The sequence below is a fragment of the Tursiops truncatus genome, chromosome 13 (assembly GCF_011762595.2).
Source record: "Tursiops truncatus isolate mTurTru1 chromosome 13, mTurTru1.mat.Y, whole genome shotgun sequence".
Lineage (NCBI taxonomy): Eukaryota > Metazoa > Chordata > Mammalia > Artiodactyla > Delphinidae > Tursiops > Tursiops truncatus.
Genome location: NC_047046.1, coordinates 23432039 through 23539763, shown reverse-complemented (window position 1 = coordinate 23539763; position 107725 = coordinate 23432039). Strand labels below are relative to the sequence as shown.

The following is a 107725-nucleotide window of genomic DNA, read 5'->3' as shown; positions in this document are numbered from 1 at the left end:
AGAATATAACTGAATAAAATTATAACCCAATGACTCTTTACTGATATAAATAAAGAAGTGATTAATAAATGGGGGAGAAGGGGAAATTCTTCCTTTTAGTAGAATGACAACTAGCAGATATGACGGAGTTAGAAAATCAGTAATGGACGGTAAAGCTAGAGGAACAGGATGGTTACACTGTAAAGGGTCTCCCATAAATTACTTATTGATTGCAAAGGGAAAATAGGAATTTCACAGAGGTGTAACCTCGCAGAACAAGTGAATCAAAATGATCAGAGTTAACATCACCAGTTATAGGTCAAGTAAAGATTATGTGCCTCCTGGAAGGGATGAAATTTGGATATGGATCGTGGTTTAGGGGTTGGGTATCAATGTTAAAATTTCTATTGTGGTTATGTTAAGAGAACACCCTTGTTCTTAGGAAATATTCACTGAAGTATTTAGGGGTAAAAGGGCACAATGTCTCCAACTTAATTTCAAATGATTCAGAAAAAAATTCAGGTGTATAAAAATTGAGAGCATGATTTAAGGAAATGAGGCAAAATGTAAGCAAGTGGTGAATCTAGGTGAAAGGTATATGGAAGTTCCTTACATAATTTTTGCAACTTTTCTTTAAGTTTCAGATGCCAACTAAAGAAGGTCTCTTGACACCCGGTTCTACAAGGATTGAGTCATTAGCCACGGTAGTCTCTGACCTTCAACACACAATGAAAGGAGTTCAGGGGCGAAGATCAGGAATGAGGCACTCTCTGTTCTGGGAAAACTGGCAGAACAGGTCTTCAGATGGTTAGATATTTTCAGGAGAAAATTTTAGGAGCCCAATTTCTTGCATATTTTCATACCTAGAAAGACACTAATGTCATTAACTGAGATATGTGTTCCTCGTGACTCACAGCAACCTTCTACTGAGATGTGTGCTTGATTGCTCATACCCATTCTCCAAAATCACATATAAACCAACCTCACCCACCTCTTTGGAGCAGTTCCTCAAAGCTATCTAAGAGGCTGTTTCCCCCTGGGCTATAGTCATCAGTAAGTCCCCAAATAAAACTGAAACAGCTCTCACATTGTGCATTTTTATTTCAGTGGACAATGATATAAAAATTAAAATTTACCCCCAGAATGAGGGGAGTGCCTTGGTTCTAGCCAATTTACTTATTTACCTATCAAACATTAATTTATGTGCTGAGCACTGGTGATGCAATAGGAAACGAGACAAGATCTTTGCTTTCATGCCTAGCAGGAGAAATATCAAACATACAATCACAAAACTAATGGGCTACTTGGCTTGAAAATATTAATAGCTAACATTTACCGAGCGTACCTAAGCACACACCAAACAATGGTTAATTTGATCCTCACAGCAGCCCTGCAAATGGTTTTGATCATTACCTCTGCTTTACAAATGGGTAAAGGAAAACTTTTAAAAGTTTATGCAATTTTATCCTTTAATTAACAGTTTTCAGATGACATACTGATAGGTGAAAGAGCTGCAATTTGCACCCAGACATTGTTCTCTGGAGTTCTTCTTTTTTTTTTTTTAATTTATTTTTGGCTGTGTCTTTGTCGCTGCACGTGGGCTTTCCCTAGTTGGGATGAGCGGGGGCTACCCTTCATTGTGGTGCACGGGCTTCTTAATGCAATGGCTTCTCTTGCTGCGGAGCACGGGATCCAGGTGCACAGGCTTCAGTAGTTGTGGCTCGTGGGCTCTAGAGTGCAGGTTCGGTAGTTGTGGTGCACGGGCTTGATTGCTCTGCAGCATGTGAGATCTTCCTCAACCAGGGATCGAACCCGTGTCCCCTGCACTGGCAGGCAGATTCTTAACCACTGTGCCACCAGGGAAGTCCCGTTCTCTGGAGTGCTTAACACCCATCTTCGTTGTTTCATGAATTCAACAAGCATTTATTAAGTACCTGCAATTATCCCAGGGACTGTCTTAGGGGTTGGGTCTGAGTAGGGGGTGAAGGTAGTAGATGAAATAAACTCATAGATGAAATTCCTCATCTGCCAGACTTCTCTTCAAATTCCTGTGGACACAGGGATGTTTCTAGTCACATGAACCTGGATTTGAGTCCAGGCTCTGAGAAACAGAAAAGCAGCCCCTGATACCCAGGAGCTAGCCTGGCACTTACAGGAAGGCCTTGGTGTTCTCCTGTTGAGCATAAAAACAAAACACAGAACATCAACATCAGACAAGGCTGCTCTGTGACTTTGATGGATCAGGACAATATAAAGACCTCGCCATAATCATGTATGAACCAGACAAAGCAAGAGCATTGTCCAAAGCACAAAAATGACCAAGTATTTCCCTAACCTAGCTTATATAGAGATTGCTGCTTCTTCACCAATTACAGCTTTAGTCTCAGTCTAGTCTTCCCTCGTTCTAGATAAGATTTACCAAGGTACCCATCATAGACAGCATCTGATCCAGATAAAACCCGGCTTCCTTATTTATTTAACTATAGTTGATTTACCATATTGTGTTAGTTTCAAATGTACAGTTTCAGATTCTTTTTTTTAAAATTAATTATTTTTAGATTCTTTTCCATTATAGGTTATTACAAGGTATTGAATATAGTTCCATGTGCTATACAGTAAATCCTTTTTGTTTATTTTATTTTATTTTAAAAATCTTTAGAATTTATTTATTTTTTTGGCTGCACTGCGAGGCTCTTAGTTCCTCAACCAGGAATCAAACCCGGGCCCTCGGCAGTGAAAGCACGGAGTCCTAACCACTGGGCTGCCAGGGAATTCCCTATCTATTTTATATATAGTCGTGTGTATCTATTAATCCCATACTCCTAATTTATCCCTCGCCCTCCCCTTTCCCCTTTGGTAACCATAAGTTTATTTTCTTTGTCTATAAGTCTTTCAGTTTCATTAAGTTGATCTGTATTATTTGTTTGGATTCCACGTATAAGTGATAACATATAATATTTGTCTTTCTCTGCCTGACTTACTTCACTTAATATAATAATCTCTAGGTCCATCCATGTTTCTGCAAATGGCAATATTTCATTCTTTTTAATGTCTGAGTAATATTCTATTGTGTATATATATATATATATATATATATATATATCTCACATCTTTATCCATTCATCTGTTGATGGACATTTAGGTTGCTTCCATGTCTTGGCTATTGTGAATAGTGCTGCCATGAACACTGAGGTGCATATATCTTTTCAATTAGAGTTTTTGTCTTTTCCAGATATATGCCCAGGAGTGGGATTTCTGGATTATATGGTAACTCTATTTTTAAGTTTTTGAGGAACCTCCAAACTGTCTTCCATAGTGGCTGCACCAACTTACATTCCCACCAACGGTGTAGGAGGGTTCCCTTTTCTGCACACCCTCCCCAGCATGTATTATTTGTAGACTGTTTAATGATGGCCATTCTAACTGATGTGAGGTGATACCTCATTGTAGTTTTGATTGGCATTTCTCTAATAATTAGCGATGTGGAGCATCTTTTCATGTGCTACTTGGCCATCTGTATGTCTTCTTTGGAGAAATGTCTATTTAGGTCTTCTGCCCATTTCTTAATTGGAAACACTGCTTCCTTAAGCCCACCCCCAAATTATCACACACAAGCCCAAATCCTAAATGTCCTTCCTAAGACTCTGTTACTGAGATGCCCTATCATTCCTCATAGTTCACATCCCCCACTTTGCTGTAACAAATAATAAACTCAACTTGTTCAACCACGGGTGTGCTTCTGGTGGTCTCTGATTGGAGAGCATTCAAAGATCCCTTGCTCACTAGCTATGTGAATTCAGACATCAGTTTCACCTACAGAAGCCCCCATTTCCTCACCTGTTGAAATGCAAAGATTTATTCCTACCTCAGGAGGTTGTTGTGAGGATATGGAACAGGCTTAGCACTGAGAGCTCTCAGTGTACTTTGAAAAATTCCTGCTTGAGATGCAAACTATTATATATAGGACAGATAAACAACAAGGTCCTACTATATAGCACAGGGAACTGTATTCAATACCCTGTTCTAAAGTATAACGGAAAAGAATATGAAAAATAATATATATGTATAAATGAATCACTTTGCTGTACAGCAGAAATTAACTCAACATTGTAAATCAACTATACTACAATAAAAATAAAATAAAATTCCTGCTTGAGCTGCTACCTCCTTTGAAAAGTCACAGAGCACCATCATTATGAAAAGATATTGAAGCCAACAGCTCCAATTAAGACAACGTGCTGATTGTATTCCCCTTTGTTCTTTTCTTGGGTTCAGGAGGCAGACTAAAGGCGAGAGTTCAACTTTTCCTTTGTCAGAAATGAAGTCATTCTCATGGTCTTTTCTGGAAACGTTCCTGAAACTTTAACGTAAGGGAACCAGCACTGTTTATTTCTTCATGTTCTTGCTATTAAAAATGTTCCCAAGACATAACAGAATTGGAACTACCAAACTTGGAAGCACTTCAGCTTCAAAAATATATCAAGTAATATCTTCTCTGCTTATCACATTAAGGTACTTACAGACCCTAGAAGCCCTGTTGGTAATGTTTGCATTTATGCTGCTAGGACCCAGCATGGATTTAATAGTATTTGATGCCTACAGCAAACTGTGCTAAATAAAAAATATTTATTCCTGTTGGGAAGAATAAAATAAATAGAAATGTTCTGATGTCTTCCTCTGCTTGCTCTGAGCATCCCAAGGGTTCTCATGTTAATAGCCCTAACCTTCCCCCGCCCCCTCACCTCCTCTCCAGTTATTCCTCCGACTAATAATAACACGCATACGAATAATGGCAGCTAATATTTACTGAATGTTTATTAACGTGTCACACACAGTGCTAAGGGCTTTATGCAGTTTAATCCTTACCCCCAAATTTCGAAACAAGTATTATTACACAAGAGGAGCTAGAGGCCCAGAGAAGTTAAGCAGCATATCCAAGGCCACACAGCTGGTAAGAATCAGGTTCATTTGGAATCTGACAACAAACCTCCTCCTGTTAAAATGCTGCCTTGCCACCCTGGGCCAGCGAGTAGGGTCTATGAAGCGACAGAGAGAGGGATGGGCCTGGAAAGAAAGAAAGGGCAGGGGCAAGGGGGAGTGGGGGTCCATGCAGAGGCAATCAGATCTTCTCCAGAATGCAGAGGGAAGGGGTGGAGATTAGGAGCACAAGTCAGGTAGGAGGCCATTGCAGAGCCTCAGAGGTAGTGGGGACTTGTGTCAAGGGTTTTGGGGGGCCAGGAAGGTTGAATAGTGGGAAAAGGCAAGTTATTGTGAAGGAGAAAAGTGTGATTAAGGACCTGAGGCCTCACAGGTGTATAACTGCCAGGTGAGGAGAGGCAAGGATTCTAGGGGACCTTCTGCCCTATGTGATCTGTTAAGGCTCACAGATCCCTGCCCTTCTCTGGGCCTCAGTGTTTCCTCTGTTCAATGCAGGGAGAGAAGATTCCAGGATCCCAGGAACCAGTCCAGCTTGGGTAGGTGGTGAGGAGATGGCATCACTTTTTCCTTTGGTCTCCTCACCTGACATGGGAAAGAAGGTTCCCTGAGCCTGGCCCATCCCCATCCAAACCCCAGGCTCGGGTTAGTCTCCCGCCATGGGTCCAGGAGACTCAGAGAGAAAGACCATGTATGCAAACAGAATGGAGAATAAGCCAGAGGAAGCACCCCCAGTCCTCCTCAACTCCAACCGTTCCTCGGAGGAGGTGGGCCTGTTAGAAGCATGGCCTCATTGTTTACCCAACCCAGAGCAAATGTGCAAATCCTTGCTGTGTACCTTCAGGCATGTCACCTAACCTTGACCCTCAGGCGCCTCTCATTCTCTGTGCATGGGTTCTAAGGTTGGGCTGAAGTCCACTGCACCCCTGCCATCAATCCTTCTGCCCCAGGACAGCTCACGGTCTGTTTCTTCTGCCTTCTGCCAAGGCCTGGCCTAGGGCTCTGCAACATGGCAGCCCTGCTGGCCGAGGACAGCGTCTCACTTGGGTCGAGGGCAGAGTGAACCAGCCTGACTTCTCAGGTTCAAGTCTGGATGGTATTATTTGTTTAGGGACATGGCCACTAGATGGTATCAGGACTATATTCTGGAATCTTCTGAGAACTGGGCAAGGAGGACCCTATTCCTGGGAGTTAGGCTCTTCCCAGAGGATTCTGTAATATTCCCAACACAGATGAGGCTTGGACAAAAGTCTAGGAAACCAAGGAAGGTTTCCTAGTGAAGGAGAGGAAAATCAAGAAGGCACCAAGAAATCATGGTCCAAACCCTGGGCAGTGTGGGGAGGGAGGTGGGGTACTCATCTGGCAGCCCATCTCTGACCTGCACCTCTGGGAGCCCAGGAAGGAAGGGAGGAATATTCACTCAGGGTGTACCATGTGCCAGGCATTATGAGGAGACTTTTTTTCTTACATTTTTATCAGTGAGTCCTGTTTTTTTGTTTGTTTGTTTTGGGTTTTTTTGGCTGTGCCACATGGCTTGTGGGATCTTAGTTCCCCGACCTGGGATCGAACCCCAGCTCCCCAGCAGTGAAAGCGCCGAGTCCTAACCACTGGACAGCCAGGAAATTCCCATCTCAGTGAGTCCTCTTAATAGTTCATTGAGGGAAGAATTATCGGCCATTTTACAGAGGAGGAAACTGAAGGAATATGACGAATGTCACACAGCAAAGTAGAACTGTATTTTGTGCTTCCGAGTCCTGGAGGATGAGCTAGAAGTTGGGTGACCAAATAAAATGCAGGATGCTCAGTTAAATCTGAATTTTACATAAACAATGAATGGTACATATTTATACAAAAAATTATTTGTCATTTATCTGAAATACAAATTTAACATGGTGACTTTTATTTTTTGCTAATCAAGAAATCCTAGATACAAGGGATGCCCATGGCCAGGACTGTGAGGTCTAGGAGAGAAGTTTGAGTGACACCATGACCCCCTCTCAGGTGTTGGGAAGGAGGCCCAGGCACCAAGGTCAACAATTGCCTGCCACCTGCTACCTGGCCACCAGGGGGCAGCCGAAGTTTGCACAGCTCCTGCTTGGGTGACTGGAAACTTTCCCAGGGCCTGGGAGCAACAAAGACCTAAAAGGACCAAGATCCTCAGACTCTCATTTTCCCCCACCCTGCACCCCATCTGTCACCTTGGCTCCCACACCCCAGGAAATCGCTCCACCCTTTGTCCATCCACGATCAGGCCAGAAACCCGGGAATTATTTTTTTTTCTCAAGACTAGATATAATTTGAATACAAAAAAGGTTAAAAGTCTTACGTGTTTCCCTGCAAGAATGTTTACATATGAACACACTTGCGTAACCACCACACAGATCAAGACAGAGCCGTGCTGTCCAATTCAGAGCCCTCTAGCCTCATGTGGCTACTGAGCGCTTGAAATGTGGAATCCAAATTTAGATGCGCTGTAAATATAAAATACACACTGATTTCAAAGACTTAATATGAACAAAGAATGTAAAATAGTTCGTTAATAATTTAAAAGTATTGATTACATGCTGAAATAATATTTTGCACATGGATTACATAAAATGTATCATTAAAATTAAGCTCACCTGTTTCTTTTATTTTTTTAAACTGTGGCTAGAAAATTTTAAATTACATTCATCGCTTGCACTAGAGTTTTATTGTTCAGCACTGGTGTAGACAGATCTGACTTATTCACCTGTAAAATTGGGACTCAGGGAATTTCCTGATGATCTAGTGGTTAGGAATCCATGCTTCCACTGCAGGGAGCCCGGGGTTCAATCCCTGTTCGGGGAACTAAGATTCCGCAAACTGCATGGCATGGCCAAAAAAGAAAATACAACTCTTCGAGACTTACCTGGCTGTCCAGTGGTGTGCGGTGCGGCTCGGCCAATAAATAAATAAGATAAAACAAAATAAAATTGGGATTTGGAGAGGTGGAATCATTGGCTGATGTTTACACTGCCTAACCATGGCAGAGTAGGATGGGAAATGGGGTCAATTTGAACCCTGAGCCCGTAGTTTCCACAGTGCCTGCCCCCCCAAGTCCCCTGTCCTGAATGGGGGTGCTGCTGTGGGGTGTTGAGCAGTGTTTGGGTGCTCCAGACTCCAGCAGCATACCCCCTCCCTGCTGTGAGCCCATCCTGGGTTGCGGGAGTCAGGGAGGGGCTTCCTGGAGGAGGTGATTAAACCAACACTTGAAAGATGAGTAGGAACAAGCCCAGGTGAAGAAGAGGGAAGTATTTTAGGTAAAGGGAACAGCATGTGCAAAGGCCCTAAGAGGGCCTGGTGATTGAAGAAATGAAAGTAGTTCTGTGTGGCTGGAGCAGAGAAGTGGGGATCTGGTGAGGTCAGCCAGGCCCAGATTCTGCAGGTCATGAAAAGCTTCAACTTGAAGGCCAGAGAGGGTCAGGGGACTGACCTGGCCAGGCTTGTGTGTGGTTGTGTGCGGTTTTTTTTTTTTGGTCGTGCCCTTTCGGGATCTTAGTTCCCCAACTAGGGATTGAACCCTGGCCTGGGCAGTGAAAGTGCCAAGTCCTAACTAATGGAGACCCCCCCAACCCCCAGCCTGGGGAATTCCAGTCTTGTGTTTTAGAAAGATTAGGCCTGCTGCCATTTGGAGGATCCTTATTCTAAGAGAGAAAATGAAAGCCAGAGAGGCAAAGGGCTTTTCAGCATCACACAGTGAGTGTGACCAGGCAGGTACCAGAAGGGACGGGAAAGGCACAAAGACAGCCTTCCTTGTTGAGGAGTTTCCCTAGGAGGCACTGGCTTTAGATGCCCACTAGGTGACAGCAGTGGAGGGACCAAAATCGGGGGCTTCTGGGAGGGTCCTCTCTGCTGTCCCACAGGCCTTTCTGCTCCCATCTCTCTGGTCTGGGCGTGAGAGGGCTCCTCCCTGGGCCCTCTCGTCCAGATCCCAGACCAACAAGGAGAGCCTTGGTGTCAAGAAGCTCAAGGTCTGGTCCTAGCTCTAACTCCCCTCTGCTGCTGTCCTTGGGCAAATTCACATATAAAACAGTGCTTGAGGGCTTCCCTGATGGTGCAGTGGTTAGGAACCCGCCTGCCAATGCAGGGCACACGGGTTTGAGCCCTGGTCCAGGAGGATCCCACATGCTGCAAAGCAACTAAGCCCATGCGCCACAACTACTGAGCCTGCACTCTAGAGCCCGTAAGCCACAACTACTGAGCCCGCGTGCCATAACTGCCGAAGCCCGTTCGCCTAGAGCCTGTGCTCTGCAACAAGAGAAGCCACCACAATGAGAAGCCCGTGCACCTCAACAAAGAGCAGCCCCCGCTCACTGCAGCTAGACAAAGCCAGCACACAGCAACAGAGACCCAACACAGCCAACATTTTTAGATAAATAAATAAATAAATAAAACAGTGCTTGAAAACTTGGGTTCTTGGCTGGAAAGATGGAGGTTTATCACTTAGTCTACCAGGGGCCAAATGCTTCTGTCAGACCTCCCTCTGGGCCTCTTGACCTGCCCTCTTCATCCTGTTGAGTGAGTTAGACTCCCAGGGCCTCCCCAGGCCCCAAGGGCCAGGCCAGTTCCAAAACGGAAGGCGGTGATGTGAGCTAAGTTCTCTGAGTTACAGCCAACAAACAACCCAGGTTTCAACCTCAGCCAAAAAGCCCTGGGTGGGATGGAAGGGTGGGTAATCAGCAGAGCCTCCCTGTGTCTCCAGTGTGAAGTGGGGTGAAGAGTTGCTGCCCTGCTTCTCCTCACCCCACTGCTGGGTAGGGTTACCAGGTATAATAGGTAAAAACACAAGACACCCAGTTAAATTAGAATGTCAGATAACCAAAAAAAATAACTGCAGTGTTTGGGGCACATACTTACACTAAAAATGATTCCCTGATTTCTAAAATTCATATTTAACTGGGCATCTACAATTTATTAGGCAATTCTACCACTTGGGCTTGGTGAGAATATAAATGCCAAGCGCATTCTGAACGGGAAGGGTGTGAATCTTGCACTCAGCATCATTCTCTCAAACCCCAAGGCCTGTTGTGGCCCCCATGTCTAGCTAGACAGGGCTCTCAGGGCCCATTCTACCCCCTTGTTGCTGTCGGGTTTCCCTACAGTTCTGGAGATGGGGTCTCATGCTGCATGAAGGACTCATTTGGGCTATTTGCAGCCTATTGTGAGGTTTTCCCCTCAGTGAGCTCCTTTTCCATTCTCTGATCCTCACCACACCCCCTGAGAAGTAAGAAAGGTGAGTAAGTAGGGAGGCATGAGCATTCCAATCAGTAGATGATGTCATGGGTATTCAGCCAAGGTAAGTGATTTGCCCAAAGCTGCCCAGTGAGGGGAAGTGGAACCAGGGGTTGAACCCAGGGTGTGGATAAGGATCTGCTGAGGCTCTTAGGACCCTACTAGCAGGCTGGAGTCAGTTGGGGGAATGGAAAGAGCCCACATTCTGCAGCTTAAGAACTGGGCAACAAATCAATCACATTGCAATTCTGCCTGGCTCCTGCCTTCAAATCCCCTCCTAAATGGAGATCTCACTTGTCAAAGGCTATTATATGTCAGTCCCTAAACACTTTATATACACTCACATTAATCCTCATGGCATAGGTACTATTCTTATCTCCATTTTACCAATGAGGGCAAAAGAGGCAAAAAGACTTACCCAAGATGACAGAGAAAGTAAGGGAAAAGCTAGGACTCCAATCTGGGTCTGGCTTGGGCTTATTATATTCCACTACACTGCTTTCCCCAGGTATTGGATACACCTGGAAATTCTAGGTAGAAAAATCAATCTATAAACAATGACAGTTTTGTTTCTTCCTTTCCAAACTTGATAATTTGTATTTCTTTTTCTTGTGTTATTGCATTGGCTGGGACTTTCAGTACCATTAATCGTAGCCACTCATGACATGTTCCTGAGTGCTTCTGTGTTAGTTATGTATTGCTGTGTAATAAATATCCCCAAACTTAGTGTCTCAAAACAACAAACATTTATTATCTCACATAATTTCTGAAGGTTAGAAATTCAAGAGTAGCTTATTAATTGAGTGGTTCTGGCTCAGGGTCTCACCAGGTTACAGCAAAAATGTCTGCCAATTTCTTCAAAGAAAATATGCAAATGGCCAATAAGCACATGAAAAGATGTTCAACATCATTAGCCATCAGGGAAATAAAAACAAAAACTGCAATGTGGTACCACTTCACACCCACTAGGATGGCAAGGACGTGGAGAAATCAGAATTCTCATACACTGCTGGTGAGAATGTGAAATGGTGCAGCCACTTTGGAAACAGTCTGGCAGTTCCTCAAATGGTTAGAGTCATCACATGACCCAGCAATTCCACTCTTAGGTATGTGCCCAAGAGAAATGAAAACATATGTCCACAGAAAAACTTTTACATGAATGTTTATAGAAGCATTATTCATCATAGCTAAAAAGTGGAAACAGTACAAATGTCCATCAGCTTGAACAATGGATAAACAAAATGTGGTCTATCCATACAATGGAATATTATCCAGTCATAAAAAGGAATGAAGTACTGATACATGCTACAACACAGATGAACCTTGAAAACATGATGCTAAGAGAAAGAAGCTAGTCACAAACAGCCATATATTGCATGATCCCTTTTATATGACATGTACAGAATAGACGACTCTATAGAGACATAGAGTAGATGAGTGGCTACTTGGGGCTGGGGGAGGGAGGAAGATGGAATGACTGTTACTGGTTATAGGATCTCTTTTTGGAATGATCAAAATGTTTGGAATTAGGTAGTGGTGATGGTTGTACAACTATGAATGTACTTAAAGCCATTAAATTGTATGCTTTAAATGGGTGGATTATATGGCATGTGAATTATATCTCAATAAACTGTTACCAAAAAAAGAAAAAGGTCAGGTGGGGGTGTACTCATCCTAAGGCTTAACTAGGGCTTAAGGATCTGCTTCCAAGTGATTCGCTCATATGGCTATTGACAGGAGGCCTCAGTTCCTCACCATGTAGGCCTCTTCATTAATGTCCTCATGACATGTCACCCACCTCCCCAGAGAGAGTGGTCCAGGAGAGAGCAAGGAGGGAGCCATAATGTCTTTTGTGACTTAGTCTAGGAAGTAATGTCACTTCTGCCACATTTTGTTAGAGGCAAGTGACTAGGTACAGCTCACACCGGAGGGGTGGGGTGGTAGGCTCCACCACGTGAAGGGAAGAGTATCAAAGAAACTGTGCACATCTTCAAACCACCACAGTTTCTAATGTTGCTTGATTAGGTAGAATGGCTTCCATAGTGTCTCTGAGTCCCCATCTCTCCCCTCTCTCTTTTATTCATATTTTCCTAAGTTGTTGATTAAAAAACTAAAAATAGAGTTGCCATATGATCCAGCAATTCCACTCCTGGGCTTATATCTGGAGGGAACTCTAACTCAAAAAGATACATGTACCCCAATGTTCATAGCAGCAATATTTACAATAGCCAAGACATGGAAGCAACCTAAATGTCCATGGACATAAATCCCTTGCACTTCTAACTCCGTCATGGTGGCAGCTTCCTAGAGGACACAACCGACACCCAGGCCCTGGCTCCTTCGAACTGCCAGACCCCTTACCCCCAGGGATGCCTTCCATCTCCATCCTGCGACACTAGCATCCTCTGTGCCCCCTCCCCTCCTCTCTCTGTCCAGGGCCTTGCCCTGTGTCTGGCACATAGTAGACTCTCAGTTACTATTTGTTTTTGAACGAATACAGAATGCTCTGGAGCTAGGCACTGCCTGCACCATTCTCCTGGCACAGAGAGCGTCAGAGAGCCCTCCAGGTGGGGCCAGGAGGCCAGCTCCACCGGGCAGAGGGAGGGTGCCCTCCAGGCAGTGGCGAGGAAGGCCGTGTGGTGGAGAGGCTCTTGTGGAGCTGAGAATCTCCCAGAGCCAGGGGAGGCCCTCCCCACAGGCCAGAGGACATCTGACCTGGCTTCTCCCCAATCCACTAAGTGACTATGGGCAAGTCACCTCTCTTCTGGGGCTTCACTCCATCCATCTCGACAATGGGATGAGAAGCCCTGCCTTGCCTGTCTCCCCAGGGAGGGGCAGGGGTTGTGAGCATCAGATGAGATCATGGCTGGGAAAATGTGAACAGGAAAGAGTGGGGTTCGCTGGGTCCTAGGCCTGGGGTCAGGGTGTGGAGGGGGAGAGGGACAGAGAAGGGAGGAAGAGAAAAGATTAGGAGAGAGGGAGACACACGTGCACGCGCGCGCACACACACGCGCGCGCGCACACACACAGGAACAAAGAACAGAAAAATGCGAGAGACAGAGAAAGAGGGAACGAGTGAGAGAGAGAGAGACGATAAAAGGGGGGCTTCAGTGAAAAACTGTAAAGAGAGACAGAGGAGAGAAAGATAGAGAAAGAAATGGAGAGAGAAAATAAGATGGGGAGTTAGAGACAGAGAGAAAGATGGAAGAGGGGGATGGAGGAGACAGAAAGAAATGAGAATCAGTGTCAGAGAGGGAAAGCGACTAACAGCCAGAGAGGGATGGGTGAGGAGACAGGAGACAAAGGGTTATGGGGCCGGATGGAGACAGACAGGGAGAAACAATCTGACAGGGAAGGAGTGAGAAGGGAACGCCTTCTCCCATGGACCCTGACCCTGCACTCCCCACTGTCACCCACTGTGCACCCTGCCCCACCCCAGACGGGTGCGGACCCAGAGAAAAGCCTCGGCCCCTCTGTCTGTAGGGCTCAGCTGGCCCTGTCCTGTCCTTCTGGTTTGGATCCCGACATCCTCCGTTCTGAGGCCGCTGAGGGGCACCCCACTGGGAGGCAGGGCTCTGGAGCCTGTCCTGTAGGCTCACTGACGTGGCCACTGGTTAATCTGAAGGGAAAACCCAGTGACACCCTCCCCTGAGGCCCGGGCAGGCCCCAGCCTGCCTCCCTTTGGGGCCCAGGCAGGAAGAGACCTCAAAGGTCAGCTCCACTGTACCCCTCACTGTACAGAGGAGGAAACCGTGCTCCAAGAAAGGCAGGGACAAACCTGCAGTCACACAGCCAGGCAGTGGCCTAACCAGGACTCGCTGTCACAGATGCTATGGCCCCCAAACCTTTGAGACTTGCTTTCTTCTGCGTAAATTGCTTCCTGCCCAGGGGTGTCCTGAGCCGTAACAGTGTTTCGAATGCCAGGCACTGTGCTGAGAGTCCTGTGAAGTGGCTGCTGTGAGTATGCCCATTATACAGATGAAGAGACTGAGGCTCAGAGAAGTTGAGACTTCTAGGCCTGAAGTCACACTGTGCCAGGACCCAAGCTAGGTCCATCCGACCTTGAAAGTTGGGTTCCTGCTGTGGTACCTCCCAGCCTCCCTGGGTTGTTCACCAGCAGGAAAGGGCCCTGTAATATGGAAAAGGAGGGCAGAGGTGGGAAGTTGAGTTGTAAGTACCCAGCTTCCCCAGATGGTTGGAAGGTGAGTAATACATCAGCTCTGAGACACAGGAACAAGTGTCTGGGTGTAACCCCTCCCTGTTGGACAGACCACCCCTGTCTCTTGAGGTACACATGATGCCTGCTGTGTCCCCCAGGTGACTGCAGTCCAAGGATGGAGGTGGCTGCAGACACAGCCCCCTAGGCCACCTCTGCTCCTCTGGGGACCACAGTCCCTTCACGCCCAGAGCATCAGCCCTGCCCAGTGTTGCTTTCTTTTTTAAAAATTAATTAATTAATTAATTATTTTATTTTTTGCTGTGTTGGGTCTTCGTTGCTGTGCGCGGGCTTTCTCTAGTTGCGGCGAGCGGGGGCTACTCTTCGTTGCAGTGAGCAGGCTTCTCATTGCAGTGGCTTCTTTTGTTGCGGAGCACAGGCTCTAGGTGCACAGGCTTCAGTACCTGCAGCACGCAGGCTCAGTAGTTGCAGCACGTGGGCTCTAGAGTGCAGGCTCAGTAGCTGAGGCGCACGGGCTTAGTTGCTCCACAGCATGTGGGATTTTCCTGGACCAGGGATCAAACCCGTGTCCTCTGCATTGGCAGGCAGATTCTTAACCACTGCACCACCAGGGAAGCCCCAGTGTTGCTTTCAAAGTCTGCTCTGGCTGTGTCTACACCATCTATCAGACCAGGAGGGCTGCTGCCGGGCCATGCCTGTGCTTGGAGTCCCAGGAAGTGGGGAGCCCTGGGGCACTGTCCCCTGAATATGCTGAGTGCCTTTCTTAGAACCAGGACTGGGCAGGGAGAGCATCCAGGTGGCGGGGCGGGGGGGTGGGGCGGGGTGGGGGTGGGGCGGGGTGGGGTGGGTGGGGTGGGGCGGGGGGGGGGTTGGGGGGTGGGGCGGGGGCGTTGGGGGGTGGGGTGGGGGTGGGGGTAGTGGGGGGGATGGATGCTCCCTTTCCCAGAAGCCTCAGAGCCTCCCGGGGGAGGGGTGTGGCCACAGAGCCCCAGCCCTGCCCTTACCTCCTTTACCCAGCTTTGGCAGAAGCCCGTGGCTTTCTGCCAGCTTCATGGAGGTGGACTTGGCGGCCATCCCTGGGATGGGGGGATGACCAGTTCTAGGAGCCTCCTCTGATCCCCCAGACCCTCTTCCCTCCCCAGGGAGATACAGATCCCCCTTCTGGCCCCTGCCCCCAGGGCCCAGGGCTTTGGCTCCTACCGTCCCCATCCAGGCGAGGCTGGTGGCAGGTGACTGGAAGGCGTGGAGAAAGGCAGGCCAAGTGGGGGCGTGGGCCCCGGCCAGTGTACTCCTCAGCCAATCAGCGGCCTGCCCAGCCGGTGGATTCAGTTACAAGCCCCAGATCACCCCATACTCCAGCCTCCTTCCTACTCCTCCCAAAGCTCCATTCATTGGCCCCGCAGCACCGGGTCGGCTGGGCTCGCTTCCGCTCAGCTACAGAGCTGCTGCCTCGTGGGCCCACCAGGGTAGGATTCCCGGGGGCTTTGTCTGACTGGGCTGGGCCAGGGCGGAATGGGGGTTCTGGTGGTGCTCTTGGGGGTGCTGAACTTCCTGGGGGAAGCTCTGGGGGGCTCCCCTGCCCTCCACTTGCACAGCACCTCCTGCCACTTGGCCAGACCCATCTCTGGCAGCCCTTTGGGGTTCCTTAGCTTCTTGGGCAAGGATGCCCAGGGACTAGCCCTGTTCCATGCCCACTGGGATGGGCACGGGAGGCTGCAGGTGTGCAGCCGGCAGGATGAGCCAGAGCTCACTACAGCCTTCAGTACCCTCTGTGCTGGTGAGATCACCCGGGACTCCTTCATCCACACCCCTGGACCTGAGCTGCAGAGAGCCCTGGCCACCCTTAAGCGTCAGTGGGAGGCCTGCAGAGGGCCTGCCGAGAGTCCAGCAGAGACCAGGGAGAAGCGAGCAGCAGGGCAGAGTGGAGCGCCTGGCATGGGGAACCAGCGGGTGAAGAGAGGCTGGACCATGCCTGGCACACTGTGGTGTGGAGTTGGGGATTCTGCCGGGAACACCTCGGAGCTGGGTGAGCCATCGGTGTGTGAACAGGGGGGCTGGTGCGGGGGGAAATGCAGCCTTTAGCCCTGGTACCCACTCTCCCAGGCTGTGTGTCCTGAGGAAGTGACTTAACCACTCTGACCCTCAATTTCCTTATCTGTAAAATGGGGTGACCATAAATCTCATCATGGGATGCTTGAATGTGGTTATAGATGGGAAAGGTCCTACTCACACCTGGGAGGCTTCATTAATTACCATCTGAGGAAGGAGGCTGGCTGGGGTGGATCCAGGGTCGGCTGAGCCAAAAAAACATTACCCGAGAGGAGGTTTTATGGGCACAGGGTGCCCAGTGGAGGGGACGCCGAGTGGGAGGGGAGGCCTGGGTTCAAATCCCAGCTCAGCCCTTCCGAGCTGAACGAGTCACCTCCCCTCTCTGAATCTGTTTCCTCACCTGTACAATAAATGTGACACCTCCTTCCCAGGGCTGCTGTGTGCTTGGGTGTGGGAAGTGCCAGGCATTTGGGAGATGCTCAGTAAAGGGCATCATTGCTCAGGTGGTGAAAAACATGCATGGCTTTTTTGCACTCTCGGTACAGCTGTCAGTGCATACACGTGGAGGGCTGGGAGGAGGACTTGGCACTTGAGTTGGAGCAGGCTGGCATCCTGACAATGCCTCATTGTGCCAGCGAGATTGCACCCTGCTGTTTACCATTCCATTCCACACACATTCATAACTTTGGAGTTTCACTTGTGGTGTGAGCCCGAGAACTCTGGAGGCAGACACCAGTTCACCTGAGGAAGATATTTCCGTGGGCAAGGGTTCCTGGGTGGGCTGCCTGGCACTTGGAATTGCCCAACAGAGGCTGTACCTGGGTGTTCTCTTCAAGCTTTGGAACTGTGAGTCCCACAGGGAGAGGCCTGAGGCAACCCAGGTCATCTGTATCAGGGCTGGGATGAGAATGAGGTCTCTGCTCCCAACACCACGCGGGCATAGCCGGCATGTGGTGCCCACGACCCTGCTGAGCTGGTGCCCCCTCCGCTCCCTGCAGGGGTCTTCCAGGGCCCCGATCTCTGCTGCCAGGAACACGACCGCTGCCCACAGACTGTCTCACCCTTCCAGTACAACTATGGCATCCGAAACTACCGACTCCACACCATCTCCCACTGCAACTGTGATGCCAGGTTGGTGGTGGGCAGGGAGGGCTGGGAACTTGGGGTGGGATTATCCACTGGGATTACCTGGTGCAGAGTCTGGGATTCCAGAGAATCCTAAAGGATCAGCCAGCCGGAGTCCACTGTGCAGTGGGAAAGCTGAGGCCTAACAGGAGAGGGAACACTTGGACCCCAAATCACCTGGCTGGTAGTGACCAGGTGGTCTGGGAGAGGAGCCAGTAGCTCTCTGTGGTCCAGGGACCTGAGTGCTGGCTCTGGGACAGGTTCCAGCAGTGCCTGCATAACCAGCGGGACTCCATCTCTGACATCGTGGGCGTGGCCTTCTTCAACGTGCTGGCGATCCCCTGTTTTGTCCTGGAGGACCAGGAGGCCTGTGTGGAGTGGTACTGGTGGGGCGGGTATGTGGCTGCCCCTTTCGAGCCCCTTCCCAGCCAGTGGGGAGCTCTGGCTCCAAACCTGGGAGGGAAGCCTTTCTGTATGTCTGTCCTCCAGGGAATGATGCCTCGTCCTCCCTGTCTTCTCCTCAGGGTTGGGCCCAGGATGCAGATGCTCCCTGGGTGCCCTGCAGGACCCAGTGGGATGTGGGGTGAGGGGTGGGACTGGCAGAGCCCTGATCTCCATGGAGATGAACCTGGGGACTTCTGGGAGGGGGGATTCTGGGTTACCAATTGCCACCATGTGCTACCTCCCAGGTGTAGAACATATGGCTCTGTATCCCTCGCCCGTCTCCAGCCCAGGACCTTCTACAATGCCTCCTGGAGCTCCCTTGCCATTCCCCTGACTCCCAGTCCTCAGAACCCAGCACCCAGCAAGCCTCGGTGGATTCAGCACCCTCAGAAGTGGCCAGCACAGCAGAAAGAGTCCGAGTACCCCAGCCAAGCCAATGCCACAGCCCTCCAGGCCCCTGTGGCCTCCCCTGGGCCTGATGTGGCCTCCATAGTCCAGCTGGAGGTCACTGATTCAGGCCTCCAGGGACTATGGCGTGGCCTAAAACCTCAAGGTGAGCTCAGAACCTAACCTTGGGGGCTCCTGTTGTAAGGAGGTGTCCCTGACTCTGTTCAGGGTGGGGGGCCCCTGTGTTGCTTCCTTTCCTGCTCTGAGCTCCTTCTGGGGTCTCCCAACTTCTCTCGTGCTACAGCCAGAGGGATTTTTGTAAGCTCCAAACTTGTCCATGGCACTCCTCGCTGAGGCCCCACCATGATGTCCCAACACCCAGGGGTTGTCGAGTCTGGTCCTGCAGATCCTACTGCCCGGTCGAAACTCCAGTTCCACAAACTTCATTTGGTTCTTCTAAAGCCACTTGCTCTCTCCCACTGCTGGGCCTTTGCACATGCTCTTCTTGCTGCCTGGAGAATTCTCCCTGACTCTTCCCCTCTTCCAGCCTCAGCTTAGGAGCCTCTGCCTCCAGGAAACCTTTTCTGACCACTCTCGACTCTCTGGGCTTCCCCATAGCAGCACTGCTGTGTGTGTGTGTGTGCACGTGCACGCGTCTCCTATGTGTGAGGCACTCTGAAGGCACAAAGGGCATGAGATCGAGGGACACTGTATGTGTGGGACAGAGCATGTGTGCCGGATGGCAGTGGGCATCAGACAGGGCTCCTCTCACCACCACACCTGCCCCCAGGTGCCCGCCAGGCCTGCCGCGGCTTCCGCCGCCTGGACCAGTGTGAGCATCAGATCGGGCCCCAGAAGACCAAGTTCCAGCTGTTCAACGATGCCCGTGAACCCCTCTTCCACTGCAACTGCACGCGCCGGTGAGGCCTGCTTGGACCCTTGGGGGTGGGCTGCCTGTTGCCAGGCACTGGGAAGGGACACCTGGCTGATGAGGCCCTGCCCCAGCCTGAGTCTGCCTCTGTCCTCAGTCTGGCACGCTTCCTGAGGCTCCACAGCCCACCTGTGGGTGCCAACATACTTTGGGAGCTGCTGGGCATGACCTGCTTCAAACTGGCCCCTCCACTGGACTGTGCTGAGGGCAAAGGGTAAGTGACATCAGGGCCAGGAGGGATGGGGGACTTCCCAAGGGGTGGGTTGCCTCTGCTCCCTTTGTGCACCTGGGCTGAGAGGGTGATGGAGGGGGTCAGGGGACCTCTGAGCTCCACTGTCATCATCCCTGGGTTCGGCTCTGCAGTTGGCCCATGTAGGTTGCATCTCAACTCTGTCATTTACTTCCTATGTGACCTTGCAAGCTGAATAACCTCTCCACACCTGTTTCCTTACCTATAAAATGGAGGTAGAAGCCAAGGAAGTGGCGTGTGTGACGTACATAGGCCAAGGCCTGCAGGACACATAGTGAAACACCTGCTTAACTCTTACTCCATAATCCACAATTTCATTTCAATTCTGATTCTCAAAGCTAACTCTGTTACTTTTCCTATTTCACAGGTAGGGAAACTGAGGCCCAGACTGACCCAGGTTTCTGCAGCCAGCTAGTGGCAGAACCTGGGCCTCTGGGTGCCAACCCAGGTTTATCCTGCCCCCTGCTAGGTGTAACAGCCCTCCACCCTCCCAGCCCCAGCCCTGCTCCTCTCTGGGCCTTGGTCACCCTCTCTGCAGAGTAGGGTGGGATTCTTGGCAGTTATGACCACCTGCCCCACTTTTCTCTCCTCACAGCTGTTCCAAAGACCCCAGGGCCATCAAGGTGTCAGCTCGGCACCTGCGGCAACTTCAGCAGAGGCAACTCCAGCTCCAGGGGACAGGCACAGACAACAGGCAGGCATGGACTTCAGAGCACCCAAAGGTCCCCATGTCATTCTATGACCGGTGTCTGCAGCTGACCCAGGGAGCCAGAGGACCTGAAGGACAGCAGAAATCCTGGAACCAGTGACCTCAGTTCCAGCTCTCCTGGGCACAAGACTGGACCTCGTTCCTGGCTTTGCTAGGCCCTGGGGGTCTCAGCTTCCCCTCCACGTGTTAGACTGAAGCATGGACGGGCTCTTGTGGATAGCCAGAGGGCTGCATGGGTAGGGTGGGGGGGCCAAGACCCAAATGCTGGACCACGTCTCCTGCTGCGCTGGGTGATCTTGGGCTGGTGACACAACCCCTCTGTGCTTGGATGTGGTATTCAGGAGGCTCATTCTGCTGCCCCAGGCTTGGGCCTTCCCAGAGAAATTAACATCCAGATGGGAATGGGGAGAAGGTAACATTGCAGCAGCCCCAGGAGGTACCAGGAGGAGGTACATATATGTCTATGTTGCAAAATTAATGCATGTCTCAAGAACTTGCCCAGGGAAGCCCCAGCGTCTGCCTGCTGAGGTCTAGGGCAGCAGGTGGGGAATGAGGGATGTCACAGAAGTGCCTGTGTCTGAATCCAGGGTGGCGGAAGCTAGAAAGGAGCTTCCCAACTCACCTCCCCAGGGGACCCCTTCTCTTAACAGCTCCTATGCTCTTCCTGGCCCAGCCCTGGCCCATTCTTTCTGCCCTAGACCTAAATTCAGATCTCCCCCGTGCCCTTAAGCAAGAGACCTCCTTCATTCTGAGCCTTAGTTTCCTCGTCTGAAAAAGGGGAGTGTAAACAGGACCTACCTCACAGGGTTGTTGAGGATTAAGCGAACCAACACGGACAGCACTCAGCACCTAGTAAATGTTCCCTCCCTCCAGCATACAGCCAAACTGTGCTTAGGCGTCTGATTTTTTTTTTTTTTTTTTTTTGCGGTACGCAGGCCTCTCACTGTTGTGGCCTCTCCCATTGTGGAGCACAGGCTCCGGACGCGCAGGCTCAGCGGCCATGGCTCACGGGCCCAGCCGCTCCACGGCATGTGGGATCTTCCCGGACCAGGGCACGAACCCATGTCCTCTGCATCGGCAGGCGGACTCTCAACCACTGAGCCACCAGGGAAGCCCTAGGCATCTGATTTTTAAAGGTTCACATAACCTCTTGGAGGTCTCAGTTTGCTCACCTGTGAAATGGAGCTAAGAACTACACTGAACTCAACACCACAACTTGTGGTGCAGCTTAAAGGACATGGCATGTGTAATGTATACAGCTGGTGCCTGGTAACTGTCAGATCTGTCATCCTCTCATCTCTTTAGTCCCTTCCTCTGACTGCCCCCAACCCTAGACTGCTAACAAGTTAGGAAGAAGTCAGGAGTGAGGCTGGAGAATTTAATTCCTAATTGATGATCTCTAGGTTTGCTCCCCCATCCCAGATGGCGGCTGGGATAGGGGTTTGCTGACTGTCACAGTTGAGGTGCCAGGACCAAGTCTGGGGGACCCCAGTTGGCCACCCCTGGCCAGAACAGAGTGGCAGGTGCACATAAAGCTGGAGCAGCAGCAGGAGGGAGGCAGGTGGGTTTGCAGAAGATTGGGGCAGAGCCCCAGGGGGCCACCTGGGCCTGCCTGCCCACCTCACCCTCAGGGCCCCAGGCCCCCTTCCTCCAGGCCCTGCTGACCCTGGGGGCTGGGAGACAGGCTGTCGGGGGCCGGGGCCTCCCGATTGGGTCCCCAGGAGCTGCCACCACCGGGGTCTACGGTCTCTAGGCGCAAGGCAGGCAGCAACCCCAGGCTTTGAGGCACAGATGGTGGGAAGGCCCAGGACCCAGGCAGCCCAGGGGGCCCCTCCTCACTGTTGCCCCGGCTGCCACCATCACTGCCCCCGTTGGGGGCTACCCGAGGCAGGCGGCGGCTCTGGGGCGAGGGGCTTCGGCTGGTGCCACGGCGTTCACAGGACGAGGGCTGCAGGGCAAGGCTGGGGAAGCGGGCCAGACCTGGGCTTCGGCTACGGTGCCGCTTGGACTTGCCAGGGCTTGGGCTGCGGGACTTGGATGCAAGCAGCTCCAGGGTGCTGTCATCCTCACCCTCCGAGCTGGCACCCGAGCTGTCTGTGCTGCTGCTGGCCAGCTCCGAGGTAGGCAGTGAGATCTGGGGGGAAGGCTGGTCACTGGGGTGCCCCTCTCCCCAACCGGCCACTGAGGCCTCTGGGAACCACTCCTGCCCTCCCCCTTGGCAGACCCAGGAAGGCCAGGATACTTGTAGGAGGTCACAGAACAGAATGTAGAAGCTGTAGAGGCCTTTGAGTACTCCTTTGGCGCCCCTGACCCTGCAGCCTGGCCTACTTACCTGGAAGGGCTCAGTGACCCCGATAAGGATGCTGTGGGTGTGGCTATAATAGCCCAGGATGAAGTCTCCGTGACCCTTGGGCAGTGACTCCTCACTGAATGTCACCTGGTGGGCCAGGGGGTTTAGGTCCAGGTTGGGGTGAGGGAGGCAGCCTCAGGACCCTTCAAGGTAAATCCTGAGCCCCCAAGGGCAATGGGGACTTCCTCCCACTCTCTCCCTCTCCTTAAGTACCTGGTAGATGTTCCCATCCACATCCTCATGTTTGGCCCAGACATAAGCCACGTAGTCCTTGCAGTGGCGGAAACCCACCTGGGGCGAGAGCAATCAGGGTCGTGACCCCTAAGGTCTGACCCCAGCAGCCTTAAACTCTGGGGAAGCCAGGGACCCCACATGGGTCCCTGGCTGCCCCTTCAGGCCCTTCCTTCCCCGATGTACCGACCACCCCTGCCCGTCTCACCCGGTACAAGCCGATCCAGTCCCAGGAGCTGCGGGCGAACACCGTCTCTATGCGGTACCTCACCACAGCCTGCTCCGGCCGCACCCACTCGTCCGCCACATCCAGCCGCACAAGCGGCACTTCGTCTCTGAAGGCAAACTGCCCAGGGGCAGGGGGCAACATCAGGGGAGACCCTCTAGTATTCTATGCACCTAGAGTCCTTGGGCCTGCGTCGGCACAAATTGGCTGAGATGAAGGGCCTTTGAAGCCACTGCACAGGCTGGGAAACTGAGGAAGAACAGGTCTAGGATGAATGCCAGGTTTCCTGCCTCCCAGCTCAGGGCTCTTTTTGTCCTTAGCCTCCTTAGGGAGTGAGTGAGAACACAGCTTTGAAGCTTAGTAGACTGTGGGTTTGGCCCTGGCTCCGCCATTGTTAGGCAGTGTGACCCAAAGTTAATTTCTTTTCTTTTCTTTTTTTTTTTTTTTGCGGTATGCGGGCCAGACCGGGGCACGAACCCGTGTCCCCTGCATCGGCAGGCGGACTCTCAAGCACTGCGCCACCAGGCAAGCCCCCAAAGTTAATTTCTTGACCTCTCTGAATGGAAGGGCTCCTGTCCTTAAACTCTGATGATCTTATTTAACTCTTGGGGTTGCTCTGCAGATTCAATGAGATACCATATAAAGCATCCTATAAACTTCTCAGTATACAGTAGGTGCTCAATGAATGACTTGCCTATAAGCTAACAAAGGAGTCCCATGATGCACTGGATATTCTGGAGTAAAGTGAACACCCATGAGTAGGCAAGAAGAGCTCTGGGTAGATGGCTGGAGACCGTCCAGGCTCTGCTACTAACCTGCTTCATGACCTCAGGTAAGCCCCTCATCAGGCTAATAAGTAAGACTCAGTTTCCCCACCTGTATTAAGGAACCACTATTAACCTTGTTTGTCATCAGTCCATGGAGACAAAAGAATCTTCTCTTCCCAGGGTCACCCCAGGCTGAGCAGGGGTTCACCATGTGGATGGGGTTGCTGGGGTGGCAGGTGGCCAGGGTACTGGCTTCACCTCTGTCCCTCAGGGAAAGACTCGGTGGTGCCAGCCTCAGGCTTTGTCTGCTCCCCTGTTTATCTGGTTTCAACTTTCTCTCCCTCCTCAGCTTCTAAGCCAAGCTGCTCCAGAAGAAACCAGCATATCCTCTCCCTGCCTGTGGGTTCCTAACAACAGGTCTGGCCAGGTTGCGCTCTTGGAAATACCCTTTAGGGCCTTGTGGGGTCAAAACTCCTGCTGAGCCCTGTGCTGTGTTGCTTTGGATAAGAGATTTAAGTTCTCTGAGCCTCTGTTTCTCTCATCAGTAAAACTGGGAGGAGAATTTAGACATCCTCAGGGCTTACCACAGTATTCAAAGGGATGACATACATGAAGTAGGCTACACAGGCTCTGGCATATAGTAGGTGCTCAACAGGTAATGTTTTACAAGAGACAGGGTTCTAGATAAGGAGGGAAGGATAGGGCACCCAAAAGGAGTGGTTCTCAAGGTGAGGTCCCTGATTGGGGGTTAAACCTCACACCCAAGGCTTTTACCAAATGTCATGGGAGGCCAGACACGGGCAGATTTCCATTCCCAGCTGAGGACATTGGCCACTGTCCCTCTGACTGACCATATGACAAAGTTAGCAGGGAAAACATTCTCTGGTCTGCTGGGCTCCCTCATCAGATCAAGAGAATCGGAGAGCCCAGGGTTGAGTTTCAGGACTGGAAATTGGGCTCCACCCCACTCTGCTCCTGAGCCTGTGTGCAACTTGGGGCGCATGCCTACCCCACTAACAGAAAGTTGGACTACATGGTCTCTAAGATCCAGTTCTGACATTCTCGGATTTCCCCTTTTTCCTTTGGCAGCTAGGAACCCCAATCCTAAACACAGGGGCTTCCTGGTGGTGCAGTGGTTAAGAATCCACTTGCCAATGCAGGGGACACGGGTTTGAGCCCTGGTGTGGGAAGATCCCACATGCCATGGAGCAACCAAGTCCATGCGCCACAACTACTGAAGTCTGCATGCCTAGAGCCTGAGCTCCGCAACAAGAGAAGCCACTGCAATAAGAAATCCGCACACCACAATGAAGAGTAGCCCCCGCTTGCCGCAACTAGAGAAAGCCTGCGCGCAGCAAGAAGACCCAACGCAACCAAAAATAAATACATAAATCAATAAAAATTTATAATTAAAAAAATCCTAAACACAATGCAAATTTTATAGTAATTATATAGGGTTTAGCTTTGTATTTTTTTGTATCTCTACTCCCCCTCCCCATCACATATGGTAAGATGGTAAAAAAATAATAAATGAATGTGAATGAATGCTACATGGGATTTGAGTAAATATTTTCGTGGCTGGTCTTATTATATATGTGAATTTTAACATAAGTTGCCCTAGCCTTTCTCAGAAAAGGGGAAATAGAGATTAGTGGAAAAGGTATACCCTTTGAAATCAGACTAGCCAGGGTGCAAATCCTAACCTTCCCTTTAGTAGCCATGTGACCCGGGGCAAGGGGTGCTGTGTCTCTGGGCCTCAGAATTTTCACCTGAAAATGGAGATCATAGGACTTCCCCGGTGGTCCAGTGGTTAAGACTCTGAGCTCCCAATGCAGGGGGCATGGGTTCGATCCCTGGTCCGGGAACTAAGATCGCACATACCGCATGGCATCGCACATAAATAATGGAGATCATAATCCCACTCCCAGTCTGCTGTGACAAGTGGATGCTGCTGAGGGCAGGTCTAAGGGGTTACCGGTGGGCAGTGGGTTGCTGAGCTGGGCCTGGGGATGTCATGCGGGGAGGATGAGGCCAGGACTCACGTGCAGGACGAACTGGGCAGCCACGGGCTTGTGGTCGCTGACAGTGTATTCCATGTGGCTGTGGTAGCTGTGCTGGGTCACCTGGAGCCGGTGGCTCTCCCGTCCTGAGGGGCTGGGACCTCCACCTGGAGCCTTGACCTTCCACAGGATACGGTCTGTCCAGGCTGGCTTCCGCTTCTTGGCACTGCGGTGGGCAAGGGTAGGCTGAGTATCAGGGGTTGGGGGGTCAAGGCACCTCTGCCTCCTGTCTCTCTTTCCTGTCTCCCTTATCCAGAAGACCTCAGCCCACATCCCCACCTCTCATCCCAGTTCTGAGCTCACCTGGTATCATATTTGTTAGTACCCACGTCAAACTTGAAGGTGGGCGCAAAGTTGAGGGGCCCCTCCTGGAAGCCCCTCAGGATGGGCCAGGTGTTCTTGGCCATGTTGAGCTGTGAGGGTCCAGAAGCACAGAATTGGACAAGAGCTTGGGCAGGGCAGGTGAGGGCAAGGACCATAGCCTAGGGTACAGGTGGTCCTAGGGCATGTTCTGTGTGCTTGGGGTTTTGGGGTCCAGGCTGGGATTCCCCACCTGGTCTTTCTCCCAGAGCTGGTGGAGCTGCTCGCTGTCGATGGCAAATTTGACGAAGTGCAGGTCGTAGCTCTCGATGCGGAAGTTCAGGTCCCCGAACCAGAACACGAGGCTGTTCGGAGGTGGGGGTCAGCGGGGTCCATGGGGGTGAAGAGCCCAGCCCAGATCCTTCTCTGCCCCCATCCAACCCGACAGCTGCTCCTAGTGATGACGCAGAGGGTGGGTGGGTTGCTGCAGGGCCGCCAGCCCACCACGGAGCCGCAGGGGGTGTAGACCTAGAAGTTAGGTTCCGACCCCTAGCAAGGCCTTGCCCCTCAGCAAAGCTCCACCCTGCAGGCTCCACCTCCCCATCAAACTTACCAGCTTTCTTGTTCCTAGCTATAGTGTGGGTGGTCTCCACCCCCATAGGCCCCGCCTCTCCCCACTAGGCGCACAGGTCTCGCCCCTGAGTCCCACCCCTCCTTCACTAGCCCCGCCCAAGCCCCATTAGGTCCCGCCCCGGCCCATACTCGTGATCCAAGATGCCTTGAGCTCCAGGCCCCTGGAACTGCTGGAGGCTGAGGATGGTCTGGAAGTTGTCCTTGCGCTGCTCCGCTTTGTCCATGTGGGCCGGCAGGTGGCAGTTCAGGAAACACAGCATGTGCCCGAAGGCGGCCAGTCGCACACTCACTCCACCCTTGTTGCCCTTGGGAAACAAGGTTGGGTGGGTTATGGGCGGGGCCTAGGCTAGGAGGTGAGGCCCGCGGGGCTTAGGGTGGGCGGGGTCAGCGGGTGAGGCCCAGGACCCGTGGAGGTGTGGAGAGGGGTGGGTTCTAGGGAAAGGAGTGGAACAATAGGAGGGGCGGGGACAGAAAGGGGCGGGGTCTAGAAAACGAGGGGTGGGGGTGGGTGGGGAGAGGCAGGCCTCAGAGTAAGGGGTGTAGCTTGGGGAGGGGATATTGCCAGTACGCGGGGGTCCGGGGACTAATCTACGAATCCCTTAGGGCCCTGTACCCTCCCAGGCCGCTTCCACGCTCACCCAATAGCCACCCAGGCCAGTGCGCGTGCAATCAGTCTGCACATCCCTCAGGAAGGGCAGGTGGTAGTACTTGGCGAACAGCAGCAGGATGACGCCCTGCATCCGCACAGTACTCACCTGCAGCAGAGGCGTGAGGAGGCTGAGAGGCAGGACACAACTCCCCCGCCCCCGCCCTCGCCTTTTCCGGTTCTTAAAGGTCTGCTCTTCCATCTTCCCATTTCATGGACCCGGCCACCGAGGCCCAGCGGGCCCCACGGTGAATCAAGGCAGAGCTAGGGCCGAGTAATCCAGGGGTCTCCACCTGCCCGGGGGTTGAGGGAGGAGTTACCAGCACGAAGTTGAAGGGCCCCAGTGCGTCCATGAAGAGCTCGCTCCACTGGTCGGTGAAGAGCGCGTCCTTGAGCCGCTTGTTGATCATAGAGTTCACTTCCTGCAACCTGTGGGGGACTGTGAGGCGGCCTTCGGATTGGGGGGGGCGCCCTAGAAACCCCTCCCGTGGGAGAGGGTCTGGGAGGCAGGAGGGGCTCAGGAGGGAGTCTACTCGCCCTGTCCCCTCACCCTATGGCGATCATGTCTGCCCTGTCACTGTCATCGCTGCTGCCCAGGTGAAGGAGGGATGTGACATCATCGGGGGGCATGGCGGTGCCCACGTTCCATGTGACCACAGTGATCCTGGGGAGGTGGGGGTACAGAAGGGGTTACTACTGGGGACCACTCTCTTACCCTCAACCTCCCTCCCACAGGGCTTTTTCTGGGGAAATAAGCTTGAGTATAAGCCCTCAGAAGGACCCACAGTGGGCCCAGGGTCCCTTCCACCAGACTTCCAAGGGAGATCAACTGAGGCGGGGTAGGCAAGTCCCTTAGGAGAGGATGCTGTCTTCCGAGGGCCCCAGAGTGGGCCTAACACCCACAGGGAATCTTCCTCAGGGAGGTCAGCTGGGGTGGAGTAGGGTAAGCCACCCTAGAAGGATGGCTAGTCTTAGAGTTCAAGCCCCAGCAATGTCTTGGGAGAGGGCCCCTCACCAGAAGCCAGGGTCGCTCTTGCAGGTGGGCTGAGCTGACCAAGAGGAGGATGACGAGGTGGATGTAGAAGAGGAGGTGGTAAGAGGGGCTGGGGTTTCTCTGGGCTGAAGGTTGGGGCTCAGATGCCCACCAGGCCCGGCACCCTGGGTGCCAGGCCTGGGGAGGGCCATCTCAGGAGCTGGGGGGACACACGGGGAGCGGTTTGGGGAGCGGCTGGGGGAGCGGCTGGGAGATCGGGGTGGCTTGGGCAGAGGTGGGGGCAAAGTCTGGGCTAAGGGGGCCCCTGGCCGGAAGGTGGGATAGAGAAGTCCGGGGGAGCGAGTGCCAGGCTCTGGAGGACCCTGGCCCACATCCAGGGGCAGAGTCTGTGGTGTCCGGGACAGGACAGGATCCTCAGGGCTGCTGCGGGGGGCCTCAGGCCGGGCTCTGAAGGAGGGGGAGATCCGAGGGTCTGGGGGGGCTTGAATCAAGGATGGGGAGCCCACAGGACCAGATGTCTGAGTGGGGGGCTGGAGATGCCCTTCTGAAGGGGAGAGAGGTCTAGGGGCTGGGGCATCCCTCTGTTTAGCTGGTGTCCATCCCACAGAGGCCAGGGCTGATGTCATGGATGCTGGAGTCAGGGCCTGTTCCTGAGAGGGTGACAGAACTGGACTGGGCACTGGGGAAGAGCTGGAGGGGGGCTGTGGGGGCTGTTTCTCAGATGCCACGGCCAGGCTCAGGCCTGAAGCAGCCAGGGCTGGCTTGGGTCCCATGGAGGCAGGTGGCACCTGCTTCTGGTCCCTGGACAGTGGAGCCAGCCTGGGCCCCAGGGTAGCTGGAGGAGGCTTCGGCCCAGCCGAGGCAGACACCACCAAATGGCCCACAGGTGTTGGAGCCAGTCTGGAGCTGCGATGGGCAGGAGCTGTCTTCTGCTCTCCAGGGGTAGACATTGGAGCCAGGATGGGTCGGGGAGACGCCAGAGCCAGGCTTGGCCCCTTTGAGGAAGATGGCATTGCTGCTGGTGGCCCCACAGGTGTCAGAGCCAACCTTGGTTCCGAGCATACTGGTGCTGCATTCTCCTTTGCTGAGAGCTGAAAACGTGAGTCCATCTTGGATAGGACAAGTCAGAGACTCAGAGTCAACCCTAACCAGGCCTCCACTTCCATATAGACCCCAGCAGACTCTGTCTAGCTAAGAAAGGCACATCTTTCTGAGGAAGTTCTTCCTAATTTCTCACCTCAATCCATTCTGCTGTGAATCAGCTTCTCTTTTGGAGGAAACAGGACATGGAAACCTATCCCCTCCCTCACCTGTGACACCTCTTTCATAGATGGGAAAACTAAGACCCCCAACTCAAAGGAGGCAGAGTGTGAGCCTGGACCTGAGGGCTCTCCTTGCCTTCCTGGCTGGCACCCACTCCCTGGCCACCCTGGAGTGTTGGGTGGCTGGAGTCAGCTTCCCTGAGCACCGCCCACCCCTGCAGTCCCTGCTGCTCCCCTAGCCAAGGGCTACTGATCTGACCCCCCCAGATCTTCCCACTCAGGACACCCTGGGGCCAGCCTGTTAAACACCACCCCCTTTCCTCCACAGTACACAGGAACCCTCAGGTTCCCCCCGCCACGTCCCAATTCCTTGGTCACAGCCCTCTCTGTCCTCGTCACCCATTCCTAGAGCTCCGTGCAGGAACAAGAGCCTGGGTTGGGACTGGCCATGTTGATTCCCAGCCCAGCTCTGTGTGACCTGAGGCAAGCACTTCCCTGCCCAGGGCCTCAGTTTCCCTGTCTTAAAATGAAGGACCCTGGTGAAGGATCCCTGGCCACACCTGATCCTGGGAAGCCTAGGTCTCATATCCTCTGCATGTATGAGCCAAAATTTGCTAGGCTTCCATTTGAGCTCCATGGAATAGTCATTCCTCCCAAGTGTGATTCTAACACCCAGAGCAAGTCCAGGATTCTGTTGATCCTGGCGCCGCACCACTGTGCACAAGTTGTACCCTCTTACCGTTGTCACCCCACCTGTGAGGACAGGCAAGCAGGTATCCTATTTATGTCCAGCAGGTGGAGTGGGGGGTGTGGGGCCCTGCAAGGACCTCCTCTTCCTTTCCCATCTGTCCCTGTCTGATGCCCCTGTCTCCAGAAGTCAGGATAAAGTGTCCCTTGCCAGGGAGGGTAGACGAAGGTTTACACTCACCCTGGGGTGGCCCCATCCCTGCCTCCAGAGATGCAGTTCTGTCTTTATCCCGTGTCCTGCTTGGTTCAGAGAATCTGAAACTCTGCCTCCACCTCTGTCCCCAAACTCAGATCTTTGAGGCTTGCATTTTGGGCATCCTCCTTGGTTCCTAGTGTCCCACTCCAAACCCCCACCCCAAACACACACCGCCTCCAGCACTAACAACTTAGACATCCCAGATGTCACAGTTTCAGTCTTCAGGGACAAGCCTCCTCATTTTGCATTAGCTCAGAAAGGACAAGCAACTTGCCCAAGGTCACATAGCAAAGCTGGAGCACAGCTGGGTCCCCTGATACCTGGTCCAGGGCTTTCCCAGTAGGTCCTGGAGACAGCTAACTCCATCTCTCTCTGAGTGTCCCATCACTACCCCCTCAGCCCCTAGGGTACCCTGTTTGCCCAGTCCCTGCTTGGTGGGCAGAGGAGAGTGCCAGCCCCTCAGCTGGGGCACCAGGGTGCCTGCAGTATGTGGGGGGGGGGGTGGGATTAAGGATCAGGAATGGGGGAACTAGGATTTAGGGGTCTTACCTTGGAGGGTGCCCCAGTTTGGGAAATCCCATGGGGCATGGGCAGGGGGCCCAGGCCAGCCTGGGTCCCCGGCCTCCCGCTGCCACTGATGCCCTGGCCCTCCATGTCTGCAGCCCCCAGCAGCCTGGGTTCCCTTGGGCTCCAGCTCCTCTGCTAGCTCCCGGGAACCAGTGATGTCATCAGCCGTTTCAACCTGCTGAGAATTTAAAGACACAGGCACCAACTTCCCAACATAGAGCTGGCCAGGGCAAGGTGGCCTACCCCCTGGGGACTGGCTGCTGAGCCTGGAATGGTCATGGTGGGGGAGGAATCAGGGGGAGTGGGTCCATTGGCCTGGCACAGGTCCCAGCTGGCAGCATAGTGGAAGCTGTCTTTCTGTTCCCACCCTCCAGCCAGTAGGCCTGGCCAGCCCTTGCTCAAGGGAGGGGCATTGACACACCTGAGGGTAAGGTAGCTCAGAGGTCAGCCCCCTCTCCAGGGCTTCAGAGACACCTGAGTCCCTGCTCTGATCCTGTGACCTTCTTGACTCCCTGCCAGCTCAGGGCTTGCCTTGGCCCCCACCCTTGCCCCATTTTCAGGCCTTGGTGCCCGCCCCTCGCCTGGCTCTATCCTTCCCATCCCAGAGCCAGACACTCAGGCTCCAGCAACTGGAGTCTTTCCCATCTCAACCTCAGCACTGGCCCCTCCTCTTCTGCAGACACCTTGAGCCTGCCCTTGGATGTCCTCACAGCCAGGCCCAGCCCAGCTCCTCTCAGCTTTCCTCCTCCAAGACTCACTGGGTGTGGCTTGGGAGAGGGACTTGCTCAAGGTCACCTGGTGAGCTGGGGAGGTCCCCTGAGCCTCAGTGACCCAGGAACCACAAGAGTCAATTGGGATGTCTGGGGGAAGGGAACTGGGGTGGAGAAAGGCCCAGCAGTGGGGGAACAGACTGGCAGGAGGGTCAAAAACAGGTCTGGGAACTTCTTTGGCCAGGACCCAGCATAGGGCCTGGTCTCCAACAGACCTAGGGAAGTGTTTGTTGAATGAATCAATCAATCAGTGAGAAGAATGAATGAGTGACAGGTTCAGATACGGCCGGAGATAGCTGTGGGCTCTGCTTCTGCCTCTTCCCCACTCTCACTCTTATCTGCTAATCAGTCCCTGAAACCCTGATTCCTCCAGAGCTGCTTGATTGCTTACAGAGGAATGATCTCACTCAGTTTAGGCAGAAAATGATCAGAGTTTTGTGCCCAGAGCTCCCTGCTGATCAACAGTCACCTCTGTATCCTCATGGACCGGTGTGGTCACCTGCATGAAAGTCACGTGGACAGATACCTCATTCCCTCTCCTGGATGGGCTTCCCACCTCTGCTAGTCTCTGAGTCTAGTCTGTGTTTCTGGGCTAGCACCTCTATGAGGCTGGAATTTGCAGGGGCAGAGACCCAGGCCATATTAGGGTCCTGGGGTAGAAATGTGGTAATGGTGGAAGTGATGACGTTGGTGATGGGGGAGGTAACGACAGTGGTGATCGAAGGGGTGGAGATGATAATGTATGTAATTATGATAATGGAAGTGAGGACTGACAGTGCTGGTGGTGGTGGTGAGGTGACAGTGCTGGCAAAGTGGAGGTGATAGTGGTGGGACGGATGTGATAGAAGAGGTAGTGGAGGTAATGGTGATGGCAATAGTAGAGATGATAACAAAGGTTGGTGATGGTGGAGGTGCTAGAATGAAGAGATGGGGGTTATAGTAACAGTGGAGGAGGGATGGGGGCAGACGAGGTGGTGGGGGTGTTATGTTAACGGAAGAAGAGGTGGTGGTGGAGTTGGAGGTGAAGATGCGGGTGGTGGTGAGGGAGGAAGTGAGCGTGAACAGGGTGGTGGTGCTCAGGCCACCAGATGTGGGAGGAAATTTTGAACTTACCCTGCCTAGCCCTCTGACTCCTATTTTACAGATGGGAAAACTGAGGCCCCCAAGAGTACTTGGCTTCTGTTGCAATCCTGGAAGTGATGGGAGACAGATCCAGGTCCCTGGAACCAGTCCTAGGGCTCAACCATCCGGGCTGAGACAGGGGCATCAATGTCCTTGAGAAACCAGGCAAATGTCATGCAAATAAGTATTCAAAGGGCTCCTCTGCCCCAGTGGGGCAGCCAGGATCTCCACCATGTCCCCTCCCTGAGTTCAGATCCTTCAGGGGACTTTGTTTCTGTCTCTGCCACTGATTTACTTGGAGAGTCACTCAGATTCCTGGTCTGTGTAAGGCAGATAAAAACAGTAGATACCTCCAAGATTGCAGTAAGAATTCAACAAGATAATACATCTGAAGAGTTTAGCACAGAGCCTGGCACAAGCAAGCTCTCAGTAAGGGCAGCTTCCCTGGAGTTACCACCATCACCACCACCACCACCACCACAATCATCATCATCATCATCATCATCCCCATCATCATCATCTATTCCAACCTGCCCATTTGGAGGATGCTGAAACTGAGGCCCAGCATAGTTGCATTCCTGGGTCGGGGGGAAGGAAAAGGGGCTCTGAGACCCAGACATGGCTTGCTAGGGGAAGGGGGCAGGGGGCGGACCTTGGCTGAGAAGAGAACAGGGTAAGAGCTATATTTGAGCTCCTGGTGTGATGACTAACGAGGTTGATAACAGGCTCTGGGGCTCAGGGTGGCAGGCTGGGGGCAGCTGCCAGGGAGAACCACCCCCCTGGAGGTGGCTGTCTCCGGAGACACCTCCTGGCTCCCTCCCTTCCCTCGCTCCTGGGGGTAGGGGGTGGTGTACTGAGGCAGAGAGTACATCTTTTCCTGCCCCACCCTAGAAATCTTAGTGCTACCCTCCAGGCTGTTCGGGTCAGGGATAGGAAAGGAGGTGGTTGATGGATTATCTCAGTTACTCTCCACAGTAACCCTGTGATGTTGGTAATAAGATCCCCATTTGACAGAGGAAGAAACTGAGGCCTAGGGATTACACAGCCAGCAGGGGACAGAGCATGGGGTTCCCAGGGAGATGGTGGATAATTCTCCCCCACAGAGGTTCCTGTTGAACCTATTCTTTGAAGGAGAATCTGTATTGCCAAACTGAAAAGAGAAGAAACACCCCGGGAAGCAGAGGGAGCAGCAGGTGCAAAGGTATGGAGTATGAAATGTTCCGGCTGTGAAAGGATGCAAACTCTGGACACGTGCCCTCATGGCCCTTTGGCTCAGAGTAAATCCCCCAGAAGTAGGGAAGGGAGAGAGAGACGTGCTTCTTCCTCTTTCCTTTTCCTCTTCCTCGATCCACCTCCCAGGGGCACCTGAGGATGGTAATGGTACAGAAGGGTCTGTCCTCTTCGTTTTGCTCGCTGGTCACCTGTGAGGGAGGTCACACTGTGGCCACTAGTTGAGAAATGTTTTGAGACATAGAGGCTGCTACAGGGTAGTGTGGGAAGGTGGAAGAGGTAAGCATCAAGGAGGGCTTCCTGGAGGAGAAAGTATACAGGACCTGGAGGAGCATTTTTCCTCCCAAGGCTTCACTCCAGAGTTCCTTATTGGTACCAACTGCCACATGTTATATCACTCTCCCCTCGTTCTCACCTCTGGGGCAGGTGTCATCCTCACCTCCCATTCTGCTCCTCAGGAATGGGTTCAAGGAGGAGGAGTGACTTTCCCAAGGTCACACAGCTGGGGCCTGAGCTCAAACATCCTTCCTTCCTCTCCTCAGCTTCCCCTCCTCCCAGGCAGGCTGGCACCCGCTGTCAGCTGCTCTGAAGTGAATGGCTATTTTTATTCTGGTTTGAGGGGATGTCGGGCAGCAGAGCCATGTAGGTTAGAAGGCTCTAGGACAACTGGCTTCAGCAGGCAAAGAGAGGTTTACTGCAGGGACAGAAGCTTGCCTGGGGGCTCTCCTTTCTTGCATGCTGACCTGCCCTTGGTGCCCAGGTCTCCAGAAACTTCTATATTGGAGCTCAGAACAGAGCACAGAGCCAGACTAAACCCTAGCCCTGAGTCCAGATCCAGCTTGAGCCTTAATCTTGGTGTTAACTGAGCCCCGATCCCACACTAAGACTGAGCCTCTACCCCAGCTCTAGATTGAGCCTTGGTTCTGGTCAAGTACTGAGCCTGATCCAAGCCTGACCTAGCCTGATTCCAACTGGAGACCTCAATTCTGGACCCAGATCGAGCGCTGATCCTAGCTTAAGACTGAGCCACAGTCACAGACTGAACTTTAACCCTGGTTTGGACTAACCCTTGATTTTAGACTGAGCCCCAAGCCCAGGTCTAGACTGAGATCCAAGTCTGGTCATTAACTGAACCTGGTGGCAGACTGAGCCCTGATCTTGGTCACAGACTAAGCCCTGAATCTAATCATTGACTGAACTCTGGTCTCAAACTGAGCTCTGACCCTGGGTCACACAACTCTGGTCACATACTAGTCCCTGACCTCAGACTGTGCACTGAATCTGGTCAAAGGCTGAGCCCTGAACATAGTCACAGATGGAGACCAAATCCCAGTCACTGACTGAGCCCTGACTCCAGCCCCAGACTCAGTTCTGAACCTGGGCATAGGCTAAGGACTGACCCTGACCTTGTCTGAGCCTGGTTTTATCACAGACTAAACCCCAAACCCAGCCCCACCTGAGCAGGGCTGCTGGCCTAGATTACAAACTGCCCCATAAAGGCATGGATTATGAGCAGAGATCTGTTCTGGGAGATCCTGGGCCTCCCATGACTGCTGATGCCGGAATGTTCCTGGTACTGTTGTGGCCAGTCACTACCATCAGTTCCACTAGCTGGCTAGTCGACACTCAGCAGCCCAGGCTATGGCCCCTCCAGGACACAGAGTCCAGGTTAATGCAATGAGGGTGGTTTGGTGGCACCTGTCCAGTGAACAGTGTGGGCCCATGGGGTGCTGAGGTTTGGCTCTGTCAGCAGAAAAGCCATGGGCTCCACGGGGCCTCTGGATTCAGCCAATCTGAGGCCCTTGCTGGGGTGTGGGGTGGGGTAGAGGGAACCCATGGCATATGACCCATTCTTTTTGTTAACAAATATTACTCTTTGTGTTTAGGTAACACATGTTTATTATAGAAAACACAGAAAAATATTGTAAAGGAGAAAAAAATTCACCTATAATTTCATCTACCAAGAGATGACCATTTTGACTTCTTGGGTTGTTTCCTTTAGATTATGGTTTTTGGTGAAGGCGTATGTATTTATATACACATATTTTATAAAATCCATTGGCTACTCTGTTGCCGCCATACATCCATTGCAGCTCATATCCTTGACAATCTTCAGGAATGGGTCCCAACTGGTTAAGCCAGGGAGCATTTGCATTTCCCCAGACACTTGATTAGATCATGGATGGACCTAGTGAGATATAAGGAGACTTTTGCTGGGGGTTTTGGGAAAGAAAGCTTGTTTTCTCTCCTGAGAAGTTTACCAAAAAAAAAAAAAAAAAAAGATTTCCCCTTGGTTAGATATGAATGAAGAAGTCTGTGGTGGTACTGGTTACTACCGGCAGCCATCTTGACACCATGAAGGTAATTGGGCTAATGATAAGCTGATGTTATAGAAGCAGAATGGAAAGAGATCAGGTCTTGGTGACTTTACCAACCAGATCAAACCTCACCTGAAGCCCTCCCTGCCTGGACTATTTTGTTATTTGAGCTAACAGATTCCTTTCATTGTTTAAGCCAGTTAAACTTGAGGTTTCTCTGACTTGCAGCCCAGAGCATCGCAACTCCCAGCTGATATTACTGTTTCATAGCTTTTTAAAAAAATTTAATACCATAACTATGAACATTCTCCATGTCATTCAACAGTATGCTGCATCATTTTAAACAATTGCTTGGTTCTCTACCCTAAGGAGGTATCACCATTTATTTAACTCATCCCCTGCTGTGACATGCTTCTGTCTTCTCTCCAGTTTTTCACTATGGTAAACAGTGTCTTGATAAACATCTTGACCTAACAATTGATTCCCTCTCTGAAGATTACTTTGGGTCAAATTCTGAGAAGTGGAATACTGGGTAGAAGAAATATTTTTAGGGTTTTGATTTACTGTGTCAAATTGCCTTTCAGAAAGCTTGGATGAATTCCCACTTCCACTGCAGTAAATAGAGTGTTAGACATAGCCTGTCATTTCAATAATCTGGATAGAACCAATTATATTTACTGTGTCCTCATGCATTTATAGAGAATGGATATTAAATAACAGCCCTAAGTCTATTATTATTATATCTTCACAATCAAGTCAGTGAATGGGAGGTAGCAGGGTATGAACAAAGGGCAGAACTGACTTTTCCATTAGGCTCAGTGTCTAGGGCCCATCATACTTTTAGGGGTCCACAAAAATATTTTAATTTTAACTTCCTTTAAAATCGGAAGAAAAAAATGAATAAGTAATCATGAATCCAGCCTGGATTACATTCATTTTATTAAATCAAAGCAGTTGTAAAATCCAATTTTTAATATATGTTTTTTAATAAAGGAAGGGGCCCAGGAAGGCAAAACTGGTCATAATGCAGCCTTGGTTTGATGTTGAGGAGGATTCTGAGTCCCAGGCTAGATTCGGTGGGAAAGAGCATTGTGATCAATGTGCTGTGTCTGCCTTAGGCTTGAAGAGAGGAAGTAGCATGCTGATCTAGTTATCTTTGTCTTGGTGAGATGAACACAGGCATGTTTTAGGTTCAAATCCCAGATCCACAACTTGATTGTTTTACCTTTCTGAGTCTGTTACCTAACTTGTAAAACGGAGTTCATGGGGCCATTCTGAGGTACTGTGCCAGGTACTGTTCTAAAGAGCTTTCTAATGTGTATTAACCCTTTTATCCTCCCAGCACTGACGTAATATTCCCATCGCCACACGTGTGCTCAGGAAATTGAAATCCAGATCGGAATTTCATCCAGAGAAATAAAAAACACAAAAAAGGATTCCCCAGGCCTCAGTTTCCCCATCTTCAAATCGGGTGTCTGACCCAGAAACTCGCGTGTCCGTCCGCATCCCGCCCGCGTCCCCTGCCGGCATGAGGGGGCACTGCCTGGCCGCATCCTGTCGGAGCGTCCATGCTCTCTGTCAGCAGAGGGAGGGTGGACACTCTCGGGGCTGGGAAAGTAAAGGGCTGAGGGCCAGAGAGGAGCCCAAACCCCGCCGGGAGAGCGCGGCGGCCCCCACGCAGGCCCTGGGCGGAGACCGAGAGCTGGGGGCGTGGTCCCTAGCGGGGTGGGACCTCAAGCAGGGACCTGGCCAGCTCGCGGGCCCAGACGTGGCGCAGTGGCCGGACGGTTCACCTCTAGCTTGCGGATCATCTTCGGCCGGGTTTCAATGCGCCTCCCGCTGCTTTCGCCGCCTCTGCTGCTGCTCCTCGCGGCAGTCGCGGCCGCCACCACCGCCTTCCGGCCCGACTGGAACCGTCTACACGGCCTGGCCCGAGGCCGGGTAGAGGTGAGTGCGGCGGCCCCCAGGCTAGGCACCACCGACCCCTAACCCCGTGGCCCCTTGGCTTTGGAATCACCGCCCGTTCTGACCCAGGACCCTCCTGACTCCCATGTCCCCCTCGGCACCAGGACTGTCCCTCCCACTCCCCAGCCCCAGAACGCCCCAGCACCCACCGTGGAAGCCCGAGACCACCGATCTTGAGGCCTGGAAATCTGAAACCCTCCCCAGTTCCCCATCCGGCCAGACATTGGGCCCCAGACACATTGGCCCTGTCCCCTAACTTCTTCCGGCCTATGACTTTCCCAAATCTGTCCTCTGGAGTCCAACCTCCCATCCCCCCATCACTTCTCTTTTTCCTGGAATTCCTCCCCACCCCAGTTCCGGTTGGTCTCACTCCCTTTGCCTGGGAGACAGGAGACTTTCTGGGAGCCCCCTGCCACCTGGCTGGGAACTGCCTTACCACTTTTACTCCTCAGCAATCCCCCCACCCTCCCCTGCCATGAAATGCCCCACCAAAGTCCCTGTGTAACTTGGATCATCACAGACCCTCTCTGGGCCTTGGTTTTCTGCCTGAAAAAAGCTAGGGGGGTGGCGAGGGCGGGGAGGAGGGAGGACTAGAATGGTAATTCTGGGGTCTGGACTCCCCTTCAGGGAGTACAGGGAGGGGCCCTCCCAGCCTCCTTTGTTGGGGAAGCAACCAGATGGTCTGTAGGGCTAGGCTGCAGGTGGCAGGGAGAGCCAGCTCTGCACCGGATGAGGTAGGGACCAGATGGTAGGTGTCTCTAATAGGGCCTCTCAGGGAAGTTCTGAGCTGTTTCCTTCTGGTCTGCCTCCACCCTGAGGTTCTAGGGGCCAAAGACCAGGTCCAGGTCTCTATGGCCTGAGGGGGTAGGGTGATCATTTCTCTTGGGCATTGGGCATGGGTCAAGAGTCAGTAAGTTGTGCAGGCAAGAGCCCCAAGGCTGGTAAGTTTCCTTTGGGTTTCTGGTCTTGCTCCTCTTTTCCTCTGGTGTGGGTGGGCCTCGGCTTTCCCATCTGTACAGAGTTCCTCCTTCTACCCACAAGGGGCCTCCACTTCCACATCTTAGGAACTGCTGTTCCAGGGAGTAATTCACAGCTCAATCCAATGCCCAGCTGGGGAATGAGGGTGAGGGTAGATGTGTTACTCCTGACCTATGCCATTTTGTTCCCCTCCAGACATGTGGGGGATGACAGCTTAATCGCCTGAAGGAGGTGAGTTTGAAGGAAGGGATCCCCAGTTCTGTCCCCCCTGAGCCTCTTTGGGGGTGGGCAACATGGTCCCAATGACCGGGTGGGGAAGGTTCCCTGGGCTGGGAGTCAGGAGCCTACACCTTGCTTGCTGTGTGACCTCACTGGGCTTCAGTTTCCTGTTGGTACCTGGAGATGGTTGGGGTCTGATGTTCTGGTTCCTCCCCAGGTGAAGGCCTTCGTCACCCAGGACATCCCACTCTAGTATCCTCCTTCTGTTCTTGGGGAGGGAGAAAGGGGAGGGTACCTGCAAGAATCTCCTTCCACTTAACTTCACAGATAGGGATGACAAATGGTCTTCAACTAACAAGTGGGATTGATTGATAGTGGCTGCCCAGCGAATTCTGAGGTGGTCTTGGATTGGCAAGAGAAATTGACTAGTGATGACTGCCACAGACACCGGCACAGAGAGGAGACCCCCTTACTTCTTCGAACCCTAATTTCCTCACGTGTAAATGGGTATCCCTGCCCTGCTTGGGCAGACGAGGTAGTGTTCACATCGGCAAGTCCCCAGGAGACCCCACCTGCCTCCGCCCACCACTACCCACCTTAACACCATCTCCAGCCACAACCTGGTAATGAAACACCTCCCGGGGGCCGACCCGGAGCTCGTGCTGCTGGGCCAACGCTTTGAGGAACTGGAGGTGAGGCCTGGGGAGGTGGACAGTGGGGAGGAGGGGCGAGAGGCGGGGCCCGGCGCGCTGACCCCGCCCCTCTTCTGCTTCAGCGAATCCCACTCAGCGACATGACTCGCGAGGAGATCAACGCGCTGGTGCAGGAGCTCGGCTTCTACCGCAAGGCGTCGCCCGACGAGGCTGTGCCCCCAGAGTACCTGCGGGCGCCCGCTAGGCCCGCCGAAGGCGCTCCTGACCGCGCTGACCTGTAGGTCTGGGGACGCGGCACCACCCTGCCTGAGCCCTGGGGACAGAATGAAGCGCTCAGCGGCCCGGGAGCACCACCCTCGCTGAGGGCCGACGCCCAGTCCCCGAGCCAGCAGGGATGGAGTTGCGGGGGTCCCTCCTAACCCTCTTTCTTCCCTTCCCAGCTCCACTAAATCCCCTTCCGCCTTCAGCGAGACTCGACTCCTTCTTTGATGCGGGCGGGTGAGGAATAAGAGCTCCCCGAATACCCATAGGAGACCGCGCATCCCCAGCTGCCTGGCTGCCAGAGTGGGGACGTGGGCACACCTTACCCAGCTGCCCTCCATTCAGCCCCCCAAGGGAGGCAGAGAGGAATCAGGGTCGTTGAAAACCAATAATTTATCAAAACGCTGTGTGTGTATGCGTGGAAAGGTGTCGCGACAGACAGGGCAGCGGTGGGCAGGCGCACAGGGAGGGGACGGTGCCTGGATGGTGGGGGCAGCTTGCCGCTGCGGCCTTGCGGGCGGTGGGGAAGCTAGACATTCTTGCCGCGCAGGCGCAGCTCGTGGCGCCGCAGGTGGTTGTAGAGCGACTGCACGTAGGTGAAAACGCACTTGGGGTCGGGCTTCTTGCCCATGATCATCATGTCCTCCACCTCCACGAGGGGTACGCAGTCCACCAGCATCCTGCGGGGAGGGGGGCACGGGGGTGGTTGTCAGTGCCGGCCCCGACTCTTGCGGCGACCCTCTACCCAGAGGTCTTTACAACGCCGCAGCCCGCTGGTCTTCCATAAACTCGACTCCTGATCGACTGAATGGGGGAAAAGCCTTCTAGGAAGGCAGAAGCCCCAGGCCCCAGCCACCCAAGCCTGGAGGCACCTCTGTGGGGAGCAAGGCCAAGGCATGTGGAGATTAAGGAGGAGATCCTTGCCCCATCCCTGCGCCCAGGCGCAGCAGACCCAGCGCAGGGTTGGGGTCTCAACCCCTAGCCCGGGGGAGGTCCTCACTCCAGACCCCACCCACTTCTCTCTGGAGGGCCGCCTCCTTCTCACCCTCAATGGCACACTCCAGCTGGCACAAGCCTCTCAGTTGGGCCGTTGTACCCAAGGGGCCTCAAATCTTTCCCTGCACCCAGGACCCACTCCAGTGACCCTCTGGGCCCAGGATTATCTGCCAGCTCCCTGGCTTGGTACCTCCTGCAGAGCAGCCTGAGAACCCCCATCTGCCTCAAGGGACATCCCTGCTGTGTGAGATGGTGGCCAGGGAGGTGTGTGTGTATGTCTGAGAGACAGTTCTTTAACTCTTATTACCCACTTGGGTAGAGCAGGGGAAGCAGATGAGTGTCCCAATCAATACGAACTGGACCAACTACATCACATTCAGGGGCAGGACTTGCTCCCTCCCATGTGCCATGCCTGGCATATATATGACAGTTAGCACTGTCAATGTTGTTAAGTGAGTTTCCTTTGGCAAGGAAGGCATGAGGGCAGGAATTGCTCCTGTTCCCAAGACACCCAAGGGCCCAGGACTACCTTCCATCTTGTGCCTTCAAGGTCAGACCTTCAATGTCAAACAATGTAAGGGCTGGGGCCTACTCTCAGCTCACCAGGACTCCTTTGGGGAAGAAGCCTGGGAAGCAGGAGACCTGTTTCTGTCAAGGCTCTACTCCTGGCCAGCTGTGGAAGCTAGAGAAAACCCTGCCCCGTGTCTCAGTTTCCCCATTTTTCTGCAATAGTATAGTCATTCTTTGCTTCATTTGAGTCCTTGGAAGCACCTAGGATGAGTGAGAGGTTTCTGACTCTCTTGTTGAGGTGCTATGTGCCCTTGAGGTTGTCTCTGCCCCAGCTTGTTTCAGTTGTACTATGGTGAAGAGGCGGCCTCTCTTTGCAGCTTCTTCCAGCTGTGGCTATCTCCCCAGGGATCCTGGCCTCTCCCAAAGTGAAGCTCCCTCCCATCTCTGGTGTCTTCCCTGGAGACCTTATAAAGCCATTGTTTACACCGGGGCTCACGGCTCAGGGCTCCTGCTGCCCCAGTGACAGGCCAAACACCAGGCAATTCGAGCAACAGCACGGCTGAGTCACACTTTCCAACTGGAACAGGGCCGGACTGGGCCCCATTCCCTCCAGGCTGGCCTGCTGGGCAGCAGCTCCTAAGTCCATATATGACCTGGAGACAGCACCAAGCCCATCTTTCCCTCACCTGCACAGCTTCTCCGAGTATATGTGTGCACGTGTGGGCTGCCCCCCACAATGGCTCCAGGCCCCAAGGGGCATCTGAGTGCACTGCTAGCTCTGTCCCTGATTCACATTACTTTAGGCAATCCCCTTTCTCCCTCTGGGCCTTCGTCTTTTCTTCTCCCTACAAAATGGGTGGGAAAAGTGATGGGGCAAGGAAAACAGCCACAAGGTGGGGAGTCTGGAGTTCCAGTTTTTGGCCCTAGCTCTGACCTAACAACCCCTGGCACGCTCTGAGCCCACCTCTCTCCTCTGAGCTCCTGGTCTGTAATGGGCAGTTAGTGCAGGATCTGAATTCTCTACTGTGGCCCTGAGGTGAGATGACCAGACAGGAAATGCCACAGCTGGCTTGGGGATCCAGGACTCCCACCAGAAATAACTTCCTGTTAAACTGGCCTCACGCCTGAGCTCCTCAACTTGGAGCATGGCACCCCCAACTTCCCAGTGCACAAACTGGAGGCCTGGGAGGCTTCCCTGACCCTCATTCTCCCTCCCCAGTGGGTCCATCAAAAACCCCACCCCTCCGCTTAAGCTTCTCTAACTGTCTAGTCCATCCCCTCCCCTCCCCATCCCTCATCCAGGCCTCACTCAAGGATTGTTCTTCAATGCTACCAGACCACATATATCCCTTCTCTGTTTGAAAACCTTTTATAACTCTTGTTGTCCTCAGAAGGAAGTTCAGACTCCTGACTGTGACCCCTTCCTCCCCCTCACATCCAGACTAAATAACCTTCCTTCCCTTCCTGGGTGTGCCATGCCCTCCACCTCCCTCGACCCCACCCCTGTGCACTGGCTGATCCCTCTGCCTGGGACTCCCTCTCCTTAAGCCTGAACTTGTCATTCAGATGCCAGCTTAGTTTGCACTTTTTTGAGAGCTGTCCTGGACCTGCCAGCTGGGTCGGGTGTCTCCCCGGGGATCCCATGGCCTCCTGGGCTTCCTCCATCTCAGTCCTGCCCACCTGGCTCATCACTGCCCATTGAGGAGAATAGCCTTGCCTGTGAGGTCCTGAACAGAAGATAAGGCCGTGCCTGGCTCCTTCTGGCTCTTCTCAGGGTCCCCCTGCTTCCCCACCCCCACTCCTGCCATTTCCCTGGCTTTCCTTTGTGCCCCACTGAGCAGATTCCAGCGGGGCAGCGTAATGGGACAGGGGAGCAAGGCGGCATTCCTCACCGTGGGACCCCAGCAGGGGTTAGGACTTTTTGGTTTTTACCAGCCCCTTCTGGACCAGACAGCGGTAGAACTCCTGGATGTACGTGTACACGCACTTCCAGTCAGGCTCTCGAAGCCGCACCATGTCCTCTGTGTCCAGGAGCTGCGGGCAGTCCGCATGGGTCCTGGGGAGGGTAGGGGGCCGGGAAGGGGCAGGGCGGCGGGGCCCGAGCGGGGCAGCAGGGGAAGAGGCAGAAAAGAGAGAGGGGAGGAGAACAGAGAGACACACACATACACACACAGAGACATGAGTTCAGTTACGTTCTCAGTGCTGCAGTCTGCCAGCCCCCCGCATGCCCCCTCCCCTTTGTGGACGTGCCGCTCACTACCCATCACTAATGGTGTGCAATGCAGACAGGGGTGGGGGGCCAGATCAGTCACAGGTGCAGAGAACTCTCGGGGCAAGCGGGAGGGAACAAGGGGTGGGGGCGATGGCGTTGGTGCTGAGGTTGGAGAGGAGGGCCGTGCCCCAGGGAGGGGGGGTGAGGGAGGCGTGAGAGGAGGTGGAGGGAGGAGAAAGAGGAAGAAATCCGGGGGGAAATCAGAAAGAGAAAGATAGAGAAAGACAGATGGAGGAGGGTGATGAGGGTGAGGTGAGCAGATGGGGCAACGATTCCAAAGTGGAGGGCTTGCTGATGTCCTATATAAGCCTCTGGCAACACCTATATAGGCTGGGCGGGCACGGTGCCCGGGCCAGGATCCTCCTTTTGGAATCTCCAGCCGGGATCCCGTGGGAGCAGGAAGCTCTGGTGATAGTGGGAGGAGAGCAAGACAGAGAAAGGGAGAGATAGAGGGAGAAGGGGGCAGAGGGAGAATGGAGGGGATATGGACAGGGCCACCTGATGGGCCTTGGCCTGGGCTGGTAGGCGGGCCTCTGGCTCCTTCGTTCCGGTGGGCACCTGGCACATTCAGCAACAGGTGGGTGGGGTGGAAGAGGATGGGGGCTTTCTGGGGAAGGGGGTCTCAGCCACTGAATGACAGTGCAGCTGACCAGCTCCAGGGGGCCTCAGGGCAGCTGGGCCCGGCCCAGATGCCCAGCCCCAGACGCCCAGCTGACAACAGCAGGGCTGGGACCCACACTTACTCAGCGGATGAGAAGGCCACCTCGAAGTTCTGGCGCCGGTTCTGTGGGCTGAGCTGCCCATAATCGAAGGCTTCAGGGAAGAAGTTGTGCACCAGGGCACAGAAGGCCATCCCGTCACTCCAACTCGAGGAGAAGTTCTGGATGTCCACATGCTATGGGTAGTGGGAAGACTGGTCAGCTCTCTATGTCCTCCACCTTCCAGTATTTTGTTTGTTTTGTTTTTTAACCACACCATGAGGCATGCATGCAGAACTTCCCCAATCAGGGATCAAACCCATGCCCCCTGCAGTGGAAGTCTTAACCAGAGTCTTAACCACTGGACCACTGGGGAAGTCCTCATCCTCCAGTGTTTTGGTAATCCAGATCTAGGGAAACTGAGCTCAGAGAGGCCCTGTAGCTTGCTCAAAGTTGCACAGTAGGTAGCCTACTCCAACTCAGTTTGTTAACTCCCGTGTCTGTTGCTTAGGGGGACAGAGTGACCAAGAGGCGCAGCACCACCCAGCTAAGGCCATGGTCATGCCCTCATCACTCCTTCCCTTATGTACAGAAATCTACCCAGTGCCTCTGACAGAACAATGAGGAGGGGACTCTAAGGGTGGGGTCTGGCCCTGAACTGTGCCCACCATCCAAGGGCCCTCATTAGGCCCTGCCCCTTAATCACTTATCCTGGAATGTAGGGCATGTTATGTGTCCTTTGAGCCTGTTTCATCCCAGAAGAGGAATTCCCATCTTCTCTGCCAGACATGGTGGCTGTGAAGGGTACAGCTGCAGTTGGGGCCTTGTGAGGGTGAGGAGGCCCTCGCCTGGCCACCTGGTCTCACAGAGCTCACCTCGTAGCCACGTGTCTTGGCTCGGCACCAGTCCAGCAACATCTGCTTGATGCTGTTGGCATTGGGGACACCGAAGCTGGTGGAGCGCTGCACAGCTGCGCGGGGTCCGCCAGAGCTGCTGTGGGGGTGGTGTCGGGAGCGGGGTTACAAGGGGCGCCTCTTCCATCGGCCCACCGAGTAGGCCCCAGCCCCGCCTTCTTTACCTTCAGGCCCCGCCCCCCACAGCTCCAGCCGCTCCCTTCTCGTCTCTGGCCCCGCCCACCACAGCCCAGACCCCGCCCCGTGCGGCCCCGCCCCGCCAACTGCTGCTCACCAAGCGGTGCCTTCCTTCTCCAGCTTCTCAATCATGGCCTTACGCGCCTGGGAGGCCGAGGTCTTGGGCAGGCTCTGCGCCTTCATCAGCTCTTTCTTCTTCTCTGCCTGGAGTTTCTCCAGCGCCGCTAGGCTGCCGGGCCGCGGGCTGGCTTCATCCTCTCGGTCGAAGATACTGAGGGGTGGGTATGCCACTGTTAGGGCCGGGGAGGGCCGCTCCTGAGCCTCGATCCCCACGAGTCAAGGGAGGGGCCTTGTCACACTCCAGATCCTACTCTCTTACGGTATCTTCACCACCGGCAACGCCGGCCAGCAAGGGAGGTGCTCTCATCACATCCATTTTACAGAAGAGTAGACTGAGGCTCAAACGACAAGAAAATGGGAGCCAAGCTCTTTTCAACAGACTTGGACCCTGGGGAGTTTTCTGCGAAGGCTCATTGTATCGTCAGGTTACAGGTGAGCTTAGATTCTGGGCCCTATCAACTAATAATGACAACCAATGTGATAACAGTAATGGTAATAATAATAATAGCTAGTGTCTATTGAGCCTTTTCTATGTGTCATTTTAAACTTCACAAGAGTATGGAGGGGCTCTTACCACTTCCACTGAAGATGAGGAAACAGAGGCCTTTGGCCTTAGATTTCAGAGAGCATGGGGGGCAGCGCAAGGACTTGAATATAAGTCTCTGACTCAGAGTTCCTGGACCCCTCTGGTTCCCAGCCTGAATTCTGATCCTACCTGCCCCAAAATGCTCTATAACATCGGGTGTATCCCACCTTCATGGGGCTAAGATGTAAAGATGCTCTGTGACATGGGACATGGTCTGTAGACACTGGGAAGTGGCAGTGCCACCAGCAGCTCAGTGTGGTGGGGAGGCTTCTCTAAGACCCCGAGCAAATCTCTGGCCTCCCCCATGGTGCGGTTGAGAATTAGGTGAGATGGCAAGGCAAGCAGGAGTGGTTTGACTCCCACTCTGCCCCCCCCGGCTGTGTCCCCTCTTGTAGAATGGGTGTGCAGTGAGGTCCCCTGAGACACTGACTCCTCCATGGTCTGGGAGTGGGTACCTGTGCTCACCTGCCCATCTTCTTGGATGATGAAGAGGAAAAGGTCTTAGTTTGCATCATGGTGCTGCCACCACCATCTGCAAGAAAGGGGAAGGGGAGCAGGGTGAGGTCCTGGGCTGGATGTGGGAGATGGGGCGGGAGGTTGGTAGAGGGATAGAGGTAGCCACAGGCAGAGAAGAGAAAGTGACGGCTGGACAGAGAGACACACAGATGGAAGTTCGGAGAGAGTTTGAGGAAGGTGGGCTGGCAGGCAGGCATGAGAAGATGCCAGGCGGCCTTACTCTCTGAGCGCCTCACAAAACTCGACTCCACCGTGGTGGTGCGGGCCGTCCGTCTGCCATCATCTGCGGGGGCAGGGATGAGAGGAAGGGTGTGAGGGGCACAGGGTCCAGCAAGGTAGACATGTTCCCACCCTGAGCCCTGATCTCTGCTCAGCCCCTTACTGGAGTGGACGAGCCGCTCGGTCTTGGTGACAGTGCTGACAGCTGAGCCATCGGCTGTCTGTTGGCTGTGTCGCGTGGTGGTCTTGGTGGCCGTGTTGCCACGGCCCTCCCCTGGGCGGGCCCGTGTCTCTTGCAGCCGCCGTTCCCGTTCCTTGTCCCGCTGGTCTGGGCGGGGAATGCCCCACGCATGCCCAGAAGGCCGCCATCGCCCACAAAGCACATATGCACAGGCACACGGGGCACACAGATGGGGTGGAGGGCAACTTGTTAGCAATACTGAAGACACAGGGGACAACGGTCCTCTCTAGGAGTAGCTGGGGGTGAGGGGGTAGCTATAACTTGGGAGGGAATGGCGGGGTGTGGTGCACTCAGAAACAAGGGGACATGGAATAGTTGAACTCAAAGGGAAAGTATTTGGGTCCAAGAAGGGAGTTTCTGTGGGAATGAGAAGCTGAGTCCGGAGGGAGTATCTCCATCTAGGGAGGAAGCAGCAGAGGCCAGGGAAGGAGAAGCTGAGTGAGGGCAGTAGCTGAGCAGGCCTTCAAATAGGTCTTAGCAGGGAGAAGAGCAGCTAGAGGAAGAAATATCTAAATCCACGGATGGAGTGATTGTAGGTATCTGAGAAGCAATTCGATCCAGGGAAAGGGTAGTTGGGAGAGAAGCTGACAAAGCGGGTAACTGGGCCTAAAGAAGAAGCAGGTGGGTGGGCATAGAGGCTGGGTGGCCATCCGTGGGCCCTGCAGGAAGCAGCTAGATCCAGAGAGGGAGTAATTGAGAGTATCTGGAGAAGCAAATGAATCTAGAATCTGGAAGAAGGAATAGCTGGGTCTGGGGAGGAAGTAGCTGTGTTCAGGGAAGGGGAAGCAGGGAGGAAGCAGAGGCTAAGGTGGTCATCGGTGGACCTTGAGGAGAGAGAAGCAGCTGGGAGAAGGAGTATCTGGATTCAGGGAAGGAGTACTTGACAGAACTTGGAGAAGCAAGGAGGAGTAGCTGGGGGAGAGAGTAACTGGGCCTAGGAAGGAGAAGAGAAGCTGGTTCTCGGTCTAGGAAGCGGGAGAGAAGCAGCTAGGGAACGGAGCAGCTGGATCTGGGGAAAGGAGGCAAGGGAAGAGCTGGGTCTAGAAAAGGAGAAGCTGAGTCTAGAGAAGAAGGTGGGGAGGGCGTTACTGAGCTGGAGTGTCCACAAATGTACCCCAATGAGGGGAGCAGCTGGATCTAGGGGGAGGCATGGGGCTCTCTACCTCTCTTCCTTTGTCGGAGCTCACGTAGCGCAGCCCGGATGAGCTTCCGCTCCTCAAAGTCCGTAGTTTGATCCAGCTGCAGACAGAGTCCCTGTCATTGCCTATCTGGTGCCTGCTGGCCCTGGCCCCTGCCAAACCCCAGTCCACCAGATCTGGCCATACCATCTTGTCCAGGACACTCTCATCCTCAATGGTCATCAGCTCCTCGGTGCTCAGAGGGCTCCGCCTCTCTGGTGCTTTGTCCACGCGGGTCTGCTCGGCGCCATTGGCCACCTCCACTGCTGCAGAGGGGGGCTCTGCTGGTTCTGGCTCCATCTGTGTGGTGCGGAGAGGGCATGGACTTTAAGCAGGGGTGTAAATGAAACCAACCATGCCCCAAAGTACAGGGGGCCAGGCCCTGGGGCTTCTGGCACAGCCTTTGAAATACCGCTAGCCAGCTGGACTGCCTGCCCAAGGATGACCATGTTGATGTCAGGCTCACAGAAGAGGTACTGAGAACCTTGTTGTAGGGCTTCCCATGTACCCAGAACTGTCTTAATAAATTAAGGGAGGCAATAATGGTGATTTCCATTCAGTGGTGAGCACTGTATAAACACTAGGTATTTTACTGTCCCTATTTAACAGAAGGGAAAACTGAGGCTCAGGGTAGCTGCATGACTTGCCCACAGTCCTTCTATAAGTGTGATGCAGACTGGGATCTGAGCTGAAGCTAGCCTAACTCCTGAATCTGAGTTCCTTCTGCGGCTTCATTCCCAGCCCCCTCCCAGGCAGGCTGTGCTCTGTCCTGCCTGCTCCCAAAGCCTGGGTCCTCCTGGGCCAGTGCCCAGGCAGCAAGCACATGCCCGCCCTCAACACACCAAGGGAGCTGAACCAGGGCCCATAGGCTCCTGACCAGGTGTCTGACCGGGGCTGCCCAGAGCCAAGTCCTCTCTGAAGCTCGCCCCTGCTCCCCACACCCCCTAGCATGAATCACCCCCTAAGGGGCCTCCAACCCCAATCTAGCCCCCCACCCCTCCCAGGGCATCTTCCCAGCCCCTTGCAGACAAGCCCCCAGCCCAACTATCAGAGCCCCTCCCCTCCTGGCAGGGCCTCTCTGTTTGCTGTAAGAGTAAGGAGAGCCGAGGTGGCAGCTGCTTCAGGGAGGCTCGGCCTGGCAGGGGCAGGGAGTGGGGGTGGGGCTGGAGGCTGGGCCCCGGCCAGGGGCTGCCAGGGCAGCCGCCACGTGTGCCTCAGGGCCAGGAGCCTGGCACCATCTCGCCTCAGTCTTGGAGCGCTAGTGCCCCAGTCCCCTGTACAGATAGGTAAACTGAGGCTCAGAGAAGGTGGTAGGCCACCTAGGGTCACTGAGCAGAGGCAGAGCCTGGCTCAAAACCACCCGCCTCCCTGCAGCCCGTAAGGACTTACGAGACTGCCGCTGTGGGCAGGGCTTGCAGAGGAGCGGCGGCGGGTGCTGAAGGCAGGCGGGTGGGCCACAGGGGTCCCAGCATCCTCGGCCGCCTGGAAGAGGGCCTCAGGGTCCGCAGCGGCCAGGAGCAGCTCACTGGGCTCCAGCTCGGGCTCAAGGTCAGGCACAAGTGGGACCCCCAACCGCAGGCTCAGCACCTCCACCTGCCTGCCCAGCGCATCCAGCCGCCGGCTCAGCGCTGCTGTCTCCGCCCGCAGCTCTTCAGCTGCCCGGGCCACCGGCTCCACGGCCGAGGTAGCTGCCTCAGCTGCCTGGGTCACTGCCGCCCGGCCTGCCTCCGCCACTGCCCGCAGCTCCTCCAACGCCCGGCCCAATCTCTCCTCGAGGGCTGCGGCCAGCTCAGACCTGGGCCCCGGTACCCCCGGCATGGTGATGGTGGGGGCTCTATGGTGGGGTGACGAAGGGGGCAGTGGTAGGGACTGCTGCTTCTGTCTGGCAGAGTCAGTCTTTGCAGCTGGCCTGAGGGCGAAGGCAAGGGCAGTGGGCCTGCCCCGCCCCTGCTGGCCTCCCAGCCCGCCACCTGCCAGCTGGGGCTGTAGCCCAAATAGAAACCTATTCTGGGCTCCCTCTGGAGGGGGCAGTGGGGGAGGGGTGGCCTGCCCAAGCAGGCGGACCGCCAGGCCTGGCCCTGGCCCTGCAGAGATCACAGACTGGCAGTACAGCAAGTCTGCACAGGTTCTGAAGGACTGCCGAGGCCGGGGCCCCATGCCCCATAGGTGGGGAAACTGAGGCAGGGAGTAAGGCATGGGCCTGTCTGGGCCACCACGTGCATTAGCCGTGAGGACCCAGTCTGCCAGACTCCAGAGCCTGCGTCCTCTGCCCTCATGCCATGCTGTTTTAGAAAGCTTTGAACCGATGGGGGCAATGGAGGCACAGAGAGGCGGGACTTCAAGCAATCTGTAGTAGCAAGTGCCTTATCCCTGAGATAAATGTCCTCTGCCTGCCTCTGGTGCTCAGATCCAACCACAGACTCTGAGCAAGTGCATTACAGGCACACGATTTGCCTCCCCTTGGTTCTGGCTGGGGAAACTGAGGCAAGTAGGTGGTCATACCTGGCGCTCCCTGTGGCACCTCCCATCCACCCCAAGGGCCTCAGCCACCCTCTCCTCACTCCCTTGGCAGAGAGCAGTTAGGTCCTGCTCTGTGAGGTGAAGGGTGCTTTCCTGCCCCCACCCTCTCCCTATCACCCTTGAGAAAGCCCAAAGCTGGCTCTAGCCATTTCACCTCAAAGTCCCATTCAGCCCCTGGAACAGCACAGAGGCCATTACCTGGGCAGCTGGGCGGCCCGCTGGGGAACCCTTCCCAGGCTGAGCTCCCAGCCAGCTGATCCCGGGCTCCAGAATGAATAATGGAAGGGTGCGGCAGATTCAGTTCCCGTGGCACCTGCTAGGCTGCTGCCTCACCTGACTGGCACCCCCTCGCCTGTCCCCCCTCAGTGCTTCTGCCCAGGCCCCCACCCCACCCCGAGATGTTGACGCAGATGGTAATCACTAATCTCCAATCTCCTAACGGGCCAGGCTGATCTTGGATGAGCAGATGAACGGCTCTGCACCTTGGGGCTGAGGTTCAGTATAGGCTGGGAGCAGGGCCACTGGGGCTGCTACAGGAAGAGGGGGGCAAGCCCTTATTACCCTTCTCTGAGCCTCAGTTGTCCCATCTGTTCACGAGGAATGAACCGACCAATTCTGGAGTAAGGACCAGAGATCATCATGTGGGAAGCTTAAGGCCAGTACAGAGTGAGCTTCTGACATGTCTAGTGGCTGATAGGTGGGGGTCTGGCCTTAGCTCTGCCACCAACTGTCTGTGGACTGTGGTCACCTTCTCTCTGTGGGCCTCAGTTTCCTGTGTGTGCTGTAGGGGAAGAGCAGAGCAGAGGAGCCCTGAGAGCCCTGCACCCTGAAGCAGTCTACATGAGGCGGCTGATGGTGAGGCTGGTGGGGTGAGGAAGGGCTCACCTTAATGCTGCAGCCTCCTCGGCTACCAGGGGAGGCATGGCTGAAGCTGGTGACGTGAGTGACACTGCCCAGCCGAGCCAGGTTCCCAGGGCTGCTGATATGCGTGATGGTGCTCTTGCCCCCACTGCTGGTGCTAAGGAGGGTGGGGGGCGCCCGCAGCCCCAGCATCAGTTCTGGATAGGGAGAAGGACTATGGTCAGGATCAGGTGGGGTGAGGGTAATTCCAGTCCAGGTTGATGGCGCCCAGTGCACCCTCTGGAGACACCCTGAGCCCTGACCACAGCATCTGTCCTATGTGCAGAGCTGGGTGGCTGCAGGCAGTCATCCCCAGTAGTGGGGAGGCAGCGGGGAGGCCTACCTGCCCTCTGGTTGCCTGTGGGCAGCAGCACCCGGCCCGTGGAGGCCTGGCCCCGGCCATCCTTGATCTCGATGGTGAATGTGGTCTTCATATTGGCCCCTGGCTCAGCAGTGCCCACGGCCACGGCTAGCGGGGCACTGGGCGCCTCTGAGCGGGCCATGGGCCCCCCTGCTCTGTTTTCAAGGGGCCTGACAGCCAAGCCCCGCCCCCTGGGGCCCTCCTCCCTGGGGCAGCTCTGAAGTTGGGCCAGGGGCCGGGCTGTTCCTCGCTGATCCTTGTTGAACTGGGAGGAGGTGTCACTGGGGCCCCGTGAGGAGGGGCCCCTGGAGGAGGAGGCAGGGGTGGTGCTGATGTGGGAGGAGCCTGGGAGCCTTGCAGGGGTCGAGGGACCTAGGGCTGCCCGGAGTGGGCCTTCCTGGAGCCCAGCAGCCATAGGAGAATCGGATGTGAACTTGCGCACACGGTCCCGTACGGAGCCAGCCCGCTGGAACAGGGAAGGTCCGCTGGCAAGGGGGGTGGGCTCTAGAAGGGACAGGAGGGCTGTCAGTGGTTGGATGGGACAGGGACTGCCCAGAGCCCGGGGTTGTGGGAACTGGCAGTACCTCGGTTCTGGACTGGCTGGCGGGGGCTCAGCACAGACAGGGAGCGTTGGCAGGGGCGAGGGCCAGCCAGGTCTGGCAACATGGGAAGGCGGTGGCAGCCATGTGGGCGCAGAGAGAGGAGAGTGGATGGTGGGGTCCACCTCTCATAGTCCTCTCTTCCACACCTCCTCAGCTTCCCAACCCCTTCCTGCACCTCAACCTCCCCAGCCTCCCCAGACCATCCTGCACCTCCCACAGCTCCTAGCCTCCCCACTCAGCTGCGTCTCTCTTACAGGCCCCTCCTTCCCCGACCCCGGGATAACTTGGACACTCCTGGGGGCTGGGGCTAGGCTTGGGCTGGAGGAAGGATGCCCAGATTCTCCCTGCTGATGGGGATGGTGGACACCCCCCTGGCCAGCACTGCCCACGGCTCCAGCTGGGAGATGGGCGCACTCCCTTATTGGGGAAAAGAATGTGCCTGAGGCCTGTTGCCTTTCAAGGCTGCAGGGAGGCCTCTGGCCATGGGTGCGGGAGTGGGGGGGTGGGGAGGGGTGGGGACACCTCAGGAGCAGTGGGAGGAGTGTCAGAGCCTGCCTGGACCTGAGGGGCACTGGAGCCATCTAGGCACAAGAACCCATTTTCCAGGCAGGGAAGGGGAGGCCCAGGGAGGCAGATGCCCCTAGCTATCTCTGCTGGAACCCTACCTGCTCTCTTTGTGTCGGAGGGACCTTTGGTAGGGCCATCAGCAGCAGGGGGCTCTGTGGGGCCAGGCAGGAGCTGCAGGGGAGACACGGCATGGGCAGGGCCTGACTCCCAGACTGGGGAGCTCACCTGCCTAGCATCCCTGTCCCTCATCTAGACTCACCTTGTTGACCACCTGCCCCTCCGTGCTGGGGGTGGCTGGAGGCTCCTGGGGCTCAGGGCTGGCAGCCCTGGGCGGGCTGGGAGGTGGCTTGGGGCCACCCAGAGCCTCAGTGGCAGGGCGTGGGGCCTCGGCAGGCTCCAGTGGAGGCTCAGGAGAGGTAGTGGTGGGTGAACTGCCGGCTGAGGCAGGTGAGCTGAGTGTGCCCCCAGGTGGGGCCCGAAGCAGTAGTGTCACTGTCGTCACGTCATGGCTGGTGCCATTGGGGGTTGGAGTTGGCTCTGGGACCTCTGCCTGCTGCTCCTGTTCCTCTGGCTTTGGCACCTGCGGGAGACCCGTGGGAGACCCACAGGATGTGGCCAAGGCTCTCCAGGCTGGCAGGCACCCAGGGCAGGGCATGCAAAGCAGAGGGGCTGGACACGGTTTCCTGCAGGCACATCTGCACAAGCACGGTCACTGGCACACCATGGGCCGTCTTTGATCCCCACTTCCCAACCTCTTGGCACTGCCTAGTCAAGGGCAGTTCAGAGATGACCAGATCCTAATGGCAGGGGTTGGGGACAGCAGGAGACCTGCTGGGGACTCCCAGACTTAATCAATTTCTGGCGTGGAGGCCCCTGACCCCTGGCCTCTGCCTGGTTAATTATGGGGTTAGTGGGTAGTCCTGCCAGGACCAGGGACCCAGCGGCCTCTGCTGGCCACTTAGGGAACCTGCACGACCCGACCTCTCACCCACACTCCCTGGAGAACAGAGCCGACACTGGCCCCTGACAGCAGGACCTGATAAGCCAAGGTAAGGAACTGGGCTGTATGGAGGGGGAGGGGCAGCCTCAGATGGTTTAAGCTGGGCAAGTACCAGGGTCTGATTTTCATTTTAGGGAGATCCCTCTGTCTGCTGAGTGGAGGCTGGATGGCCAGTGTGGGGATGGAAGGTAGGTGTGGAAGCGGGGAGGCCAGCAGGGAGGTCAACAGGGTGGTAATGAGTGACAGTCAGGAACCTGGGAGCAGTGTAGACAAGCTGGTTTTGCGGGGGAGGCCTGGGTAGAGACAAACTCTGGAGTGGAGACATGTGACTAGAAGTTGCCTGGGAGAGTGGGCAGAGGCCTGACAGAGTCCCACTGTCCCCCAAACACAAGCTGGGGGCCCCCTCAGTTAAGTACCAATCTAGCAAAGACACATAGGCGCTCTGTGCTGCTGGCGTCCATGAGCACAGGACCTTGCCCACACCCCTTACCTCACACCGGTCCAGCCTGTGTGCTGCCCGCCCCTTGCTGTCCTCTCTTGAGCCACTGCTGGGACGCCCGCTGCACAACCTTCCAGCCAATGTGGCGGCTGGAGGGAAAGGGAGAAGTGTCAGGTGAGTGGCAGGGGGTCAGGGTGAGGCGTTGCTGGGGGCAGCATGCAGCAGGGCAGGGGTGGGGCCAGGGCAGGGCACGTACCCTCAATCTCCTGGGCCCGTACACGGCGGATGGCGGCTCGGATCAGCTTGCGTTCCTCGTACTCAGCAGCGCCTCGCAGCTGTAGGTGAGGGGTGGGCCACGGGTATGTGGAGTCCAGGTCTTCACCTGCCCTGCCCCCATCCCCTGCCCTGGCCCAGGCCTCACCAGTGTGGTCAGCTCCTCCACATCACTCATGGACTCCAGCCGTCCTGCCAGCCGTGCCAGAGCAGCCTGCTGCTCAGCCTTCCGCTGCTGAGAGCTGCAGGGACACCATGACTATAACCTCCATTGCCAGGGCCAGGTCATAGAGGATGTGGGCTGAGGGCAGAGGCCAGGACAGGGTACCTGGAACCTTGGCAGAGGGGCAGGTAGCTGTGCACACCCTCTGGCTACACGCTGGCACATGCACGCCCATGGACCTGAGTGCTAATATCACATGGGCGTGGCCAGGACACCATGACCGGCATGTGGTCCGTGCCCACCAACATCCCTGTGTACTCCAAATGCATGCCTGCGCTGCCATTTGCACACCCAGATGGGCAGCAGACACATGGCTCATGCCTGCCTGCACAACACGAGCTGAGCCCTGGCACATTCAGCCCCACCTGCATGTCCAACCCCTCGCCACTCACTGCAGCCAGTTCTCCTTGTTGTCCTGCCGCTCGGCACGGAAGCGCTTGGATGCCAGGGCCTCCTCCTCGCGCTCCAGCTCCTGCCGCTGCAGCTCCCGGATGGCTGAGCGGATGCGCCGCCGCTCTGCTAGATCTGCTGTGACCTCCAGCTGCAGGGCAAGGGGTGGTGAGGGGCAGGTCATTTTGGCTGCCAGGGACGGAGGGCGGGCACTGGCCGCCCACGGCTTGGCCTGGGGCACAATGAGTGGTCTGTCTCCATTCCCTCTGCCCCAAGCCTGTCATGTGCCTGCCTGCCCACCCAAACTTGGTCTCAGGGGGAGACTCAGATCATGCAGCGAGGGCTTCTGGACACCCCACCGTGGACTAAGATTCACAGAGTGGGCAGCCAGCAACCACCCACCTGTGCCAGATGCCAAGTCAGGCGCTCATTCCTGTGACTCAACTCCTGCCTCTTAGAGCCCTTCATCAAACCCCCAAGAACCAGGGAGTCGTGGCAGTAGGAGGGAGGCCATCCTATGGGCCCCTAACAGTGTCCCTGGGGAGGGAAGGGTGATTGGGCTGCTGGAATCTAGCTGTAAGCATGAGAGACTCCCAAAGTACCACAGCCCTGCTGATGGGTGGCAGCCTCGTCCACACTGGACAGATGGGGAAACTGAGGCAGGGGCAGGCCCTCAGGAGTCATAGCTCCCTGCCTGGCTGGGGGCTGTTGTTCTCTCTGCACTGGTCCTGCTCTAGCCACTACTGAAGGGGCAAAGGGGCCGGGGCTCAGAGTGGGAGGGCCAACACCCCTGGGTGCACTAGGGTCCACCCAGGGCCCTAGAGAGGGCATCCATGGGGGACAGGTGCTCCCACCAGCTTCTTAGCCTGTCACTCCCTGGGAAATTGGGGGTGGCTGGTCTAACCAGGTCCAGGAAAGGGCACCTTCTCTGGGCAGTCAGCCAATCCTGTTGCCCCCCTCACTCCTCTACCCCCTACAGAGCCTCTGTGGCTCAAGGGAGAGAGGACAGGCCCAGGGCCCCCAGGAAGATAATGGCAGAGATAAGCCTCCAGTGTGGGTGTGCGCCAGGTGGGAGCAAGTATAGGCAAAGTGATTTCCTCCGCCCCCACCCCCAAATCATTCAGGGGTAGGCCCAGGAACCCTCTACTCCCTTCCTTTTTAGACTCTTCTCCCATCATTCCTTCCTGATCTACAGGGGAGCCTGGTGGGAGGGGGAAAGGTTTCAGCAGGGAGTGTGGGCTGGCCCAGCTTAGCCATGAGCTCACTTGTCCCAGTCTTAAGAGGGTAGAGACAAGTGACAGAGCCCTCCAGGGAGCCTTCAGTCTTCACATTCCTGAGGAGATATGGGAGGGCTCCCGGAAGGCTCAAGCCAGGACCCCCAGCTGGCTCCAGCCCCAATCCAGTCCTGGCTGGGTGGTCAGGATCATATCCTTAACATCCCTGGTCTTGGTTAACATCTCATTTGTCAGACGGGACAATGGCCTCCCTTTAGGGCAGTGGGTGAGGATGGGGGCAGTGACTTGGGGTCCCCCCCTCACCTTGCGGAGCTATGTATGGTTGGTTCCAACCAGTCAGGATGGGAGAGAGAGAAGTGAGGGCAAGTGAGGACAAGATACCCAGAGGCATCTGTAACATATACTGAGAAACCATGTGCTGGATCCTGTGCTGAGCCCCTTACTTGTCCTAACTTCACAGAAACCCTAGGCAATTTATTACTCCCATTTGACAGATGAGGAAACTGAGGCTCAGGGGGAAGTGATTTGCTTATGGTCAAGTGACCTGAGCCAGGATTTGAACCCAGGTTTCCATGACTCCAGGGCTTTCCCTGGGCTGAGGATATCTCTGTGGCTGGGGTCTGTCTGCTATGGTGGGTACCTTGAAGATCCTTGTACTATATTGGGGACCCTTCCAGCCTGGACTAGAGAGGCCCTGGGGCTTAAGGGGGCCTATCATGTGGGGGGGTGGAGAAGGCTCACCTTCCCACCCTCAGTCCTGGCCTTGACTCAGGCCCAGAGCCCTCCGTGGTACACTAGGAGATTCCGGGCTTGAGGGGACAGCTGGTCCAGACCCTCCTGTGCAGAGGGTAAAGAGGCTCAGAGATGCAATGACTAGCCCTTTGTCTCCTGTGTGTCCCTTCCCAACCCCCTGGGCTCCAGAGATGGGGTTCTCCTCCCTGAAAAAAGCCTGATGTGGGAACTTGGTCACTTCTGCAACCCCTGGGAGCCTCAGTGTCCCCCTCTGGAAAATGGGAGCCTCTGTCTGATCCCCCGAGTGGGTGGGGCAGGGCTGTGGAATGGACAACCTCATCCCACTGGTCACCCTCCCGCATGACCCTTCCCTTTGGGCCTGGAGACAAAGGTCCGCCCACAGTGTCCCTGATGTGTGTCCTGCGTTCCCCGTCCTCTCAGGCCCCACCATCCTGAGTGGAGGGGGCTGTTGTTGGGAGGGAAGGAAGTACAAAGCGCCATTGTCCACTGGGGGAAAGGGAAGGAGATGGGGGGGTTTCCGAAACTGCCCAGTGAAATTCTCCTGGGAGGAAAGAGGGTGCTTCCTCTTCCCGGGGGGCCGGGCCTCCGGGTACTTTGTACCCTCGCTGCTGGGGGCGTCTGACAGGCCCCGGCGTCTTCCTGGGCCTCAATCTCCCCACCAGCACTACGGAGGAGATTTTCCAGGCATTCGCTCAGTCCCAGCTCCTCCAGTTGACCGATGGGGGACCGGCCGGCAGTGAAGCGTGGCCTAGCCAGGGGGCGCTGAAGGCCCGCGGGCCCCGCGACCGCAGCCGCCTGCACCGCCCACGCCTCTCCCACGCAGCCCGGTGCAAGGCGCCCAGCCAGGAGCCAGCAGGACAGGAAGCCGCCCAGGTTCCGCCTGCTTTAACATCCCCGATTACAGAGAGGAAACCCAGGTTCACAGGTCACCCAGCTAGTGAGTGTCAGAGCTCGATCTCGAACTCGGGACCGAGGCGGAGGGCGTCCCTATATGTGGCGGAGGAGCACGTGGTGCTCGTGTCCCCAGGTGTCTCCATCCCGCACAGCCCCCCTCCCTGTTCGCAGGAATGTGCAGGAGCCGAGGTTGGGAGCCGGTCCCCGGGTCCCCAGATCGGCCGGACGCTGGGGCTCGGGTCAGCTTTCCCTTATAAGGCCCGGCCCCGCGGGGAGGAACCCGGCTCCGGACGCCTCAGTTCCTGCCAGGAGGCCGGCGCCCGGGGCGGGACCCTCGGCAGCGCTGGGGCGCAGTAATGGCGGGCGCCCGGCGGTGGAGGACCCCGGTCCCGAAATGGGAAAGACCTCCGGGGTCCCGAGACGAGGGGCGGGGCCTTGCTAGTCCTTTCCCAGGGAGGGGGCCGGGGTTGGGGGAGGGCGGACTACAGCCAATGCTCCGGCTTCTCTGAAACCCTTTTCCAGCACCCAAACCCGCATGGGGTGGGGGGTGGCGGCTGGAGAACCCTGAGCCTCAGAGTGGACCCCTAGAGAAGGGGATGAGCAAAGGCCTGGCTTTCTCTCCACTACCCACATTAGGATTCTGACTGCCTGATGGGAGGTCGAGCTGACGTGGTGGGACCCTTTGGAAACCCATCTCCCTCAGGCTGCACACAGCGCCTGTGGCGGTGGCAGACACCCAAAGTCTAAGGTGCTGTCCGAGGACACAGAGGCCGAGTGCCTTGGGTAGATGATGGCAGTGGCTGGGCACTGCCCAGTGACTGGGCTGAGCTAGCTGGCTCCAGCCCCTGCCTCCAGAGGAATGGTATGGGGGTGGGGTGGGTCATTTGCCTTCTCCCAGGGAAGGTAAATCTTTAATTTACCCGCTGGACAAGGGTCAGGGGCTGGGGGGCGGAGCTCTGGCCCCTCTTCCAGTTCCAGTGCACCCTGCCCTTGCTGGTGGGCACATGCCTGCCCTGCTATATTGCCCCACATCCTCTCTGTGCATGATATGTGTGTTGGGGGGGAGGGCGGGCTTCAAGAAGAAGCTGGGGAAAGGGGATAGAGTGGGCCCATCCTTCTTCCATGCCAAGATCTGGGCCCATGCCTCATTCCATCCCCATGCCAACTGTAGGACCTAGATATTATGTTCACACACATTCCCCCCACCTCCCATTTTACAGATAAAGAAACTGAGGCTCAGAGTGGGAAAAATGACAGATTAGATGTCACAGTGTTCATAAGGGTCCCCAAGGCCTGTCTCTCTCTATGGGCTCTTTTGGACTTGACTTATCCAGGTCTCTTGGTCCCCCATGACCCCTTTTGGGGTTTGTTTGGATCCTGGCACACCCTTTTCCGAGCTGGGTGCCGTTGGGCAGGTGACTTCACCTGTCTGAGCCTCAGTGTCCTCCTGGCTCTTGGAGCTACTGTAACCATTCTGTGAGATGGTGTGCTTAGCGCCCAGACTGCTCCCTGCTGTGCCCTGGCTTATTAATCATTGCTGCTACTGTTATCATTGGGCCAGCCTCCAGGGGTGGGTACTGCCCAGGCTGTTGCTTGAGAGAGGCAAATCCAGCCTCCCCACACCTGTGACTGCACATGGGTGAGTCCTTACCAGTTACTATTTAAACAGGTGGTGGCAGTGGGGGGCTGGGAGGAACAAGGCCTCAGCACCTGGCATGGACAAGCACATGCCACCAAGGCCTCTGCATCGGCCACGCGGAACAGGCCCCAGCCCTGTTCCCCGGAGCCCTTCTCCTGCGCCCTCCCCCATCACCTCCTCTTGTCAGCTGAGAGGTATCCTGGACAGGCCCTGCCTCTCTGGCCTGTCTTGTCTGTCCTCATAGTAGGGATAATGGAACCACTTACCAGCTTCCGCAAGGCTCCCTCATCCAGCCCAGCTAATGTTTCGTCCGCCATCTTGCTGGCCCCTAGCTCCGTCCGTCGCCTCCTGGTGAGTTCCCCAGTGCCTTTGGCAGCTGACACCAGCTCAGGGAATTCTGCAGGGGACAGACATGAATCAGGCCTTCTGGGGCCTCTAGAAACCACAGGCACTTGGGCTTTGTGCCTCAGTTTCCCCCTCTAAGCCATGATTATCCATTGGTGTTTGATCCTTATCTGTGATGTGACTCCTGGCTGGGAGGTGCCCTCTGCCCTAGGGTAGTGTGCTGGAAAACTCAACAAACCAAGAGTAGGAGTCCCTGGTTCCAGTCCAGCCAGCTGGACTGCTAGCTTGCTGAGTGGCCTAAGCTGGGCCCTTGCCATATCTAAGCATCAAACAGGGAGGGTAGGGACCTGGATTGTGAAGCCAGGGCCCAGTAAGGCCCACCCAAGCTGTGCTCACCACCAGGGGGTGCCCACCACACTCCACAGCTTCCTGCCCCACCCACCCATCCCCAGGGCCTGCCCAGCCCCCACTCACCCCAAAAGCTCAGCCTCTGGCTATGGGCTAAACCCATATCCAAGTCCTTGCTGCCTTTGCCACTCTCATTCCCCCAGGTAACTTAAGCCATTGGAGGTAACATTCTGTCTTCTAATTCTTGAGGACAGCCCTCTGTACACACCCCTCTCCACTCCTCCCCTTCCCGCCCTCCCCCTGATGCCAACTGCCCTGACCTCATGAAGCCAGGTGTCCAGGCACCCCGCTCCTCCTGCCAGTTCACACACTTAGAATTCAATTCAGCTGGAAGAGCCTTCAGAAACTGATCCGTCCAGCTTCTGGACTTAGGCAAACAGGATTGGAGAGGACCAGAGGATTGTCATGGGGGAAGGAGGATCCCTAAGACCCAGAGGGCAGGGAATGGATTTAATCTTGGCCACCTCTAGCTTCTGAAGTCCCCTTCCAAAGTGCCCTCAGGGGCTCAGGACACTCCTTCTTGCTCTATCACTGCCTATCAAAATGGCCCCCTAAATCCTGACCCAGCCTCCCAGTGTAGCTCTTTCCTTCCCCCTGCAGCCCTAATATCTTTCTGGAATTTGAGGGCCCGCAGCGTGACACACCGTAGGTGCTTAGTTAATGTATGGTGACTGAAATGGCCCCTGGATTGCCCCCGCTCCTGTTGATTCATCACGCAGTCATCCCTTCCCCCTCCCCAGTCACTTGTCGAGTCATCCCATCCAGTGAATGGGTCTGGGGAAGGTCCTAGTCCACACAGTTGGGGTTCTTCGGACTCTGCCTGTTCAAGTCGCTGCTTGCTTTTCCCATCCTTGTAGGCTCGGACAGGTAGCAACCTCCCAGCCGCCCTCTGCTGGGGTCCTTCACTTAGCAATCACCAGACTTGGGTTCTGTGGACACTCTGAGTTCCCCCATGTCTTCTGAGGGGCAGGGGTCCCTAACGCAGAATCTAGGACTCCCAGGGAAGTCTCTTTCTCCTCAGGGATTCCTGCCGCTGCTCCACTCCAGTTCCATGGCTCCCTGTCACACAGTGTGAGGTCCCCGAAGATTGCGAGGGGTCTCAGAGGAACGTAGGAGCTTCCTCAGGGTTTCTGCCCCCACAGACTAGCACCCCTGAGGGTCGTAGAGCCTCCTGGAGGTCCGTGAGCGTCTTTTCCCCAGGCCTCAGAACTTTATCGCATGGGTTAGAGCCCCTGTGGATGGGTGGGGGCTCCCAGGTTCAGGAGTCCCATAACCCTGGGAGTCCACCTATCCGGGTTCCACCCTCGGACCCGTCGGGGATCCTGCTGCCGCCCGGAGGTCCGCACACCCACCTCTTAGTCCGGCCCGCCCGCCCGGCACGGGCTCAGCTTAGGTCGTTCGGGATCCAACAGATGGATTAGGAGCGGTCAGGCGGAAGGCGCCGCCACCGGGATGCCAAGCCCGCTCAGCAACCGTCCCCGGGATTCTGCAAGCGCCGCCCGTCCAGCCGCGCCAGCAGCCCCGCGGGTCCCGCCCCGCGCCATGGCGCCAACCAATCCTGGGGAGGATCCCGCCCACCCTCGTGCCCCATTGGGGAAATTCAATTTGACGGCCACGCCCCTAGAAGAGGCCCCGCCCCTCACGGGCCTAGGTTGTAGGGGTTTGCAGACTTGGGGACACTGTTCAAGCGGCCTTCGCTGGTCGGGTGGGCGTCACCAGGAGGATGCAGCTTTGCGCCAAAGTCAGGGAGGGCGCCCAAAGCCGCGGTAAGTGGCCCGGGATCGTACTATTCGCGGAGCCTTCAGGACTGTCCCTCTCCGCCCTCCTCTTTGTTCGTGAGACCCTGTCCCCTCACTCGACTCCGCCCCCTCCTCGCTTCAGTGCCCTGGCTTGGCCGCTGCCCCCAGGCTGCTTTCGGCACACCTGGTCCGGGTCACCTCAGAGCAGGGACTAAGTGGCCGGCAGCACCTTGACCCTACGTTGAAGTACCTCAAGGACCACCTCAGATGGAGCAGGGTCAATCACACAGCTCCCCTTCCCCAGCCGACACACTTTTGCACAGATATTGACCTTATCTGTCATGCTTCTCGCTTCCAAGCCCCTCAGCGTCGGCCTCTTGCAGCGCTGTGGAGTTAAATAGGGAACACGAAGTCCAGAATTCAACAAATGGAGGAAACTGAGACCCAGAGAGAGCCAACATGCCCAAGACAACATGAGGAATCAACCAGGGGACCCAAGAGCTCAGACCCACTGGAGAAAACCACTCTGTCCCCTGTGATAGAGGTCAGGGTGCCTCCCACAGGTCTCCATGGACATCAAAGGGAGTTGGAGCCTGGGAGGTGGGGTCTGGAATCCTGTCTGTCAAATAATAACAATAATAATATAGACTCATTTTTTTGTACTTGCCATGTACCAGGCATATAGTCCCTATAACGACCATTTGAGCCCAGGATTACTGTCCCATTTTACAGGTGAGGACAACAGCTGATAGGTAGTGGAACTGTGGTTCCTACCAGCACCTTCTGAGTATAGAATCTGTGCTTTTAACCACCGTGATATGGGGTTGTGGGGAAGTGCTTTCAGCCTGTTGCTCCAGCAGAGCCCCTCAGCCCCACTGTCCAGATCCTCTGTGACCACCCACTACCACACCTTGCCCCCATCTAGAGCGAGGGCCAGTATCCACTCTGAGACTCTTTTAAAGGTATCATCTTACTGCATCCCCACATCCCTGAGAGGTGGTCCCGTTTTACACATGGGAAAACCACGGCTCTGAGAGGGAAGGGGCTTGTTAAGGTCACATGGGAAGAGGAGCAAACAGAGCCCAATTTGGGGCTTTAGTTCGAGGTCCCCTTCTCCTGAGAAGGCCCCATGTAGGCTCTCTCTGGTTAACCTAGATGTCATTTTTTTTTAAAATAAACTTTATTTTTTTATTTATTTTTAGCCACGTGGCTTGTGGGATCTTAGTTCCCCGACCAGGGATTAAACCTGGGCACTTGGCAGTGAGAGCTGAGTCCTAACCACTGGACCGCCAGGGAATTCCCAACTTAGATGTCATCTTATTCTCCAGAACAAGGTTCAGCGCCCTGCAAAGCCAACTCGGTCCTATTCAAACCTTGCGCGCCCATTGGAACAGCCTCCTGGGGCGGGACATACGTAAGCCACCTGAGTGGCGGCTCTTGGCTCCAGTGAATGGCCTGCTTCCTACTAGCTCTGCCCCCACCCCCCAGGAGGGAGGAACGGCACAGGTGAGTTTCTGAGAGCGGACTTTGTGTCACACACGCGCTCACTAGTTCCTGGTAGTACTGAAGATAAGCATGGGTCCTGCCCCTCCATCAAGCCCTCAGGGCTGGGGTCCTCCTCCAGACCTACTTGCTTTCCCTTCCTATCTGAAAGGGGTGGGACGAGATGGTGGTGAAACAAAGATCAAAGGGCAGCCCGGTGTGGTTCTGGAGAAGCTTGCAGCCACAGCACAGGAAGGAGTAAACGTCCCATGAGGAGGGTCCTGGTGTTTACTGAGCACCAGTTGCATGCAAATTGACCACTGTGCAAGATAAGTATTACCCGGATTCTACAGAGGTGGAAGCTGAAGCTCAGGGAGGTGAAGGCACCTTGGCTGGTAATGGCATTCAAACTTGAGTGGAATTCTGCCCCATGCTAAAGCCCCTTTCCTCCACCTTGCTGCTTCTAGGATGGAGGAAATCCTGGAAGACTTCTTAGAGGAGGAGCAAACTGATCCTTGAGGAAGGGTGCAAAGAAATCCATCCCACAGAGAAGAGGGGGAAAGACATGAAAGAGTATTAGTGGCAGGGGGACAGTGTGAATAAAGGCCAGGAGGTTTGTAAGTGGGAAAAGGAGGAGAGATGGGCTGTGGATGGAGCAGGAAATGGGGATGGAAGACCTTCCATCTGTGAAAGGCCCTGAGTGACAGGTGAGTAGGGTGAACATGTCTTATGGGCACTGGGGAGGCCTGGGCCTCAGTCTGTCCATTTATAAAATGAGGAGCTTGGACTGGCTCACTTCAGGCCCTCCCAGAAAGGGTCCAGATTTCTCCAGGTCCAACTCTGGACTGGCAGAGTAGGGAGTAGCTGGAGCAGCTCAGGGGCCAAGGGTAATATTTTGCTCCAGTCTCTCAGTCTGAGAATAAATATTTTTACCAAGCTGGCAGTGCCAGATCCCTGAATCTCCCTGGCTTCTCCCCCTCCCTGGTGTCCTGCAGAGAAACCCCTGCAGTCCTGGGGTCAGGAGGCAAGAGGAGTGTTGGGTCTTAGGCCTGGCTCCAGCCCAGGCAAAGTTTTGTTCCCCTTTGAGCCTCAGTTTCCTCATCTGCAAGATGGGGGAGTTGTGGCCTGAGCTTTCTAAGCCCTCTCCCCACCAAACTAGACAACATAAAATTCCAAGACTTTCAGGGAGACCCCACCTTGGGATGTGCTCACAAGTGGCTGTGAGGCCAGCCAAGGCCAAGACCTTGGGCCTATGAGGGGTCTAGAGCCTGCTGGGCAGTGGGCGGGGTAGAGGGGTTAGAGCTGGATGGGAGTTGGGCCTGCTGTTGGGGTCTCACAGCCTGGTGAGGGTAGGGGGAGAGATGGTATCTGGACTCTAAAAGTTGTGGAGAAAAAGCCCTCACTTGCTGTTTGGCATGTGGAAGGCGGGGGGGGAAAGGCAACCTGGAGAGGGCACAGCATGAGAGCAAAGGAAATCAGGTAGGACTCTGAGGACTTTGCTGGGGAAAAGTCAGGTAGGCGAGGCTGGAGCATGGGGACCCTGGAGGAGAAGAACTGGTTCTTGCTGGGGTTGGCTGGATCCAAGGGCTGTGACCCTCTCCCTCGTGAGCAGAACTGGAGGCCCCCAAGTTCAGCAGCCACAGGAGTGGGGCTGGGGATCTGTTTGGCAAACCAGTTTGGCAAGGCTGTCTCCTCCATGATGTCATCCAGCTGCTGTGTTCTCTGAGCGACAGTGTCAGATAAACTTCCGGCCTTGGAGGAGAAGGGGGCCCGGCCCTAGGTGCTGAAGGATGGGAAAGGAGTGACTCTTCAATGTAGGAAACTTGGAGGCAAGTGAGCCCTGGGAAGGAGAAGGGGATCTGAGATGCCCAATGGGTTGTGATGAACCCCAGGAGACCAGCCTCATGGAAAAAGGAGAGGGTTCTGGATGGGCCGGCCTGGACTTATCACTTCTGGGAGTCCCCTGATGCCTGGCGTAATCTAGGCTTATGGCAGCGGCCCTGTATAATTGCTGCCTAGTGGGTTGGAACCATAAAAACACATGAGTGGCAGTTTTGTTATTATCATGAACCTCACAGCTTGAATGTTGTGAGGTAGAACCATCATTATACAGAAGAGGAGACAGGCTCAACAAGGCCAAGCCACACCAGCACCTCACACAGGATTAGAACCCAGAACCCTTGATTTTTTTTTTTTTTTTTTTTTTTTTTTTTTTTTGCTGCATGGCGTGGCTTGCGGGATCTTAGTTCCCCTACCAGGGATTGAACCTGGGCTCCAGCAGTGAAAGCGTGGAGTCCTAACCACTGAACTGCCAGGGAATTCCCCAGAACCCTTGCTCCTAACCATGGTACCCTGCCATTTGGGATCTCTGCCCACATGGGGCCTTGTCATATTTCTTAACTACTTGTGAGCCCAGCAGCTGAATTGTGGCATCATAGAGTCCCAGATGCCCACCTTGTGGTAATCTGAGTTCCAGAGAGGTCAAGGAACAGGCTTCAGGTCACACAGCAATTGGAGGTAGAGCCACTTGGTACCCCAGATCCCCAGCCTCCCCAAATCCTTGTTTCCCCCTCAGGGCCTGGCACACTCAAGCATGAAATAACAATAACTAGCACATACTGAGTCCTTACTATGTGCTATTCATTCATTTATACATCACCACAGCCATGTGAGGTAGGTGCTAAGATTATACCCATTTTATAGATAAAGAAACTGAGGCTCAGGGGGAAGTCACTTGTCCATGTTGACGCTGCATATCGGTGGTAGGGCTGGGATTTGAACCCAGTTGTGTGGACCCTTTCCCCTTGGTGGACCCAGTAGGCCTCACTGTAGGTATGAAGACCTCTAGACAGGAGGGTGGTTGACCCCTTTGCAGACTCCAGAGGCATGCAGTGTCCAATTCATAGTTTCTACGCAGGCCTGGCCTCCCCGGGGTGGGCAGAAAAGTGCTGAGGCCGCGAAATGCTCTGAACCTTCCCAGAGGAGGCGGCCACGGTGGGAGGGAGTGTTTGGTGCAGACCTCAGAGCCAAGTGTAGACGTGGCGGCTGGACCCACTGCAGGCGAGGGAGGGCAGGCGGGGTGGGGCCCAAACCCAAACCGGCCTCCCAGCAGTGTTCCCAGCCATCCGCCAGCCAGGCCCAGCCCTGCCCGCCCTTCTAGCTCCCCATCTGGATTTGAGATGAGGACACTGGGCCTAATAATAGCTGAATGGTAGCAAAGGCAGTGCCTGGAGCCTCAGCCAGTGGGGGGCTGGGATCCCCATCATCTCATGCTGGCTTGGAACAGGTTTCTGAACTTTTAAAATAATAGCAAGTGCTTATGACGTGCATACATGTGCCAGGCATTGTGCTGAGGTTAGCCCACAGTAACTCATTTATTCCTCACAACAACCCAATGAGATAAGTCTGTCATTAGCTCTATTTGACAGATAGAGAAACCGAGACACGGAGAGTTAAGCAACTTACTCCTGACTGTTATAGCAGCCTCTCATTGCTGAGCACACAAGTCTGTCCTAGGGACTGTGCTAAGCGCTTTCCATGTATTTTCCCATTTGAGGAAAATGCACAAGGCATCATAGGCAGATCATCATTTATTTAGATGATGAAAAAAATGAGACCGAGAGAGAAAAGGGACTTGCCCAAGGTCACATGGCTGCAAGAGGCAACTCAAACCTAGGACTCTAGAGAGGGTAAGACCTTGGCTTCTGGAATCAGATAGACCTGAGTACATCACTGATGACATCACTGCTCTTTAGCTGTGTGGCCTTGGCAAGTCACATCACCTGCCTGAGCTTCTGTTTTCTCCTCTGTAAAATGGGGGTTTGGTTGACACGATGCTAACACCACCTGCCAGCTATTAAGTCCACCTTGGGGGTAGTAGGTCATTTACATCATGCATTTATGTTGTGCATTCTCTCATTCAGTTCGCACAACAGCCCCCAAGATGGGGACTCCTCTTCTCTCACACCTGTTTTATAGAAGAGAATGTGAGGCTCAGAGAGTGCAAGGGCCTTGCCCAGGAAATGACAGCAAGTGAGTCAGGATTTGAGCCCAGTGCTGTGAGTCCAGAGGCTGAGCACTTTTCTCTTTACACTTTGCATCCTTATACTGAGGCACCGAGAGGGTGTGGGCTCTGCCTGGGTCACAGAATGAAGTAGGTCTCTAGGGCCATCTGATGTGTAAAGGCCAGGAGGGGAAGGTCTTTCCGCCAGCCCCAGGTCACTGCAGTCACAGCTTCTCCAGGCTTGAAGTTCAAGGTGTTTCCTAGACTCAAATATCTGAAAAGATTGCCCTGTTCTTCCAAAGGCCAGAATGAGATCCAGATTTGGGGGCCCCTTCCCTGTGAGCCCAGGGTGCTGGATTCCTGGTTCAGCTAGCAGAAGTGGGGAGGTTCCTTCTGGCCAAAGAGGACCAGTTTTCGGAGTCATACGGGAAGCTTGGGGCATGAAGAGAGCTTCGGGTTTTGCTTAAATCCTGATTCTTCCATTCACTAGCCACTTCATCTTCCTGAACCTGGGAAGGAAGTTTCAAATGGGGGCACTAATACCTCCTGTAGTAGTTTGGTTGCAAAATAACTTCAGTGCTTTGCTTCCCTGTATGCAAGCCCCTTTGCAGTGTGACTTTGGAACTCCTCCCATCAGGAGATAGAGCCTGTTTCCTCATTCCTTGAACCTGGGCTCAGCCATATGACCTATTTTGGCCAATAGAATACAGCAGAGGTGACACTACCTGTTCTGAGTCTGGACTGTAAGAAGTCTTGTAGCCTCTGCCCATTCTCTTGGAATCCTCCCAGCTGTCGTGTGAACAGGCCTGAGCTATCCTGCTCCGGGATGAGAGACCACTGGAACAGGAATGAGCTGTCCTGGCTGAGTCTGTGCTAATCAGCCAATTAAGACTAGAAGAACCTTTAGCTGAGCCCAGACCAAATTGCCAATCCATGAAATCATGAGCAAACTAAATGGTTGCTGTTTTTTGTGGGGTTTTTTGGTTTTGTTTCTTTGGCTGCACTGTGCAGCATGCGAGATCTTAGTTCCCCAACCAGGGATCGAACCTGTGCCCCCTGCAGTGGAAGCATGGAGTCCTAACCACTGGACCACTACAGAAGTCCCTGGTTGCTGTTTTAAGGCACTAAGTTTTGGGGTGATTTGTTATGCAGCATTATTATGGAAATTAATAACTGATACAGTTTCATTCAGTGCAATTAATGGTAACTGCTGTAACAAAACAAAAATCTCAGTGGCTTAACCCAATGATAGTTTATTCCTCACTCATGCAAAGTCTGATATAGGTCAGGGGTCTCCTAACCCATCTGCCTTGGAAGGCAGCTCTCTTCCAGGCAGTGACTCCCCAAGGCCCTCCCTGGAATCCATTCCTGAATCCTCTGCATGTGGAAAGGGAGACTAAAAATCAAAAGAGACTCACCCATTCTTAATTGCCTTGGCCCGGGGATGACATGTAATTTTCACCGGCGAGAGCGTAGTCACATGACTCTGCTAACTGTAGGGCCCAGGAGGAGGAAACAGGTTGAAGAACACAAATCATTGGCTCTGCCACATTCCCTCCCTCACCAGGCACCGTGAGGAGTCAGGCAGTACCTAGCACAGAGTGGCTTAAATAAGGGGCAATTTATAGGTGAAGAATCTGAGGCTTGGGACTTCCCTGGCGGTCCAGGGGTTAAGACTCCGTGCTTCGGGCTTCTTAACCACTGGTGGCACAGTGGTTAAGAATCTGCCTGCCAATGCAGGGGACATGGATTCGAGCCCTGGTCCCGGAAGATCCCACATGCTGCGGAGCAACTAAGCTCATATGCCACAACTACTGAGCCTGCGCTCTAGAGTCTGCGAGCCACAACTACTGAGCCTGCGTGCTGCAACTACTGAAGCCCGTGCGCCCTAGAGCCCGTGCTCTGCAACAAGAGAAGGCACAGCAATGAGAAGTCCATGCACCGCAAAGAAGAGTAGCCCCTGCCTCGCCACAACTAGAGAAAGCCTGTGTGCAGCAACGAAGACCCAACGCAGCCAAAAATAAGTAAATATAATAAATAAATTTATTTAAAAAAAAAAGACTGTGCTCTACTGCAGGGGGCATGGGTTCAAGAAAAAGAAAAAAACAGATTATGGGGCTCAGAGAGGTTGACAAATTTGCCAAAACCACACTGCAAGCCAAATGAGGAGCTGTTTTGTGGTAGTGAAGGGCTCAGAACAGATCTGGAGTTGGACAGATCTGGGTGCAAATCCCAACTCTGTCGTTTCCTTGCTGTGTGACATTAGGCTAGTTACCCAGTTTCTCTGCGTTTCAGTTTCCTCATCCACAAAATGGGGAGGGGAATAGTTCCAACTTCACAGGGTAGGGTGAGCATTCAGGAGCTTATGTGTGTCAAGAGCTTAGCTCACATCCTGGTACATGGCACCTACTTAATAAATGTGAGCTACCTGGGCAGGCATGATGCTCTTTCTCATCTTGCCAGGGTCAACAAATTTTTATGTTTTGTGCAAATTCTGTCCCTTCCTCCTACCTCTTGTGGTATGAATGGTTTTATTTACTTGGTTAAGAGAAGGAAAATTTCCCCCAGTTGGATATGTTACTCAAGCCTTTACAAGCACAAAGCCCCCAAACACCCATGGCTGTTCTGCTGTCAGAGGTCTGAAACTATTTCATTATTGCTTCCTTTAGACTAAAGCTTGGCTCTGTAAAATGCATCCTCTTCCCAACCCACCCCTAGGATTGTCCCATCACTGGGATCGGGGCAAGAGGGTCTGTAGCTAATGGGCTCCAGCTGGGGAAAGGCCAGGGCCAGAGCAGACCCTACTGGGTGTGTGGTCTGGGCATTATGAAAATTTCTGCCCAACCTGAAGGAAAGGTCCAAGATGGGTGAGATACGGCTTCCCCTCCTTTCACCCCATTTAACCCATCTCTGAGCCTCCCTTTGAAGACAGGCAGACAGGTTCGTGAGCATCGTGGCGCTCACAGTCTGGAGGTGGAGACAGACTCAGCGAACAGAGCGCCATATAAAGTTTTCATTACAGATTACGGTCATTTCTTTGAAGTGGGAACCACATGGCACTATGGGAGCTTGTACTGGGGGCCTACTTTAAATTATTTTTAAACTTTTGTTTTTGAAGAGATAATCCTGGGAGGTCAGAGAAGTTATCTCTCAGGAGGTAATTATGCTCAGATCTGGAGGATAAGAAGAAATTTGCTGAACAGAGAGTTGGTCTTGGGATGAGGGGTGGTGTTCCAGGTAAGGAACAGGTTGTGCAAATGCCCTGAGGCAGGAAGGAACAACCTCCAGGAACTGATGGAAGACTAAAGCAACTGGAGTTTGAAGGGTTAGGGAGAAGCGGGGTGCAAATGAGAAGGGAGAGGGGAGCAGGGGCCAGTCCCTATGGGCAGGACTGGCTACATAATTTGTGGGGCCTGATGCAAAGCAAAAACATGAGACCCCTTTAAGAATTTCAAGATGGTGACAGTAAATCATTAAACTAAGTATGGGGCCCTGTGCAATTGCACAGGTCATACACCCAGGACAATGGTCCTGCACTTGGACCATTGTAAGAAGGAAGGACTTTGCTGTGAGGGCTGCAGGGAGCCACCAAAGGCTTTTGAGCTAGGGGTGGTAAGATCTTATTTGCATAAACCCAGGTGCTGTCTCACTATACCACACCTGGATGGTATGTGACCCTCTTCTCTCTGCACAGGTGGCCTGATTCATTTTCCTAAAATATTTTACTTGGAATATCACTCTCCTGGTCAAGAACCTGCAGTGGCTCCCACCCCCTTAACAGATCCGGCCCAAACTCCCTACCTAGACGTTCAAGGCCTTTCATAATCTGCCCTCACCTGATTTAGTTAACCTGCTATCAACATAAGGCTAGGTGCCGAATCCCAGAGCTGATGAACTAACCCAAGGACTCACGGTAATTACAGGAGGCCAAGGCAGGACCGGAACCCAGGTCTTCTGCGGTAGGCAACCCCCTGCCCTGGAGGAGGGTGCAGCCTCACAATGTGCTTTGTACCCCCCAACCTAGCACAGAGACTTGCACCAATAGGTGCTCAGTATGTGTCTGTGGCAGCGAGTTCCTTCTCCAGGGCAGGGTATTTCAGAATCCAGGATGTAGTTAGTGTCCTTCCTGACTCCTTCTGTCCATCACCTCTACCACTAGGCATTCGCCAAGCCCCACTGCACCGCCCCGGGCGGCGGGGGGTGGGTGTGGGTGTGCAGGGGCCAGGTCCTGCCTATAGACACGTGTTTGGCCTGCACAGCTTTTAAAAAGCTTTTCCAACTTATCATTAACGTTTAAAAATCAAGAAATTTCACATGGCAATCTGCATTGTTGTTTCTCTGCAGAGCCCTGGGCCTGGATTCCCCAGGGGAAGCCGCGTGCTCCCTAACTGGACCCTCCGAGGGGTTCCGCCCTAAGTCCGAAGTAAGACTGTGGAGTTTGGAACCTTGAAGAAAGAGCGCCCTAGTTACCACCAAAGGCCAATCAGGATCCTGAAATCTGACCAATCAGATGATTGGAGGTGGGGCCATTGGAGTAAGCCTCACCCCCAGCCTCTGCAAAAGAGGAGAGGAAAGGTTTTGCTCCAATTCTTACAACCAGCTCCAACCTGCTGGTTGACTCCCGAATCCCTGGGGGCTGAAAGGATGCAGTGAGTGTTACTCAGACAGGCCAAGCTGGTCCCTCCCAACCAGCCTTTGATCTTCCCCGTGCTTTCTGCTTGGACAGCTCTTTCTCTTCATCATCACTCTGGCTGGCTCCTGAGTACCATTCAGGTCTCAACTCAAATGTCTCCTCCTTAGAAAGGCCTTCCCAGCGCACCTATCTGAAGCTCCAGGCATTACTCTGTATTGTATTATCCTTTTGTATTTTCATTATTTGTTAAATCATAGCAGTTATTATCTGAAATTTATGTGTTGCTGTTTGTTTTTTTTTACTTTTAAAAATAAATTTATTTATTTTTGGATGCGTCGGGCCTTCATTGTTGGGTCTTCGTTGCTGCACTTGGGCTTTCTCTAGTTGCCGTAAGTGGGGGCTACTCTTTTTTAAAAAAAATTCTATTTATTTATTTTTGGCCGTGCTGGGTCTTTGTTGCTGTGCACGGGCTTTCTCTAGTTGCGGCGAGCGGGGGCTACTCTTCGTTGCGGTGCGTGGGCTTCTCATTGCGGTGGCTTCTCTTGTTGCAGAGCACGGCTCTAGGTGCCCAGGCTTCAGGAGTTGTGGCTCATGGGCTCTGGAGCGCAGGCTCAGTAGTTGTGGCACACGGGCTTAGTTGCTCCACAGCATGTGGGATCTTCCTGGACCAGGGCTCGAACCTGTGTTCCCTGCATTGGTGGGAGGATTCTTAACCACTACGCCACCAGGGAAGCCCGAGTGGGGGCTACTCTTCGTTGCAGTGCACGGGCTTCTCATTGCAGTGGCTTCTCTTGTTTCGGAGCTCGGGCTCTAGGCACACGGGCTTCAGTACTTGTGGCACATGGGCTCAGTAGTTGTGGCTCATGGGCTCTAGAACTCAGGCTCAATGGTTGTGGCACACGGGCTTAGTTGCTCCGCAACATGTGGGATCTTCCTAGACCGGGGCTCGAACCCGTGTCCCCTGCGTTGGCAGGCGGATTCTTAACCACTATGTCACCAGGGAAGTCCCTGTGTTGCTATTTGGCTCCCACTAGATGTGAGCTCTGAAGGCAAGGACCAAGTCTGTTTTGCTCACCACCGAGTCCCCAGGGCTGCGAATGTGACCTGGTACCACAGAAGAAGTTCAGCCCACATTTGTGGAAAAGTGAACCACTGGACTCACAAAAGACCTTTCCCTGGAGGATACCCATGACTCCTTGATGCAGGTGTGGGTGGGAGCCGGTTGGCAATTAGGTAGCAATTAGTCACCAGCTAATTAATGCACAAGACAGCTTAGGGGCTGGGAGGCAATCAAGGGACTGAAGCCCACAAAGGAGCCTCAGGTCTCTGGGAAAATATTGAGAGAGGGCAATGAGGAATCCCCGGGGTAATGTTTGAAAACCTCTTCTGTGTTGTTGAAGGAGATTTAAATGATCAGAAGCCCCCCAAAAGGGGACTTGGTCCCTTTAAGAAGCAGGTGGGTCTAGCCAGGCTCTGGTGGTGGGTCTGGAAGAACTGGCCTGTAAAATAAGCGATGGGATGAGGAAGAGTCACCTTTTCCTACTTGGGGGATTTACCTTTGGATATTAGGAAAGGTTCTTTTGTTTGCAAATACCAGAAACCTCCTAGAGTAACCTGAGTTAAATGGGGACTTTATTGGGAGGCCATCAGAAGGGGCATCAAGATTATAAAAATTTCAAGGTAGAAAGAGGGGACCCAACAACCCATGTTGTTTCTGTTTACTCAACATTGTTTTCTGGTTTCCAGACCCTTCTGATCATCCTGTGGTCTGGAGCTTTGCATTCAAAGTGTGGTCTGTGGAGCAGCAGCTCTGGCATCTTCTAGGAGCTTGTTGGAAATGCAGAGTCTCAGGCCTTGCCCCAGACCTACTGCATCAGGATCTGTATTTTAACAAGATTCTCAGGGGATTCATGTGTACATTATAGTTTGGGTGCATGGCCACAGGAATCAACTGGGCAATGGTGGGACGGTGTCTCTGAAACCTGAAGGTTCCTAGGAGAGCTGCTGCCTTGGTGGTCTCCAGGGGATGGTTGTTCCCCAGGGTCCACTGGGGAGAGGGCAGTAAAATCGGCAATCTTGAGCTGCTGTTAACGATTCTTGCTTGGGTGCTAGCTGGGTGGGAGTCCAGCCCACAGCAGCCTGCTCCTCAGGTGGGAGATGGTCCTGGGGAACCCAGGCCTGTGATTTGCCAAGGAGGAAGCTACTCGGGACCCTGGAGGGAATGCCCTGTATGCTGCTGGATTCCTACTTAGGGGACTCTATTTTGAAGGGCTTATCTTCTTGGCTGAAGGAAGGCAGAGGATGGCCTGGGCTGATGTTGGAGCTGGGACTTTCAATCTGCCTGCTCTGATCCTGGCAAGCAGTTCCTAAAAAGCTGCCCTCAGGGCACAGAATGGGAACAGCCATATTGACTCTCCGCAGTAGGAGTTCCAAAGCACCTTCACCTCTTATCCTATTTGATCTTCCTAATGATCTTGTACAAAGGTTGTAAACAAACAAAAAAACAAAACCACCAGTCAAGCATAAAAGTTTCCTGCCTTTAAAAAGGGTTAAGTGCGACCCAAGGAGTGTTGCTACTTAACTTGTACCTCCCTCTTGGTTTGTTAAAATCCTGTTCTCAAATTAAGGTGCTGTTGGGTTAGGAGGTTGGATCGTGGGTGAGCTCATCCTCTCACATTATGAAGTTTTTCATTTAAAGTGTGCCTATGCTGGGATTCCCTGGTGGTCCAGTGGTTAAGACTCGGTGCTCCCAATGCAGGGGGCCTGCGTTTGATTCCTGGTCAGGGAATTAGATCCCGCATGTCGCAACTAAAGATCCCGTGTGCGGCAACTGAGACCCAGGGCAGCCAAATAAATAAATAAATAATGATAAAAAAAATAAAGTGTGCCTATGTAGATCTCTCAGCAAGACACAAGTATCCATGCAGGCTTATTCAGTACTCCCTGGAGCTCAACAGTTTCCCTTTTAGGGCCAAAGCATTATTGGAAGAAGGCAATTCCTACTTCTCCCACTATTTCTCCCATTGGAGAAAGGATCTCCCACCTGCCACCCACAGGTCCCAGGCATCACACGGCATCTCGAGGCAGCTCTCAAAATTGCGTTCAGATGCTCCAGAAGGAAACTGTCAGTCTCTACAAGGCTCACCTTGTGTCTCCAAAACTTATTAAGTGACATCATAAGTAAGGCTTGGTAAATAGGATGAGGGAGTCTGGCCAGTGAGGACAGACAGAAGCCTTTGGGTATGGATGCAGGCAGAACAGAAATGGAGACTGGTAATAGGTGGAGGTGAGGACAGAGCTGAGTGCCTTGGACAGAGAATGAACAATCCCAGTTAGCTTTACAGAACACTTTCATAAACATGGTCCTCCTCTATCCTCAGAAGCCCTGAGTGGTAAAATTTAATTATACCCAATTCATAGATGAGGATCCTAAGGTCCTGCAAGGTCATCAAGCTACACAAAACTGAGCCATGCATCTTAGACCAGTGCTTGGTTCATAGTGGGTGAATAGTTGATGTTTGTTGAATAAAAGTAGAAAGTGTGCATTGCATAGCACCTTTAAAAAGAACTGTAAATGATGAGAAGTTTACATTTTTGCGTAGTCTTAAGTATCTCCCAACAAGATACTTACTAATTATAAAGGAACCCTTTACAAGAGAAACTTGGCAGGCATCTCCTTAAACCAGGTGATCAGTGTTAACTTCACTAGTAATAAATCACGCTGACAAGATGAAGCCCTTGTATGCTGTACTAAGAAGGGCACAAAATTACTTCTGTGCTATTCTTGCCAAAAATGCATAATCTCGATCTGATCAAGCGAAAACCACGAGACATCCAAATTGAGGGATATACTGTAAAATGACTGACCAGTACTCTTCAGTGTCAAGGTTATAAGAGATAAGAGAGACTGAGGAACTGTCACAGATTGGAGGAGGCTAAGAAGACATAACAACTAAATACAAAGTGGGATGCTGGATTTGATTGCAAGGAAAACTGGCAAAATTCAAATAAGTCTGTAGGTTAGTTAATAGCACTGTATTAGTGTTGACTTCCTGGCTTTGATAACTGTACCAAGATTAGGTAAGATGTTAATATTAGGGGAAGCTAGGTGAGGGATATAGGAGATGAAGAGTTTAGGAGAGCTCTCTGAACTATTTTTTGCAACTTTTCTGTAAGTCAAATTATTTCAAAATAAAAAAAAATAAACTATAAGGTAAATTTTATATATGAATTCTAAATTTATAAAACTATACATGCACCCCAATGTTCATAGCAGCATTATTATTTTTTTTATAGCAGCGTTATTTACAATTGCCAAAATATGGAAGCAACCTGTGTCCATCAACAGATGAATGGATAAAGATGTGGTATATATATATACATAATGGAATACTATTCATTCATAAAAAAGAACAAAATTTTGCCATTTGCAGCAATATGGATGGACTTGGAAGGCAATACACTAAGTGAAATAAGTCGGGCAGAGAAAGATAAATACTGTATGATATCACTTATATGTGGAATCTAAAAAATACAACAAACTAGTGAATATTACAAAAAAGAAGCAGACTCACTCACTGACATAGAGAACAAACTAGTGGTTACCAGTTGTGGGGGACATTATAAGGTTGGGGGAGTGGGAAGTACAAACTATTGGGTGTAAGATAGGCTCAAGGATATACTGTACAAGAGGGAGAATATAGCCAATGTTTTGTAATAACTGTAAATAACTTTAAAAATTTTTAAAAATTAGATAACCTCTAAAAATCTTGACAAAGTAAGGCATTAATATATAGCTCCTTTGGATGACACCTCTACCAGTGCTCACTTTTCTCTTCTAATTTGAGATAACATTTTGAATCTCTGTATATTCCAGATTATTCTTAGCTCAAATGCCACCTCTTCCAAGATGCTCTACTTGATCCCTACAGCTAGAAGTTGTGCCTTCCTCCCCTGAACTCCCACGACACCTTATTTGCACCTCTGTTAAGGCATTTATCACCTCCATGGTGGACATCTATGGTATCATCCACCCAGCCTATCCGCCCAGCTCTTTTTCCTCCTGCTCCTGACTCCAACCATGATGTTCTCACAGGAGCTGCCATGTTGTTACAGACCCCCCCCAAGCCACAGTTGATTGGTCCAGGGGTAGACATCTGACTCTGTTGGGCCAATCAGACACCTTCCAGGTTCCCCCCACTGAAACTGAGAAGTTAATTGGTCTGTCTCTGGTTGCTGGAGCCATGAGCTATGAAGTTGGAGCCATGAGATATGAATGTGGAAGCTGTTAGCCATTGTGTTCTCTGACACATGGAGGAACCCTGTCTGCAACTAGAGAGAAGATAGCAAATGCAGCAAGAAGGAGAGAAAGAGAGAGAGAGCTGATTCCATCTGTTTCGTTCTTTTGTTTGTTTTTATTTTGGTTTGTTTTTTTTTTGGTGTAAACAACAGATTTATTTCTCACAATTTTGGAGACTGGGAAATTTGAGATCAGGGTGCCAGCCTTGTCAAGTTTTGGTGAGGGCCCACTTCCTGGGCTGTAGACAGCTACTTTCTCACTGTCCTCACTTGGTGAAGAGCAGAGAGAGGACTCTGATTCCATCTGTTCTTGAAGTTTTCTGTCCTTGCCAGGAATGGTTGGTTGGTTGGCCCTGCTGTCTACTACGTAACCCCCAGAATCCAATCTTCCAATAAAATCCCCTTCCAATAAATCTTTCTTTATTAAGGTAGCCAGAATAGTTTTCTGTGGCTTTCAACCAAAAGATACTCAATGAATATAGCTATTCTGAGTTATATGCATAAATGTTTTCTCTCTCCCATTCATCTGGAGATTGCCAAATGCCCATCTTAGATACAGTTCTCCCTGGCCTGCAACAAGTGACAAAACTAGGACCATTACTTATAAAGATCATTTTCAAAAATTGCTAAATTCTGAGATTAGTCCTTATTAAATTTTATGGTGACAGAAAGTAATGTTTTATTTTTCCTTTTCTTTAATGCTCTTTGACAAATAGCAAAATGTTGGCAACTGTGTGCCTCATTTGGGGAGAACACTTTACTGGAATGTGAAATCGCAGAGTCTGGGGAGCGCTGTCCAGGTATTGATTCCTCTGGCAGGGCCCTTGTCTGGCTCCCAGTACAGCTCCTGGCATGGGATAAGGCAGGAGATGCCTCCAAAAATGAGTGAGATGAGGTAACGGGTTTAGAGAGCGGTTCTGGTCTCCTGCCTGTCATGAGGAGATGATCTGATTTAAAACTATTGCAGCTTGTTCATTCATTCTTTTATGATTTTTCAAAGGAAGCCTAATTTCTTTATATATTTGCATAATGCCCCACTAGTCCTGCCTGACTTTCCCTTTCAAGCGGACCTCAGATTAATTTTCCCTTTTATCCTAATTGTCTAGGAATGGCTTGGCTGGGAGGAAAGGAAGGGCACCTGTCTCAGAAAGTGGTCAGCTCACCGTGGTGGGGAGAGAGCACTGGAATGGGGGTCATACAGCACTGCAGTCCAACTCTGGCTTCCCCTTGGGCTGGTTGCAAGGTCTCAGGCAACTTGCTTCATTTCTCTGAGCCTTGGTGTACCCATCTGTGAAATGGGAATGATATCTAGCCTACCTTCTGCACAGGACTATTATGAGGGGCTGAATAAGGCTTTGGCAGCAGTTTGGAAATTGGACATGGAGGGAACAGGTGCCAGGTGTTGTCTTACATGAGCTGTTGGGGGGCATTGGGTGGGGAAATGATTAAGAAATAGAAATGGGAATGTAAGAAAGTGCAGGGGAGTGGCGAGGTGCTTCTAGTTAGTCCTGGCTCTGTCTATTACTTGCATGTGACCTCACCGCTCTGTGCCTCAGTTTCTTTATCTGGAAACCCAGGTCCCACAGTCAGGAAGTAACTCTTCCTGATACCTCACACTGGGCATCAAAGTATACCTAGAGCTGGGAGAGAGAGAGAGAGACACTCCAGGTGGAGGGGTATGCATGAGCAAAGGCTTGGAGTTAGGAACTACTGCAGCATGGATGAGAAACACTGGTCTCACGTGTTTTGTTTCATGGGGACAATAATAATATTTCTCTATCATGATGAGAATTAAACAAGAAATGCAGGTAGAGCACTTAGCACAGACTGGCACATAGCAAACTCAGTAATGGTGCTTGTCCTCACTGCTCTTGTTTTATTTTACAGATAAAGAAAACAGAGCCTCCAAGAGGTGATGCAGCCGGCCCAGTCACACAGCCATCAGTAGTTGAACAGGATTTGAACCCACATCTTCTTGACTCTAGAGGCCGGGCTCTGAACCACTGTGTTACAGTCACCCCATTCTGGGGCCTCTGCTCTCGATCCCAGCTGCCATCCTGACTCAGCAACTGTGGGTGGCCTTGCTCCGGTGCATGGACAGCAGAGCCAGTGAGAAGACTCCCAGTTCCTTGAAAACCAAATATGGCCAGACCAGGCCCTCGCAGGCCCGACTCCAAGGCTGGTCTTCCTCTTGCCTGCTCCTCTGTACTGTGGGGCCCTACTCCCTGTGCAACCTCCTGGCTCTGCCCCAGGGGACTCTGGGAGAACCTCCATCCAGAGGGCCCTCCTCATAGGATCTTGTTGAGCAAGTTACTGAAGGAGAACACGTGAGACCAGTATCTCTTCCGTTCTGCAGTAATTCCCAACTCCAAGCCTTTGCTCGTGCAGTCTCCTCCACCTGGACTTCCTCTCCCTCTCTAACCTGCTCTTAGGCATTCTTTGGGGCCCAATGTGAGCTATCAGGAAGGGTTACCTCCTGACTGTATGACCTGGAGTAAATCTCTCATCCTATCCGTCTGTCTGTCGGTCCGTCCATCCATCCATCCATCCTTCCATCCAGTGGGCACCTACCCGTGCCAGGCATTTTACATATAGTCTCTCCTTTCAGACTAGAAGCTCCTTGAGGATTGCAGACCAAGTGTAGAAGATAATTGTTCAACTAATATCCATGGGCCAAGTCCTGTCCTTACTACAGTCCTGGCGAGGCTCTTATCATTATCACCCCCTTTTCACAGTTGGGAAGACTGTACTCAGACAGGGGAAGTCCAAGGGACTCAGCAGAGATGAGTGGAGCTGAGACTTGAACCCTGTCTGTTGGACTCTGGAGGCCAAGTTCCTAACCACTAGGCAGTACTGCCCAACTCCTAATGGAGGGAGTTGGTGGTGAGAGTCAGGTCCTGGGACACCACTTCTCCTTCAGTTCTTGGCTCCCTGTGTAGTCCCCTTAACACAGCCTGAGGCAGCTGTACCTCACCTACCTTCCTATTCCGTACCTCTGTGACCAGAGCTGGTCTGACACTTGCCAGGGTGGCTGGGAAAGCATTAATTTTTTCCCTTGCCTCCCCGCGACTGAGACTTTGAGAATGCCTGTCCCGTCTCAGAGCCTACAAAGTCCCTTTCAAGGTCACCAGCTTCCTCACCTCAGCCCTGCAGGGGAGGCAGGGCAGGGAGGCTTTTCCTCATAGTTCTGATGGAGGACCTACAGCCCCAGCACTGGTCATATGCCACATCAGGGTGCGGCCCAGCTGGGCCTGAAATCTCTTGTTTCAAGGAACAGAGCCATGGTATGAGGTACTTACGAGTCTGACAGATTCCAGCTCTGCTACCCACCAGCTGTGCAGCCTTGTGGGGGTCACTTCACCTCTCTGAACCTCAGTCTCCTCCTCTGAAATATGGGGACATGATAGTACCCATCTGAGTGATGTTGGGAGGATGAAATGAAATAATGCTTGTGAAGCACTTAGCCTGGAACATAGTGGGTGCTCAGACAATGAGGTTATTATTGTTCTAAGTGCCTAACACAGAACATCAGATCAGGAGGCTCATCCAGACCAAGGGTAATAGCCCCTAACATTCCTTTATCACTGCTGTGTACCAGGCTCGTTCATCAGAACAACGTCTCTGTAACTGTGCCATTTTACAGCTGGGGTAACTGAGGCTCAGAGAGGGAAAATGACTTGCCCTAACTCCCTGCCCAGCAAGGGGAAGAGCCCGGGCTTGGACTCAAGTCTATGTCTGTAATTCAGCTCTGATCCACTGTGCTGGATTCTCCATCTCCATCATGCTAAGGCCCAGAGAGGGAAAAGGAGTTACTCGGGGCCTCACAGCAGTTGGGGATGGGTCAGACCACACTGGGGAGGACTTTTGCATCCTGGCAGCTCCACACGGGTCTGGATAATTCTCCAGCCCTAGGATTAAGAGTGATACATTCACAGTCTTCAGAAGGGTCTGGGGATCTAGTCCACAGTCTCAGGCTGACCCCAGATCCTGTCTTCCCCAGACACCCCATGACCACCCCTTCCCCACCCCCAGCTTTCTGCATGGGCCCCCCCTTTTAAAAAAAAATCAGCTGAAACCTTTGGCCAAAGAAAACTCGTTGATGCCCACAACCAGCCAGCCAGGGAGAAGGCTGCCCTGGAATGTTGGAGGGGGTCACCAAGCTGTTTATGATCAGGCCAGCAGAGAAATAAGGGCAGCTACCTTTTTTGGGGAAAGACATAACTCCCTCTGTGGGAAAGGATCCAGGGCAGGCCAGCTCAGAGGCTTCGGCCTCAGTTTCCCCATAATCACCACCACGGCATTTATGCGGTATGAATAACTTCAGCTTCAATATTTGATTCAACAAATATTGGTTGGGTGCCTGCTGTGTGCCTTCAGCTTCAATATTTGATTCAACAAATATTGGTTGGGTGCCTGCTGTGTGCCAGGCACTGCCTGCTTAGGGCATAGCAGGGACAGAGCTAAGCCCTGTCCTCCGGGGTTGACTTTCCAGCAGAAAGCAGTCTCTCAGTAAGTCTCCCAAAGAGCCAGAGGCCGGTCGCCCAGGCTCACAACCCTAGATCAATACTCTTGGGGCTGGATGGTTTTCAGAATTCAGAATTTTGGGAGATCTTAAAAAGTGATTGGGTGGAGTCTGAGCCCACCGTCTCCAATCAAACATATAGATACTGCTCTAGTGAGAAGTGTGTGTTGACTCTAAGTGGGATGAATAAAAGTTCGGCAGAGCTTCAGTCCATTTGGGTCAGATTTTGCCTCCAAAAGAGTTTTCTTTGAGTATAGAGAAAAGCCCTTGGTTGTCTAGGTGTTCTGGACTATGGTGTTGAAGGTAGGTATTAGGGACCTGATTCCTCTCCCCGTTATACAGATGAGAAAACTGAGACTCCGGCTAGAGGAATCACGTACCCAAGTCCCTGGAGCAAAAAAATGGTGGGTGAGAATGAAGGTCTCAGTGACTCTAATTTAGGGCTTGCCACCACCAGGAACCCTGCCTGTGAGAGAAGCTGAGTAGAGAAGGCTCCTTGGTCAAGCCTCAGCGGCCCAGCAGCCAGTTCTGCCAGGAAGGAGTTAAGCACCACCTGGGCCTCCGCCAGGCCTCTGCACCGAGTCTCCTTGCAGGGCCTGTCTGTCTGGGGCCTGTTTACCAGGCTGCGCTTGCATCACCGGCTTTGACGTGCTGTGCAAACACACTCACATTCTTGGGTCATGAGAAATGCACAGTTGTGGTGACATCATGCCCAGAGAGGAGGTTTTTGCCAGCCTCCTCCTGCCCACAGTCAAAGCTGTTTAATTAGCACTCTTAACTGGAACTCTTGTCTTCTTATAAAAACCAACTGGAGAAACTCTCATGGGTGGAGGTGATGGGGGTTGGAGTGTGTGTGTGTGTGTGTTTTAAGGGATAAAAATAGCCCATCTGGGACTCCTTTTGGGGTATTTGTGAGTATTAATGCACCACTGTTTATATTAAATCTCTGTCACACTGGACATTTTCGTCTGAATTTGGCTTGAAGATGGGACCAGAGAAACAACCCATGTCTTTTTGTTCCCTCTAGATTTTCCTTTGGGAGGGAGACACGTAGGCCAAGTGAAAGGGCACTTGGAAACCATTTAGACTAACCGTTCATTATATAGCCAAGGAAAGGGAGGCCCAGAGAGGACAGGGCCTTCCCTGAGGTCACACAGCAAGGCTCCATGTTCCCACACCCCTTAACATGCATTTTACAGCACTGCCCTCAGCCCCCACTTTGGTTTTGTGAGTTAGTTTCTCAGGGTATTGAAAAGAGAGATGCTTCTGGCTAGAGCTTCCTGGCTGTGTTTGAGATCAGAGTGGAGGTGATGGTGGGGTGGTGATGGTGGTGATGGGAACAGAGAAGAGTGATTGAGCCCACAGGAGATCTCAACCTCACCCACCTACCTTCCCAACAAAACCTCCCCTAGGCTTTGAAACATCTATTCCTCCCCCAGACAACCCCAGCCTCCTTTTGCTGCCTCTTCTCAAGAAATACTACCCCCTCACTGGCCTCCTTCCATGACTATTGAAGACTTACTTCCCACCGAGGGGTGCTAGATTTTTAGCAAACGAAAATAGAAGGCACCCAGTTAAGTCTGAATTTCAGATAAAAAACAAATAGTGTCTTCATATAAATATGTCCTATGCAATTTTTTTTTTTTTTTTTTTTTTTTGCCACACTGCATGGCTGGTGGGATCTTAGTTCCTGACCAGGGATTGAACCTATACCCTCAGCAGTGAAAGCGTGGAGTCCTAACCACTGGACCGCCACGGAATTCCCTGTCCCATGCAATATTGAGACATAGAGTTATCTGGCAGCCCTATTCCCCTTCATCTGTGTCATCATTACTGTGGCAGACACTCTCGTCTGTCTTCCCATCAGCCTTCCTTCTCCTTCCTCAAGAATTGAACTCTGATTTTGTCTGGGGTGGCATTGTATCCCAGGCAATGAATCATGATTAGTATAAGCCAGTCCTGACAACTCTGTTCTCCTTTGCTTTCCCAAACTCCCCTGCAGTCAGGGATGATCTGGTGGCTGCAAATTTTTTGACACCCCCTTTTTCAAAAAGTAGAAACTCACCTCCTCCCCTTGAATATAGGCTGGACTTACTGATTCATTTCAAAGAGTGACTTCCAAGGCTAGGTCATAAAAAACATTGTTGCTTCTGCCCTGCTCTCTTAGATTACTCATTCTGGGGGAAGTTAGCTGCCATGTTGTGAGAACATGCAACAGCCCTGTGGAGAGGCCCACATGGGAGGAACTAACAGCCAACACCAACATGCCAGGCTTGTAGGTGAGCCCCCTTGGCTCCACTCCCAGTCAAGCCTATGGATGACTACAGTGTGGTCCAACATTTTGACTGTAGCATGAGCCAGGGACATACTCGTATTAATCTTTTTTTTTTTTTTTTTTTTTGCGGTACGTGGGCCTCTCACTGCTGTGGCCTCTCCCGTTGTGGAGCACAGGCTCTGGACATGCAGGCTCAGCGGCCATGGCTCACGGGCCCAGCCACTCCGCGGCATGTGGGGTCTTCCCGGACTAGGGCACGAACCCGTGTCCCCTGCATCGGCAGGCGGACTCTCAACCACCGCGCCACCAGGGAAGCCCCAAATCATATTTTTTATTTTCTATATTTTATGTTTCAACGTCTTTGGGAGCCTTGGTGTCTGGGAAGACACTGCCCCTCCCAGGGCTAGCTAGTCCCTAGAGACAGTAAACAACTTGTCAGTGAGCCCGCCTTTCATGTACAAACCAACCAACCCTGTGTCTATACCCCCAACCACCTCCTTATCTAACTCTCACACATCAAGCCAATATTTCCTCTGCCATAAATCAACCCAGGGCCAGGCACTGGACAACTAGGGACAGGCTCTATGCCCCAAAGCTCACTGGAATTATTCAAACTAGCCAGCTATAAGCTGTTTACCCTGCCCTGCCTTGCCCCTTCTGCAGAAACCCCAATAAAGGCTGTGCTCTTGGACTTCTGTCTTTCCTTTCTGCCTCCTGACTGACACTGGTGCTTTCCCCTGTGGCCCTGCATGGCACAGTATGCCTCCTGTTTCTAGGGGAACTGTAAGTAACATTAAACTTTTCTTTCAATGGCATTGACTTCCCCATGTTGTCACACAGTCACCTTTATAAATTGAGTCAGGCACAGATCAATCCCGAGAGATCCTGATCTAGAACCACCTAACTAAGCCATTCCTGGGTACTTGACTCACAAAAAATTCTAGAGATAGTAGATGTTTATTGCAGCAGCTAGGTTTTGGGTAATTTGTTTTACAGCAATGGATAACTGATAGAGATGGTCATGTGACCTAGTTCTGGCTAATGAAGCTTTCCTGATAAAAGGATCAGAAAGGAGAGAAGAGCTCATGGGAATTGTTACAAGGATGAGGTAAGTTACAGAAGTGAAAGCCATCCTGGGACCATGAGGTGCTGAAATATAAGGATGAAGGAATGAAAAAATAGGAGGAACCTGGGTCTTTTATGACATCATTAAGCTGGTGGAACAACTCTGTGGTCTCCTGCATCCAGATCTGTAGACAAGCAAACAATAAATATCTTTGTGGTTTGAGCCACTGTGCCATGCAACTTGCAGCTTAATGCATCCCTAACTGATAGAATCAGCATACACAATAGCGTCTCACTTAACTGGAGTAACTCTATGCAATGACTTCACTTATCTAGAATCTGAAATGAAGCTAAAAGGACAACTGAGCTAAAAGGACAAAAGCAGCACCACAACATCCATACCAAGCACCTTACTCTTAGGTAAGCTTTCCTGGCCTTAACTCATAGCCTTTTTACTCTTACTTTATGTACAATTATAACAAGCTTCTCTTTTTTCTTTTTTTTTTTTGGCCGCACCACGCGGCATGTGGGATGTTATCTTAGTTCCCTGACCAGGGATCAAATCTGCACCCCCTGCAGTGGAAAAACACAGAGTCTTAACCACTGGACCACCAGGGAATTCCTCCTAACAAGCTTTTCTGGGCATCTTCCCAGGCCATAGCTTGGAAATCAAATTCAATTCCGTAATCAGTCATCTGCTACATGCAAAGCACCGTGGGAGGCCCTGCTAGGCACCAGGTATGCACAGATGTGTTTCAAGTGGAAGAGCAACATGATCCAACTGGCCAGGTAACTTGGGCTACAATGTAGGGATTGGAGCAAGCCTGGAAAAAGGAAAAGAGAAAATTGTCTAGTGGAGTGTCAATTTATTAAGAAAATATATATTTAAAATTATTTCCCATGGAAAATTCCATCTACAGGACAAGTCACTCTAACTCTTCTTCATTGTTGCTAATACTGGTTTCCAAAATACTTGTCTGCTTTGACCTCCTGAACCCCTTAAAAGTTTTCAGAAGTGAAATAATGTGCCAGGCCTGGATCTGAGTTCTGAGGAGACGCAGAATGCAGCAGCTCTAAGATATCCTGAAGCATGATTATTCTACCTCCAGACTTCATAGAATCTAAGGCCCAGGGGAGGGGAAGGAACAGCTCAGAGTGACCCAGCTAGTGGCAGAGTGAGGACTAGAACCCAGGACTCTGTACTTTCCCTTTCTCCAGGCAGTGAGGAAGGCAACGCCGATTCCATCAAACCACTCAAACATTTCCTCCCATGGGGAGCAGAGCCTTGACCCAGTGCCGCGAGCTCCCCCAGGGTCAGGAAGTTCTGCCCGCTCAGGATTTCCTGTGTGTGGGAAAGAAACAGGATGAGGAGATAAATCCTCTGAGGCTTATTTTCAAGTGCGTGAAGGCTACACTTTCGCGAGCCTGCAGCAGCCCTGGCCAAGAGGACCAACACATTGACATGTGTTTTGCATGTTTCTAAAAGTAATCAAAGAAAAAAAGGATGACCCTGCACCCGTGAAGCACAAGGCTGGACATGGTAGGGAGAAGAGCATGGGTCATTGTCCCTGCCCTTGGGAGCAACCTTGGTTTGAGTCCTCCCAGAAGCAGACTCTAAAACAAGTATTTAAGTGCAAATAATCTAATTTGGAGGTGATCCCAGGGCATTCCTGTAGGGGAGGGAAGGGAAGGCCTCCAGTAAAGGAAGCATTATCAAGACAGTTACCGTGGTGGGAAACCAGAGCTCAACCCTGCTAAGGAACTCTCAGAGACAGGGTAGAGTAGGCCTCACTCATCCCAACCAAGGGGCAAGGGATCTGGGATAGTCATCCTTTGTTGGTTGAGGGCTGGGGTGGGGCAGGGGCTGGGGCAGGGGATGGTGTGGAGGTGGGGGCTGGGCGCCAACTCTCGGCACTTCCGGCTTGCCTGCGTGCAGACCCAAGAGTGCTCCAGAGGCCAGAACAATGTAAGCAGCCTTTGGGGAGTCGTGGCAGTTGTCAGGGGGATATGGGCAGTGTCTGCTCCAGGGGCTGACCACGAATTGGTTTTACATTTACAGGAAAAGGCAGTCACAGGCCCAGGAGACCTGCCTCCTCCTCCCGTGTGAGGATGTGGAGGGTTTATACAGTGCAATAGTGGGGGCTTTTGCCTCTCCAGGCCCCCATCACCACTATCTTCTCATGTTGGGGAACCATGTTGCCCACTGTGATACAGTCATATGGCCTGCACAAACATCCATGTCTTCCTCTTGGACACTCAGCTAGACCACATCTCCCAGCCTCCCTTGCAGTTAGAAGGGGTCATGTGACTGATTCCAGCCAATGAAATGTGAGTAGAAGGGACGTGCATCTCTTATAGGCTTAGGCCGCAGAAACCTAGGTTCTCTTTTCGCTTTCCTTTTCATGGTGACCTTGGAGACCGCGTGACAGAGGTGGTGGGCTGTCTTCAATGGTCTTGGAAGGAAGATGACATCTCACAAATTACTACACAAATCACTATTGTTAGTTAGCTCTAAGAAGGAAACGGTTAAGGTTCCTTGAGCACTTTGCCTGATCCAGGCAGAGGACACAGCATGCGCAAAGGCCCTGAGGCGGGAAGAAGGAACCCAAAGTGAGCTAGGGTGACTGGAGGTAATGAGCAAGGGAGAGTGGCATGAGAGGAAGGTGCATGATCCTGATACAAGATTCACGGGTTTGTGGGAGGAATTTGGTGGGTATGGCCTGGACACAGCATTGGCAGCCTCCCCACTCTCCCTGGGGGTAGAGCATCAGTTTAAAAAAACAGGTTGTCCAGGAGGGGCTGAATCTAGAACCTCAGAATCTGGGTGTATGTGTAGCTTGGATAGTCATGGGGTTCAGAGAGCCCCGTGTCTGGAGTTCCCTGTCCCAGAGTCAGGGCCCCCTGCTGGGTCTGCAGTGGCAGAAGTGCTTTTCTGTCACCTCAGAGAATCGTTTCTGGGTCACATGGCCTGCCTTTGGTGAGTCTTTTTTTTTTTTTTTTTTAATATTTATTTATTTGGCTGCGTCAGGTCTTAGTTGTGGCATGCGGGATCTAGTTCCCTTACCAGGGATTGAACCCAGGCCCCCTGCATTAAGACCCCTGTGGAGTCTCAACCTCTGGACCACCAGGGAAGTCCCATGGTGAGTCTTGAAATCAGGTGGCCCAGGCCCTCACCTGAGCTGGATTCCTCATCATTCCAAGATGACTCCAATATCAATGCTTCAGGCTCTTATGGGCTAGCCTGGGAACCTCACCGCATTGTCTTGTTAAACCTTGAGTAACTGACTTAATAATGAACTGTGGGGCCAGAGCTGCTTGCTTGACCTCAGGGGCTGCCTTTTGCCTGCCCCACCCTCTACCCTAGAGCAGTGTCCTCTCGGGAAATGCAGCCGACCCAGCTGCATCCGTGGGAAGGCCTGGCCCCCCCCGCACCTCGCCCTCCTGGCCCTGCTGGGGCCACAGGAAATGACCCTCTTAGCAGCCACAAGCTGTGATCCAGAGGACAATGACAGAGGGACGGAAGCCCGCTTGTCCCAGCTAACTTGTCCCTTTGGGGACATGCCAGCTGCTGGAAACACAAAACTGAAGATTCAGTGGGAAAATATATTTTTAAGAAAACGAACAAACAATCCTATGGGCTTTAGCCAACTTCTGAGGCTCTGAGGGGTTTTGTTTTCTTTATTTCTGTATGTGAGTGTGCGTGTGTGTTTAAAACATAAACAAGACTCAGAATCAAAGAATCTAAGGCTTGGAAGGTCAGCCATCCCACCCAAGCAGCAGGCCCCCTGTGACATCTGTCTTCATGTGGCTGCGACCCACCTCTCCACACCGCTGTTAATCACGTCACGTGGCTCTGGCCACTGTCCCCCACCCCATCTCCACTCACCACCTAGAATCCAGAGAGCTCTTCTCAAACTCAAATCAGCTCAGCAATTCTGGCGCTCTGCAGGCTGGCCCTGTCTCATTCTTCAGGTGTCACCTCTAATGCCACCTCCTCCAAGGGCCTTCCTGGACACTGTGAAATAGCACCTCTCAACAGTAATCTCTCATAGCACTGAACCCCATCTGGAATGCTCTGGTTTCTTTACATGTGCCAGGCGCATAGTAGGCACTCAACAAATGTTTATTGACAGACTGAATGTTTTTCAGTGGTTGTTGCATTCAGATCAGAGTTGGCTGAGAGAATCCAGATTTTATTGTATTTCAACCAACATTATTGGCTACAAATTGTGTGCCAGGGCGGGAGGCAAATCAATCAGGAATTCCGCTCATTCATTCATTGGTTCATTTGGAGGGGACAGCCCTGAGTGAATAGTGATTCAGTCTGGGGTGTGCAGAGACCTAAGAAAGCTTCACAGAAGAGGGGATTTGAGGTGGGCTTTCCATCAAAAGGGAAGGCAGGTGGGGTGGGGGAGGTTGTTCAACTGAAAGGAAGTGCAGAAGTTTGGAAGTTGAAAGTGAATGTGTTTGGAAAAGGAAGAGAACCGTGAAGTGTGGAGTTTAATTTATTCCCACTTTGGATGTTCAGGGAAGGCAGGGACCTGATTTTTGTCTGGGGCAGCAGGGTGGGGGGACACTCCACCTTGTTTAAGCAATAAAGAGATGGATGTGCCTGGCTGACGTGAGAGACGAAGCTGTTCTGTGGCCCTGGAGGCCTTGAATGCCGTGTTGAGTGGTCTGGCTTTTCAGCCATAGGCAACAGAGTCTAATAAAAATAATCATTTTGAGAAGGCTGTTTCGAGAGCCTGGATGTCCTTGGCTCCTGAACTCTAGTTTTCTAGCAATGCAGACACCCCCCTCCCCCACAGGATGCTTCTAGAAAATACAGTTGCCAGGGCTCCATCCTGGAAGTGTCTGATTCTCTGTAAGTCAGAGTTGGGGCCTGGTCATTCGCATTTTCCCAACCTTTTCACATGTTCTCATCATTCACGGGGTTTGGTGACTAGTGAGGCTCAGAGAGGTAAAGGCATTTGCCCAAGGTCACCCAGCCAGACAGTGGCAAAGGGGGCATTTTGAACCAGGTCCGTCTGGCCCTCCACATTTACTCACTTTATCTGCAGCCTCCTCTGGACAAGCTCTTTTCTCCAGTTTTACTTTCCCCTGAATGCGAGAATCTGGGCCGTGGCTTGGTCTACCCGCCCTGTGCTCCCTTCCCCTCCCCGCTCCAAGCCTCAAAGGTCAGGTACCTCCCAGCCTCCCGCGGGCATGTCCATTTATGGCTCTGTTGTTCCAAAATGTGGCCAAATTTATAAACTCCCCCTTCCCGGAGACACGAAACAATTTGTGCAGAGTGCAGTGCGGGGGCAGAGCTGGGAGCTTCGTCCGAGGCCTGGACTTCAGCCCGGGCCCAGGCTCAATGAGCTCTGGCGTTGGATAGGTCCCAGACCCTCCCTGGGCCTCAGTTTCTCTACCTACAGAGCAAAGGAGCTGGACTAGATCATTCCTTAAACACTTACTAAGTCTAGACACATCCAACTTACTGCTTACAAGTGCCAATTCCCTAAACCCATGACCCCAATAATCGTAAAAGGAGGTGCTAGAGGATGGACTGCATGCAGCCTCTAGCCTCTCTCCTTTGCATTGCTTTTCTTTTTCTTTTTTTTTTTTTTTTTTTTTGCCATGCCATGTGTCATGCAGGATCTTAGTTTCCTGACCAGGGATTGAACCCATGCCCCCTGCAGTGAAAGTGCAGAGCCCTAACGACTGGACCACCAGAAAATTCCCTGCATTGCTTCTTTTCTTTCTTTTTTCTGTTTGACTTTTTTTAATTAAAAAAATTACCCAAGGAATATACTTTCATGGAAAAATAAAAGTAGCCCTCCCCAGCCCCCATTCCTACTCCCCTTCTCAGAAATAATGATTGCCAGAAGTGCGAAGTGGAGCTTTCAAGACATGATTCTCTGCATTTATTTATACATGCATTCATGTTCATATGGGAGGGGTTTTATTCAATTTATTTTTTACATAAATGGGAGTTGTATTTTTTGTTCAACATCTTTCTTTTTTCACTTAATGTCTTATCCCTTTTTCCATATCAGCCTCTTCCTTAAAAAAGTTTGAATGAGGTATGACTTACATACTATAAAATTCACCTGTTGTGAATGTAGAGCTCAAAGATTTTTAGTAAATTTATGGAGCTGTGCATCCATCATCACAATCCAGTTTTAGAGCATTTCCAGTCCCCCAACAAGTGCCCTTATGCTCATTTTGAGTCAACCCCTGCTCTCACTCCTGGCCACAGATGCCCACTGATCTTTCTGTAGGTTTGCCTTTTCCGGACATTTCATGTAAATAGAATCAAACAATACATTGTCTTTTGCCTCTGACTACTTTTATTAGCATAACTATTTAGAGGTTTATCCATGCTGTAGAGTGTATCATCTTTTTTTTTTTTTTTTTTTTTTTGCTACTCTTCCATTTTATAGATATACTACATTTTGCTAATTGCTTACCAGTTGATGGACACTTGGAATGTTTTCAGTTTGGAGCTATTAGGAATAATATTGCTATAAATGTTCACACCTAAGTCTTTGTGTGGGCGTGTGTTCTCATTTCTCTTGGATGGACTCTCTTGGATGGACCTTTTAAACTGCTGTGGCATCCTCCATTGGCTGGAAACACTCTGATGTCATAACCAGTCCCCCATCCGTGGACACTTAGGTTGTTTCCAAGGTTTCACTCTCACAAACCTCGTTGCTCTGAGCTGTTTCACACATCCATCTTTGGGCACATGTGCAGGGAGAGAGAGAGCTGGGTCACAGAGTATGTACAGTTTATATTTGTTGAACTGTTGTCTTCTCTTCAAATGAACAGGAAATGATGAAAGAGAGAGAGAATCCACAGTGAAGATATCACGCCCACCTGCACCCCACCCATTGAGCTTGAGGGACTAGACAAGGAGGAAAAAGGTGGCTTCTGGAGAAAAGTCCCCAGGACAGGGCAGTCACAGGATGGCCAAGTCCAGACAGGAGGAAGTAGAGGCTCATATAGGGACTAGAACCCTTCCTCCCAAGCTTCTCTTTTGCAGGGCTGTAGGTAAAGAGCTCTCAGTTGCTGGAGGTATGCAAATGGAGGCTGGCCAGCCATGTGGCAGGGGCTATAAAGGAGCTCTCAAAATCTGATGGGGGACTGGGCTGTATGGCTTCTGAGACATCAGTGTGGCTGAGGGGTTAAGAATGTGGCTTTTGCTGGTAGGGACCCTTGGTTCAAACTCCAGCTCTGCCATTTCCTAGCTCCATGATGCTGAGAGAGTAAATTCAGTGCCCACAGCCTCAGTTCTCTCAGCTGTAAAATGGGGATGTAACTCCGTGTCCCATAGTCAGTGGGGTGTCAGAGACATCAAGTGGGTGGGGCTCAAGTTTTGGGTTTATGATTATGACTCTCTTGATCCTGTGGTCATGGGCTGTTCTCCCTGGGACCCCACGAACTGGGCATTGGAGGACTGTGATGTGTGCCCAGTAGCCTCCAGAGAAGGAATGCCCTCAACAGCCCTCAAAGGTTGGCTGTCCCTCTTCCAGCCATGTGACCTTGGGCAAGGATGTGATCTGTAACTCAGTGTCCTCATCTGCACAACAGTAACAGTACTAACCTCATAGGGCTGTTGGGCAGGGAGAATAGGTTAAACTTCATGTGACAGAAAACCCCAAAATAAGAGTGGCTTACCCAAGAATCATTTCTCTCACGTCTAGAGGTTAGCAGGTGAACAGTCTAGGACTGGTGTGACAGCTCCATGGAGTAGTTAGGGATCTAGTTCTCAGCTCTTCCAATCTTAGTATGTGGCTGTAATCCTCATAATACAACAGGACAGCCAGAGATCCAGCCATTACATCTGTATTCAGAAAGGAGCATGGAGGAAGAGGGGGCAAGAGGGCAAAGAGTATGAACCAGTCCTTAAAGGTTTCCCCAGCTGTCACCTGACAGTTCCACTTATGTCTCATTGGCCAGAACTTTATCAAGTAGCTACACTAGCTGCAAGGGAGAGGGGAACAGATATAGAGGAGACAGGGAACAGCTTTGTTTCCTCCAGCCCCCAGGGAACCATTATTCCAGCTCCTGTCACCATAGATTTATTTTGCCTGTTCTAGAACTTTATACACATGTCATCACACAGAACATTCTCTTGTATCTGGCTTATTTCATTCAACATTATGTTATGACCTCCTGAGTTTTGTTTTGTTTTTTATCTCCCTCCATCCAGAAGGAGACATTTATCAACATTTGGTATTTCATTAATTTTTTCCATCAATGAGTCACTCATTCAACAAATATTTTTTGACCCCCTACTATATAGGGAGGGCTGGCCAAACACAATCATTCATGGCAAAGACTGATGAACTCTGAGTCTCCCAGGATGTTCTCTCACTCAAGACTATTTTGGCGCCAAATTACAATGGTGACAACCCTACTCTGAACTCCTCCAGCATTGGGGAGAATCCCCGGTAGACAGAGGCCACATAGTCCAGTGGTGAGGAGCTCGGGCTCTGGCACCCACAGATGGGCACTTAATAGGTACTTAATAAACAGTAGCTGCAACTACTTCCTTGGTACTGGCACGAGAGCCTTGTAAGGAGCAGAGCCCTCCTCTTTTCTCATCCTTTACTGGCCTTGTAAGGCAGGTACCGTTACATTTTACCAACGAGGAAAGGATGCTCGGAGAGGTGACGCAACTCTCCTGAGGTTGCACAGCTGGTGAGTGTCTGAGCTGGGATTCAAACCCAGGCCTGTTGAGTATCAAGCCTGAACTTTCACTTCTCTGTTATGGGCAATCACCTAAATCTCCTCACCTTCCTTTTAGCCTTGACCCACTCAAGGGAGAGCCCAGGGTCGTCATGGACAAAGGCCGCACACTTTGCTTTGCCATTTATTGTCTTTCTCCCGCTTGGGGGTCAATCCAGGATGTTTTCCTGGCTCCAAAGCCAGGTTTGTCTGTTTCAGCTTAAAATCATATTGAAGGGGTAGGAAGAGGCATAACTTGCCAGCATCTCCCTCTGCCTGTGTCCAACACCCTGGCCCTGGGTTCTAGATGGTCTCACTGCCATTTGCCCCCTCCTTCTTGCTTCCTGGAGACCGTCCACCTTGGGGCCCTCCTGAGCTCTCACTGTCAAGTTGCCCCAAATGGCAGCATTTTCCTAAGTGACATTTTTCTAAGTGATGGGCATGAGATTATACATTTGGGTCGGTTGTTACCAGTGTCCTGACTCACCCAGCCCATTCCTGCGAGCGAATGTGCCTTTCATTTTAACTGCTGCCTTTTAAAGGACCCATGCATCTGTTTTTCCAACCACAGAAAATGTATTAGAAAGGGGAAAAAATGTCAAATAAATAGTTAACTTGTCTCCATGGGAGCAAATTTTCCAGGGAAGAAAATATGTCAATCTTATGATATAACAGAGCGGCTTTCAAAAAAGAATTTTTCAGTGTGAACTCTTTTGCAGAGGGTACTTAAACTAAGTTCAATGTCCAAATGGTTAAAGTAGATCTGCTGGGATAGAAGGAGGGGTGGAGTTTGCACGGTGACATGGCTTCCCTCTTACTCCCTAGCCTCCCACTTCTCTCTGAAACTTGCCTCTGTGTGTGGAACCCAGTTTGAGAACCTCTGGGAGTGCCCTGACCCAGGAGTTAGAATCTTGGGCCCGAGCCCCAGGGTCATCCTTTACTAGCATGTGATTTCATGGGAGGGAGTGGGCTTCTCTGGATTCTGTTTTCCCATCTGGGAAATGGCACAGTTGTACTAAAGATTTCCTTTCAAACTTTCCAGTTCAAAGATTCTGTGTGACTGGGGAATATTTAGTCTGAAGTGGTGAACTGTTGGAATATAGACTTTTTGAAAAAAGAAACAGAGTTCTCTTGTTTGAGGAGATCCAGTAACAAACCAACTGCTACAAAAGTGTTTTCCAAGTAGAGGTGCTGTGGGCCTCGTTTCATGAATTGATAGAAAATGAACAATAGCTTCATTTACTTCATTATTAGAAAGCAGATAAAGTCAAATCATTATGCTGTAAAATTATACAGTGCTGTATGTCAACATATCTCAATAAAACTTGGGGGAAAAGGAGAATAATATTAAAATGTAAAAAAAAATACTACTCAAGAAATATCACTCCCATAAATCAATGCCAAAAAAGCCACTAATGTACTACTGTATCCAGTGAGAGGAACACGCTAGAAAAAAAAAAGTAGACTAAAGATGTCCCGTGCTATCCCATCTGTGTAATCAATTCATCAGTAACCCTTCCCTAATGCTCAGTATATGTAACATGCTAAGTAAAAAAGTACTTAGTAATGAAGTCAAACTGAACATTAATACAGTTACTGAACAGTACTGCAGATGGTTTTTTAAAAATCAAACATACACATACAATTGGGAGAACCAAGTGTTCTGCTTTGCTCAGACTGAGGAGTTTCTTTTTTAATTTCTTTTTTATTTTTTGGCCGCGCCACGCAGCACGTGGGATCTTATTCCCCTGACCAGGGATCGAACCTGCCCCCGTTGCGGTGGTAGTGCGGAGTCTTAACCACTGGACCGCCAGGGAAGTCTCGAGAGGTTTCTTGAGACACAGGACTTTCGGTACTAAAACCAAGATTGTCCCAGGCAAACCGGGATGAGTTGGTCACCTACTCTACAGCATAGTAACAGCAGTTACTCTGTGCCAGACACTGTTCTAAACGTTTTTCACATTTTAACTATTTTAATCTGCATCACAACCCTATAAAGTAGGTAATATTAATGTCTCCATTTTTACAGATCCTCAGGGGAAACGAAAGCTCAGAGAGGTTAAGTGGCTTTTCCAAGACTACACAGCTGACTGGAGGCTGAGGCAGGATGAAAACCCACCTGATACGGCTCTGGTGCTCCTAACTGTTACATAACATTGTCTTGCTCCTAAATTGTGTCTTTCGCAAATCACAGCACTGTGACCAGTTCTGTGACCAAGGCCAGCCGGGGAACTCAGGAGACTCAGACCTGGCTTTCTGTGGAATAATATTGAGGGGCCCCCAGCTTCTCTGGGTCCTGGCTTGCAGCTGGGTGAAATGAAGGGGCTGGTTTGGAGCAGTGGTTTCCCCATTTTTTAAAGTGGTAGAACTTGTCAGACAATTGGGACCCCAATATATAAAACAGACCAGGAAATTTACGTCTTCAGGGTTGAGCTGAAAACTCTTCATTGCATACAGAATTCCCGAAACTCTGCCCCGTAGCCTGAGGCTTCCAGAAGCAGTGTGAAAACCTGTGGTTTAATGGCTCTCTAGGGAAATTTTAGGCTTTAAAATTAAATCCAACATTTAATTTAAACATTTTATTCGTTCACACTGCAAAAATGTTTGAGCTGCGTAAGATCTGCCAGGCACTGGTCCAGGCACTGGGACATCAGAGATGAGTTAGAGAGGGCTTCTCCTCCAAGGATCTACTGACATTAGGGGCTGCATCATTCTTTGTTTTTTCCTGTGCATTGTCGAATGTTTAGCAGCATTCCTGGCGCCTACTCACTAGATGCCAGGAGCACCTACCTGCCCAGCTGTGACAGCCCAAGATGTCTCCAGACATTGGCATGTGGGATCTTAGTTCCCCGACCAGGAATTGAACCCAAGCCCCCTGCATTGGAAGCGTGGAGTCTTAACCACTGGACCGCTGGGGAAGTCCCCAAACGTATTTTTTTAAAAAAGAAATTATCGGGAATTCCCAGGCGGTCCAGTGGTTAGGACTTGGTGCTTTCACTGTCGTGGCCTGGGTTCAATCCCTGGTTGGGGAACTAAAATTCCACAAGCCGCGTGGTGCAGCCAAGAAAAAGAAAAGAAAAGAAAAGAAAAACTATCATAGAATGATCAATGTATGATCAAACTAAAATGAGGTGATGAGACAGGTGTTACTGGGGCACTTCTTCAGGTTGGGTGAGCAGAGACAGTGTCTCTGAGAAGGTGATATTTGATCTGGAACCTGACGTCCAGTGGGAAGGAGCCAGTCACGCAAAGATCTGAAGGAATAGTGGTTCGGTCAGAGGAACAGCAAGAGCAAAGGATGAGAGGATGGATGGAACTTGGCTTACGGAACAGAACGAAGGCCAGTGTGGCAGGAGCATCGAGGTTGAGGGGCAGAGGAGGGAGAGGTGAGTTGAGTGGGGTGCGGAAGGCAGGTAGAAATGGGGAAGATCAGAGCACTGAGAGCCCCTCAGGCCAGGGAGGGATGTTAGATTTTATTTTTAAATATGAGCATCTGCTATGTGCTCCTGGGCTGGTGCTGGGGACACAAATGTGAATAAGGTAGTTTACTTGTGAGCCCACAGAGGATGAGGCAATTAATTTTAACTGGGTTGAGTCTAGGAAGGCTTCGTGGTGGAGGTGACTTCAGAGCTCACTTGAAGGATTAATAAGAACCTATTATGTGTAGAAAAGGAATGGCGGAAATTGTTTTCTGTACCTTATGCAAGTGATTCTTTCTATGCAAGTTGTCAAATTGCTGACTCCTGGGTCCTATGCCCAGAGGTGCTGGGGCCCATGAATCTGTATTCAACCAGCATTGTAATGATTCTGATGCAGGTGGGGGGAACCCCACTTTGAGAACGGTGCTCCGTGGCTTTTGTGCCACTTTTCTAGTGCTCAGTGGAGTATGAATGTCTTGAGAAGTCTTATTCCAGGTGGAAAGCATTCACTGGTCTATTGTGTACCAGGACCAAGGGAAGAGAAGAGAAAGGCAGAAGGATCCAGTTTCTGCTTTTCTAACGCCCCCAGTTACCCGCTTCTCTCGTATGAGGAAACAGAAACTTAGAGCGGATAAGTGACTCCCCCAAGGTCACACAGCTCAGAAGAGGCCCATCTGGACGCTGAATTCAGGCCTATCCAGCCCTCCTAGTCCAGTGCTCTATCCCTTCCACCAGCCACACTCAGGCTGTTCTTCCCTGGAGGAGATACCTTACATGCCATCTGTGAAGCCAGCGTCTACTGATTTGAAAATCAGCTCTGACTCACACCAGACGGAGCTGCATGAAGCCGAGCAGGCCAGGAGCCAAAAGGCTGAGGAGGAGATTATACACAAGGCACTACGTGTAAGGCTGGGAACGCACAAGTGCCCTGAATGCTGCTTGTTTTCCTTCCAACTTGACACACGCAAAAATGTTCAGGCCGCAGGAAATATGTTGGCAGCTGTTGGAGGTGTGGACAGGAGCTTTGCAAGAACAGGCTGGTATGAGGCAGGCGCCAGGGACGAGAGCAGCCCTGACTGCTGCGAGCATGACTAAGAGCCTTCCTTCCCTGAAATCCAACTCCCTTTCCTTGTTAGCAGGGTGTCTTTGCAGCTGGGACCCCACCAGGTCTGGAGCTGGAGCTGTGTAAGTGGTTCATAAGCATGTAATTGTGTCAGAGTGTGTAAATGGTAAGTGTGTAATTGTGTAAAGGGGTTAAGCGGGTTAAAGGGCGTGTAAGCAGATGAGCAAGTAAGCGTGTAACTGTGTTAGCACCTGAGAGTGTAAGCATGTAAAATATACGTGTGCAAGGAGGTACGCATGCAGCATGTAAGGAGGTAAACACGTAAGCAGGTAAGTGTATAAGTCTGTAATTGAGTAACTAGGTCAGGGAGTAAGCATGTAATTGTATGGGCAGAAAGTCTGTAAATAAGCAAGCATGCAAGCAGGCAATCATGCAGGCGTTCAGCACGTAAGCGGGTACACGTGTGAGCATAGCAGCATTTGCCTGCGCTCCACGTGAGGCGTGCAGCTTCCACACACTGCCCTGACATGTACCAAGGCTGTTTTCAGAATTTCAACCTGATCATGGTTTTGGCCTGTGATAGGGTGAGGTGACAACATCGAAGACCCATTCTAGGGTATTCTGAGCACAAAATAGCCTCAGGCTATTTGGGAGAGTAATTCTACTCACGCATTTAGGCAGGGCAAACAGAGGCTAAGTGTGTCAGTGTGCTGAAGGGATGATTCCCCAAAGTGGCCTCAGGTGTCCATGAAATGATTTCAGGTGGCACAAGGCTAAACATTTTTTTCCTGTCAATCATTACATGTGTCCTAGAGGAAAATTTAAAACTGGCCCTCGAAACTCATGATTTCATCATGGCCATTGGTTCTTAAGATGAGTTTATTATTATTATTATTATTTTTTGGCCGCACCACGCGGCTTGCAGGATCTTAGCTCCTGACCAGGGATTGAACCCGAGCCCTTGGCAGTGAAAGTGCAGAGTCCTAACCACTGGACTGCCAGGGGGTTCCTAGGATGAATTTAAATTGATAGTAGATGTGTTTGAGTTTTGAAAAAGTGAGTTAAATCCACTCCACAACTGGGGTCTATGGGCAGCCTGATTTGCCAGCAGCAGTAGCAGCAGCAAAGCCCCAGGCTACCATAGCTTTCATTCCACAACCAGGGCACTAATGGGTGGTCCCATCCATCATAGTGACAGCAGCAGCAGCAACAGAAGCAGAATTTTGTGTTTCCCTACTCTCTATCCCTGTGGCATAGGGATACCTAGGCCCAGCAGCTTCTGCCCACCCCCACCTCTGCCAGAAGGTCCTCAGTGACAGCAGGTGACCCAGAATAGCACTTCTTCCCCCACATATGGCACCAAAAGGAATTGAGCAGGAGGCTCAGCATCACAAGAAGAATGAAGCAGATAATAATAACATTGCAAGGGCTCAGAAAAATTAAGCTGTCATTGGAACACAGGACTACAGAAATAGTCCAGAACCTACAGTGAAAAAGGGTAATTTCTAAAATACAGGATTTGAATAGGCTCAAGAATCTCCTAACATAATAACCAAAATGTCTAGGATGTAATAAAAAAGTTATCAATTATACCAAGAACTAGGAAAATTACAATTTGAATAAGGAAAGAAAATCAACAGATGCTAATATCAAGATGGAGTAGATGCTGGAATTATTTGACAAGGACTTTGAAGCAGCCATCATAAAAATGCTTCAACAATAATAACAAATATTCTGGAGACAAATTTAAAAATAGAAAATCTTAACAGAGAAATAGAAATCATAAAAAGAACCAAATAGCATTTATAGAACTGAAAAATACAGTAATCAAAATAAAAACCTTGCTCGATGGACTCAGTGGAGTGGAGATGACAGAGAATAGAATTAGTGAATTAAAGACGTGTCTATAGAATTTACTCAATCTGCACAACAGAGAGAAACAAGACTGAAAATATATGCAAAAGACATATCTGATAAATGACTCTTATCCAATACATAAAAAGAACACTTAAAGCTCAAAAATAAGAAAGCAACGTGATTGGGAATTCTCTGGTGGTCCAGTAGTTAGGACTCTGCTCTTCCACTGCAGGGGGCCCAGGTTCGATCCCTGTCAGGGAACTAAGATGACACATGCTGCAGCCAAAAAAAAAAAAAAAAAACAACAACAACCAAAAAAAACCTGGTTAAAAAAATGGGCCAAAGATTTTAACAGACACCTCCCCAAAGAAGATATAAAGATGGCAAATAAGCATATGAAATGATGCTCTACAACATATGTCTACATATAATGCATATTAAAACAACAGTTAGATACCACTACACACCTATTAGAACGTCCAAAATCCAGAACATGGACAACACCAAATGCTGGATATGAAGCAACAGGAACCCTCATTCATTGCTGGTGGGAATGCAAAATGGTGCAGCCCCTTTGGAAGACAGTTTGGCAGTTTCTTACAAAACTAAACATACTCTTACTATACAATCCAGCATTCACACTACTAGGTATTTACCTAAAGGAGATAAGTTATGTCCACACAAAAACCTATACAAAGATTTTTATAGCGATTTATACATAATTGCCAAAACTTGGAAATGACCAAGATATCCTTTTATAGAGAATGGATAAATAAATATGGTACATCCAGACAATGGAATATTATGCACTGCTAAAAAGAAATGAGCTATCAAGCCAGGAAAAGACATGGAGGGAACTTAAATGCATAACATTAAGTGAAAGAGGCCAATCTGAAAAAGCTATATACTGTATGATTCCAACTATATGACATTCTGGAAAAGGCAAAACTATGGAGACAGTAAAAATATCAGTGGTTATGAGGAGTTAGAGGATGGGAGGGATGAATAGGCAGAGCACAAAGGATTTTTAGAGCAGTGAAAATACTCCGTATGTTACTATAGTTTGGATATATGTCATTATACACTTGTCCAAACCCATGGAATGTACAAAACAAAGAGTGACTATGTACTTTGGGTGATTGTGATGTGTCAAAGTAGATTCATTTGTTGTAACAAATGTACCATTCTGTGGGGAATGTTGATAATGGGGGAGGCTATGCACGTGTAGCGGCATGGAGTATATGGGAAATCTCTGTTCCTTCATCTCGGTTTGGCTTTGAAGCTAAAACTGCTCTTAAAAAAAAAAAAGACTGAAAAAAAATGAATAGAACCTCACAGATCTGTGGGACAATAACAAAGGATCTCACCTTCGTATCACTGGAGTTCCAGAAGTAGAGGAGGAAGAGTGTGGGACTAAAAAAGTGTTCAAAGAAATAAAATTTGGAGATGTCCCAAATTTGGTGAAAGACATAAAAATATGGATACAAGAAGCCAAGTTAATCCCAAATAGGATAAATTCGAAGAGAGCCACAGCAAGATACATCATATTTAAATTTGTAAAAACCAAAGACAAAGAAAAAATATATTAAAAGCAGCAGAGGGATTTCACTGTTGGCACAGTGGTTAAGAATCTGCCTGCTAATGCAAGGGACATGGGTTCGAGCCCTGGTCCGGAAAGATCTCACATGCCACGGAGCAACTAAGCCCCTGCACCACAACTACCAAGCCTGCGCTCTAGAGCCCGCGCCCCACAACTACTGAGCCCATGCGCCCTAGAGCCCGTGCTCTGCAACAAGAGAAGCCACCGCAATAAGAAGCCCATGCACCAAAACGAAGAGTAGCCCCTGCTCGCCACAACTAGAGAAAGCCTGTGCGCAGCAACGAAGACCCAATGCAGCCAAAATTAAATTAATTCAAAAAAGAAAACTTGTAAAAAAAGTAAATAAAAGCAGCAGAGAGAAATGACACATACTTATAAAGGAATACTACCTTGGATCACAGCAGATGTCTCATCTGAAACCATGGAGGCAGGCAGGAAGTGGTGCAACATTTTTCTAGTGCTGCAAGAAAATGAATGGTACCCGGTGAAACTATCTTTCAGGAGTGAAGGGAAAAATAAAGACATTCTCAGATGAATGGAAACTAAGAGAATTTCTTGCTAGTAGACTTGCTACTAAAGAATGGCTAAAGAATGTTCTCTCATCAGAAAGAAAATAATCACAGAAGAAGGCTGAAGCCTTTAGAAATGAAAGAAAAGTGGAATGGGTAAAAATAGAACTAACCTATTCTTCATGATCCTCATGATTTTAAATCATATTTTATGATTGAAAAAAATTTATAATACCATCTGATGTGGTGGTATTGGGAGGCAGAGATATTGAATAATATCCTCCAAACTGAGAAGGAACTTTGAGACCGAAAAATAGAGCGGACAACTGCATAAAGTGCAGTTATGAAGTTTATTGTGGGTAACTTGCATAGAGGCAGGAAGGATTGGGCAAATGGATGATCCAGAGGCATTTGAAGCTGTATTGCATGCCACTGAAGGGGTACAGGGGAATTTGAAGGGGCTAAAGCTAAAAATAGAATATGACTACTAGGGAGAAGCACCTCCACACCAATGGGAACCGAGGGGTTTTTCCTACCCTCGAGGGGCTCATGACCATTAACCATCTGTGTCAACGAAAGGCATTCTTCCAAGTTTCATGTCAGATGAAAGCAAGGGTAAAAGTTGATGGGGAACTCTTCTGGTTTGGGCACATTCCTTGGTGAGTTAGGCTAAATCTCAGTCACACGGAAAGGTGAGCTGACAAAATGTGGGTCTAAGATGGAGCTGACAAAATGGAGTCAGTGTGGTTCTGCCACACAGGTGGACAATGTATGTAGAAGAAATACTTAAGACAATTAGATTGAAAAAGTGGGAGGGTAAAGGGCTCTAAATGGAAAGTGTGGTTTCTACATTTCACTCAATGTGGTAAATGTCGACATCAGTGGGCTGTGATGAATTACATGATTACACAGTAATACCTAGAAAAAGTACTAGAAAAAAAACCTATATATTTATACATACATGGGTATATAAATGTAAATATATATATTTACACGTACATTTACTATACAAAGCAATATACTCAAAAATATTACAAATAAATCAAATTGGAATTCTAAAAATATGACCTAAATGCTTAGGTAATCCACATGAAAGCAATAAAAAGCAACAGAGGATGAGAAATAGAAGGAAAAGATAGAAATACATAGTCAAATGGCAGACTTAAGTCTTAACATATCAACAGTTACTTTAAATGTAAATGGCGTAAATATACCAAATAAAAGACAGAAGATTGGCAGAATGGTTAAAAAATTATGATCCAACTGTATACTATATAGGGAATTCCCTGGTGGTCCAGTGGTTAGGACTCTGAGCTTTCACTGCTGAGGGGCGTGTTCGATCCCTGGTCGGGGAACTAAGATCAAAAACAAGCCAAGGCTGTCCACTTTTGCCACTTGTATTCAACATTGTACTATAGGTTCTGGACAGACAAGATAAAAATGAAAATAAAGGCACCTATTTGGGAAGAAAAGAGGTAAAACTGTCTTTATTTACAGATAACATGATCATGTATGTAGAAAATCCTAAAGACCTCCCCTCCTACCATGAACAAAAACTGCTAGAACTAATAAATAAGTTCAGTAAAGTCACAGGATGCAAGGTCAATATAATGAAAAAAATCCATTGTACTTCTCCACACTAGCAACAAACAACAACAGCAAAAAGAAACCAGGAAACTAACTCCATTCACTGTAGCATTAAAAAAAAATACTCAGGAGTAAATCTATCAAAAGGAGTGCAAGACTTGTACACAGAAAACTATAAAACATTGATGAGAGGAATTTAAGAATATCTAAATATATGGAGAGAGATTCATGTTCATGGACTCAATATTAAGATGACAGTTGGGCTTCCCTGGTGGCACAGTGGTTGAGAGTCCGCCTGCCGATGCAGGGGACACGGGTTCGTGCCCCGGTCCGGGAGGATCCCACATGCCATGGAGCGGCTGGGCCCATGAGCCATGGCCGCTGAGCCTGTGTGTCCGGAGCCTGTGCTACACAACGGGAGAGGCACAACAGTGAGAGGCCTGCGTACCGGGAAAAAAAAAAAAAAAAAAGATGACAATTGTTCCCAAATTGGTCTCTAGATTCCATATAATCTCTACGAAATACTAACAGGATTTAGCATGCTAACAGGATCATTTAACATGATCCTAAAGTTCATTTGGAAATGCAAGGACATAAAATAGTCAAAAGAATTTGTAAAATGAAGAACAGTTGGAGGACTTGTACTTCCTAAGTTCAAACTTAACTGGCAAAAGGCTGAACATAGATCAATGGAACAGAATCAAGAGTCCAGAAATAGACCCTTACATTTATGGTCAATTGATTTTCAACAAAGTATCAAGGCAATTTGATAAGGAAAAGGTAGTTTTTTCAACAAATAGTTCTGGGACAATTGGATATCAATATACAAAAGGATGAATTTATGTCCTACCTCACACAATACAGAAAAATAAACTGAAAATGGATCACAGATATAAATTTAAGAACTACAACTATATGGGAATTCCCTGGCGGTCCAGTGGTTAAGACTCAGCGCTTTCACTGCCGTAGTCCTGGGTTCATTCCCTGGTCAGGGAACTAAGATCCTTCAAGTTGTGTGGCGTGGCAAAAAAAAAAAAAAAAGTCAAATAAAAACAAGTGTTGGTGAGGATGTGAGGAAATCAGAACCCTTATACACTGCTGATGGGAATGTAAAAGAATGTGCCCCTTTGGAAAACAGTAGACACTAAACACAGAATTACCACATACCCAGCAATTACACTCCTAGGTATCTACCCAACAGAAATGAAAACATATGTCCACATAAAAACTTGTACATGAAAGTTCATAACAGCATTATACCTAATAGCCCCAAACTGTGAACAATCCAAATGTCCATCAATTGGTGAATGCATAAACAGACTATGGTAATAATAGAATATTATTCAGCAATTTAAAAAGTAATGAAGGGGCTTCCCTGGTGGCGCAGTGGTTGGGAGTCCGCCTGCCGATGCAGGGGACACGGGTTCATGCCCCGGTCCGGGAGGATCCCACATGCGGCGGAGCGGCTGGGCCCGTGAGCCATGGCCGCTGAGCCTGCGCGTCCAGAGCCTGTGCTCTGCAACGGGAGAGGCCACAACAGTGAGAGGCCCGCGTACCGCAAAAAAAAAAAAAAAAAAAGTAATGAAGTACTGATACAACATGGATAAACCTCAAAAACATCATGCTAAGTGAAAGTAGTCAGACATAAATGGTCACATATTGTATGATTCCACTTATACAGAATGCCCTGAAAAGGTATATTTATAGAAACAGAAAGCAGGTCAATGTTTGCCCACAGCTGAGGTTGGGAGTTGAGATGACTGTGGATGATCACAGGTGAACTTGGTAGGGTAATGGCAATATTCTTTTTTTTTTTTAAATAAATTTATTTATTTACTTTTGGCTGTGTTGGGTCTGAGTTGCTGCGTGTGGGCTTTCTCTAGTTGCAGCGAGTGGGGGCTACTCTTCGTTGTGGCGCGCGGGCTCAGTAGTTGTGGCACGTGGGCTTAGTTGCTCCGCGGTATGTGGGATCTTCCCTGACCAGGCATCAGACTTGAGTCCCCTGCATTGGCAGGCGGATTCTTAACTACTGTGCCACCAGGGAAGTCCCAATGGCAATATTCTGAAATAATTGTGGTGGTGGTTGCATAACTCTATAAAGTTACTAAGAATCATTGAATCACTATATGTTTATCATTGATGAATTTTATGGTATAAATACCTCAGTAAAGCTGGGGAAAACACTGAGAGAATAAATTTCTGTTTTAAACCATCCAATCTGTGGTAATTTGTTATGGCAGCCCTAAGA

General features: G+C 51.7%; 4 protein-coding genes and 1 long non-coding RNA gene across 24 annotated transcripts; 3 read left to right on the top strand and 2 right to left on the bottom strand.

The window, feature by feature from the left end:
- Positions 1-15724: 15724 nt before the first annotated feature.
- On the top strand, positions 15725-25363 carry PLA2G3 (phospholipase A2 group III). 6 transcript variants are annotated; one of them, XR_012325259.1, is made up of 9 exons: positions 15726-16370; positions 17392-17524; positions 17779-17913; positions 18208-18515; positions 19140-19269; positions 19378-19494; positions 20126-20688; positions 21175-23571; positions 23669-25363. XR_012325259.1 is itself a non-coding variant. In XM_033837223.2 (7 exons), the coding sequence occupies exons 1-7, from the start codon at positions 15857-15859 to the stop codon at positions 20337-20339; spliced, it is 1551 nt and encodes a 516-aa protein (XP_033693114.1). In that variant the 5' UTR covers positions 15726-15856; the 3' UTR covers positions 20340-21118. The 6 variants fall into 6 exon arrangements, 1 of the variants encoding a protein (XP_033693114.1); XR_012325261.1 differs by having other exon boundaries at positions 21175-23878; positions 24903-25363; XR_012325260.1 differs by having other exon boundaries at positions 21175-23878; positions 24163-25363.
- INPP5J (inositol polyphosphate-5-phosphatase J) lies at positions 21604-31836 on the bottom strand. The gene is made up of 13 exons (XM_033837222.1): positions 31201-31836; positions 28468-29555; positions 28003-28116; positions 27773-27881; positions 27445-27561; positions 26936-27111; positions 26427-26538; positions 26177-26286; positions 25856-26039; positions 23029-23166; positions 22803-22880; positions 22572-22676; positions 21604-22373 (listed from the first exon to the last, which is right to left on the bottom strand). The coding sequence occupies exons 1-13, from the start codon at positions 31303-31305 to the stop codon at positions 21867-21869; spliced, it is 2943 nt and encodes a 980-aa protein (XP_033693113.1). The 5' UTR covers positions 31306-31836; the 3' UTR covers positions 21604-21866.
- Positions 31837-38268: 6432 nt separating this feature from the next.
- SELENOM (selenoprotein M) lies at positions 38269-40939 on the top strand. Its single transcript, XM_019950122.3, has 5 exons — positions 38269-38605; positions 39797-39832; positions 40038-40072; positions 40434-40512; positions 40596-40939. The coding sequence occupies exons 1-5, from the start codon at positions 38486-38488 to the stop codon at positions 40752-40754; spliced, it is 429 nt and encodes a 142-aa protein (XP_019805681.1). The 5' UTR covers positions 38269-38485; the 3' UTR covers positions 40755-40939.
- A 170-nt stretch (positions 40940-41109) lies between these two features.
- On the bottom strand, positions 41110-63220 carry SMTN (smoothelin). 14 transcript variants are annotated; one of them, XM_033837214.2, is made up of 21 exons: positions 63063-63220; positions 61224-61354; positions 56439-56587; positions 55972-56065; positions 55807-55885; positions 55602-55699; positions 54371-54691; positions 54210-54282; positions 53527-53598; positions 52925-53446; positions 52567-52739; positions 49309-49461; positions 49147-49222; positions 47906-48070; positions 47744-47806; positions 47473-47539; positions 46399-46572; positions 46086-46203; positions 45256-45407; positions 44133-44296; positions 41276-41414 (listed from the first exon to the last, which is right to left on the bottom strand). In XM_033837214.2, the coding sequence occupies exons 2-20, from the start codon at positions 61272-61274 to the stop codon at positions 44152-44154; spliced, it is 2745 nt and encodes a 914-aa protein (XP_033693105.1). In that variant the 5' UTR covers positions 61275-61354; positions 63063-63220; the 3' UTR covers positions 41276-41414; positions 44133-44151. The 14 variants fall into 14 exon arrangements, with proteins under 14 accessions (XP_073646408.1, XP_033693112.1, XP_073646404.1 ...); XM_073790307.1 differs by lacking the exon at positions 44133-44296 and having other exon boundaries at positions 41110-41414; XM_033837221.1 differs by lacking the exons at positions 44133-44296; positions 63063-63220 and adding an exon at positions 50551-50643 and having other exon boundaries at positions 41110-41414.
- Positions 63221-63339: 119 nt separating this feature from the next.
- LOC117307634 (uncharacterized) lies at positions 63340-84355 on the top strand. Of its 2 annotated transcripts, none has more exons than XR_012325257.1 (4): positions 63340-63476; positions 64652-64955; positions 70675-70958; positions 80753-84355. It is a non-coding gene; the product is annotated as an uncharacterized lncRNA (long non-coding RNA). The 2 variants fall into 2 exon arrangements; XR_004521487.2 differs by lacking the exon at positions 80753-84355 and adding an exon at positions 73279-73898.
- Positions 84356-107725: the final 23370 nt, after the last annotated feature.

What these genes read in the sequence shown, in the direction of transcription:
- INPP5J (XM_033837222.1), bottom strand. Translation starts at nt 31,305, where the DNA reads ATGGAGGGCCAGGGCATCAGTGGCAGCGGGAGGCCGGGGACCCAGGCT. An exon ending in GCAGACATGATCGCCATAGG is followed by an intron (nt 27,882 to 28,002) that starts GTGAGGGGACAG and finishes AGTCCCCCACAG; the next exon opens with GTTGCAGGAAGTGAACTCTA. An exon ending in GGCCCTTCAACTTCGTGCTG is followed by an intron (nt 27,562 to 27,772) that starts GTAACTCCTCCC and finishes CCTCTGCTGCAG; the next exon opens with GTGAGTACTGTGCGGATGCA.
- SMTN (XM_073790303.1), bottom strand. Translation starts at nt 61,274, where the DNA reads ATGGCGGACGAAACATTAGCTGGGCTGGATGAGGGAGCCTTGCGGAAG. An exon ending in CTCCGACACAAAGAGAGCAG is followed by an intron (nt 53,599 to 54,209) that starts GTAGGGTTCCAG and finishes CCATGTTGCCAG; the next exon opens with ACCTGGCTGGCCCTCGCCCC. An exon ending in GCTCCGACAAAGGAAGAGAG is followed by an intron (nt 48,071 to 49,146) that starts GTAGAGAGCCCC and finishes TTCCCCGCCCAG; the next exon opens with ACCAGCGGGACAAGGAACGG.
- PLA2G3 (XM_033837223.2), top strand. Translation starts at nt 15,857, where the DNA reads ATGGGGGTTCTGGTGGTGCTCTTGGGGGTGCTGAACTTCCTGGGGGAA. An exon ending in GAGTGGTACTGGTGGGGCGG is followed by an intron (nt 17,914 to 18,207) that starts GTATGTGGCTGC and finishes GCTACCTCCCAG; the next exon opens with GTGTAGAACATATGGCTCTG. An exon ending in CACTGCAACTGCACGCGCCG is followed by an intron (nt 19,270 to 19,377) that starts GTGAGGCCTGCT and finishes CTCTGTCCTCAG; the next exon opens with TCTGGCACGCTTCCTGAGGC.